We start from the raw sequence: 130,520 nt of genomic DNA on the forward strand, positions 1-130,520 counted from the left end.
TTGTGTTTTTGATTTTTTGTCTTTGGGTCGAATTCTGTCTTTAATTTGTGTATTGGTGATGTCTTTATTATTTATTTTACTCCGATTATATGTTTTTTTACTCTTGTTAATTTCTGTAAGGTGTCCTTGAGACTTTGAAAGGCGCCCGCAAATAAAATGTATTATTATTATTATTATTAAAGAAGATGTGTGGGACAAGTTTTTACACAGAGAGTGGTGGGTGCCTGGGACATGCTGCCAGGGGTGGTGGTGGAAGCAGATACAACAGTGGTGTCCAGCTAGGTCCATGGATATGCAGGGAATGGAGAGATATGTATCACATGCAAGCAGAGGAGATTTGTTTAACTTGCCATTATGTTCAACACAGGCATTGTGGGCTGAAGGGCCCGTTCCTGCACTGTACTGTTCTACATTCTCAGGGCTGCCAACTCTCACGCTTTGAGCGTGAGACTCACGCCCTCAAGCAAACTCTCACGCCCTCACGCTGATCAGAAATTTCTCACGCTCAGTGGTGAGAAATTTTATGATCAACGAAAATTTCAAAACTCGGATAAACTGCATGGTCCGCGGGTGTTGGAGAGCCGGGGCTGAGGGAGGGATGGGAGCAGAACCAGCAGCGGGAACAGATGCGGGGAGCCGGGACTAGCGAGTGTTTGCGGCGCTGTCGACTGTTTGCGGGGCTGACGCTGCAGCTCTGGCCATTGCAGCTCTGACTCTAGCACTCCGGACAGTGCGAGTGTCCCGGGCCGCGGAGCCGTCGGAAGCGCTGCTGCCGCGAGAGTCTCTGTACCGAAGGGACAGACTCTCAAAGGGAGGTGGAGGGAGAGAGAGGGGAAGGAGACAGGGAGACAGTGGGGGGAGAGAGAGGGGGGTGAGAGGAGAGAGCGGGGAGAGACAGAGGGGGCGTAAATGGAGAGAGAGAAGAGGGGGGGGAGAGAGGGAGAGGGGGAGAGTGCGGTGGGAGGGGGGGAAGAGAGAGGGAAAAGAGGGGGTGGAGAGGAAGGAGAGAATGGGAGAGAGAGGGAGAAGAGAGGGGTGGTAAAATAGAGAGGGGGAAAGAGAGAAAGAGGAGATAGAGAGAGGAGAAAGAGAGAGAGGGGAGAGAGAGCCGGGGGAGAGTGAGGTGGGAGGGAGAAATGGGGGAGAGAGGGAGAGTGAGATGAGAGAGAGAGGGGAGAGTGTATAGAGAGGGAGAGATAGAGAGGGAGGGAGAAAGAGAGAGGGGGGAGAGTGAGTTAGGGGAAAGAGAGGGGGGGAGAGAGGGGACGAGAGGGGCAGAGTGAGGTGGGAGGGGGAGAGGGAGAGAGAGAGGAGGGGGAGAGAGAAGAGAGAGGGAAGGGGAGAGAGTGAGAGGGGAGAGAGGAGAGAGAGAGAGGGGGAGGGGAGAGAGAGGGGGAGAGAGAGGAGGGTTGAGAGGAGAGAGAGCGGAAGAGGGGGAGAGAGAGAGGGATGAGAGTGAGGTGGGAGGGAGAGAGAGGGGGAGAGAGAGAGGACGGAGAGAGAGAGGGGGAGGGTGTTTTCCGGGCTGGCGAGTCGCTCACTGCAGCTCCGGCCATGGAGCAGCTTCAGTACAAGAGTCCCGGGCCGTCGGAGGCGTCGAAGCGTTGCGTCGCTGCCGTGAGAGTCTCTGTGCCGCATTCGCCCAGGTGACCGGCATGGATCAGGCTGCGGCTCGGTGCATCCTGGAGGACAACCAGTGGCTGCTGGAAGTAAGTACCAAGCACTGGGTAGATACGGTGGAAGAAAGTGGACTTCAAATGGGGGTGGTTGGTGAAAGCATCCTGCTTGCCTGCTAGATTTTCACTTACTTGTAACTGCAGGAAAAATGTTCCCGATGTTGGGGGCGTTCAGAACCATGGGTCACAGTTTAAGAATACAGGGGGGGGGGGCAGGTAGGACTGAGATGAGAACAAACTTTCTTCACGCAGAGAGTTGTGAATCTGTGGAATTCTCTGCCACAGAAGGCAATGCAGGCCAATTCACTGGATGTTTTCAAGAAGTTAAATCCAGTTCTTGGGGCTAACGACATCAAGGGATATGGGGAAAAAACAGGAACGAGGTACTGATTTTAGATGAATAGCCATGATCATATTGAATGGCAGTGCTGGCTCGAAGGGCCGATGGCCTATTCCTGCACCTATTTTCTATGTTTCTATGCTTGAGTATATGGCAATAAAACTCGATCACTTAATTTTGAAGTATTCATGCATGGTGGAGGTATAATGTAGTCATAGAGAGATACAGTGTGAAAACAGGCCCTTCGGTGGAACTTGCCCACATCCGCCAACATGTCCCAGCTACGCCACCTGCTTTTCGTCCATACCTCCAAACCTGTCCTATCCATGTATCAGTCTAACTTTTTCTTAAATGTTGGGATGGTCCCTGCCTCAACTACCTCCTCTGGCAGCTTGTTCCATACACCCATCACCCTTTGTGTGGACAAAGTTACCCCTTAAAAAGTTACCTCTTAAAAATACTTCATACAAAAATCATTGAAATCATACTTCTACAGTGCACTAAAACATGATTTTAATACATCAAATTTCAAAAAGTTCCTACCCTGGGAGGGGGGACACCCTTCTTCCACACCTTCTCCTCACTCGGTTGCTCCACTCCCTCACCGGGTACCCCCAAGACAAGTAATCAGTGATCGCACAGCCTCCCCCCTTTCAAAAACGCTCCAATCCAATTTAAAGCATATATATTGCATTCAAGTGTAAGTTAAAAGACTCGCTACAGTATGCACCATATTCCACAAGCTGAAAAATGCAAATGTTCCGTACCAATGGGAGGGGGACACCCTCCTCCTCCCCCCCCCCCCCCCCCCCCCTTCACTTAGAACATCAATAAGTGTGATGTCACTGATGTAAGAGTTGATTGTGTGCGGCATGACCTCAGAACCTTCTGGAAACGTGTGCTGCAGTAGAGGTTTGTTTACAAGTTCAGTCTAAACTACGGAACACCCCAAGATGAGATGCCGTCTAAAATTGCTGAAGTACTTGTACCATGCCTAAGGCTGGTTTTGATGGTATCTGTGAGGAAATAACAGCAGTATGAGGAACTAAAGCTTGATCAAAGTGGGCAAGTTTGGATTATGTGCATGCCTCACATAATTACTTTGGCATTATGTTCGGCATGGACATTGTGGGCCAAAGGGCCTCTTCCTGTGCTGTATTGGTCCATGTAGAAACAAAGAACTGCAGATTCTGGCTTACAAAAAAAAGACACAAAGTGCTGGAATAACTCAGCGGGTCAGGCAGCATCTCTGGAGAACATCGATAGGTGACGTTTCGGGTCGGGACCCTTCTTCAGACTCACAACTCTTCAATCCTTTTGAATTCTTTTAGAAACATAGAACATAGAAAAATAGGTGCAGGAGTAGGCCATTTAATAATAATAATAATAATAACTTTATTTATAAAGCACTTTAAACAACTACAGTTGCCACAAAGTGCTGTACATGAGAAATCATGAACAAAAAGCTATTACAAACAATTAAAAACCATTAAAAACCGTACAACGAAGGACTATAAAAAACACACTAAAAATTAAAAGACATTAAAAGCACTAAAAACAGGAGCAATGCCTCAGCCAGTGTCGAAAGCCAAAGAATAAAAATATGTTTTTAGGGAGGATTTGAAGATGGACAGTGAGGGGGCCTGTCTGATGTGCAACGGCAAGGTGTTCCAGAGTGCCAGAGCAGCAACAGAAAAGGCTCTATCCCCTCTGAGCTTCCGCTTAGACCTTGGTACCTCAAGGAGCAGCTGATCAGCTGACCTGAGGCACCGGGCAGGAGCATATAGGTGGAGCAGCTCAGAGAGGTAAGGCGGGGCGAGCCCATTCAATGATTTAAAAACAAATAAAAGAATTTTGAAATGAACTCGAAAGTGCACTGGAAGCCAGTGTAGGGAGGCCAAAATTGGCGTAATGTGCTCCCTCTTTCGAGTTCCAGTCAAAAGGCGAGCGGCAGCATTTTGAACAAGCTGGAGACGAGCCAATGAAGCTCGTGCGACTCCAGAGTAGAGTGCGTTACAGTAATCCAGCCTAGATGTAATAAAGGCATGGATTACTGTTTCAAAATGCTCCCGCTCGAGAATGGGCTTCACCTTTGCCAGCTTCCTTAGGTGAAAGAAGCTGGACTTAACCACCGCGCCTATTTGTTTGTCTAGTTTAAAATCACCGTCCATCCTAAAACCCAGGTTCAAGACGGTTGGCTTTACAGACATTGCCAGTGGACCCAAGTCAACAAAGGGAGGTTCACGGCAGCCATTGGGGCCAAACAAAATCACCTCTGTCTTCTCTTCATTAAGTCCCAGAAAGTTTAAGGCCATCCAGGACTTAATGTCCTCAAGACAAGACAGAAGTGATTTTAGAGAATAGTCTTCCTCTTTCCTGAGTGGCATATATAACTGGCTATCATCTGCATAAAAGTGAAAGGAGATGCCATGCCTTCTTAAAATTTGGTCCTTCGAGCCAGCACCGCCATTCAATATGATCATGGCTGATCATCTAAAATCAGTTCCCCGTTCCTGCTATTTCCCCATATCCCGTGATTCCTTTAGCCCTAAGAGCTAAATCCAATTCCCTCTTAAAAACTAAAGTTTTTGTCTCACACCTTCTGTTTTTTCATCCCAGGCCTTTTCTGTCCAACCATCTGCCTATTGAAACCTCCCTTACTTGTGTTCACCAATTCCCTGCCATGCCTGGTCCAGCCTCCTCTCTTCCAGCTTTCTTCCCCCCCTCCCCCCCAATACAAATAGTCTGAAGAAGGGTCCCGAACTGAAAAGTCACATATCCATGTTCTCCAGAGATGTGGGCTGACCTGTTGCCCATTGAACAGGGATGAAGTCGATGAGTATTCTTAGGAGCACAGCGCTGGGGGAAGAATAGAAAATGCTGCGGTTTTAACATTGAAATTAATGTCAATGACACAAACATTGATACAGCTGCTGACCACGGGGTTACGGGCATCAAGAAGCTCAGCAAAGTTGCATATAACATGTCAAATGTTAGAGAGGTGCAAAGAAATGAGCGGTGAAGGAATGGAGGAAGGGGAGACCTGGGCAGGAGAGAGGAAAGAGGGAGGTGCAGAAGATGGTGTGAGGATGGGGCATTGTGGAGGAAGGAAACTTTGGGAGGGAGGACAGATGTGGAAGTATGAATGTAGAAAGTTGGAGAAGAGAGAGGGAAAGAAGAAGTGAGGACGATGAAGAGAAAGAGAGGATCGGTGAATGAAGGGAGGGCAGGGATAGGAGAAGAGAAAGAACAGAAAAGATGGTGAAAGGGTAAGCGTGTAGACAGTGAAATGAAGAGGAGGAAAAGGTAGGTGGGAAGGAATGTGAGGAGGAGAGAAGAGGAGGAGGAAGGACGAGTGACTGAAGTTAAATGAATGCTCCTTTAAAAGGCCAGGAACGGGGTACTGATTGGGGATGATCAGCCGTGATCACATTGAATGGCGGTGCTGGCTCGTAGGTCCGAATGGCCTACTCCTGCACCTATTGTCTATTGAGTGATCCGATGGGATGAATGGCCACGTACTATGGTGTAAGAGTGACTGATAGCTCTACCGTGGGGTAGAGTGAGCCTGTGAAAGGTGAGCAATACCGGGATTTCACCTGTTTTTCGGAATGTGAATCCTGTTGTGATGTTAATGAGGGGAACTGGCTCAGATCCCTTCCTCTTGCAGTTGTGGGAGAGCCAGTTGGGCGAGGTTTCTCATCACCCTGGGCACAAACTGCACTGTCAGGGGCATCCCATCTCTAGGCTGTGATTTACCAGATATTACGAAAGGATAGGATTCTTTGTTTTCAACGAGATTGTGGCTTTGGGTAAACACCTGAATGTGGGCAGTTCCTATTGCTCTGGGTCTAACTGTTTGGATGGTGACAGGCTAAGGAATGAACTCTGTAACCTAGTCCTTATGACAAAAACTTGGGACCTGTTGTACGAGAGCTGACAGCAACAGTTCCAGAATCAGGGGCCACAGACTTAGAATAAAGGGGAGGCCATTTAAGACTGAGTTGCGAAAAAACTTTTTCACCCAGAGGGTTGTGAATTTGTGGCATTCCCTGCCACAGAGGGCAGTGGAGGCCAAATGACTGGATGGATTTAAGAGAGAGTTAGATAGAGCTCTAGGGGCTAGTGGAATCAAGGGATATGGGGAGAAGGCAGGCACGGGTTATTGATTGGGGACGATCAGCCAAGAATGATCACAATGAATGGCGGTGCTGGCTCGAAGGGCCGAATGGCCTCCTCCTGCACCTATTTTCTATGTTTCTATGTATCTATGACATCCTTCTGCAAGGTATCTTAGACCCAATTTCTTCCCACACTAGTGCCATACTTGGGAGATCCAGGATGCAAATATCAAATACTGGAGGACATGGCTTTAAGCTGAGGGGGGAGGGGGGAGGGGGGGGGGGGGGGGGGGGGGGTGCACAGTTTAAAGGAGACAGGGTGGACAGTCAGATCTATATTCCCAGGGGGCAAATGTCAAAGACTGATCGCACAGCCTCCCCCCTTTCAAAAACGCTCCAATCCAATTTAAAGCATATATATTGCATTCAAGTGTAAGTTAAAAGACTCGCTTCAGTATGCACCATATTCCACAATTTCAAGCTGAAAAATGCAAATGTTCCGTACTAATGGGAGGGGGACACCCTCCTCCCCCCCCCCCCTGGTCGCTATGCTCCCTCGGGCTTGGTCTCGCAATTTCTCACTCCCAACTCTCACCCAATGTTGGCAGCCCTGGTGTGTGTGTGTCTCCCTGTGTGTGTGTCTCCCTGTGTATGTGTGTGTGTGTGTGTCTCCCTGTGTGTGTGTGCATGTCTGTGTGTCTCCTTGTGTGTGTGTGTGTGTGTGTGTGTGTGTGTGTGTCTCCCTGTGTGTGTGTCTCCGTGTGTGTGCATGTCTGTGTGTCTCCCTGTGTGTGTGTGTGTGTGTGTGTGTGTGTGTGTGTGTGTCTCACCCTGTGTGTGTGTCTCCCTGTGTGTGTCTCCCTGTGTGTGTGTGTGTGTGTGTGTGTGTGTCTCCCTGTGTATGTGTGTGTCTCCCTGTGTGTGTCTCCCTGTGTGTGTGTCTCCCTGTGTGTGTGTCTCCCTGTGTGTGTGTCTCCCTGTGTATGTCTACCTGTGTGTGTGTGTCTCCCTGTGTGTGTGTATCTGTGTCTCCCTGTGTGTGTGTGTATCCCTGTATGTGTGTGTCTCCCCATGTGTGTGTGTGTCTCCCCGTGTGTGTGTGTGTCTCCCTGTGTGTATGTGTGTGTCTCCCTGTGCGTGTGTGTGTGTGTCTCCCTGTGCGTGTGTGTGTCTGTCTCCCTGTGTATGTGTGTGTCTGTCTCCCTGTGTGTGTGTCTCCCTGTGTGTGTGTGTGTCTCCCTGTGTGTGTGTCTCCCTGTGTGTGTGTCTCCCTGTGTGTGTGTGTCTGTGTCTCCCTGTGTGTGTGTGTATCCCTGTATGTGTGTGTCTCCCCATGTGTGTGTGTGTCTCCCCGTGTGTGTGTGTGTGTGTCTCCCTGTGTGTGTGTGTATCCCTGTATGTGTGTGTCTCCCCATGTGTGTGTCTGTCTCCCTGTGTGTATGTGTGTGTCTCCCCATGTGTGTGTCTGTCTCCCTGTGTGTATGTGTGTGTCTCCCTGTGTGTGTCTCCCTGTGCGTGTGTGTGTCTGTCTCCCTGTGTATGTGTGTGTCTGTCTCCCTGTGTGTGTGTGTGTCTGTCTCCCTGTGTGTGTCTCCCTGTGTGTATGTGTGTGTCTCCCTGTGTGTGTCTCCCTGTGTGTATGTGTGTGTCTCCCTGTGTGTGTCTCCCTGTGTGTATGTGTGTGTCTCCCTGTGTGTGTCTCCCTGTGTATGTGTGTGTCTGTCTCCCTGTGTGTGTGTGTGTCTGTCTCCCTGTGTGTGTGTGTGTGTGTGTGTCTGTCTCCCTGTGTGTGTGTGTATGTGTCTGTCTCCCTGTGTGTGTGTGTGTGTCTTCCTTTGTGTATGTGTCTCCCTGTGCGTCTGTTGTCACATCCTGGCCTTAGACAGGGCTGCCAACTCTCACGCTTTGAGCGCTTTGAGCGTGAGAGTCACGCATTTCAGCCAATTCTCACGCTGATGACAGAATTCTCACGCTGTCTTCAGTCCCTGCACAGTTTGTCTTTTTGCGCCATGTCACAAGGCCCTGTGCGGTCTGTGGAAGCGCGTCAGTTGGCGGGTGTGAGTGACGTCGCATCTCTTATCTTCTCTTCTTTCTTGGTTGGATGTGCAGCCGCCAACAACATGAAGCAGCCGGAGATAAAACTAACCAGTTGTAAAACATGGGGAGGACCACAATGAGGCCAAACATCTAGGACAGGGTTCGGCAACCTACGGCACACGGGCCGTAACCCAAAAAACCTGAACACCCTCCTCCCACCCACCCCCCCACCCCCCCACCCCCCCACCCCCCCCCCCCCCCCCCGGTCGCAACGCTCCCTCGCAATTTCTCACTCTCAACTCTCACCTAATGTTGGCAGCCCTGCATTCAATATCTCATCAACATTTTATCTCCTCCATTAAAATAAAAAAAGCTGGAAATTTGATATTAAAAATACAAATGACTGAATATCTGCCTTTATTCAGTGTCCGAAATATTAACTCTGTTTCTCTTGCCACAGAGGCAGCCTGACCTGAGTGTTTCCAGCGATTTATATTCCTGTCTCTTCCAAAAGGGGTTTCAAATTTGTTCATTGGATGTGTGCAACACTTGTAGATATAATGACGAACACGTGTACATGCCAGTGTTTTTACTTTCTTGGAGGTGTAACAAGATTTGTCAAGTCACCGGATACTCTATTAAACATCTGCAGATGCACTGTACAAAGTATCCTGACTGGTTGCATCGTGGCCTGGTACAGCAATTCAAATGCACAGGAATGCAAGAGGCTGCAGAGAGTGGTGGCTGTGCCCGCTCCATCACGGGCACAGCCTTCCCCAGCATCAAAGGTATCAGGCTCAGCCTCAAGGCTAGGCGGCGCCGTCCTGTACGGGTATGGCTGCCCAGCCTGCAGCTGTCCGTTTTTTTCATCTTTTTTTAAATTTTCAGTTAGTTGAGTTTTTGTTTTTCGGAGTTCTAGTCTTTTTTTATGTGGGGGGTGGGGGGGGGGGGGGGGGACTGCTTTTCAGGGTCCCTACCTGGTCGGAGAGGGGTGGCTTTTCTCCGGGCTACACCTTCGACCCGTCCTCGTGGCCTACCAGCGGGCCTGGAGTCGCGTTTCCTGTCGGGACAGGCCAGAACCTCGGCTTCGGCTTCGGCGTCGGCGCAGCGCTGGAGCGCTATCGCGGAGCGGAACGGGCGATGCCTTGCCCGGGTCACCGCGCTGGAGCTCGGTATGCTGGGACCGGCGATGAAACATCGCGGAGCTGCGGGACTGTGGGGTGGCCAGCGGCAGCGGTGAACTTTAACATCGGGAGCCTGGGATCTCTTGCCGAGATTGCCAGTGGTGGAGCTCCATCCAGCGCGGCCTGTTGGCTTCGGAAGCCGCGGTCTCCGGTAAGGAAGCGGCTGTTCCAGGTTTCCCAAGCCGCTGAGAAGATTCTCCCGATGCCGGAGTACCATCATCCAGCGAGAACGGCCTGGAACATCGGGCCTCCGTAAAGGCGACTGCAGAGGCCTCAATAGGCCCGACTATGGATGGACATAGGGACTGGACTTTGTGCCTTCCCTCATAATGGGAACCATAGTGGGGGATGTTTTTTATGTTAAATTTCTTTATTATTGTTATGTTGTTTTCTTTTTTTATGTGCTGCAATGGCAATACACATTTACAATACAATCCACATTCACATTGGCAATACACATTTACAATACAATACACATTCACATTGGCAATACACATTTACAATACAATACACATTCACATTGGCAATACACATTTACAATACACTTTCACATTGGCAATACACATTTCACTGCACCAATTGGTGTATGTGACTAATAAACAACCTTTAATCCTTCTTTGAAGAAAGCAGCATCTATCATCAAGATCCTCACCTTCCAGGCCGTGCCTTCTTCTCACGGCTACTGTTGGGCAGGAGGTACAGAAGCCTGAAGTTCCACACCATTGGGTTCAGGAACAGCTGCTTCTCTACAACGATCAGGTTCTTGAGCCAACCTGCACATCGCTAACCCTACCTCACAATGGTAATTACCAATCACCTCTTTCAGTAACATGGACATGTTTCCTACTATGTTTTGCGCCAATGATTTGTTTTATTTTGCTGTCTTTTTCTTTTCACTGCCTTGCCGAACATGCGTAATTTATGCTATTTTATGTATAATTAATTTTATTGTGCGTGGTCTGAGTCTCTGTGCCTGTGATGGTGCTGCAAGGAATATTTTCATTGTACCTGTAGCGTACTTGTGCATATGACAATAAACTCGACTCCACGTGACTTGACTTGGCAAGTTTGACACTTATTAACGGAACCCTGCATCCCTCCGCATATTTTTTCTGAAGAATCGAAAAATGCTCCCTGAGCATCGGATACACTGGAGAAGGATAAAAACATTCCTTTCTTGAAAGAATAAATATTCCAGTTGGAACTTTACAAATAAAACAACACACCTGTAACTCCTGTCAGGGAGCAGTTGGTGGCAAAGCCTTGTGAGCATTGATGTACAGTGGGATCTTGGGGTCCAAGAACTCCTTGAATGGCAGCATAAGGAGATAGTAGTGAAGAAGTTGTGTGGATTGCTCACCTTCATGGGTCATGGCATTGAATACAAGAGTCAGGAAGTCATGATGCAGCTCTGTAGGACTTTGGTTATTCCACATTTGGAGGATTGTGCTCATTTCTGGTTGCCCATTTTGAGGAAGGATGTGGAGGCTTTGGAGAGACTGTGGAGGAGGTTTATCAAAATGCTAAAGATAGACACAGAGTGCTGGAGTAACTCCGCGGGTCATGCACCATCTCTGGAGAAAAAGGATACTGTAGGTGTGGTTTTGGGTTGGGACCCTTCTTCAGACTTTTAGAGAGTCTGAAGAAGGTTCCCAACCCAAGACATCGCCTATGCTTTTTCTACAAAGGTGCTGCCTGATCTGCTGAGTTACTCCAGCACATTGTGTCTGTCTTTGGTATAAACCAGCATCTGCAGTTCTTTGTTTCTACATTTATCAGAATGCTGCCTGGGTTTGAGGGTATTAGCTACAAGGAGGGGTTGGACAAACTTGTATTCTTTTCTCTGGAATGCCAGAGGTTGAGGGAAACCCTGATAAAATTATATAACATTATGAGAGGCATAGATAGGGTAGATGGTCAAAGCTTTTTTCCCCCAAGGTGCAAATGTCAAAGACTGGCTTTATAGGTAAGGGTGGTAACATTTAAAAGAGATGTGCAGGCCAATTTCTTTTACACATAGGGTAGTGGATGCATGGAGTGGTGGCAGAGGGAGATACGATAGTGGCATTTAAGAGGCTGTTAGGCAGGCATGGGGATATGCAGGTAATGGAGGGGTATGGATCCTGCACAGGCAGATGAGATTAGTTTAACTTGGTATCATGTACGGCATGGATATCGTGGGCCAGGCCTTCTGTTTTATGTTCCTAAGGCAGGAAAGAAAGTCTAAAAGTTGTGGTGTTACATAAAAACATAGAAAATAGGTGCAGGAGTAGGCCATTCGGCCCTTCGAGCCTGCACCGCCATTCAATATGATCATGGCTGATCATCCAACTCAGTATCCTGTACCTGCCTTGTCTCCATACCCAAATATCCCTTTAGCCCCAAGGGCCACATCTAACTCCCTCTTAAATATAGCCAATGAACTGGCCTCAACTACCTTCTGTGGCAGGGAGTTCCAGAGATTCACCACTCTCTGTGTGAAAAATGTTTTTCTCATCTCGGTCCTAAAAGATTTCCCCTTTATCCTTAAACTGTGACCCCTTGTCCAGGGCTTCCCCAACATCGGGAACAATCTTCCTGCATCTAGCCTGTCCAACCCCTTAAGAATTTTGTAAGTTTCTATAAGATCCCCCCTCAATCTTCTAAATTCTATCGAGTACAAGCCGAGTCTATCCAGTCTTTCTTCATATGAAAGCCCTGACATCCCAGGAATCAGTTACGTTGCAACTAGAGTATTATCTGCACTTTGGAAGGAAGTGATTGCACTGGAGTGAGTGCAGGGGAGATACAATGAGATGTTGCCTGGATTTTAGGAGTTCAGTAATGGGGAGAGATTAGATAGGCTGGATGAGCTATCATCTACCTATTGGAGACCCTTGGACTATCTTAACTGGACTTTACCATGCGTTAAATATATTCCCTTTATCCTGTGCCTGTACACCTGGGACGGCTTGATTGGAATCATGTACAGTCGTTCCGCTCACTGGACAACACGCATCAAAAATCTTTTCACTGCACCTGTACACATGGCAATAATAAACTAAACTAAACCTGGAGCAAAGGAGGCTGAGGGATGACTTGAGAGAAGTATATAAAATTATCAGGCATGAATGAAGAAGGTAATGAGAAATTTTTCCAGTGATAGGGGTATCAAAACAAGAGGTCATTGGGTTAAAGTGAGAGGAAGGAGATTTAAAGGGGATCTGAGTGGTAAGTCTGTTTGCACAGAGAATGGTTGATATCTGGAACTCACTGCCGGAGGAGGTGGTGAAATCGGACATGATCACTGTATTTAGGAGACATTTGAACAAACACTTAAATAGACTAGGCGCAGGATACAGGGTTAGTGCAAGCAAATGGGATTAGTCTAGATGGGCATAACGGTTGTCGTGGATGTGGTGAGCAGAAGGGCCTGCTTCTGTGCTGTTGACTCCGTGACTGAAGGACATGCTCATTTTTATGTGATATCACACTTTTAATTAAGGGTGTCATGGAACTAAAGTGATCCACATCTACGTGGGATTTGAACTGTTGTTCTTTGAGCTGGTAATCCCATGTGCTCCTGTAGTCTGGTAATCCAGTGTACCACTACCTTTGGGTAATAAAATGCAGTTTTCGACCATAAGCAAGAAGGGTGTTGGAAAGGTCTCCACACTTCTCAAACAGAGACACGAGCTGTTTCTACAGCACAATGAGAGAGTCGTTTGATGGAGAACTTCGTCAATTTCTATTATTTGTGGCTCCGACACTTTCCGAGTGCCCACATTCTCCACTGGAACATTTTAACGGCACAGTTGGCAGATCCGGCGGTGGGTTGGGTTTGTGTCCTCACTGCGAAGAGCCAGTTGAACATTCATCAAAGTCATCGATGACCATTCTCCTCGTGGAGTGTGTGTCAGAATCCAGGCCGTCATCCCTCCTCCTCAGTCTGTAGCTGTAAACCCTGCAGCAGAAATGCAGCCACAAAAGGTTAAGCATCGCAATGGTGGAAATGTACTGAGAGAACAGCAGAGAGAAGTCATTCTGTGCATCATCAGCATCAGAACTGAACCAATTCCACTCCCTTCGGCTTTCTCCCTGCAACATTACATCAATCCCACCGCCCAGCCTCCCCATAGACTTGTGCCAATTTAAGTTTGATCTATTACTAGGGCGGCACGGTGGCGTAGCAGTAGCGTTGCTGTCTTACAGCGCTTGCAGCGCCGGAGACCCGGCTTCGATCCCGACTATGGGTGCTGTCTGTATGGAGTTTGTACGTTCTCCACGTGACCGTGTGAGTTTTCCTCCCACACTCCAAAGATGTACAGGTATGTAGATTAATTGGCTTGGTGTATGTGTAAATTGTCGCTAGCATATGTAGGTTAGTGTTAATGTGCAAGGATCGCTGGTCGGCGAGGACTTGGTGGGCCGAAGGGCCTGTTTCCGCACTGTATCTCTAAACTAAACTATCGTCCTATCCACCTCATGGCCTTCCAGTCCAGGGTGTAGCACGTGGGAGTGAACTGAGGAGAAAACGTAAATGGCTGTGGGTCAGCCATCACTCATTGATCCATGCTTGGTAATCAGAGGTTACGGCAAGGTATAGGGTCAGCCGTTGGGCTTGGCTACTTCTCTACTGCAGCAGAGGATGTTTCCACGAGTGGGAGAGTCTAGGATCAGACAGCGCAGCCTCAGAATAAAAGGACACACCTTTAGTTTGGAGATGAGGAGGAATTTCTTCAGCTGCAGCAAGGGTTCCCAACCTGGGGTCAATTTATTGATTCTGGATTTGTACATATTTTTTCTCATTGACTGACTGTTTGGTTCTGTTCATCATTGGTTGTTCATAAATAAGCGAGATAACATTGTTATGTGCTATTAAAGTTGCCAGGGGTAAACGGGACGAAAAAGGTTGGGAAGCCCTGAGCTAGAGGGTGGTGAGTTTGTGGGATTCATTGCTACAGATGGCTGCAGGTACTATCACAATATAGGACAGATACCTGGATAGGAGAGGTTTGGGCCAAACGCAGGCAAGTGGGACTAATGTACATGGGGCATGTTGGTTGCCGATAGGCCTGTTTTCATGCTGTATGAATGTGACTTTGTGACTGTGTCATTGGGTATTTTTAAAGCTGAGATTTATAGGTTCTTGATTAATAAGGGCATCAAAGCATATGGGGAGCAGGCAGGAGAAGGTTGAGAGGGGAAATATGGGGCAGCCATGATTGAATGGTGGAGCAGACTCGATGGGCCGAATGGACTAATTCTGCTCCCATGTTTCATGATCTCCTGCTGCCCTTGTTCGTGTGACTTACACAACTGTACTTACACAACTGGCAAGGTGCTGAGCCAGCAAACGACTGCGGCGAGGAGCAGAGAGAAGCCACTGTACCATTCGAGGAAGGCAATGTAGAGACTGTTGTAGGTGAGGGTAGCTATCACGTCTGTCAGAGCCATCGCTGTCTGAAGCCAAGCGAAGACAGAACCTGAGAGAGAATAAAAGGCGTCAAACGCGGCCACAGAGGGCTGAAATATAATATTAAAGATAGACACAGAATGCTGGAGTAACTGAGGGGGACAGGCAGTATCTCTGGATAGGAATGGTGACGTTTTGGCCCTTCTTCAGACTCTACACCGAAGATAGACACATAATGCTGGAGTAACTTAGCGGGATAGGCAGCATCTCTGCTGACCCGAAACATCACCCATTCCTTCCATCCAGAGATGCTGCCTGTCCCCCTAAGTTACTCTAGCATTCTGTGTCTATTCTCAGTGTAAACCGGCATCTGTAGTTCCTTCCTACATATATAAAAGCACTACTTGCATTGATAAATATTGTACTTACTCCTGCCAAATACACATTCCACTTTCTAGTGGATCAACTGGAGTCTTCTATCTACACATGCAATACTTTCAACTTTGGAATCCAGAGCCCAGAGGGCAGAATAAGGGAAGCACAGACCTCAAAAGGTCACAAAGTGCTGGAATAACTCAGCAGGTCAGGCAGCATCTCTGGAGAATATGGGTAGGTGACGTTTCAGTCTGAATCAGAATCAGAATTAGATTTTATTCGCCAAGTATGTTTTGCAACATACGAGGAATTTCACTGGCCAGGTCAGTCATACAATTAAAAGCAACAGACTCAAAAACACATTTTAACATGAACATCCACCACAGTGACTCCTCCACATTCCTCACTGTGATGGAAGGCAAAATAATGTTCAAGTCCTTCCTTTTGTTCTTCCTCGGTCGGGGGCCTCGAGCCCTCCGGTCTTGGCTCCCGTAGCCGGCGGCGTTCGGGCCCTCCGCGTCGAGGCATTCAGCTCTTGCATCGGGGGGGTGGGGATGTCAGCTCCCCCGCGCCGGGCGACGAACCTTGCGTCGGGGCTGGTCGAACCTTCTGCTCCGTTGGAGCTTCCCGACTTGCTTCTCCCGAGACTGCGAGCCCTTGATGGTAAATCCGCAGGCCGCGGTGGGAGCGATCCCAGGCAAGGGAACCGCTCCGATGTTAAGTCCGTGCCCCGCGGTGGGGCTCACGACAGTCCGAGGAGGCCTCCAGCTCCAGCGATGGCAGGCCGCAGAGCCCGGAGAATGTGATCCGAAAAATTGATCACATCTCCGGGAAGGTAGGAACTTGAAAAAAAGTTTCCCCCGATCCCCTCCCCTCTCCCTCCACATAAAACAGACCGAAGTACATTAAAACAAACTTTTAACAAACGATAAAATTAACAAAAAGATGAAAAAACGAACAGACTGCCGGCAGGGCACCCCTGGGGTCTCGACCAGAAATGTCACCTATCAATGTTCTCCGCAGATGTTGCCTGACCTGCTGATTTACTCCAGCACTTTGTGTCCTTTTGTGTAAACTAATATCTGCAGTGTTTTGTTTCTGTTTTCAGATGATGTAGGATGGATTGGATCTGACAATATCTTCATGCCCAGTCCTCTTATAACATCTTGCCATCCTTTCAAACCCCAATCCCTTCTGATTTACAAGCTACATGGTGGAAACATGCACATTTTAGTCACAGTTAAACACTAGCAGAGCTGTGGAGAAATTGTGTAAGCAGTGATAAGATTGAGCCCAGTGTGTACAAAGGAACTGCAGATGTTGGTTTAAACTGAAGAGAGACACAAAATGCTGGAGTAACTCAGCGGGACAGGCAGCATCTCTGGATAGAAGGAATAGGTGACGTTTTGGGTCGAGACCCTTCTTCAGACTTCTCTCAGTCTGAAGAAGAATCTCGACCTGAAACGTCACCCATTCCTTCTATCCGGAGATGCTGCCTGTCCCGCTGAGTTACTCCAGCATTTTGTGTCTATGTAAGATTGTGCCAACCCTGGTTTCATCCATAAGATATAGTTGCGAGCTTCAGGTATTCAACAATAGAGAATACAATGTCATTCATTGCCACGGCCACCTTGACAAGCCCTGACATTGTAGGAGCAACTTTCCCATGTTATAATTGTGGCTGCAGCAGTGGTAAATGTCAGTGGATTATTCCAGCACTTTGTGTACTTTTGAGTATTAACCAGCATCTGCAGTTCGATGTTTCTACAAGCACTGACCTCAGCTGTTCAGATGCTGCCTGCTGGAGTAGGCCACCACTTCCATGCTAGACTGGATGGGATCCAAGTCTTTCTTAAAGCCAAATGCAAAGCTACATCTGGACCTCCCATGCTACTCAACATTTCACACAGGCTTTCTGGCAGATCTGTCTGATTCCTGGGCATCTAATATACATTACCATTAGGCTTATCTGAGTCCGAAACAAATTCCTCTGGAGTACAATGTCTATGCCGAGCGTGATACCAAGTTAAACTAATCTCATCATGCTACCACATGATCCATATCTCTCCATTCCCTGCATATTCATGGTCTTATCTGAGCACCATTATCATACTGTATCTGCTTCTACCACCGCCTCTGGCAGTGCACCGCAGGCACCCACCACTCGTTGATTTCTGACTGTGATTACAGGTGGTGCAGTCAATAGATCGTGCGATTGAAAAGGAGGTAAATCTTGGAGTTTTGATAGGAAAAGTGAAGCTCAGGATACATGTAAATGGCCCAGGGGGGAACTAATTAGATAGTCTAGAACTGGTGCGACCAGAGGGTGGAATAATAAATCAATGATGTGAGTGTGGAGGTAATTTTACAGGTTAAGAATCTTTGGTGTTTGGAGAAGCAGTTGTCCAGGTGGAGAATGAGGTGGCATGTGGGTGATGGGCTTGGCGGAGGGGATGTTATATCGTTGGTAGAGTTTCAGGAGGGGACAGTGTTTGGGGAACATTAGTGGAAGAGAAGGTGATCTATTGATAGTGTGATGGGAGGAGTTGCTTTGTGAGTAGTTTGATGGTCAGCGGATGGCCAATGGACAGAATGCAGCAATTGTCAATAGGAATTGATCGAAAGAGGAGCTAATTTATGGACAATGTGATTGAGTGGAAGGCTGGTCCATCACATGGGCGGCACAGTGATGTAGTGGTAGAGTTGCTGCCTTACATAGCCAGAGACCCGAGTTTGATCCTGACTACGGGTGCTGTCTGTACGGAGTTTGTACATTCTGCACATGACCTGCCTGGGTTTTCTCCACGTTCTCCAGTTTCCTCCCACACGCCAAAGATGTACAGGTTTGTAGACTAATTGGCTTCAGTAAAATTGTAAATTGTAAGAACTGCAGATGCTGGTTTACAGTAAATCGAAGGAAGACACAAAATGCTGGAGTAACTCAGCGAGACAGGCAGCAACTCTGGAGAGAAGGAATGGGTAGCATTAGTGTGCAGGGATCGCTGGTTGGCGCAGACTCAGTGTGTCGAAGGGCCTATTTCCACACTTTATCTATAAACTAAACCAAATCAAGCGAGTAGTTTGTGGAAGGTGTGAGCCAGTAACGTTGGTTCTGCATGTTATCTCTGTAGTCAGTGTGACTCGTTAGTTTTTAGAGATACAATGTAGAAACAGGGCTTTTGACCCACAGAATCCACGCTGACCATGATCACCTGCACATGCGTTCTATCTTACACAATAGGGACAATTTACAGATGCTAATTAACCTACAAACCTGCACGTCTTTGGGATGTGGGAGGATATTGGAGCACTCAGAGAAAACCCACGCGGTCACAGGGAGAACATACAAACTCTGTACAGACAACACCCGTAGTCAGGATCGAACCCAGGTCTCTGGCGCTGTGAGGCAGCAATTCTACCGCTGTGTTACTGTGCCGCCCTCAATCTCCTACCATCATCAGCCTCCATCTTCCTGACTGATAATTTCTTATGGAGAAGCAGCTTGTGCGTAGGCAGCAAATGCCAAAACAGATCAAAATGAATTTGAGCACCACAGTGGCACAGTGCCCCACTATTGCAATAACTGGAGTTCAACCTTGACCTCTGCTGCTGTCTACGTGGAGTTTGCATGCTCCCCCTGGGACTGCATGGGTTTCCTCTCACATCACAATGACGTGCAGGTTGGAAGGTGAATTTCCCCAGTGTTAGAACTTTGGGGGGGGGACTCTTAATGTAATGTATGGAAGAATAGATCGCAGGGAATAAAGTGGAAAAAGTCTGAAGAAAGGTGCCACCTGAAATGTCACCCATTCCTTCTCTCCAGAGATGCTGCCTGTCCCGCTGAGTTACTACAGCATTTTGTGTCTACCTTCGATTTACTGTAAACCAGCATCTACAGTTCTTTCCTACTACTTCTTCTTCTTTCGTGAGGCGTGCACAGCCTAAAGTTGTTGGACAACTTGTTTTATTTGATCTTCCGTTTGTGCACGTCGAGTTGATTGCATTAGTCGAAACAGGGCGGACCACGTGAAGGTTGCGATCTTCCACCCCAGTTCTTTCCTACTCAAAGTGGGAAATGGGTTTGGTCCAAGAGCCGGCATTGATCTGATGGGCTGAATGGCCTTCAGTGTTGCAAGGATAGAATGGATCTGTGCAATGTATTACACGGTGCTGCAAAGTGCATTCTTACCGTAGGAAGCTTCATCTATTTGTTTGGACAGCTGAGCCCGTATTGTAGGCAACGGAATGCAGGAAAACAACATCATAGCTCGAGCTGTAAAACACAAAGGCCACAAAATGTAAACCATCTGGCACAGGCCCTGAGAACCCCAGACCCCTCTGCTGTTGAGTGTACAGTGCTGCCCCAGCACAGGGCACCCAGGGTGCAGAGTGCTCCACATACTCACTCCACTCGGCACATTCCCAGATTTCCAGGCTGCTGATCATTTCTGCAGCCGGCATAAGTCCGGCATCTCTGGAATGTGTGAGGTTGCAACTACCCATCCCCCCCTTCCTGCGAATATGTGGACTGCTGCTCCTCATGGTCGGGTTGCACTTCCTTCAACAACACAATCCCAACCTTTGGGTCAGTGGCCGACTTCCGTCACGGCCTGCTGCCGAGCCCGGACCAAGGTGGCCATTCACGGGACCAGGGAGCGCAGGCAGGCAGTGCTGACTGCCCTCAGTCTAGGGCTGCCAACTTTCTCACCCCCAAATAAGGGACAAATTCCCGACGGCAATTCGTTGACAGACTCGGCCGTGGCTGCGTGAATGATGTGTAGGCCCGGGTGCTGGAATGCACACAAAGATGTATCCAACTCATGAACCGATGATTGGCCATGAGAAGGAGGGGTGGTGGTGTCGGCGGTAAGCGAAGGTCCGAAGGTCGGACAGCCGGCCGGGCTGCAGACTGACGGGGCCACGGGAGAGGCGCTTCTGCTGCACTCCATGGGCTGCACTACGTCGGGATGGGTGAGGCAGCGCTCTGACCCGACAGTCCCCTCGACCCGAGTAATAGCAGTCAAATACGGGACAAGGGCAGTCCCATATGGGACAAACCAATTTAGCCCAATATACGGGATGTCTCGGCTAATACGGGACAGTTGGCAATCCTACCTCAGTCTCACCCAAGGCTGTCCCTGGGGCGGGAAACACATGGAGAGTCTCAGGGAGGGGAAGCACCTCACCAGGTGTGGAGGTCAACATCTTAAAGCAAGCAGTGTTCAAGAAGGAACTGCAGATGCTGGAAGATCGAAGGTACACAAAAATGCTGGAGAAACTCAGCGGGTGCAGCAGCATCTATGGAGCGAAGGAAATGGATGACGTTTCGGGCCGAAACCCTTCTTCAGACTTAAAGCAAGCATCTCTGTTGGTAATGTTTTTAATAGAGTAACTTGAAAACTAAAACCACCAAAATAGGGCGGTGGTGCTGGGCATAAAGGCAGCAAGGGATAAAAACTCACATGCACAGACACAGACAGACACACCCATATTCAACTCACACAGACTCACTCACCCATATTCAACTCACACAGACACACTCACACAGACACCCATACACTCACAGACACACACACACACATGCAGACACCATGACACAGAAAGACCATCGCACATACTCACACACATCCTGACACACTCACACACATGCTGACACACTCACACACAGACACTCACACAAAGACAGACACAGACACAAAGACACACAGACATAACTTACACTCAGAGAGACATATTCACACACAGACACACACTCACACATACGCAAACCTAATGCTGTGACTCATTGCCGTGTGTTCACAATGTCAGTCTCACTGAGTTAGTTGTCCTTATTTTTTTCCAGGGGATTAAGCTGTCTGTTGGCCCAAACCCCAGCACGGTGAGGTCAGCACAGAGTTATTGCACTGAGAAAGAGAGAGAGAGAGAGAGAGAGAGACTGACGAAGTTCCAAACCCAGTGCCAGGGGATGAGAATGGAAGTGAGTTGTGTGCTCTCTGACCTCCTGGCAGGACACAGTGTACAGAAAAGAGGGGTATTCTGGTTACAGGGGGAGAGGGGTATTCTGGGGTCCAGGGGAGAGTTAACCAGGTTACAGGATAGGGGGGGGGGGTCACCTGAGGTATAGAGGAGGGGGAGGGGGTAACCTGGTTACAGGGGAGGAGGTTTACTTGGTTACAGGGAAGGAGGATAATTTGGTTTAGTTTAGTATTGTCACGCGTACTGAGGTACAGTAAAAAGCTTTCTAGTCAAAGAAAAGGCTATACATGATTACAATCAAGCCGGGGGGGGAGGGGGAGGGAGTGAGGGGTCGGGGCAGGGGGTTAACGATGTTCTGGGGAAGGCTGACCTATTGTACGGGGGGTGGATAAACTGATGTACAAGAATGGGGGGGTGGGGGGGTTAACTTGATGCACAGGAGGGGGAGGGGTTAACCTGGTGTGGAGGGGAGAGGGTTAAATTGGTGTAGAGGGGAGAGGCGTTAACCTGGTGTGTTGGGAAAGGGATTAACCTGGTGGAGAGGTAGGGGGTGGGGTTATCTGGTGTTGAGGGGAGGTAGTGGGGAGTTGGGGAAGGGGGTATCCTGGTGTAGAGGTAAGGGGCAGGGGGTTAACCTGGTGCATTGGGGAAGGGGTCAACCTGGCCGCAATCCTGCCACGTCCACTGCATACCAACCACAACCCCGGCAACAATGGAACATCAGAGTATCACTTCACTGGTAGCCATGGCAACAGCCGCACCTTAAATACGGGAAAATGATGAAAGAGCGGCAGTAATTGCGGCCTTGAGGTCAGATAATGATTCCATCCCCGCCACACACCCTCAAACACGCCAGCATTGATGGCACATTAAAACACACTTACTCAGGCATTCCTGATCTTGCTCGTACTTCTACCTAGACTTCACCGTATAAACAACTACTGCACAGACATTCCATGTTTGACCACAGAAACACAACTTTCACATTAGCTCACTCAAACACTTGTGCACATTTAAATATTCCTCAACACACACGCACACACACGCACACACACGCACGCGCACACACGCGCACACACGCGCACACGCACAAACACACACGCACACACATACACACGCACGCGCACACACACGCAAACACACGCACACGCGCACACACACACGCACACACACACGCGCACACACACGCGCGCACACACACGCGCACACACACACACGCGCACACACACACACACGCACATGCACACACGCATTAAAATCGCAGTACTCATGGCATTTGCCAGACAGGGGGAGAGCAGGGATCACTGATGCCCGTTAGACCAGGGGTTTTGTGCCCTTGTCTTCAACGGCTCTTTTCCTCATTCAGCATAGTGATGTGCCTGTGTACTTAAGGCAGTCAAGTGTAAACTCACACAGCTACACACATACATACACACGCATGCACACACACCAGCTCACTCACTCTCTCTTTCACACACACAAGTTCTCTTACCCTCTCTCTCTCTCTCTCTCTCTCTCTCATTCACACACACATGCGCACACTGTAACAATCGTAAAATGGAAAAGTACAACACAAGGACAGACCCCTCAGTGTCTGTGTCGAACATGATGGCAAAATAAACTAATCTCCTCTGCCGGCACGTGATCCCTATCCCCCCATTCCCTGCATGGCCATGCCCCTATCTAGATGCTTCTTTAATGCCACTGTCATAATTTACTTTCTAGACTACACGACCACACATTTATCTGGATTAAATTCCATCTGCGCTGCTGAACCCAACTTTCCATCTGATCTGTGTCCTGTGTATCCTTAGACAACATTCTTCACTATCCGTGACTCCACCAAATTTCCTGTCACTTGTAGATTTTTAGTTTAGTTTAGTATAGTTTAGAGATACAGTGTGGAAACAGGCCCTTCGGCCCACAGAGTCTATGTCGACCAGGAATCCCGCGCGATCCTACACACTAGGGACAATTTACAATGTTACCATAGCCAATTAACCTACAAACCTGTAGGTCTCTGGAGTGTGGGAGGAAACTGGAGCAGTGTAGGAAGGAACTGCAGATGCTGGTATAAACCAAAGATAGACACAGAAAGTTGGAGTAACTCAGCGGGTCGGACAGCATCTCTGGAGAAGTAGGGTAGGTGATGCTTTGGGTCGGTACCCTTCAGTCTGAGAGTCAGGGGAAAGGGAAACAAGAGATTTGACGGTGATGTGGAGAGATATAGAACTAATGAATGAAAAATAAGCAAAAAAGTAAAGATGATAAAGCAATCCGGAGCATCCAGAGTAAACCCACGCAGGTCATGGGGAGAACGTACAAACTCCGTACAGGCAGCACCCATAGTCAGGATTGAACTGGGTCTCTGGTGTTGTAAGGCAGCAACTTTGCTGCTGTGCCACCGTGTCGCCCTGGGTGAGATGTAGTCAGCTCACTCTGCCTGGGTCTGCCTCTGCTAACAGATGCAGGACTCACCGAGATGGGACAACCGCATTCTCTTTCAGCTATGAAGAGGTTAATCCATCTGCAGGGACCATTCTATCTGGACAGGGACTGCTCCAACACTACATCTGCCCCACAGACCCAGAGGCTGGCTCTCTGAAAGCAGGGGTGGGGGTCGTTAGATGGGACTGGGCTTAAACACATGCCAACTGCAACCCCTAGTTTTAACACAACAGAAAGAGAAAGGGTAGGACTCAATTAAAAATATTATTTAATTGAACTGCAGATGTTGGTTTTTGCCAAAGATTGAAACAAAATGCTGGAGTAACTCAGTGGGTCAGGCAGCATCTCTGGAGAAAATGGATAGGTGGCGTTTCGGATCAGAACTCTTCTTTAAACTGAGTGTAAGTGGGAGATAGACACAAAAAGCTGTAGTAACTCAGCAGGACAGGCAGCATCTCTGGAGAGAAGGAAGGGGTGATGTTTCAGGTCAAGTCAAGTCAAAAGAGTTTATTGTCATGTGTCCCAGATAGGACAATGAAATTCTTGCTTGCTGCAGCACAATCGAATATTGTAGGCATAAATACAGATCAGATCAGTGTGTCCATATACCATGGAATATATGTATACACACATATATAAACAGATAAAGTGCAATAGGCTGTTATAGTTCAGAGTTTGTTTGAAGTTGTGTTTAATAGTCTGATGGCTGTGGGGAAGAAGCTGTTCCTGAACCTGGATGTTGCAGATTTCAGGCTCCTGTACCTTCTACCTGATGGCTGCAGAGAGATGAGCGAGTGGCCAGGATGGTGTGGGTCCTTGATTGTTCTTCAGACCGATTGTAAGTGGGAGCAACTGGAAACAAGAAATGGGCGGCACGATGGCGCAGTGGTAGAGTTATGTTAAATATTGTAAATTAATATAATGACTTAGTACCAGGAAGCATGGCAAAAGCATGTCCAATTTGCAAAACTGTATAGTTTAGGATTAATTAATATATTTTCAGAAAAATTATTTATTCCTCAGCTATTTAAAGGAAAGCATATCCATATGTCTTTTTAAGTACCTCATTAATCTGACCTGGTGCCCTTAATAAATAGATACATAGAAAATAGGAGGAGTAGGCCATTCGGCCCTTCGAGCCAGCACCGCCATTCAATGTGATCATGGCTGATCATCCACAATCAGTACCCCGTTCCTGCCTTCTCCCCATATCCCTTGATTCCACTAGCCCTAAGAATTCTATCTAACTCTCTTTTGAATGCCTCCACTGCCTTTTGAGGCAGAGAATTCCACATATTAACAACTCTCTGGGTGAAAAGGTTTTTCCTCATCTCAGTTCTAAATGGTCTACCCCTTATTCTTAAACTGTGGCCCCTGGTTCTGGACTCCCCCAACTTCTGTGGAGTCAGCACCGGACCTGGGTGCTATCTCTACGGAGTTTGTACGTTCTCCCCGTGACTGCGCGGGTTTTCTCCGGGGCTCCGGTTTCCTCCCACACTCCAAAGGCGTACAAGTTTGTAGGCTAATTGACTTCGGTAAAAATGGTAAATTGTCCCTAGTGTGCAGGATAGTGTACCAGGTGATCGCTGGTCAGTGCGGACTTGGTGGGCCGAAGGGCCTGTTTCAGCACTGTATCTCTAAACTAAGCTAGGATTTATTAGGTCAAGGTTAGATGTAAATATTTAGATAGAAAATAGTTAAAAATCCTCGCTGAAACTAACCAGTGTTCAGAATTATTTTATCAGTGTTTCCATACCATTCATGGTTAAAGAGTTCTGGATTTTTAGCACAATATAAATCTACGTCTTACAAATATTTGAGGCCATGAACTCAGCCTTTTTTACTCACTCTCAGGATATGATCACCACTGAAAAGATTCATGCGTATTGCCTAATCCTACTGACCCTGGGGATTTAGGGACCAATTACATCCAAGAACTTGTATTTCTCATTGCTTTCACAATTCCAGATGTTTCTCACAGAGCAGTCACAAATTTATTAGAAAAGAAGAAAATCCCAGATACTGGAAATGGAAATGTGAAATAAAAACTGAGCGTGCTGGAAACTCTCCGCATGCAGAGAAAATTGAACTTAACATGAAACACATTTTGTTTCAGACTCCTATACGAAGCTGCACTGTGGGATAAATGTCCCATGAAGGTCTGACCATTTATTATGACCTATTACCTGAGGAACACAAATTACGTCTGTATAACAATCTGTTAATTCATGGTTATTGCCATCCCACAACTCTGAGGGCGCCGACCGACAGACGAGGATGGGCCACTGACGAGGGAAGGAACAAAGGGGGACCCAGCGTGGGGGACCGCCGTGAGGGGGGGGGGGGGGGGAAGAACAATGGACAACCGGCGTGAGGGGGCCATCATGAGGGGGGTTGGGTGGAGGAGGGGGAATACCAAGGGGGTCCTGACACAGATCTATCCTTCGAGATCTTTATCATTAGCTCATGTTCCCAATCTTCCCTTAGTGCTTCTGTTGAGGGTGATTCCCTGTATAATATATTATTATAAAAGTATGATATTAATTTTTATGAATCAGCCTTAATATTCATTGCTTCTTCTAAAGGGTCTAAAAATATAGTTTGAAATCTATGTGTATATTTCTTCATAAAGTCACATACCTGTATATATTTAAAATATTGATTATCCTTCAATTTAAATTTAAATTTTAATTGTTGAAATGATAACAGTTTACCCAATTCATACATATCCCCTACTTTCCTAATCCCCAGTCTATCCCATTGTTGATATGTGTTGTCGATGAGAGAAGGTTGAATGCGGGGTTGTTCAATAGTGGGGTTAGTACTGATAAATTATTTAATTTCAAGGATACTTTTATTTGTTTCCAAATTCTTATTATATTGTGAATAATTGGGTTCTTCTTATATATTATACTATTCAATTTTATCGGTGAGAGCAGGATCGTTCCTATATCGTGCGGATAGCACTCCTCTTTCTCCATTCTTATCCACTCCAACTGCTGAGTGGAACTATCCAGCCAGTACATTATGTTCTTAATATGCACTGCCCAGTAGTAATACATAAAATTAGGTAAAGATAAACCCCCAACTTCTTTAGATTTGCACAAATGCTTTCGTTGAATTCTATGTGTTCTGTAATCCCATATAAAATTAGTGATAGTGGAATCTAGTTTTTTGAAAAAATATTTTGGAATATATATTGGGATCGCTTGAAACAAATATATTAATTGTGGTAAGAAAGTCATTTTTATAGCGTTAATTCTACCTATCAATGAGAGCGGAAGTGTTTTCCAAAATTTAATCATATCATTCAGTTTATTTAATAGTGGTATAAAATTGGCACTAAATAATGATTTGTGTCTTCTCGTAATTTGAATACCCAGATACTTGAATTTTTCTGTTGCAATTTTGAAGGGGAATTTTAGTAAATGTCTCAAATCCTGTGGTTTTAAAGACATAATTTCGCTTTTATTCCAATTTATTCTATATCCTGAAAAAGAGCCGAATTCCTCAATTAGTGTTAATAAGGTGGGTATACTCGTTTGTGTATTAGTAATATATAAAAGAATATCATCAGCATATAGTGAAATTTTATTCTTTGAATCCTTAGTGTTATATCCGTGAATATTCGGGTGATTTCTAATCCTTTCGGCCAACGGTTCTATCATAAGGGCAAATAGCAATGGTGATAAGGCACACCCTTGCCTATTACCCCTTGATAAGTAAAATTTTGGAGATAGCGTATTGTTAGTTAATATTCTTGCCGTAGGTCTATCGTAAAGTAGTTTAACCCATCTAATAAAATTCTCTCCCATATTGAATTTTTGGAGTACCTTGTATAAATACTGCCATTCTACTTGATCAAATGCCTTCTCTGCATCCAGCGTGACAACTGAAATATCTTCATTGTCCTCATTATGAGAGTACATTATATTGAAAAGCCTTCTCAAATTATTAAATGATTGTCTTTTGGGTATAAATCCCGTTTGATCCGTATTTATTAAATTGTTAATATAATTATTTAGCCTTCTAGCTAGAATCTTTGCTAAAATTTTCTGATCCGTATTTAGTAGTGAAATAGCTCTATAAGAACCCGGTTCATCTAAATCTTTATCTTTTTTTGGTATAAGTGTTATTGTTGCTTCTGCTAGGGTTTCTGGTAGTTTATTTTCGGTATAAGCCTGCGTGTATAAATTGAATAATCTTGGTATAATTGACTCCTGAAATCTTTTATAAAATTCATTACTAAAACCGTCTGGTCCTGGGGTCTTCCCATTTTTCAGTGAGTTTATTATTTGTTTTATTTCTTCAGTAGTAATCCGTGCTCCTAATTGCTCTTGTTCTAAACTATCCAATTTTGGGAGCTTGCAATTATCTAAAAAATTTGTAATTTTACTTACATCTGTATTTATTTTAGATGTATATAAATTGTGATAAAATTGGGCAAACCTCTTATTAATATCCTTAGGCAGTGTTAAAAACTCACCCTTATTCGATTTAATTTTAGTAATAGTTTTTTTCCTTTTCTCGTTACCTCAGTTGCCTCGCAAGTAGTTTATGTGGCTTATCCCCAAATTCAAAGTGTGCTTGTTTCGTAATTTGGAATAATCTTATTACTCTAGCCGATAGTATTCTATTGACTTTATATTTCAATAAAGTTATCTTATTATGTTTATTTATGGTTGGGTCAGTTGCATTGTCCAGTTCTAGTAGTTTTATTTTCTGTTCTATCCGCTGAAGTTCTCTTTTATTTTCCTTATTTTGAAAACTTTGGTAAGAAATTATTCCACTAACCCTAAGAATTTTATCTAACTCTCTTTTGAATGCCTCCACTGCCTTTTGAGGCAGAGAATTCCACATATTCACAACTCTCTGGGTGAAAAGGTTTTTCCTCATCTCAGTTCTAAATGGTCTACCCCTTATTCTTAAACTGTGGCCCCTGGTTCTGGACTCCCCCAACTTCTGTGGAGTCAGCACCGGACCTGGGTGCTATCTCTACGGAGTTTGTACGTTCTCCCCGTGACTGCGCGGGTTTTCTCCGGGGCTCCGGTTTCCTCCCACACTCCAAAGGCATACAAGTTTGTAGGCTAATTGACTTCGGTAAAAATGGTAAATTGTCCCTAGTGTGCAGGATAGTGTACCAGGTGATCGCTGGTCAGTGCGGACTCGGTGGGCCGAAGGGCCTGTTTCAGCACTGTATCTCTAAACTAAGCTAGGATTTATTAGGTCAAGGTTAGATGTAAATATTTAGATAGAAAATAGTTAAAAATCCTCGCTGAAACTAACCAGTGTTCAGAATTATTTTATCAGTGTTTCCATACCATTCATGGTTAAAGAGTTCTGGATTTTTAGCACAATATAAATCTACGTCTTACAAATATTTGAGGCCATGAACTCAGCCTTTTTTACTCACTCTCAGGATATGATCACCACTGAAAAGATTCATGCATATTGCCTAATCCTACTGACCCTGGGGATTTAGGGACCAATTACATCCAAGAACTTGTATTTCTCATTGCTTTCACAATTCCAGATGTTTCTCACAGAGCAGTCACAAATTTATTAGAAAAGAAGAAAATCCCAGATACTGGAAATGGAAATGTGAAATAAAAACTGAGCGTGCTGGAAACTCTCCGCATGCAGAGAAAATTGAACTTAACATGAAACACATTTTGTTTCAGACTCCTATACGAAGCTGCACTGTGGGATAAATGTCCCATGAAGGTCTGACCATTTATTATGACCTATTACCTGAGGAACACAAATTACGTCTGTATAACAATCTGTTAATTCATGGTTATTGCCATCCCACAACTCTGAGGGCGCCGACCGACAGACGAGGACGAGGGAAGGAACAAAGGGGGATCCAGCGTGGGGGACCGCTGTGAGGGGAGGGGGGGGGAAGAACAATGGACAATGGAGGACCGGCGTGAGGGGGCCATCATGAGGGGGGTTGGGTGGAGGAGGGGGAATACCAAGGGGGTCCTGACACAGATACTTTGTAACTTTTTCTGCGCCATATGCGTTGACTTTTGCATATCTTGGGTAGGCAAGCAATGAATTCCACTGTGACTTGTCACATGTGACAATAATTCATTCATTCATTCATTCATTCACGGTGCAGCAGTAGATTTGCAGCCTTACAGCGCCAAAGACCCTGGTTTGATCCTGACTACAGGTGCTGTCTCTGTGGCGTTTGTACGTTCTCCCCATGAACTGCGTGGGGTTTTTTTTCCGGGATCTCCGGTTTCCTCCTGCACTCCAAAGACATAAAGGTTTGTAGGTTAATTGGCTTGGTATAATTGTAAATTGTCCCTAATGTGTGTAGGATAGTGTTAATGTGCGGGGGTCGCTGGTTGGCACAGTATCGGTGGGTGAATGGGCCTATTTCCTCACTGTATCTCTAAACTAAACTAAACTTACAAAATTCACCAATCTCAGTTTCCCAATTTGTAGTGTTGAGGATATGAACACATAACCTTAAAATGTGTGGGCAAATCCTGCGTCTCTAGACTATAGTCCTACATCCATGGTTAAAACTTCACACGGTTCGAAATTCAAAGACCCATTCAATGACCCAATGTTTCCTATCTTTTATTCTACTTTATTAACTACTAAAATTAGATATTTTCAAATCCAGGACTAGATGAATAGTTATGTTCTAAGTTGTATTACTATCTCCTAAGTTGTATTATTGATAGTTTATCCTATTTTTCTAATTTCTTTCTTTCTTTCTTTCTATATTTTCTCTATCTGTAAATATAAAATAAATAATTAGAGGCAATGTTAATATGTAACCGATAAAGGAGGATCCCAGCTACTTTGGTAACTGGGTCCCTGAAATCGATATTTAATATGTAAACAAAGTCTGTATTAGTTTGGACTATGATATGCAGATGCCTCTAATAAAAGTTTATTTAAAAAAAAAAATCAGATATTTTAAATGGTCCATTCCCTGAATTTCCTACACACAAGGGACAAATTACAATTTTACCCAAGCCAATTAATCTACAAACCTGTACGTCTTTGGAGTGTGGGAGGAAACCGGAGCACCGGAGAAAACCCACGCAGGTCACGGGGAGAAGGTACAAACTCCGTACAGACAGCACCCACAGTCAGGATCGAACCTGGGTCTATGGCTTTGCAAGGAAGCAACTCTACTGCAGCGCCACCTTGCCGCCCGTAAAGGTGTCGTATCATAGTGGTCGAGCAGGATTGGTGACTTACCAATAAAGTACAAGGGGGTGCTTCTCATAAAGGCCATGGTGATCAATCCAGCTGTGTTGGAGATGATGCCCATGAACACCAGAGATGTGTCACTTAAATGCCTGGAGAAGATCAGGATTCCAAAGAAGCTGGTCAGGAACATACCGAAGGTGGCTGCCCGGCCATAACCCACGAGGACCGGGTTCCAGCTCAGGGGGGGCTTCAGAACATAAATTGAGATTATATTTTCCCCACCAGTCCTTCCAAAATCATACAGGAGGTAGCAGGTGGAGAGAAGAAGCATTTCTCTGCTGAATGTTCTCCAGCATGGATTGTGCACTCCTCTGGGGACCTGTTCTCGTGGAGGGACAGCAGGGTATCTGAGAAAGATTGCTGAGTACAACAGGCTTAGTAAGTATAGGGACAGGCACAGGCAGATCAGCAGGAGTCCATTCTCGTTGTGAATTCTGATCATAAAGAAGTGACCGGATGCCACACTGCCCAGGAGTCCTGCCACCCCTGACGTCACCTCCAGCACATTTAACCTTAGGCTGCGTCTTGCTTCTCCTGACCTCATGGATGCGATGGCATTGATTCCACTCCAGTAGGCTGGGAACCCTCCAGTCAGCCCGTTGATCACTGCTGAGCCGTACATCACACTGATGGGCAAGTGGAAAACATGGGTGAAGAGCAGCAAGAACCTCCCGAGGAGATACCCTAGCAAAGGGACAACCAGCAGGACCTTCTGGCCTTGACGATCGGCCCACCTTCCCAGCAGCACCGTTGTCAGCACGGGGGTCAGAGAGTAGATCATGTTGTAAACCATATAGAAGTGGGCCACCTCCTTCTGCACTAGGTCACTGTTCCCAGTCGTTGTCCCATTTAGCCGGCTGTAGACCACCATCAAAAGCGCTGTATCAAAGAGAGAATTGGCCACATTGGTAACAAAGACCACTGGCTCCACAAAGTTGAGCAGCGCACTCATATCATACGCGGGATCTCACTATGTAATATCTAAATCAATGCGCACTTCAACATAACAGGTTGCCAACACAGGACAAGGCAAACGAGTGTCTATCGTAGAGAGTCTCTCGTCTGGAGCAGCATCTGCCCCGAGGTAGAATCGGTCCTGGAGTGGCGACTGTGCTCTGATAGAGGTATCTGTTCTGGAGCAGTCTCTGCCCTGAGGTACTACCTGTGCTGCAGCAGAATCTGAGCCGAGCTGGAGATGGGTCTGTTCCAGAGTGGTATCTGTTCTGAACCGCAGGTATCTATGTTCTGGAGCAGAGTCTGTGCCGTACTGGAAGAATCTCTGTTCTGGAGCAGAATCAATACTGCGATGAGATTTATAAAGAGACACGATTTAGTTGGATTATGCCTGCAAAGACCGGAAACTCCCCCGCAGTCAGTAAGTCTATGTTGTAATCATCGTCTCTGATGAGGAACTGTGAGAATAATAAAGGAAATAGTGTTGAACGCTGTAGAAAAAAACAAGTAGAAACAGGTTTTTTCCCCAACAGTACTTTCAGCAGATTATTTATTAACTATTGGGCACTAGTTACATCTGTTTTCCATTAATGAAGGAATGTGGCACTGCTGGCAAAGTTGACCTTAGATGTTGGTTCATTGCCATGAAAAGGTGGTGGTGAGACTTCTAGTGAGCTTGGCAGTATTTTTAATGCAACCTTGAAACTTCACCAGTCTCTTTGGTGGGCAGTCAGGAGTTAATCAGGTTATTATGGACTTGATTCACATAACGTCATAACTGATGTTAGCTCACCAAGTTTTCTTCCCTAAGGAATTTACACAAAGCTTTTGGCAAGGTTCCACATTACAGTCTGGTTATAAAGGAAAGTAGTAAAGTATTAAAATGGATCTACTATTGATTAGGTCTGGTTGGCGAGGCATAAATTTAGTTTTAGTTTAGAGATACAGCATGGAAACAGGCCCTTCAGTCTACCGAGTCCGCAAAGATCACCAGTTCGCACTGGTTTTATGTTATCTCACTTTATGCATCTACATCCTGCACACTGGGGGCAATTTACAGAGGCCAATTACCCTGCAAACCCACACGTCTTTGAGATGTGGGAGGAAACTGGAGCACCAGGAGGAAACCCATGTGGCCACAGGAAGAACAAGCAAACTCCACACATCAGCACCCGAGGTCAGGATCAAACCCATGTCTCTGGCACTTTGAGGAAACAGCTGAGCCACTGTGCCACCCAAATGTGGGAAATGAAACTTAATTCAGAGAAGATCCAGTAACGCATTTCAGGAAGTGCAACTACAGAAGATGAGAATAGTGAGTGGTGTGGTGAGAATTAACTCCACAGATCCTTAATGGCAGCAAATCAGATCAATAAACTATTTGAAAAGGCAAATGGATATGTTTTCTCCTTTAAATAGCTTTTTTCCCCTGAAAAATATACATTAAACCTAAACTGTACAGCTTTGCAAATTGGACATACCATTGCCCTCCTTCTTCTGGTACTAAGTCATTATATGCATTTACAATATTTAACATGTGTCAATATGTCATGAATTTTTCTGTCCCAAACAATTTCTCAGTCGAGTCAAGTGATTGTCAAAATATCAAGGTTTGTCAAGTGTGAGAGGTTTTTACACAAGGCCCTGACCCTCAGTGTCCACTGGCGGTATTCCCGTGACTGCGGTCCTTGTCCACAGAGTCTTTACGGTGTCTGCACTAAGCTGCAGTTGCCCCTCAGCACAAACTCCTGCACCCTGGAATGTGCCAGTCGGCAGCGTTCGTTTGCAGACATCTCCTTGCACTGGAAGACCAACACGTTTCGGACAGACCAAGGTGCATCTTTCACCGAGTTGATGATCTTCCAGTAGCAGTTGATGCTCGTCTCAGGGTACGACTTTGGGAACAGTCCGCACAGCCGGGATACCTCAATTACAGGTTGTCAGGGATGAGCCTGGACAAAGACATCCCCTTGTGCTGGAAGATCAACATGTCAGGTGCAAGGAGGTCTTGACGAGGTTCTACAGATGCAGGTACTCCATCCCTTTCCAGACCTCCTTGTTAAAACATTCAGCCCATGAGGAGAATTAATGCCCCATCTGCAGCACGATCACCTTGAGGACAGCATGGAATGAGACTCATGAGAATGGTTTATTTTAAGATAGAAACAAAGTGCTGGAGTAACTCAGTGGCTCAGGCAACATCCCTGGAGAAAAAGGTTGGGTGACATTTCGGGTCGGAACCCTTTTTCAGGCTAAACCAGCATCTGCAGTTCCTTCCGACACATCTGGTTTAATTTAGTTTAGTTTCGAGATACAGCGTGAATATAGGCCATTGAGTTCACGCCGGCCAGCGATCACCCTACACTAATTCTATCCTGTAAACTAGGGACAATTACGGAAGCCAAATAACCTAAAACCTTGCATGTCCTTGGAATGTGGGAGGAAACTGGAGCACCCAGAAAAAACCCACGCGGTCACAGGAAGAACATACAAACTGCGAACAGACAGCGTCCATAGTCAGGATCAAGCTCGGGTCTCTGCCCTGTATGGCAGCAACTCTACAGCTGCACCACTCTGCTCCTCATTATTGTTATATGTATATGAAGGATCGGATATTGCTTCCAGACAAAGCGAGCACTTGATGCTTGTTTGAGAGTTGTGACAATGAGACGCTCTGGCAAACTATGACGGTTTGCTTGGAAAAGCATGCTGCAGAGCATCCGGAACATTCTGTGTGGACCATTGCCTGAATGATTTGCACTCAAAGGAGTTTCTCTGCAGAAGCCTTTCCATGGGGGGCTCATGGTTGAACAGAATGGAATATTCGACAGCAAGGAGATCAGGATCATCCTTAAAATTCATTTCATACCATTTCAAGCAGAGTGCAGGCCACCAAATTTAAATTCATTTTACTCCATTTCAAGCAGAGTGCAAGCCACCAAATTTAAATTCATTTCATTCCATTTCAAGCAGAGTGCAGGCCACAAAATTCATTTCATACCATTTCAAGCAGAGTGCAGGCCACCAAATTCATTTCATACCATTTCAAGCAGAGTGCAGGGTACCAATTCATTTCATTTCAAGCAGAAATCAGTTCACTCACGGCGTAGACTCACAGTTCTGGACTCAACTCTCATTCACAGTCTTCCAGGGTGACTGACTCACGTGTGGCCTCCGGGGCTTTATACTCCTGGCTCCCCTGGAAGGGGCGTTACCTTCATCATGGTGATTGGCAGGCGATAGGACCAATCAGCTGATCTCAAGATTTTTTAAACATTCATAACTTTTTTATTTTTCATCAATCGGAAATATCCTCAGGGTTGCCTCAGCGGAGGAGGACTGTGAATAAGATGGCCAAAAATCATAGCGATATATGGTAGCGGTTTTTCTAAAATCAATATACAGCGCAGGCAGGAAGTGGTCAAGATGAGACTTTTAGTTATATGGATGGGAGTCAGACTCTTGACATTTTGAGATCTTAAGGCCTCTGCCACAGGACGCCTTCACTAGGCCGCCTGGGCCTGACCAAAGTCCCTGGTCCCAGGGATCTTCCCCTGTGCCCATTTGTCCTACTGCTCTTACAGTACCAGTGTGTGACAGAGCACCTGGTAGTGTCAGGTACACCTGATATAGTGTTTGTGTCATCATTCTCCTCTACCTGGTATGCTGGTGGAAGGAAGGCAGGGTTGGGGGAGTAAGTGTGTTTGGTACTGAGCTGAGACTTTGCACGGTTTGGAGTGATAAAGTGGGGACGATTGTCCCCTACTCAAACATCTGTAAACCGACACAAGCAAAGGGGAAAGCATACAAACTCCAGGCAGACAAAACCCGACTGTCAGGACTGAACACAGGTCCCTGGCACTGTGAAGCAGCAGTTCCACGAGCTGGTCAAATGAACATGAAATAGAAACTCTGCCACTAGAATTCTACTTTAATCTATCATTCAAAACTAAATTGAGAAAAGACAATAGAAATGTGGGGTGCAAATGCAACAGCTATAATGAGACTCACAGGATCAATTTCACAGATCAAATAACTACAATGCGAGAATGTTATGCAGCCACTCCAAGCAATAATGAATCAAACAGTAGGAGAACTTTAGTCAGAACTCTCTCCGCAGTTACTACTTGAGCTGCAGAAAGTTAACCACATTCTCTAATGTCTGGTGTCAACTGAACATGCATTCTTTAGCTTTTTAATATTTTTTTGAAGTGAGGATTTTTAACTAATCATAATGTGCTTTAACACTTTTATAATTTATTTCATTGTGATCACCATGTATCGTTTCTGCTGTTGTGATAGCAGCTTTCCCTAACACCATCCCTCTTTAACCAGCACATCCTGCATGTTACCGATTGCAGCAGCATGTATAAAGGGCTCATATCTCTGCGATCCTCTGGTGCAGAAGATAGACACAAAAAGCTGGAGTAACTCAGCGGGACAGGCAGCTTCTCTGGAGAGAAGGAATGGGTGACGTTTTGGGTCAAAACGTCACCCATTCCTTCTCTCCAGTGATGCAACCTGGCCCGCTGAGTTACTCCAGCTTTTTGTGTCTATCTTCGGTTTAAACCAGCATCTGCAGTTCCTTCTTACACACATCATCTGGTGCAAGTTTAGCTCTGGAACGTGTTTAAACTGGTTGCAGACTCTGTTCTAAAAGTGGTAATTGGGCCATTTTACCCCTGTCCTGTTTAAAGATCTCTGCTTTCAGAATATTCATTACTGAACGTGGAAATCAAATGCAAACAAACATTAACAAACCATTATGTAGGAAGGAACTGCAGAAGTTGCTTTAAACCGAAGATAGACACAGGAAACTGGAGTAAATCAACGGGTCAGACGGCATCTCTGGAGAAAAACAATGGGTGATGTTTTTTCAGACTGAGAATCAGGGGAAAGGGGAACAAACTATTGATGTACATATGCAATATATTAAAATAATTCTATTAAAATTGAACGCATAAGCAGTGTGTTTAAAAGTTTATTTTGATCTTGACACTGCTAATGACCAATATTAATTAGAAATAAATTAGTAACTAGATTATTGATGACTTTTAAATAAATAAACTACCCACCAGTTCTATAATTTATAAATAATAAAGTGACCTGAATGAATAAATTATCTTTTTGACTCCAGTAACCAAATAAATTACTGACAGGGACTTGCATATGAATAATTAAATTTCACTACAGTTACAACACTAGCATCTACCTGACAATGTAGAAAGTTCAAGATAGACACTAAAACCTGGATGGAGTATCTCAGCGGGACGGGCAGCATCTCTGGAGAGAAGGAATGGATGACGTTTCAGGTCGAGCCCCTTCTTCAGACCTCGACTCGAAACGTCATCCATTCCTTCTCTCCAGAGATGCTGCCTGGCCGCTGAGTTACTCCAGCTTTTTGTGTGGAGGCGCTATCGAGTGTGGCAGCCTCGCTAGCAGCTGTCTGTCCTTTCATCCTTTTTGTTATTTTTAGTCTGTCGAAAGTTTGTTTTTGGAGGTCTTTCAGTCTTTTTTATGTGGGGGGTGGGGGAAAAGGGGGAAACCGTTTTTCTCATTCACTACCTGATCGAGGATGCATCTTTCCTCCGAGCTGCATCTTCGCCCCCTCCTCGCGGCCTACCATCTGGATTGGCGCGGCTTTTCCTGCTGGAGACCGGCCAGAACTTCAGCGGCGGGGCAGCGCTAAATTCCATCGCGGAGCGGGACGATGCCTTACCGGGATCGCCATGTTGGAGCTCTGGAGCGTTAGGCCTGCCGACTTTAACGCCGTGGAGCTGTGATCTGCAGAGCTTCCAGCCGCGGGCGCCGCTGACTTTAAACATCGCAGAGGCCTGGGATCTTTCGCCAAGGATTGCCAGTGTTGGAGCTCCGCCCAGCTTGGCCTGTGGACCTCGGGGTTAGGGTCCCGAAACGTCACCTATCCATTCCTTCCACTGATGCTGCCTGACCTGCTGAGTTCCATCAGCACTTTATTTTTCTTCATCAAGTTGAACTTACTCTCCAATAAGTAGATCACTAATGCCCAGTCCCGGTCTTGCCAGCAAAACTTTGCTCCAGACCTCACCGCAGTCCCTTTGCCCAAAGTATTGATTGCAGGAGAATAGGCCATTGAGTAGAAATCTGATACTGAGGCCTTTCCCTTACAATCTCCAGGACTTAGTGAGCAGATATCGTAGGGGAAGTGTGCAGGAAAGAAACTGAGAATATGGAATGGTTTAGGTTGAGTTTATTTATTGTTACATGTACAGAGATACAGAGAAATGCTTGTTCTAAGAACAATGCATTCTATGCTCACTTTGAGCGGATGTCCAACAGAGCAATGACATTGTCTCATCAGCCTCGAGTGTGCCATTTCCTAGGGTCACTGTTGCAGAAGTTAAATCGGCCTTCCTGAGGTTGAACCCACACGAATCGTGGCCTGGACGGAGTCCATGGCCGCGTTCTTAGGAACTGAGTGTTCATGGACATCTTTCATCTTCCCCTCTTCCATTCTGGTGGCCGACTAGGAAAAGGGGAGATGCAGCGAGACCTGGGTGTCATGGTACACCAGTCATTGAAAGTGGGCATGCAGGTGCAGCAGGCAGTGAAGAAAGCGAATGGTATGTTAGCTTTCATAGCAAAAGGATTTGAGTATAGGAGCAGGGAGGTTCTACTGCAGTTGTACAGGGTCTTGGTGAGACCACACCTGGAGTATTGCGTACAGTTTTGGTCTCCAAATCTGAGGAAGGACATTATTGCCATAGAGGGAGTGCAGAGAAGGTTCACCAGACTGATTCCTGGGATGTCAGGACTGTCTTATGAAGAAAGACTGGATAGACTTGGTTTATACTCTCTAGAATTTAGGAGATTGAGAGGGGATCTTATAGAAACTTACAAAATTCTTAAGGGGTTGGACAGGCTAGATGCAGGAAGATTGCTCCCGATGTTGGGGAAGTCCAGGACAAGGGGTCACAGCTTAAGGATAAGGGGGAAATCCTTTAAAACCGAGATGAGAAGAACTTTTTTCACACAGAGAGTGGTGAATCTCTGGAACTCCCTGCCACAGAGGGTAGTCGAGGCCAGTTCATTGGCTATATTTAAGAGGGAGCTAGATGTGGCCCTTGTGGCTAAGGGGATCAGAGGGTATGGAGAGAAGGCAGGTACGGGATACTGAGTTGGATGATCAGCCATGATCATATTGAATGGCGGTGCAGGCTCGAAGGGCCGAATGGCCTACTCCTGCACCTAATTTCTATGTTTCTAGGTTTCTATGATGTACCCACCTGCTTCAAGAAGACCACTATCATCCCAGTCCCAAAGAAAAGCAAGATCTCATGCCTTAACAACTACTGTCCAATGGCCTTGACATCCACCATCATGAAGTGTTTTGAGAGGCTGGTTATGGATTGCATTAAATCCAGCCTAGCTGCAGCCTACTGCAACAAAAGGTCCACGGACGATACCATTTCCCTGGCCCTTCACTCATCCATAAGATAAGAGAGACATCTACGTCAGACTTCTATTTATAGACTGCAGCTCGGCTTTCAGTACCATTATCCCATCCGAGCTCATCTCTAAACTCATGGAACCTGGATTCAGTGCTCACCTCCGCAACTGAATCCTCAACTTCCTGACCAACAGACCACAATCAGTGAGGATAATCATCTTTCTACGATAATCCTCAACATTGGGACCCACAAAGCTGCGTCTCAGTCCACTTCTTTACTCCTCATACATCCACGAATGTGCACCAAATCCAACTTAATTTACAATTCACAAACGATGCCGCCGTAGGTGGCCGGATATCAAATAATGACGAGATGGAGTACAGGAAGGAGTTTGAGAATCTCATTAACCTGGTGCCAAGACGAGAACATTTCCCTTAATGTCAGCAAGACAAAGGAGGTTGCGATCGACTTCAGAAAGTGAAACGGTTATAACATACCCTGTTATAAATTGACTGCGCGAGAGTAGAGATGGTTGAAATTCTTGATGGATGGATGATTTCTTGGCCATTGCTTTGAGATGGCTGGTCTCGGACAAGTTGCTGGTGATACTTATTCGCAAGAACTTGCTTACGAATAAATATCGGCAGCAACTTATCCGAGACCAGCCATCTCGAAGCAATGGCCAAGAAAGCACACCAACGTCTCTACTTTCTTTGAAGGCTTCGGAAGTTCTGCAAGTCCCCAACAACTCTCACCAACTTCTTCAGTTGAGCCATAGAAAGCCTTTTATTGGGATGCATCGCAGGGTGGTTTGGGAACAGCTCCATCCAAGACTACAAGAAATTGCAGAGTTGTGGACATGGCCATCATTCAAACCAACCTGACTTCCATTGACTCCATCTACACTTCACGCTGCATGGCAAGGCCACCAGCATGATCAAGGACCAGTCTCACCCCAGTCAACTCCTCTTCTCCCCCTCTCCCACCAGGCAAGAGGTATAGACGTGTGAAAAATGCATACCTCCAGATTCAGGGACAGCTTCTTCCCAGCTGTTATCAGACAACTGAATTGTCCTATTACCAATTAGAGAGTGGACCTGACCTACCATCAACCTCATTGGAGACCCTTGGACTACTTTTCATCTTTCTTATTGGACTTCATCTTGCAATAAACTTTATTCCCTTTGTCCTGTATTTGTACACTGTGGTGGCTTATTGTAATCTTGTATAGTCTTTTCACTGACTGCAAAGCACCGCAACAAACAAGCTTTCACTGTACCCCGGGAGACGTGACAATAATAAACTAAACTAAACTAAATGCTGCCATCTAGTGAGGAAACAAGGGAAGCGCTCTGACCTACAGGTGAGGATGAGACAATGTGGTTTGAAGACACTCCTCCCTACCACACTACAGGCTAACGTGCAGAGCAGGCCGGGTTAAAGCTATACTGACCTACCTTAGAGAAATGAGAGACTGCTGTGTGTTCTGTTTCACAGAGACATGGCTCACCCCTGACATACTTTGACTATGCCATTCAGCCTGAGGGCTTCTCTCTTCACCGGATGTAACATATGGCTTCTTCGGGCAATGTTAGAGGCGATGTGGTCTGATTTCTAATCAATATCTTGTGGTGCTCAGACATGATGCTCCCTGGACCTGGAATATCTGACTGTGAAGTGCCGTCCGTACTATGTTGGTGAGGAAATTCACCTCAGCTATCCTGTCAGCAGTCTAATCCCTCCCAGGCGGAAGTCAAGCTTGCTCTGATGAACTGTAGATGGACACAAAATGCTGGAGTAACTCAGCCGTACAGGGCCGCATCTCCAGAGTGAAGGAATGGGTGACGTTTTGGGTCGAGAACCATTTTTCAGACTGCAGTCGGGGCAGAAGGAAACTAGAGATATGGAAGGGTAAGGTGTGAAAACGCCAGATCAAAGCAGACGATGATCAGGAAATGTAGAAAGGTTCATTGTTGGCTGAGGGGAGGCTGACAACGAGGCTACAAACTAGCCAGAGAACTAGAGTGGGGAAGGGATGGAGAGAGAGGGAAAGCAAGGGTTGCTTGAAGTTAGAAAAATCAGATTCATACCGCTGGGTTGTAAGCTGCCCAAGCAAAATATGAGGTGCCGTTCTCCAATTTGCGTTTGGCCTCACTGGCAGTTGAGGAGGGGCAGGACAGAAAGGTTTTTATTGGAATGCATGGTTTGGGAACAGCTCCATTCAAGAACACAAGAATTCAGAGAGTTGTGGACCGTAGCCCAGACCAATCATGCAAACCAACCCCACTTCACAGCAAGGCCACCAGAATCATCTAGTCCCACATCTGGCCACTCCCTCTTCTCCCCCTCTCCCATCAGCAAGAGGTACAGGTTGAAATGCATACCTCCAGATTCTGGGACAATTCGCAGCTGTTATTAGGCAAATGAACTATCCTACCACCAGCAAAAGAGTGGCCCTGTCATATTGTCTACCTCATTGGGGATCTTGGAACTATCTTTAATCAGACTTACTGGACTTTATCTTGCCACTAAACATTATTCACTTTATCCCGTATCTGTACACCGTGGAAGGCTGATTGTAATTGTGTATAGACTTTTCGCTGACTGGGTAGCTCGCAACAAAAAAGCTTTTCACCGTACCTTGGTACACGACAATCATAAACTAAACTAAAATCTGTTTTCCTCTTGTTTTTTTCCCTGTGATCTCGGTTTTTTTGTTTTCCTCTGTTCTTTATTTTCTATTCCGCCTTGTTTCCTGATCCCTGATTTCTCGATGTTCTCTTTTCTCTGTAGTCACTATTTTCTGTTGTTTTCTTTGTTTAATTTTTCAGTTCCTTCTGTTATCTCTGATTTCTGATATCTGTTTACTCTTTTCATTTCTTTTCTGTTTACTGTTTGTTTCCTGTTCTTTTATGTTTTCTGTTATATTTTCTGTTTTCAGTTTTTGCTGCTTTCTGTTTTCCCTATTTTCTGTATTCTGTTCTCTCTCTCTTTTGTTTTTGTTGTCTCTGTTCTGTTTTATTTTTCTGTTTTCAGTTTCTCTGCTTTCTGCTTTTTATTTTTTATTTTCTGTTTCTAATTTCTGTTTTCTTTCTTTTCAGTTTTTTTCTATTCTCTGTTTTCTTGTTTACCCTGTTTTCTTCTTTGCTTTCTTTGTTTTTTTCTGCCTTATAGTTTCTCTGATTTCTGTTTTCTCTGTTCTTGGTTTCCATATGCTCTATTTTCTGTTTTTCTCCGCTTTCAGTCGTTTCTTTTTTTCTGTTCCCTGTTTATTGATTCCTATTTTCCTCCTTTTCTCTGTTTTCTCTGATTCCTGTTTTTGCTGGATTTTTTTGGTTTTCTCTTTATTGTTTTCACCATTCTCTTTTATATTCCCTCTGTTTATTGTCTTGTTTTTTTTTCCGTTTTCTGTTACCTATTCTATTTCCTCTGCTTTGTGTTTGTTTTCCTGATTTTTTTTGTTTCGTTTTATTTTTTTCTTTATTTTCACTTTCTCTGCTTTCTGTTTTCTCTGCTTCTGTTTTCTCTGTCCTTCCTGTTTTCTGATTTCTGTTTTCTTTGTTTGGGAACAGCTTCATCTAAGACTGCAAGATATTGCGGAAGAATAGCTCACAAGCCAACCTCCCTTCCATTGACTCCACTTCATGCTGCCTCAGCAAGGCCAAACAGCATAATCAAGACCAGCTCACCCCAGTCACTCTCTTTTCTCTCCACTCCCATCAGGGAAGAGAGGAGAAATTTGAAACACATGCACGCCGGCAAAAGCGTGCCCACGTTGCCGTCACCGATGGCCACGTTCGTGTGCGGCTGCATCAGGCGGAGCGTAGTGTCAAGGCACGTGGGCACCAAGTGTCACTATCTGCTGAGTTCTACCTGTCTCCATTTTTACGAAGGATTAGCCTGGCGCAGATGCCACACGATGTGCCAGTCAGCTGTACATTGCTGCACCATCTGTAGTTTGTGGAAAGATTCTTCCGGACCAACACCTTTGACCACGTCCATCGGGCAGTGGTCAGCACGGAACGTCCTGCAGGCACTGCAGGGAAATTACTCCATGGATCCTGTGGCGTGGTTCCCAAAGCAGACTGCCAGCTTGAATGGCGAAATGCATCATCGCCAGAAGTCACCAACAAGCACCAAGACCTGGCTTGGATGGCTGGTGAGGGGGGTCGTCCCAGTCAGATCCTTCCTGCACCGTCGGAACCTCACTACTAGCGCACGCTGGCCTCGGGACAGCTGCTATGGAGAGGAGACGGTTGCCCCACCTCTTTGCAGAGTGTGGATCTGGAGAGGTTTGCAAGGGTCCCTGTCATGATTTATTCCAAACAGCTCTGTGATTTACAGACTGTTCTCAGAGACGCATTTAGAGACTGACATCGGTGCTGCTGTAAGGTCCTCAACTCGGTTGAAAAGACGCTCTTTGGTCTGCCCGAGCTTTGTTGACCTCCCAGTGGAGCGAGATGTCCATCGGAGAATGTTGCCGACTGGCCTGCTGCGGAGTGCAAGAGTACGTGCTGAGGGACGCACTGAAGCTTGGTGCCGCCAACGCCAAGGCTCTATGGAGGAGGACCACAGTCTAGGGTCCTTCCGCTGCTGGACATAGGGGGCAGGGTGTGGTGGAGACGCCCCTCAAAAATAAGGGGAATGGTTTCCACGCCAGTGGGCCACATGAGTGGCAAGGATGGAGGCTAAATTTGTGTAAACAGTATTGAGTGTATATATAGCCCTCTGAGAACGTTGGATGGAGTCTTGTATGGATCATGTTATTGGATATATTTATTTCTCAAATAAAGTATATTTTGAAACATACAGTGCATTCAGAAAGTATTCAGACCCTTTCACCTTTTCCACATTTTGTGACGTACAGCCTTATTCTAAAATTGATTAAATTCATTTGTTTTATCATCAATCTACACCCATAATTACAATACCTGTAATAAAAAAGCAAAAACAGGTGTTTAGATATTTTTGCAAAGTAATTATAAGAAATAACTGAAATATCACATTTACATAACTGTTCAGACCCTTTACTCAGTACTTCGTTGAGGCACCTTTGGCAGCAATTACAGCCTCAAGTCTTCTTGGGTATGACGCTACAAGCTTAGCACACCTGTATTTGTGTAATTTCTCCCATTCTTCTCTGCAGATCCTCGCAAGCTCTGTCAGGTTGGATGGGGTGTTTCAATGCACAGCTATTTTCAGGTCCCTTCAGAGACGCTCGAGCAGGTTCAAGTCCGGGCTCTGGCTGGGCCACTCAAGGACATTCACAGACTTGTCAAGGAGCCAATCCTGCTTTGTCTTGGCTGTGTGCTGACAGTTGTTGTCCTGTTGGAAGGTGAACCTCCGCCCCAGTCTGAAGTCCAGAACGCTCTGGAGTAGGTTTCATCAGGATCTCTCTGTACTTTGCTCCGTTCATCTTTCCTTCGATCCTGACTATTCTCCCAGTTTCTGCTGCTGAAAAAACATCCCCACAGCATGATGCTGCCACCACCATGCTTCACCGTAGGTATGGTATTGGTCAGGGTGACGAGGGGTGCCGGGTTTTCTCCATACGTGACGCTTGGCATTCAGGCCAAAGAGTTCAATCTTGGTTTCACCAGACCAGAGAATCTTGTTTCTCATACCCTTTGGCAAACTCCAAGCGGGCTGTCATGTGCTTTTTACTGAGTGAGTGGCCTCCGTCTGGCCACTCTACAGTAAAGGCCTGATTGGTGGACTGCTGCAGATATAGTTGTGCCTTCTGGAAGGTTCTCCCATCTCCACAGAGGAACTCTGGAGCTCTGTCAGAGTGACGATCAGGTTCTTGGTCACCTCCCTGACCAGGTCCTTCTCCCCCCGATCGCTCAGTTTGGCCGGGAGGCTAGCTTCTATGAAGAGTCCTGGTGGTTCCAAAAGTTCTTCCATTAAGAATGACGGAGGCCACTGTGCTCTATGGGACCTGCAATGCTGCAGAAATTGTGTTATGCCCTTCCCCTGATCTGTGTCTCGACCTAATCCTGCCAGAAAAGGGGAGAGGTTGGATAAAGCATGGCAGGCAATGGGGTTTACATAGGGCAGGGGAATTTTTTGACAGCAGATAGTTGGATCAAAGGCCAGAGGCCAAATCCCCTGGATGTAGGCTTGGCTTGTGCATCACGGAACCTGGAAACTCACCCTGAAGATGGAAGCAGCTCTTACTCATCCCCGAGGACCAGAGAGGAGGGTGGAAGTGTCGGCGACAATGGACACAAGAACAAAGGGGCGGCAAGTGGAATTAGGGTCTTACCTTCCGCTCCCTCAAGGTTGGCCCTCCCGAGGCACAAAAGCTGAACGGCCAGGCAAGGAGAGGCACGATGGTTTGCTGGATGATCCAGATGGAGACAATGACATCAACTGACAACTCTTGCTTTTAGTCTCAGTGGAATATTTCTATATACTTTGTATTTAACCTGGGATTGTGTTTATGTGTAGTACCTATTAGGCTACACAGTGGTGCAGCAGTAGAGTTGCTGTCTTATAGCACCAGAGACGCGGGTCCGATCCTGCTGTCTGTCGGAGTTTGTACGTTCTCCTCGTAACTGCGTAGGTTTTCTCCGGGTGCTTTGGTTACCTCCCGCACTCAAAAGACATACAGATTTGTAGGTTAGTTGGCTTCTGTTGTAAATTGTTTCTAGTGCGTAGGATAGTGCTCGTCACGGACTTGGTGGAACAAATGGTCTGTTTCCACGCTGTATCTCTCGTCTTATAGTATAACTAGACTAAGTGGGACCCGTTGGGTCCCATGTTCACAACGGGAGGGCTGGTCCCCCAATGCAATATTCCACCTCTCCACCAATTCCAATATTGGTGGCCAGTGGGGGGAGGGCTTTCTTGAGCGCTGGTATGGGTGTTGTGGTCTGAAAGGACTGGTCTCCAGAGTGCCAGTATGGACATTGTGGGCCAAAATGGATTCTTGGGGTGGCAGCTCAGTCCTTCAAGCCTGATGTGCTGGCAGCTCACTCACGGCTGGTGGGCTGGCAGTTGACTCATGGCTATTCCTTGAAATTCCATTTCAAGCAAGGTGCAAGGCCACCAAATTCAAATCCATTTTCCTACCATTTCAGGCATGGTGCAAGGCCACCAAATTCAAGTGCAGTTTCTTACCACTTCAAGCAGGGTGCAAGGCCACCAAATTCAAGTGCAGTTTAATACCACTTTAAGTAGGGTGCAAGGCCACCGAATTCAAGTGCAGTTTCATACCACTTCAAGCAGGATCCACCAAACTCAAGTGCAGTTTCATACCACTTCAAGCAGGGTGCAAGGCCACCAAATTCAAGTGCAGTTTCATACCACTTGAAGCAGGGTGCAAGGCCACCAAATTCAAATGCAGTTTCATACCATTTCATGCAGGGTACAAGGCCACCACATTCAAATGCAGTTTCATACCATTTCATACAAGGTACAAGGCCACCACATTCAAATGCAGTTTCATACTATTTCAAGCAGGGTGAAACCATCATAAATCCACACAAAACACCACACTCACAGTTCAGTAGACATTCAGTGTGTTCAGTTGATTCACAGCTCAGACAGAGTCGTGTCCTCTCCCTCCCCCATCATGCAGAGAGTGAGCCACACCCACACTTCCGGGTTTATAATCACTCCCCCCTCCCACCGGAAAAGGTGTGGCCTTCATGGCGTGATTGACAGGAGAGAGATTCTCAACATTTTTTAAGCACAAATAACACTTTTATTTTTCATTGATGGGAAGAATCCTCTGCACCTGATGAGTAAGATGGTCAAAAATCACAGCCGTAAGTGGTAGCGTTTTATCTAAAATCAATATACAGTGCAAACAGGAAGTTGTCAATAGACTTCCAACCATTTGCAGTACTTTAACTTCAACCCAAACCCATCACCAACCGTTTGCAGTGCTTTAACTTCAACCCAACCCCCCACCAACCGTTTGCAGTGCTTTAACTTCAACCTAAACCCCCGCGAACCGTTTGCAGCGCTTTAACTTCAACCCAAACCCCCACCAACCATTTGCAGTGCTTTTACTTCAACCCAACCACATTTTCATTTTCAAACCACATTAAGGGCACTCAAGATCGGTAAAACCACACTCACAGTTTAGTAGACATGTGTTCAGTGTCATTCACAGCTCAGACTGAGAGATGTGACCCTCTCACTTTCCCCCACCTTGCAGAGACTGACTGAGGCACAACACTTCCAGGTTTTATAGTCCCTCCCCCCTCCCACTAGCAGGGGCAGCAGAGAGAATCTCAACATTTTTAAAACATTAACTCTTTTATTTTTCATCGATGGGAAAAATCCTCTTGTCTTGCGCAGCGGAGGGGGACTCTGAGTATGATGGCCAAAAATCACAGCCGAAAGTGGCAGCTTTTCTTCTACAATCATGAAACAGAAAAACAGGAAGTGGTCAAGATCAGACTTTTAGTAATATAGATTTACTAAACTGTATGCAAAAAAAAGGATTTCACTGTGCCTCTTTATCATGTATTTGTACACTGTGAACAGCTCGATTATACCCATATAACAATTACTAGGTATGTTGCAAAGCCTACCTGAAGCGTCTTTGAAAATCTACCCGTTGCGGGTGTGCGCGATTTTGGCGCCGTTTAGAGGGGGCGGGTTTAAAACGCGATTTTCTCTAGGCTGTTCAAATCGAAGATGTTCAGCCTAGTTAATTATTAACGAAAAATCGCTGGAAGACCCCGTCGCAAAGGCTATTATTAGGTTTAAAGGCCTCGTATAATAGTTATAGTAGTTTAAAAATCAATCTCTAAACCCGCGACCGTCAGCGACCGCAGGGTCTCATAAAGCAAATAGCAGAAGTTAGGTTGTATATTTTTACATTAAAAAGGGCTTCTAAAGATCCCTTTATACAAAATTTAATATTGCGAGTAGCTCAATTTGGGCCCATTATATCGCGCAGTATTTTTCTGGGCATTTGGGGCACAAATCTACCGCAATGTGAACGTTCTAAACCAGCGCGTTCCACAGAGACCCACTAGAAAGCTGATTTAAATGGGCATTTATTTACAGCAATTGAACACTAAATTCCTTCCATTTGGTCTATAAATTAATGTAAATGAGATTTAAAAATCATGTTTTATTGTGAATTATTTGTGAATATTATTTGGACATTTAGGCTATTTAAAAATGTTAATAATTTATTAAGAAATGGATAGATGTTTAGATCTAGTAATTGAAGTCTGAAATTAGCTACAATTAGGTAACTAACTAATTATATGCTTTAATTTCAGGTCATCCAAGTAAGATTATTTTATATTTGTTTCAGAATGCTTCAATCTATGATAACTGAAAATTTCATTCAGTTCTCTTAATTTTTAAGAAAGTTATGGGCTTTTGACTGTTCACGATCACAACTTTTTTGTTATGTCCATAGAAAATCAATAGGGAACAAGATGCTCATTTCCGAGTATGAAAATGGCCATAACTTTTTAAATACTTGAGATATGAAAGTGAATTAGGTGTCAAATTAAACTTATTTTTATGCTTTATCTGATGGGATAAATTACAGACTTGATTTTTAAAATCTCAAAATTTTGTAACATTGCTACAATTACAGCACGGAAACAGGCCACCTCGACCCTTCTAGTCCGTGCCGAACACGTATTCGCCCCTAGTCCCATACACCTGCGTTCAGACCATAACCCTCCATTCCTTTCCCGTCCATATAACTATCCAATTTATTTTAAATGGTAAAAACGAACCTGCCTCCACCACCTTCACTGGAAGCTCATTCCACACAGCTACCACTCTCTGAGTAAAGAAGTTCCCCCTCATGTTACCCCTAAACTTCTGTCCCTTAATTCTCAAGTCATGTCCCCTTGTTTGAATAATAATGTATTGTCTGTCCGCTGACTGGTTAGCACACAACAAAAACTTTTCACTGTACCTCAGTACACCTGACAATAAAGTAAACTGAAGGAAATAGAGGAGTCTCACTCCTCTGGAGCAGCAGGTGGCAGCAGGCCTGGGACCCGCACTATGCCGGTGCGGTAGATGGCGCTGTGTTGCGAGGACTGACCGGTCGGGCGGGTGGTGCTGTGGCTGGAGGACCTGTCGGGCAGGTGGCGCTGTGGTGGGAGGACTGAATGGCCGCCTCCAGCCGGCAGGTGGCACTGTGGCGGGGAGATCTGACCGGACGCCTCCTGCCGGCGGGTGGGGCTGTGGTGGGAGGACTGGCCGACGGGTGGCGCTGTCTAGGGAGGACTGACCGGCCGCCTCCAGCTGGCGTGCGGCGCTAGCACTGACCGCCCGATGGCGCTGTGTTGGGAGGACTGACCGGCCGCCTCCAGCTTCCTGCCGGCGGGGGGCGCTCCGTGTCGCGCTGCCGGAAGTGGCTGCGGTTGCCATGTAAGATTCCTGTCAGAGCGTTTTGTCGCTGGGATTTTTCTTCGCTGTGGTTGGAAAACCGAAGGAAAACTGTCGTTAAAACAACGCGGTCGGTTGGAGGAGGGGGTCGCATTCTTAAAATATATATATACACATATATACATCTGCAATCGGAAAAGCTTCGCTCCGTTTAAAGCGCCCGAGGATGTCGGTGGCGGGGCTGAAGAAGCAGTTCTACAAGGCGAGCCAGGTGAGTCTGGGCCGGCCGAGGAACCAGCTCACACCCCCCGCGGTTCTGCAGTTATGGCTCGGCCTGAACCTCCCGCTGCTGCCGGTGACACTTCCCTCGAATCCCACCCCCCGTGTTGCAGCTGATGTTATGCACCCACTCCCGGTGCCTCTCAGCTCACGATCTCCCTCTCCCCTCTCTCCCTCTCCCCCCGTCTCTCTCTCCCTCTCCCCCCCTGTCTCTCTCTCCCTCTCCCTCCCTGTCTCTCCCTCTCCCCCTCTCTCTCTCCCTCTCCCCCATGTGTGTCTCCCTCTCCCTCTCCCCCATCTCTCTCCCCCCTCTCTCTCCCTCTCCCCCCTCTCTCTCTCCCTCTCCCCCCTCTCTCTCCCTCCCCCCCCTCTCTCTCTCTCCCCCCCCCTCTCCCTCCCCCCCCCCCTCTCTCTCTCCCCCTCTCCCTCTCCCCCCCCCTCCCTCTCCCCCCCCCTCTCCCTCCCTCTCCCCCCCCCTCTCTCTCCCTCTCTCTCCCCCTCTCTCTCCCCCCCCGGTGTTGCAGCTAACGTTCGACTCGAACCTCCCGGTGCAGCCGGTGACATTTCCCTCGCACCCTCGGTATCGCAGACGACACTCAACTCGTGCCCCCGGTGACACTTAACCCGTGCCCATCGGTATTGCCGGTAACGCTCAGCTCGCACCCCCCCGGTAACACCGAGTTTACACCCCCGGTGACACTCAACTCGTACCTCGGTGAACCTCAGCTCACGCCCCCGGTGCTGTAGCTAACGCTCCGCTCACGGCCTCGGCGACAGTCCCTTCGCTGCCCCCCCGGTGCTGCCGGTAACACTAAGCCCGTGCTCTCGGTGACGCTCCCCTCGCACTACCCGGTATCACTCAACCAGCGCCAGCAGCACAGGCCGCGCTGACCCAGTGAACACAAATTCCCCCAACAACTTTTTCCAACTTGCTTACTAGGGAAGAAGTCCAAGTCGCATATTTTCCTTGCAGTTGGCTCAGTTTAGAGTTTTAACCTACTCTTGACGAGTCAGCAAATTCTAGTTGAATCCAACTTTTTGTTTTCTCCCTCTCTTTTTCTGTACAAAAGGTATTTGAGAAAGGATAACGTTTTTTTAAAAGAAAAATAAATATTGATTAATGATAACCTAGAGATTTTGTCCCGGATCTTCAGTTATTAGACGTCATTGTTTATGAAATGGACAGCAGAAGCACTTTTTATTAACATGAAAAGCGCTCGTTCGATTGTGATGTTAAACCTTGAATTTCTTGTTTCTAAAAGAGTGTTTATCCAGTGAAAGTTATTCGGTATTTCGTGATTTTATGGATAAATAGTTGCAACATCTGTTACAACTTAAATATTCAACCTTTGAAACGTCTGGGCAACGAGCAAGTTAACAAACAACATTCGCCTATTCTCTGGGGTAATGGAAAAAAATAGAGCAATTGCCCATAACCAGTGTTCAAGAAGGAACTGCAGATGCTGGAAGATCGAAGGTACACAAAAATGCTGGAGAAAATCAGCGGGTGCAGCAGCATCTATGGAGCGAAGGAAATAGGCGACGTTTCGGGCCGAAACCCTTCTTCAGACGCCCATAACCAGTAACTGGCGACCAAAGCAACAAGTGAACATATAACTGCACTGTACAAATATGGTATAGTTCCTGACTTAAGCTGGAGCAGCAGTCAGAATGATATAGTTCGCTGTGGTGCTTAGAATGAAGGGAATCAGAGTTGTTGCTCCAGAGAGACATGATAGACTGAAGAACGGTATCGACCCAAAACGTCACCCATTTCTTCTCTCCAGGAATGCTGCCTGTCCTGAGTTTATCTTAGGTGTAAACCAGCATCTGTAGGTGTTTAGAGATTTCATTTATTTATTTATTTATTTATTAGTTATTTATTTATTTCGGACAGAATAAAAGAATAAAAAGCAGATTACTTCAGCGTTTTTTGTTGGACATTACGCAAATATGCTGCTCTGTGCTAATGACCATTTAGAACAAGTTTTGGATGCCGAAGAACAACTATACTATGTATGTGTAGGAAGGAACTGCACATCCTGGTTTAAACTGAAGATAAACATAAAAAGCTGGAGTAACTCAGCGGGACAGGCAGCATCTCTGGAGAGGAGGAATGAGTGACGTTTTGGGTCGAGTTCTTTCTTCAGATCTTCATACTATGTATTCAGGTATTTGAGTGTATTCGTGAAACGATTAGTTTTTAAAAATCACAAAAAATATTTTTCTACATTGAGGTTATGATTTTAATTTGACATTTCTATCTGTGCTATTTGCTGTGAGGCTACTGGAAAATGTGTGCTGTGATTGAGTGAGAACAGGAGTGGAGATGGATGTGATGTCCTCCATGGTTCTAAAATGTACTGTAGGTTTATATTTTATGTGAAAATTATTGTTCTTGGAAAGGTGACTAAAGATCAAACACCTACCAAGACAGGCTGAAGAGAAAAGAGCAACTTGAAATATCTTGAAAAGTTCCTTTTTTTTTTTTAACATCCTAGGTCATCATTAATTTGGAAATCTCTATCTGCAAGTTTCTTTTTAATAAAAATAGCTTTTAGAGGTAGCTTAAGTTATTGCAATTAATATCTGGAGTCTTGGAAACGATTATTGCAGTCGGACTGGTCATATCAAAGAAACATAGAAAATAGGTGCAGGAGTAGGCCATTCGGCCCTTCGAGCCTGCACCGCCTTTCAATATGATCATGGCTGATCATGGCTGACAACAAAGATGTTTACAAATACAAGTGCCAAATATCAATTTACTCCCGATGGTGATGGGAGCCTTCTGCACTCACCTATGATCCTCCGATGTTGAGAAAGGCTAGGCAGACACGTCATTGGGGTTATCAAGTGGGCACCTACTTTCATAGACGTTCCGCTGATTGAACCCACGACGTCTCCAGTAGGCTCAGTGGTGCATTCTGTTGTTCCAGAACCACCCCCCTCTGCATCTGTCTAGTTGGTTATTTGGGAGACCAAATGGGGTCTTTCCTCTTCAGCCAGAGCCACTGGCTACTCCGCTCTGCCACCCGTGATGTTTCTTTGATGGCCTGGCCTAGGGCTTGTCTGCTGGTCCCCAGGTGCTTTATCAGTCTTAAGGTAGATGTTGCCACAAATCCTCGACATCCAACTTCTACCGGGCAGACAAGGTGACATTTTGGGTTGAGTCCTTTCTTCAGTTCTTCATACTATACAATAGTTCAGGTATCTGATTATCTATTATTCGTGAAACAATTTGTTTATAGAGGTAGTGACCCACTGAGTTACTCTAGCTTTTTATGTCTATCTTCGGTTTAAACTAGCATCCGCAGTTCCTTCCTACAAATATAATTGATAGATAGTTTGGCCTTGGAGAATTATAAAGTGGGCTTCAATCTATTTGAATACAAAAGCAACAAGTATGATTTTCTAGGTTGCTGGCACTTGCTGCGATGTTGGAGATTGTGTTGGAGTCTGTGCTGCGGGCAGGATAAAATATTTTGAGGTGTTATGCACCTCTGTTAAGAAGTAAGAAATCTTTTTGGATTGTAGATGCAGGGTATTTCATATCATTTCTCAGTTGGAGTGAATAAAAATATTTTCTGACGAGATCTGTTGTTAATTATCTGTGAATCATTGTTTTGAAATGTGGTTTTGTAGAGCACTTGGCCTTGATACAAATGCACCAGGCTTGTATCTAAAAAAAATAAATTTTAGTAAAAGTGCTAGAGTAATTCCCTAGGTCATGCAGCACCTCTGGAAAACATGGATAGGTGATGTTTCAGGTTGGAACCCTTCATCAGACTGATTGTGGGTGGGGGGAGGTTGTGGGGAAGGGAAAGATTTCTTAGAGCCTTCATTCTCTCCCCCCCCCCCCCCCCCCCCCCCCCCCCCATTAGTCAGAAGTAGGGTCCCGACCTGAAACGTCACCTTTCCATGTTCTCCAGAGATGCTGCCTGACCCGATGGGTTACTCCAGCACTTTGTGTTCTTTTTATAAGCCAGCATCGCCAGTTCCTTGTTTCTAGACTTGTTTCTAAATTGTTTTATATTGAACACTTTGTTTTTCGTACCTAACACAAAGAATATATTTCAATATCTTGGTTTGTGTATAGATAATTGGCAGTTGGATAATGTACTGAAGGACATACTGTTTGTAGTTTGATTGTTTGTTTTTTTTGCACAAAGTCCGCGAGCATTCCCACTTTTCATTTCACTGCACATCTCATATGTGTATGTGGCGAATAGACTTGACTTGACTTGAGGATACAGAGCCGCAAGAACTGAAGGATTGTTGTGGCTCTGTTCACAAATGTTTATGATAATTAGGGGTGGTACTGGAGTAAGATCCGTTAACACTTGTCATTTGCAAGTGTGATTTGTCCAATTTCATATGGTGTTCTTCAAATAGATCTATTAAATTATTTTATAATGTGCTGATACGCCATGCTGTTTACTAGTTCTGTCACGTATTATGGAATTTTAGAATCTGGGCATTTGATCATTTATTCTATTTTTAATTCCCAATTGAAGCCATTTAGTTGGAAATTAGCAGCATAGTTATCACAACTGCTTCACTGATCCATGAATCCGCATTTGGGGTTGTCTTATTTTGCGGAGAAATATTTCAGTGCTGGCGATCTGAAAATAAAGATAGAAGCTGGAAATACTCCAGTTCAGCAGCATCTGTGGAAAGCAAATCTGAAACATTCAGGATCAGAATTGGAAAAAATTGAGGGAGAGAAGAAAAGAAAGGTTAGTGATGGTGTGTGGACAGTAGATTAAACGTCAAAAAGGATGACAGTTGGGTGAAAGAGGTATTAGTCTATAACAAAATATAAGCCTGGGTGAGAAGTAATAAAAAACGTGAAATTAGGGAAAGAAATAAGAATAAGAATGTGAATACTGGAAATATGTAGTCTAGAATCACCAATTTAAAATTGAACGATGTTATTTCCAGAAGGATATAATGTCCTTTTTGGCCGTGTAGCTGGCAATGAGCTTCATTGGAACAGTGGGGATGGTTGAGAAATTGGAGTAAAGCTCAAACTGAAATTCTGTCAAAGAGGAGCAGACATTTAAAATGGTTATTCGAGGACTATGTGACAGAATTATTCTTCTATTTGTCTTTTTGTTACAACTTGTTCAGCTCTGCTTCATGACTGGCAGAGATGAGGAGACAGAAATATAATGCTGAATCAATTTTATGTCTGTTAATGTTGGGGTTGCCAACTTTCTCACTCCCAAATAAGGAACAAAGGGTCAAAATAGGGGACAAAATCCCGACGGCATAAAGCACAGAAGGCCTTCGTCGAGTCACTGCTGACGGGTTTAACCCACGTCTTTTTTGCTTCCCATTGCTTGTTATAGCTGTACAGTCTCTTCTTTTTTGCAGGTTTATCCATATTTGCACATGCCAAAGAACACCAGACATTACTGGAACTTTTCGTTTTGCCAGGAATTGGCAAAATATAGCGTACAACTGAATCGCTTGTGTGGGGGCCTGGGATTGGATGACAGGTGAATCGCTTGTGTGCGTGGCGTCGACAGCACATGCAACACGCATGCACGCTGTTGTATCAGATCTAGGTTCTGTCTGTAAGCGTGCCCTCTGGTGATTACAGAATACAGATGCTCCTCGATTTACAATGCTTCGACTTACAATATTTTGAATTCACGATGGTTCAAAAGCAATGCACATTCAGTTGAAACCAAATTTTGAATTTTGATCTTTCGCCGAACCAGCGTGCAACTGATGCACAGAAAGTGACAGGACGTCAACCAAGTCACCAAATCCGGTGTAATTCGTTGACCAACTCGGCCGTGGCTGGGTGAATGATGAGTTGGCCCAGGTGCTGGACTGCACACAAAGCCCAGCTGGCGGGCCAGCTGAGGAGTTTTGGCCCAGGCCATGTGATGTCTGGCCCCCAGGCCAAAACTCCTCAGCTGGCCTGTCAGCTGGGATTTGTGTTCTGCTGCACGCAACGTCCAGAACCCCATCCAACTCATGAACCGATGATCGGCCATGAGAAGGAGGGGTGGTGGTGTCGGCGGTAAGCGAAGGTCCGAAGGTCGGACGGCTGGCCGGATTGCCGACCAATGGGCCACGGGCGAGGCGCTGCTGTTGCACTCCTTGGGCTGCACTTGGTCGCGACGGGTGAGGTGGGGCTGGACGCTGCGCTCCGACCTGACAGTCCCCTCGACCCGAATAGCAGCAGTCAAATACAGGACAAGGGCGGCCCCGTATGGAACAAACAATTAGCCCAATATAAGGGATGTCCCGGCTAATACGGGACAGTTGACAACCCTACTCACCAGGCCCTGAGGAAAGCAGTTACGTTGCAAGGGGAACATGGCCGCTGCAGATGTTCAGAGGCAGAAGAAGGGCATGTTAGATCAATATGTGGGGGAGAAGGGAACAAGAGGATAGGTTGCACACACACACACGCTCGCACACTCATGCGCGCACACACACACTTACTCGCACATACACACACTCGCATACAAACACACACTCTCACACACACACACACTCACACACTCACTCGCACAAACGTCGCGAGCAAAGTCCGGCTCCCGGGCTGAAACTCCTCAGCTGGCCCGCCGGCTGGGCTTTGTGTTCTGTTGTACGCAAAGTCCAGCACCCCATCCAACTCATGAATTGATGATCGGCCATGAGAAGGAGGGGTGGTGGTGTCGGCGATAAGTGAAGATCCGAAGGTCGGACAGCTGCCGACCGATGGGGCCACGGGCGAGACGCTGCTGCTGCACTCCATGGGCTCCACCACGTTGGGACGGGTGAGGCGGTGCTGGACGCGGCGCTCTGACCTGGCATTCCCCTCGACCCGAGTAGTAGCAGTCAAATACGGGACAAGGGAGGTCCCGTATGGGACAAAACAATTTAGCCCAATATATGGGATGGGGCTGTGGTGGGAGGACTGACTTTCCGGCGGGGGGCACTCCGTGTCGCGCTGCCGGAAGTGGCTGCGGTTGCCATGTAAGATTCCTGTCAGAGCGTTTTGTTGCTGGTATTTTTCTTCGCTGTGGTTGGAAAGCCGAAGGAAAACTGTCGGGACTAATACAGGACAGTTGGCAACCCTAGTTAATGTTGTATTGAAATATAATGGTCTTCCTAGAATAGTTTCTAGAGCCAGAAGTTAGTTATCAACCCTCCCTTACCTGGATCAGCCTTTCACTTAGTCATAGAGCCAGGCAGAATGGAAAAAGGCCCTTCTGCCCAACCTGCCCATGCCGACCAAGATGCCCCATCTACTTTAGACCCGCCACTGAATTCACCCTCTGTATTCTCCTCATGAGCTTTAACACCTCTATAAGACTTCCCCACAGCTACAAGAAATATAGTCCTAGCCTGCCCATAGTTCAGGTGCTCGAGTCAGGCCAACATTCTCGTAAAACTCCTGTGCGCTCTTTCTAGCTTAATGACATTGTGAACAGTTCTGAGGAAGGAAGTACTGGCATTAGAAAAGGTCCAGAGTTGGTTTACGAGAATGATCACAGGAATGATTGAGTTAACATATGAGCATTTGAAGGCACTGGGCCTGCATTCTCTTGAGTTTAGAAAGATGAGGGGAGACCTCATTGAAACTTGCCGAAAGGCCTGGATAGAGTGAATGTGGGGAGGATGTTTCCACTAGTGGGAGAATCTAGGACCAGAGGCCATTGCCTCACAATAAAAATATGTACTTTTAGAAGGGAGATGAGGAGGAATTTCTTTAGTCAGAGGGTGGTGAATCTGTGAAATCCAATGCCACGGATGGCTGTGGAGGCCAATGGATATGTTTTAGTTGGAGATTGACAGATTTGTGATTAGTAATGCTGTCAGGTGTTATGGGGAGATGGCAAGAGAATGGGGTTCAGAGGGAAAGATGGATCAGTCATTATTGAATGGCAGAGTAGGCTTGATGGGCCGAATGGCCTAATTCTGCTCAAATCTTATGACATCATTCCTCTCGCAGGGTGATCAAAACTGAACAAAATACCCCAAATGTGGCTATTTGCCAGTTCTTGCACCATCCTTTTCTCTCCCTCTTTCTACCTGCTCTCTCACCTCTACCCCATCAGTGTGAAGAAGGGTCCTGCGCCAAGTGTCATCTGTCCATTTCCCTACACGTATGCTGCTGGCTTGCTGGGTTTCTGCAGCAGTTTTTTCTATACTAATTGTAAGCATGTTATTTCTCGGATAAATATGTTCCAGTCAGCTGAGAGTGCACTCCGATGACCTTTGTATTGTGATATGATGTTGCAGCGGTATCCATCTTCCTGACATGTGACATTGCTCAAAAATTTGTAATTTAGAGTATTAGTAACGCTGGAAGTTAATGACCATGACGGAGTTATTTTCATTTACTGCCATCAGTATGAATGTGGCAAAATCAGAAAGCAGCTAATATGCTGCAGTGTGATAGGAATCATTGACACACATTTTGACCAAATCTAGTGGTTATCCTTGGATCCGGAAGAAAACATGTTATTTGAGTTTGACATTTGAGTTATTTCACATTTGAGTTTGTAACCATTTGACAGTGGTGGTATAAATATGTAGATTGCATTTGTTGCCAGAGGGGGACTGGGAACTGTTGTAATTTTTATATTTAAAAATTGATGGTGTTCGGGATTTTCATTGACTTTATTAAAATTAAAAGCTAACTTCTATTTTGTGATGAGTCAAACGGCTAAAGGCTGTTTTAAAATAGATTACAGACAATTGTGGTTTTCAATGTCAAAGTCCCATTGTTGTTGATTCAATTATTCTTTCTTCATATTTTCTTGATGTAATACCCAGAAACACTTGAACTACCATTCAATTTTGACATATTAAGTAATAAAGCAAGTTGGACATTCAACTTTAATGAGCATTGTGAAACCATCAAATAATGATAAGGAGCAGGGACTCCAACAGTTTTCTTTCACTTTGTCTCTCTCCACCATCTCTGTTTCATTTAGATTAATTATGTATAATCCAACTGCTGAATCACTGGAGATGTGCCAAATCAGTATAAACTAGTATATAAACTAGTATTCAAATGTTTTGATCATCTTGTGTGTTGCAAATTGCTCAAACTACTTTATTTCCATTGCTTTTCTACCAGAGTGTATAGATCGTGTGTTACTTTTAGAGATTGCACTGATTAACTGGATAGTATAGATGTTAAGCCTGCATGTTCAGATGAGTAATGTATGGATTAGTCTCAACAAAAAAAGAGAGGCGTGTTCATCTCTTAATTCTGCAATGTTTTCCTGAGCTGCAATCCATCACATTGTACATTAGGCTTCCACGTGTAAACTTCATTGTGGCTGAATAGAATCACTTCATGGAGATTAATTGGATAAAAAACAACTAAAAGATAAACAAAAGACAGTTTGAAACTTAATTCCCAAAGTGCCAACTTCAACATTGATATACAAATGCTAAAGCACCATGTGTTGGGTTAGTCCACCTTCACTCAATCAAATGAAGGAAGTTGATAGAGTACCTAGAAATAAGCTAAGTAACAGCTTGAACAACAAGCTCAAGTTAGTTATTGACTTCAGGAAACGAGGTGATGTGTATGTTCCAGTCATCATCACTGACACTAAGGTGGAGATGGTCAAGTGCTTCAAGTTATTTAGTGTAAATATCACCAACAATCTGTCCTGGACAAACCACATGAAAGCTACTGCCAAGAAAGCATACGATGCCTCTAATTTCTCAGAAGACTGAGGAAGTTTGGCGTGTCTCCAATGACCGTTACCAACTTCTGCTGATACCCCAAATAAATTGGGATGTCTTGCAGCATATTTTGACAACACTCTGCCCAAGACCACATGAAATTGGAGAGAGTTGTGGATGTAGCCCAGTCCATTGTGCAACAGTGTGCAGATGTCACCACCGTAGTGGACTGGATCTCAAACGATGACGAGATAGATAGCTTAGTAACATAATGTCAAGAAAACAACAAGAAATTGGGTGAAGAGCCTGCTCCAATCCTTGGAGATGGTGCTGAACTGCAGATGGTGAGAGCTTCAAGTTCCGAGGTATAAGTATCACCAAAAATTTGTCCTGGTCCATTCACATTCTTGCTATGAACAAAAAAACACACCAATACCTCTACTTCCTCAGAAGACTACGGAAATTTGGCTTTTCTCCACTTATTCTTGCCAATTTTCACAGATGCACTATGGAAAACATCCTATCAGGAACATCACTGTATGTCAACTGCTCTGCTCAAGACTGCAAGAAATTGCAAAGTTGGGAATGCCTCACATGAACTAGCCTTTCCCATGCCCTATCCCCCATCGATTCCATCTACACTTCACTGTCTCTAGAAAGCAGCCAGGGACCAATCACACTCTGGGCATACTCTTGACTTCCCTCTCCCATGTTAAAAAATTTGCGGCGACCATACTGTTCCCAGAATGCGGGAACTCCTCGTGACCATGAAGGAGACTCACCAGCGAACATGTGGCGACCATGTGGCGAGCGAAGAGTCTCCTGCACTCGCCTAAAAAGTTGCCTAAGTGGGACAGGCCCATAAGTGCTGAAGTAACTCAGATGGGTCAGACAGCATCTCTATAGAACATGGATAAACTACATTTTGAGTCAGACTGATTGTAGGAGGAAAGAGAAATCTGGAAGAGAGGTGGGGGTAATACTTGGCAAGTGATAGGTGGATACAGGTGATGGGAGGTTTGGTTGGCAGATGGGTGGACAAAGGCTAGAGATGGGAAGAATACAAAAGACTGAGATAAGGAAATAAGTGTGAAAATATGTCAGAGGAAGGGATATTGGTAGACGGGGAAAGGATTGTTGGTTAGTTAGTTAGTTACCTAAAATTGGAGAATTCAATGTTCATACTGTTGGGTTATATTACCCAACTGAATATGATTTGCTGTTCCTCCTGTTTGCATGTAGCCTCAGATAAAAAGTATTTTGGATGCTAAATTTGTTGTGAAAAATAAAATGTTTCATGCTCAATGATTTGGCTTGTCAATTTGCCTGGCTCTAACTCAAAAATTGTTGATGTATTACTGGGCTAGCCTTAAAAATATTTTCTGTTTCACAAATTATTCTTGTATCATCTGAAAAATTAACAGATGCCGACCAATGATCCCTTGTCCGGGCTGGATGGGCTGTGACAGCAGAAAGAATATTTAGTGACCTCAATAAAATCTTGTTTTCAGGAGAAGCTGTGTTTGGGAATCGGCCACAGTTTCAGAGAGCAATAGTCCCTGTGGTGATAAGTATGCATTTGTGATCACCTAGTTATCTCCTGGAAGGGTTAGAAATAATGTTGGTCCATTAGGGTGCGGTGTTAAAAAGTGGAATTTAATGGGTGACACCAGGAAATGTGGGAAGAAAATTGTTAAGGCAATGTGTAACATCTGTTGTGTTGAAGTTAACTAAAGCATTTATTTAGATCAGTGTGTTCTCAAGGCAAATGTCTATAAACCTGAGAAACTATAAAGGAATTCAATGGGAGCTTGCAGAGTTTGATTGCCAAATCTCCAGAGGGACAGAGTTTTAAATATTGTTAACAGATACAAAATGGCCACAAATCTCTATTTATTTAATCAAATTGGTTGACTCGGTAACTTTTCCAAAAGACCAACTGGAAACGATTTTAAAGAGCCTGGATTTGTAAAGAAGTATTTCCACTCGAGCAGCTCATGTCAGGAATTTAGGTAGGTTATGTTACACAGATGGCATGATTCAGGATTTTGGGAACAGCTAGGAAACATTTGGAGATCTTAAAAGTAGGATAATGTTAATTTATGATATTAAAAAAAATTGAATTAAAATGAACAGTTTTTAAGAAAGGTCTGAGGGAGTAAGACAGCTAATTTACCAGTATCACTGACTAATTTCACTCTTTAAGGAACCTTTAAGTAACATATATTTTGATGAAGGTTCCATGGTCAACAGCTGCCAAGTTCTACTGTGGAGCTGCGTGTAAAGTAATTGTTAGTCTTGGATCCGAGCACAGTAATACAAGAGTACCTGATCTGTTATGAGGAGAAATAATTGTGTTGTAATTGGGGGCAATATGTTTGAAAATGTTTTCTCGCTTCTAGCCAATGGGATTGAATTCAATTACACATCTACAGATCAGTTCAGAGAACCAAGAGCATATCTAAGATGACCAAGTTTACATGCTTAATTCTCCATCAGTTAGTATTTAGCTATAAACTAGAAGAATTTAATATTTTGAAAAAGGGGACTGGAACCATATACCAAAAATAATGAGTGTAATTCAATTGCTTTGCTTCAGGCAGAATTGTGATAGGAAATTAAAGCTTTCCAGACATCATTTGATGTACAACTATTATACTAAAGGAAATCAAGCAAAGATTTTTTTGTGCTATTAGTTAGTTGCTGTTTACTTTTTAAAGTTTGGAACAGCTCAATTGCATTTTTTTCTGGCAGTATTACTGATTTGAAATGCCTAATCCCAATTACATTAGGACCATCTCTGCTATTCCAATTGGACTGGCAGAAATTGTCATTATGTTCAAAGCTATTTACTGCCTCCAAATTGGAAAACAAATGTCTGTTTACCCATGTACTTTTTAACGATTAGGATCAATTGGATCCTAATCCATTATGATCCATTCGATCCATTATGCTGAATGGTGGTCAAGTAACCAGATTTGAATTGAAAACCCGTCTCGGTAATAGTGACAATGCAAATACCCAATTATTGTAAAAGCCCATCTGGTTTACTTCTGTCCTTCAGGTAACATAATCTTCCAATCTTCCATTGGAAGCTATATACATTTCCATATTTACCATTGTGGTTCTCCTAACTGCCACCTCAGTGACAATTAAGGATGGACAATGTACCTGCACATCTATGACCCAGGCCTGTACTAGACTAACTAAAAATTATTTGATAGGGTACAGATGTTTCCAGTACTTGAAAACATCTTAAAGTTACGAGGGAAGAGTCTGAGACTAAATGGGGGGGAAAAAAACTATGTGGATGTCAGTAAAGGGAAGAAAGAAATGTATCCAAGCATATCCTTAAAACACTATAGATGTGAATTTCTATATTGGTTTGAAGTACATTTTCATTTCTACATATTCAAATTTGAGAGTCAGTTCAAGAGGAAAAGGTTTTTGTGAAAAAAAAATACTTTTCAGGTGCATATTCACTTGTTTTGTAGAAACAAGATTTCAAAGGTTCAAAGGTATTTTATTGTCATGTGTACTAATTAAGATACAGTGAAATTCGATTTACCATAGTCATACTAAACAAAGCAACAAGACACACCTACATAAGTTAACATAAGCATCCACCACAGCGGATTCTCCACATTCCTCACTGTGATGGAAGGCAATAAAGTCTAATCTTCTTTCCTCTTTATTCTCCCCGCGGTCGGGGCACTCGAGCCATCCACAGTCGGGGTGATCGAAGCTCCCGCAGCCGGAGATCGAAGCCCCCACGTCGGGGTGGTCGAAGCTCCCGCGATCGGAGCGGTCGAAGCTCCTGTGCCCGAAGTTGATCCCTAACCAAGGGAGTGCTCGTTCCACGATGTTAAAGTCCGCAGGCTCCCATAGTTGGAGCTCCAAGGTCTATCCCCGACAGGGACTGCCAGCTCCACGATGTTAAGTCCTGCAGGCTCCCGCGGAGGCCGCCAGCTCCTCAATGTTAGACTGCAGTGCAGATGGAGAAACGATATGGGAAAAAAAATTGCATCTCCGTCGAGGTAAGAGATTTTTTTTAAAGTTTCCCCCAACCCCACATAAAACAAAGCTAAAGAACACTAAAACATACATTTATCACATACTAAAAACCAACAAAGGAAGAAAAGGACGAGACAGACTGTTGGCATTTAATATGTAGTCTAGTTAAACTGCAAGGATCTTTTGTTGCATAATTGTTGCCTAAATTCATAACACTGCTAACTCCACTTCATGTCTAAATGTGTATAAAAAAGACATGGTTCAGTTTTTCCTTAACCTTGATCCTGTTGAAAGAATGCATGGAAATCTGTTTGGGCAAAATTCCTAGATTGTCAAGGAGTGTGTGTGTGTCTTTGTGCTTGTATGGAAAGTCTGCATTGGATAGAGGACTGCACAGATGGTACCCGAGTTCAAGATCGAATCTGGGGCCTCGGAGCTGTGGGATAGCAGAACACACTGCTCTGCTGCCCAACAATATTTTTCGAGCACAATGGTATTAGAGGAAGGATAATAGCTATAAGGAAGTAACTTGTATTGTTTCTATTTAATAGATATTTCACAGTGGTTAACATGCATCTCGGGTTTTCTAAATGCTTATATAGTATAACTGACTCAGAAATATGCTAGATTAATGCAAGGTCATTTATCTTCCCTGTTTATCGCAAATAGCATGGTCCAAATTTCACAAGATGCTTTCTGAAAATCTAAAATACCGAGAGCATTTATAATGATCTGTACCATGTTTATACAAATTTGTACAGTGAAATATGACGGGAGTTGTTTGTTTTGTATTGGATTCGGAATTAAGGATGTAATTTGAGTACAGAACTCTTGTTTTGCCACTTTTGAGACTAGATTCAATGGTCATAGAAACATAGAAATTAGGTGCAGGAGGAGGCCATTCGGCCCTTCGAGCCAGCACCACCATTCATTGTGATCATGGCTGATCGTCCCCAATCAATAACCCGTGCCTACCCTCTGGTCATTATGCTTTGTTTGATTACGATCTATTTTCAAAAGTTACAATTAACCAATTATGAAACTTATTCTTGGAAAATTGCAAGGAATCAGAATGTGGCCATTAGCAGTTTGTTCGCAAGGGAATGGAAAACAATATTTTAGTTGTTTTATAAGGACATTTTGAAAAGCAAAAGCCATTTTTAGATGCTGGAGCTGTTTTTGATTATTTTGCCTTTTATATGCCTGATAGCGTTTGTGTGAGTGGTATATTAAACCTCTGACAAATTATTGTACAATATGGATATGCAGGGAATGGAGGGGTATGGATCATGTGCAGGCAGATGAGATTAGTTTATCTTGACATCATGTTTGGTACAGGCATCGGGAGCCAAAGGGCCTGTTCCTGTGTTCTATTCTATGTTCTATGTAATATAAATTCTGGATGTTTAAAAAGAACAGTCCCCAATCAAAATTACATCTTGCTCACCTGTGACCTAATTCCATGTCAATAATTTAAGTACTGAATTGTTTCTCATAGGTCAGTTGTTACTGTGTTATCCTTAACTGGAAAATCAAGTTTCTACATTCCCTGTTACTTGGGTTTCAACTTGATGGTGTAACGTGATTTTGCAGGTTAATTTATGTATATATTTTGTATTCATATTCATGTTGGTGCACTGAAGTGGATCACGTGAAAGGAACACATTTAAGGCTCATTCCTCCATCTACGGTGCCCTCTATAATGTTTGGGACAAAGACCCATCATTAATTTATTTGCCTCTGTACTACACAATTTGAGATTTGTAATTTAAAAAAAATGCACATGTGGTTAAAGTGCACATTTTGTCAGATTTTATTAAAGGCCATTTTTATACATTTTGGTTTCACCATGTAGAAACCACAGCTTTGCTCATACATAGCCCCCGCCCCCCCATTTCAGGGCACCATAATGTTTGGGACACATGGCTTTACAGGTGTGTTTAATTACCTGTTATTGCTGTTTATCAACATGAGGACCAAAGTTGTGCCAATGAAAGTCAAAGAAGCCATTATGAGTGAGAAACAAGAATAAAACTGTTTGAGAGATCAGCCAAACCTTAGGCTTACCAAAATCAACTGTTTGGAACATCATTAAGCAGAAAGAGAGCACTGGTGAGCTTACTAATCGCAAAGGGACAGGCAGGCCAATGAAGACCTCCACAACTGATGACAGAAGAATTCTCTCTATAATAAAGAAAAATCCCCAAACACCTGTCCGACAGATCAGAAACACTCTTCGGGTGTGGATTTGTCAATGACCATGTTCACAGAAGACTTACTGAACAGAAATATAGAGGCTACACTGCAAGATGCAAAGCACTGGTTAGCCGCAAAAATAAGATGGCCAGGTTACAGTTTGCCAAAAGTACTTAAAAGAGCAACCACAGTTCTGGAAAAGGGTCTTGTGTACAGATAAGACGAAGATTAGCTTATATCAGAGTGATGGTTAGAGCAAAGTATGGAGGAGAGAAGGAACTGCCCAAGATCCAAAGCATACTACCTTATCTGTGAAATATGGTGGTGGGGGTGTTATGGCCTGGGCATGTATGGCTGCTGAAAGTACTGGCTCACTTATCTTCATTGATGATACAACTGCTGATGGTAGTAGCTTAACAAATTCTGAAGTAATAATTGCAATTCAATCCACTTTGTGAATATTTGAATATATCTTTTGCCATACAATGTGAAATGCATTTGTTTTAAAGAAAAGCTAGTTGGGACACATTTGTTCAACAAATGAAAATGAACAGAACTGCCAATTGTGCAGATGTAAAATAAAAACCCAGTGCAGTAAACATTCAGAAGGTCAGGTTGTATCTGTGGAAGGAGGGGTGAAGCTAACGTTTCGTGTTGGAGACCCTTTGTCAGACTGATTAGAATCGGAGAGCAACACCTTCCTTAAGCTTCTTTCCTTCGCACCATCCAGGGATTCAGTCTTTCTAGGTGAACCAGTGATTTGGAGAGACCATATACAGATTGGCTGATCACTTTACAGAGCATCAGCTTTCAGTCCACGGGAGTAACCTTGTACTTCCTCTTGCCTGCTACTTTATTCTCCATCCCTCTCTAACTGACATTTCTGCTATATGTCATGCTTCTGTAATATTGGCTCCGATTTTCTCTACCATTAATAAAGTCTGATAGCCCGATTATTACCAACACATATAAGCAGTTAAAGAAGCATAATTGCAGTTTGATTTGCCTATTAATCCATGTGATTTGCACCTTGCTTATCTTATTTATCCATCCCATAACACTCTTTACAAATTAAAACCAGTTTTGGTGAAGGGTCTTTGTCGAAGAACCTTAACTGTTTTTCTTTCTACCAGCACATCATGAACTGATGAGTGTTCATACATTTTCTATTTTATTTAATGTTCAAATGAGTTAGAATCAAATCTTAAAACGTAGCTTTTTAATTAAATTCCATCTTTTTATTGCTCCTTAAGATATTGATTACAATTTTATTGCATTAAAAATCGTAGATGTTTGCACCAATGACTACTCGCATGGTCATGGGTATATCGGGAATCGTACAGGAATCGAGCACAAAACCCCCGAGGACTACCTGGTTTGAAAGTCCAGGTAGAGCAAATGTGTTGGCCAGTTCTAATCATTTGAGGTCTGCCAGTTAGGAAGTCCAGAAGACAGTTGCAGGTGGTAGCCCCAAGGCTGAGATCCAGGAGGGAGAGATGAGCTTATTCAGCATTATGGTGGTGAAGTCAGGGCTCTCGCATAACTTTTTTCCCCTGTTGCCAGCCGGGCAACCTTGGCAGCTTTTTAGGTTGCCAAATGACAGCTTAGGTGGTCATTTAAGACGGTTTGCATGACTCGTGCGATAATATGCTCGGACGAAGTGCGTAGTTACCAGTCAGAATTATACTCAATGAAGCATTCACATATTATTTCTGCTTCAAATAAAGTCACAAACTAAACATATTCACCAATCAAGACATGATATATCTCACAATGACATGCAGCAAAATTATATTACAGTATCTCAACTCTTTTTACACATTGCAATTAATGCAATTTCTATTAGTTCTTTCCACTTCCAAACTAAAATGTGGTTGGATTATTCAGAGCATGATCAACCTGTGTCAATAAATCCTGGACCATGGTAACATATATGCTTAACCATGCACACTACAGATTGATGCAAGCATGTTTTCTGTGAAGGACCGAAAATTACCATAACATGGCCATAGCATGGGTCGTTATTGCTATTGGGACAGAAACACTCTCGCTTCCCACATAATTTGTCCACAATAAAATATACAGGTTGCAAGGAAATTTCTATAGGCATTTTATGATAATAGCTGTTAAAACCAACTATACCCATCTGACAGGTTAAACATTACCCTAAGTGAAAAGAGATGGCCAAAGGACAAAACTGCAGCAAATGTTCTTTTGGTAATATATTTAAACGTGTAAAGACGCCACATTACCAGACATTCAGATTAGATGTACGTGTTGTGAACAGCAATGAAGATACCCAGTTTGTAAGTACCAGATTTAAATAAAATTATTGATAAACGCTTTTTCCATCATTTACACTTCAGAATTAACGTTAAAATTTCAACTGAAATATCTCCTGACCAAATTTGTGATGTATATGATCGACTAGAAGTAAGACCTGGATAAATCCAACGTATAGTTGTGAATGTTGCTCATTAAATAACTGCAGTACTAATACTCCATATTAAGATCATTGATTTGCCGTTAAAACTAATTCTGTAATAATGTGTCAATGGCAGCAGTGACAGTCGAACACTGCGGTTTTAATGTTTCACGTGTTCACAATGTAATTAATCCATCTTTATGTACTAAAATAAACATTTCCAGCACAATAGGGTCAGGGAGGGGTGTGTGCGGGGTGGATAGATGGCGGGGTGGGTGGGGGGGGGGGGGGGGGGGGGGGGGGGGTAGAGGGCAGTCGGTGCAGAATGGATGGATTGAGGCTGGTGAATTAGTACGTGTTGGTTGGAGTAGGTAAAATTGTGAGGGGAGAGCACGGGGATGTCAATGGTGTTGAATGGGGGGGTTCAGTACGGGATGGATGGGGGTAGACAAAAGTGCTGGAGAAACTCAGCGGGTGAGGCAGTATCTATGGAGCGAAGGAAATAGGCAACGTTTCGGGTCGAGACCCTTCTTCAGACTGTTTCCCCCATTCTTCTTGAATGGGAGGATCAGTACAGGATGGATGGGGGGGGGGGGGTATCAGCACAGGATGAATGGGGGGAGGTGGGTCAGTACAGTGTGGATCGGAGGGTCTGTGCAGGATGAATGGAGAATCACTACAGGATGAATGAGGGGAAGGTGCAGGGTAAATGGAGGGTGGGTCAGTACGGGATGAATGCATGGATTAGTACAGGATGGGTGGGGGATCAGTACAGGATGGATGGAGGAGAAGTGCAGGATGGATGGGAAGGGGGGTAAGTACAGGATGAATTGGGGGAGTACAAGGGAGATGGCATCCTCTACAGACCTTTTCTTTTTCTTTGCTCTATGCAAATAGCAAGGGGTCTAGATTGCCCAGGAAACTGGCACTAATACGTGCCATTACCAGTTTCTCAAAGTACTTTATTATGCTCAATATTAGACCTGCTGGGTGATCATCACTCAGACAAGTCACATTAATTTTGGGGACTGGAATGATGGAAGTTTCCTTGAAGCAGATGGGGACAGTAGATTATTGGGATGAGAAGTTGAAGATGCCATCACGGTGGCGCAGCGGTAGAGTTGCTGCCTTACAGCGAATGCAGCGCCGGAGTCCCGGGTTCGATCCCGACTACGGGTGCTGTCTGTACAGAGTTTGTACGTTCTCCCCGTGACCTGTGTGGGTTTTCTCCCAGATCTTCGGTTTCCTCCCACATTCTAAACATGTACAGGTTGTTAGGTTAATTGGCTTGGTAAATGTAAAAATTGTCCCCAGTGGGTGTAGGATAGTGTTAATGTGCGGGGTCGCTGGTCGGCACGGACCCGGTGGGCCGAAGGGCTTGTTCTCTCAATTTAAGCATGCCAGCAAAGTATGTGGACAGGTGACTGGCACATGATTTCAGAATCCGTCCAGGGACTTATCCGGGCTGGATGCTTTTTGAGAATTTATTCTCATGAAAATAAATTTAACTTCTGCTACTGAGATGTATGGGGCAGATTCAGTGGGGATGGAGTCTGTGCCTTGATGGAACTTTGCATGCCTGCCTAAAATTAGCTTAAAAGTAATTGAGCTCATCCCATAGAGAGATGTTGCCTTGAGAATGCTCCTGATTCATCCTATTAAAATAACCAGTGATGGGGGGAAATGATTAGGAATACATTTAAACCAAGGTAGACCAAAGCCTATCTGGTTACATCCTCAAAGTATCACTGTAACATGATTTCATTATGTAAAGGTTTTGTTTCAACTTATTTTTCACACATTTCCCTAAAGATAGTGACTCGTCAAGGTGTATGGTTCCAGAAGGCACTTGACTCTTTTTGTTTGGTAGACACAAAATGTTGGCGTAACTCAGCGGGAGGGGCAGTATCTCCAGAGAAAAAGAAGGGGTGATGTTTCAGGTTGGAATCCTTCTTCAGACCCAACCCGAAACGTCACCTATTGTTTTTTTCCAGAGACACTGCCTGGCTTGCTGTCACTCCAGCATTTTATATCTATCTTCAGTATAAACCAGCATTTGCAATCCGTTCCTATACACTCTTTCTGTTTGGCTCCCCTTTGGAGTGATGAGTTAATGTGTGTCAGAAGGAAACAATGATTTTGTTTTAGAAAGGAAAAAAATCATGCATGGTTAAGCTTGGCAAAAGGGCATAATTTATAAAAATGTAAAATAATGTCCTGTCCTGGGCATCTCACACCCAAAAAAAACCTTAGTGATCATAATTTTAAGAGGTAACAGTTGACATTTTTTTTACCTTCCCCAAGTGGCCATTATTGCTGATGATTATTAGTGGCCTGCTTCATTATGCATTCTCAGCAGTAAAGATGTTCTTGTGAGAAATGGTGGATACATGCCCAGCACAAATTGGCATTATGACATGATAAAAATCGTGGCTGGTAGCAAGCGGGCTATTGTTCTTAATTGTAAGTATGCGGCGATAGGCCCCAAAACAGTGAACAGTGATTTTTGAACGCTGATCACTGACCAGATATCCTCCATGTGACTTCCATTAACACTAATGACCAGGATATCCTAGAGGACATGGTGTGGGTTTCTGCTAAATCTGATAACTGGCCAAACATTATTATTTATCTTTTGTCAAGCATTGTAGGAAACTCCTGTTAACTCAGCATGAATAAATGACCTTGGCGTGCTTCAATAAAATAATAATATTAACTGAAACTGTTGAGCACAATTCATCACGTAACTGGGTGAAAATTAATAGAGTAATACAACAGGATGCATATGACAAGCAAGTACGTTTATGTTAGTAAGTACTCTAAAAACATGAACACAAACACATCACTGGATTAATATTGAGTGCAAAATATCCATGTGATTTTTCTTCTCCTGCATTGCTATTGAGCCAAAAGAACTCATCATGCCTCTTAAAGAGAGTTCAAAGCAGGCGTTGATTTACTTGTCAAGTCACATTTATTTATATAGCACATTTAAAAAACAACTCTCGTTGGCCAAAGTGCTTTACATTTGTTATAAGAATAGCACAACAAAACAAACGACATACATATATACATGTAGCCCTCACTCAGAGGACGTCAGGAAAGGCTTGGGAGTATGGATAAGTCTTTAGTCTTGACTTAAAAGAGTCGATGGAGGGGCCAGTTCTGATGGGAAAGGGGATGCTGATGGGAAAGGGGATACTTGCAAATAAAAATCCCTCTGTTTTGTGTCTCAAACTGAATATCACTGGTTGTAAACAGAAATTGAGTGAAATGCCAGAAACTATTTGGGAAATTTTTGTTCTATGATGCAGGATAATTAAAATATATTGAGGGACACTTTTAAACAAAAATAGGAGGGTCACTTTTCATCATAAAACTCAGAGGTGCCTGATTCCATCACCTTCTCTAAATATGTTTTGGGACTCATTTCCTTCCAACATTTCATAATAACAAGTGGCTCGTGGCATAAGAGGATCTGTTATGCATGTTTGACTTGAAGAAAGATTGCTGCCGTTTCTTTTGATTATAAATTCTCATTACCATTTTGGTATCAAGAGAACTTCTTGATCAGTGTACTCCACTGTGGGGTAGGGGTGGGGGAAGGAAAGCTCCAGTCAAATATCTGATTGAAATAAGTAGGTTTGTGTTGATCCTAGCCAAATACATGACAAGTTTAAATAGTATGGTATATGGCTATTTATAAAATGATATATGGCAATTAAAGTGTACTTTTCTGTTTGATTTACTCGAGCAAATTCCCAATCTACATTCATCACCTGCAAGCAAAAATGGAAGTTGGTGAATCTATCACAATTTTAGCAGACCAAAGTTTTGTAACTAGTTAATTTGTTGTGAATTTAGAAAGGAGAGAAAATTCAACCTGCTTTCACAGCTGAAGCTTCTGGTTGTTCAGCATATTGATCAACTGCTACGAACTACATCCGAGGCAGAATATTCCTTATTCCTGAATAGGTTGCAATGCAGGCCGTGGTGATTTATGCCCCATTGTTATCTATTTGCAACCATCCACTTTGTATTTGCGAATACTGTCAATGGCAAAAAAATAATTTATTTTGTTTCTTTTATAGTTTGGAGTGCACGGTAGTGGGATGTGGCAGATGGAGGGATAATTAAATTGATTTTTTATTGGGGTAGATTTGTGCAGTGGATATCTTGTTTCATTTGTAAAATAAAAATTGCACAAGTTTTAACCTTGTTAAAATCTCTGTCCCTCAATACCTTAAAAAAACATTTTACCAAATGTGCTTCTCATCATTGTTGCAGATAGGAAGTGTCTGTTATCTAGCACAGTAAATTCCCATTCTGAAAAGGAAATAACAAAATCTGCCATTTTAATGTTTTTTTGGTTTACTTAGCAAGTCTGGTCGAGAGGCTTGATCTTTCCCTTTTGTCTGCATTTGTATTTCATTTCCTTGCTAGCAGTTTTGCTGATCTTAACAATTTTGGTGGATCATGGATGTTTGTGTAGAGAACCTGCCTGTTCCACACAGCATACCCCAACCGTATTTATTTCTGCTTCCCTTGTTCACTTTGACTGTTGTGCTAAATTGCATGCCATCTATCACCTTTATTATCTCTTTCACTTATTGCAAACTTTCTGGTTATTGTGGATTATTTTGGATTATTCAGAGTTGCCGCCTGATGCTAATCAAACTAAAAGTACTTAATTATAATATTATTATCTAGGCATCTGTGGGCTTGCTAGTTATTTAGGATATATGTTCACAAGAAAATTAAAATACATATTTCTCAGTATTCTAGATGTCGGAAGGCTTATTCAATAAGATTGAATATTACTCGTTATCAAGTTTTTCTCATTTCTTTTATGGTCCTGGATCGTTCGATAGGTGATAATTGCCTTTTATTAAATTAATTTAGGTTGGAGATACAGAGCCAAAACATGTGCTTCGATCCATCGATCCATCCAGTGATAGTGCACTAACTATCCTAGATACTAGAGACAATTTACAATTTTTACCAAAGTCAATTAACCTACAAACCTGTACATCTTTAGAGTGTGGGAGTAAACCAGAGTGCCCAGGAAAAAATCCACATGGTCACAGGGAGAATGTACAAACTCTACACAGACAGCAGCCGTAGTCAGAATCGAGCCTGGGTCCCTGGAACTGTAAGGCAGCAACTCTGCCGCTGTGCCGCCATGCTTTTTATGGCATTGAAACCTGTATATGTTGTTTCTGTTTAATTTGCTAAACCAGTACTACCAAAGTCCGATCCATGCCAGATTAATGGAGTTTCTCTATTTTGAAATATATTTTTCGCAGTCGCTGCCTCAAAAAGGCTGGCAGTATCATCAAAGACCCACACCATCCTGGCCACACACTCATCTTCCTGCTACCTTCAGGTAGAAGGTACAGGAGCCTGAAGACTGCAACAACCAGGTTCAGGAAAAGCTACTTCCCCACAGCCATCAGGCTATTAACCTGGCTCGGACAAAACTCTGATTATTAATAACCACTTTCTGCTATTTGCACTTTATCAGTTTATTTATTCATGTGTGTATATATTTATATCATGGCATATGCCACATTTATCTGTTTTGTAGTAAATGTCTACTATTTTCTGTGTGCTTAAGCAAACCAAGAATTTCATTGTCCTGTACAGGCACACATGACAATAAACTCACTTGAACTTGAACATTGCTCCTATTCTAGTAGTATTAAACATGTTTTTAGAGAGCTGCTGCTTCCACTATTCATGTTTAGATTAGTAACTGTAAGTTGGTGATCTTTGACCAAAGTCTTGGTAATCTTCTCCTTGGAATTGGCTGAGGTAATAACTGTACACCTAAACTACACGTGTCTTTTTGTGGAATGAAGTGAAAGTACTTGTTTCAATCTTGCTCATGCTACCCTACACCCCTTCCTCCCCTCTTTTATTTATTACCAGTACATTGATGACTATTGATATTACTTCATATAGATAACCCAGATTTCATTATCCTTGCTGCCAGTTTCTACCCTGCTTTCGTTTTCATATGGTTCAAATCAACTTTTCTTTACTTGATATCTCAATCAACATTTGCAGATTATTAGTATACCTCACGCTATGTAGTCGTAATGAAAGGTCATTCACCTGTAACAGTGTGTCTCTCTCCATAGATCCTTCCTGATCTTTTGGGTATTTCTTGCATTTTCTTTTCATTCAGATTTCCAAAAGCCACTGTACTTTGTATCTCAAAGTTCCATCATGCATTTCCCCCTCTATCTGCTCTCATTCATCTCCCTGTACTCCCAGTCATTCAGATAGGTGATCTATGATATTTCTTCTAGATACACCTGGACAACCTTGGTATCAGCCCTATCACAGTCATTTTCTTTATTCTCTCAGCTCATCTCACTTTTGATTTATCATTACTCCAACTCTGAAGGCTGTTTAATCTTCTTCAGAAATAAAAGCACTATAGTATCCCCAGCATTTTCTGCTTTTATTTCACAATTTGCAATGCTAGTTTAATGCTATAAAAGTTACATAAAATCATAGAGAATTGTAGCAGGGATGGGCTATTTGGCCTTGAAGCCTGTTCTGAAATTCAGTACAACCATAATCAATCCTCTGCCTCAAAACTATATTCATACTCTCCCCCTGATATAATTTGTGTTTAAAACAATTTTACATTAATCATTAACCGTCTCCACTGGTCTGAAGAAGGGTTTCGGCCCGAAACGTTGCCTATTTCCTTCGCTCCATAGATGCTGCTGCACCCGCTGAGTTTCTCCAGTATTTTTGTGTACCTTCGATTTTCCAGCATCTGCAGTTCCTTCTTGAACACAACAGTCTCCACTGCCTTTTTTGGTGGAACGGTTTATTGACCTCTTAGGAAACAAAAATATTGTGGGCCTAAATGCTTTAATCCTTGAGACTGTGATCTCTTGTTCCTGATTTCCCAACTAGGGAAACGCACTCACTGCATCCAGTCATCTGACAGGTTTGTATGTTTTAATGAGATCCACTCTCATTCTTCATAACTCTAGTGAATACAGACTACTCAACCCAATCTCTTGTGACACAATAGTCATGCCATCTAAGGAATCAGTCAGGTGAACTTTCATGGCACTCCTCACATGGCAATTGTATTCTGCAAAGATTTATACAAAGAATTGTTTGAAACGTATATGTGAAAAATCTTTGAAAAATGATAAAACATTATGATATCTGAATTAAGATGCTGATTTGATACACTGTTTTAAGAAATGTTAAATGGCCACTGAGACCATTACTTGTGATAAGCAAATAGTGTATTTTGGTTTGCTGTTTGATAACATAGAAACACGAGCCAACAGTGCACTGTTACTTAAAAGTGGCTTGAAGTTTTTGTCTCTCTACTCTTGTAACTATGATGGAAACCACCACGTTGGCATTATTAGATGTGAAGTATACATCCACTGTGTAATTGCAGTAACTAAATAAATGGTGCTTACCATTTTGATACTATGGTCGCCTGCATTCCTTGTATGTTTTCACTGATAGGTCTTCTGCTCATTGTCTTCACTCATGTTTTGTGGTTGTAAAATGTTCAAGAAGGAACTGCAGATGCTGGAGAATCGAAGGTAGACAAAATTGCTGGAGAAACTCAGCGGGTGCAGCAGCATCTATGGAGCGAAGGAAATAGGCAACGTTTCGGCCCGAAACGTTGCCTATTTCCTTCGCTCCATAGATGCTGCCGCACCCGCTGCGTTTCTCCAATAATTTTGTCTATCTTTTGTGGTTGTAAAATCCTGATCAAGCTGGAAATAATGTTTTCTCTCCTTTTTATTGCCATCAGGTAAGTAACAAGGAAATAATTATTTTGTATCAAAGTTGCAACGGCTTTCACAGAATAAATATCGTTTAAATAGAATTATTTGAGTGTTGGCTCCATTATGCCTTTTGTTACCAACATCTCTTGCTTGGTACAAGGTAACACAACGATTGAAGAAATCCTAAATTGTCTTTGACATGTCTACAATCTACACAAGTAGTTTAATTTCTATCACAAAATCCATCTGAGCACTCCACAAATACAGAGATTAATAATAATTATGCCAGTGTACTTGAACATCTGGAAGTTAATGCTGAGTAACATTTTGATTCCTTAAATCAATTATTCTTCATTTAATGAAGAATAATATCTGAATGAGCGACTTGCATTTTTATTTCACGCATTTCACTCCTGCCATTGGGAAGAAGGTATAGGAGTCTGAAAACTGTAACATCTAGTTTCAGGAACAGCTTCTTCCCAGCAACCATCAGGCTATTGTACATAGAAACATAGAAACATAGAAATTAGGTGCAGGAGTAGGCCATTCGGCCCTTCGAGCCTGCACCGCCATTCAATATGATCATGGCTGATCATCCAACTCAGTATCCCGTACCTGCCTTCTCTCCATACGCTCTGATCCCCTTAGCCACAAGGGCCACATCTAACTCCCTCTTAAATATAGCCAATGAACTGGCCTCGACTACCCTCTGTGGCAGAGAGTTCCAGAGATTCACCACTCTCTGTGTGAAAAATATTTTTCTCATCTCGGTCTTAAAGGATTTCCCCCTTATCCTTAAGCTGTGACCCCTTGTCCTGGACTTCCCCAACATCGGGAGCAATCTTCCTGCATCTAGCCTGTCCAACCCCTTAAGAATTTTATGTTTCTATAAGATCCCCTCTCAATCTCCTAAATTCTAGAGAGTATAAACCAAGTCTATCCAGTCTTTCTTCATAAGACAGTCCTGACATCCCAGGAATCAGTCTGGTGAACCTTCTCTGCACTCCCTCTATGGCAATAATGTCCTTCCTCAGATTTGGAGACTAAAACTGTACGCAATACTCCAGGTGTGGTCTCACCAAGACCGTGTACAACCGCAGTAGCACCTCCATTATGAGCAACTAACGCTGCACTGCTTTGGTTGGACTAGGGACTTTGGGCTTTGCTTTGTTTTTGCACTATATCAGGTTTTTAATTGAACTTTTTTTTGTTTATTATATTATCTCCATAGTACTGTGTTTACAAAGATGTGCTGCTGCAAGTAAGAATTTTGTTGTTCCATTTCAGTACGTTTGACAGTAAAACACTCTTGACTTATTTATTGGAATTCTGAAGTTCAGCAGAGGACAAACCTTTTTCTAACTTATTTCAATTACCAAATATAGCAAACTTACTAAGTTTGGTTTTTAATCAAAAATGGTACAGGTACTGGAAATCTGAAATCAAATAGAAAATGCTGGAAATATTCCGTTGTTACTAAACACTTGGCAACTGACGTGGAAATATGTTTCCATTGATCTAAATGTATTACAGTTCCTACACCTTGGAACGCATACTCAATGGTATTTTAGGTACCAGAATGTCTGCAGCAATTCAGAATGGTTACCACTTCTGACAGGCAGTTAGAGATGGGCTTTAAGTGTTCCTGTATGTGTAAATAAAAACCTTTCAAAACTGTTAGAAGAAGGTGAAGGAAACAAACTAAGTGTCACAAAGTTACCAGTGTACTGATAACTGATAAAGATGAAGATCTACATTGTGAGAACTTGTATGTAACTAATGTGATTTCTTATTTTGAAAATTCATCATTGTTATTTTATCTTCATAGCTTGTCAGCGAAAAGGTGGGTGGTGCTGAAGGAACCAAACTTGATGAAGACTTCAAAGAAATGGAACGGGTAGGTGAATTAATGGATCTATGACTACGCAGATAAAACCACTGGTACTAAGAATATAGCAGCAGGACTAACGTCCATATTTGGTCAGTTTGTCTATATATCTTTTTGGGCAAGAGTGCAACATTTGCAATTTTCCAATCCACGGGTTCCTGAATCTGTAGATGTTCAGAAGAGTATAGTCAGGACCATGGTAATTTCCTCCCTTGCTTTCTTGAGCAGCCTAGTTTGCAAACTATCTGCATCCGGAGAATCAGTCTACGCTTTTATCCTCAAGCCTTTGAATGCAATTTTATACACTATCTTCAAACTCAAAAACGAAATTGATGTGATTTAAATTCTAACTAGCTAGATTTAGATGCCCTAGCTTAGTAATAACCTGGATCCATTACAATTTGCCTAATACCTCAATTGATCAATTGGGAGTAGGCCCGGGGTGTAAAGGTGTCAGTTCTTCCAGCGGCGTGCAGAGAGGCACCAGCTACCGCAGGCCACTCACTTGTTGGGCGCTGACTCCTCGATCCCGCTGCTCGGCGGGGGCCGGCTAGGATTCCAGAGCATTACCGATGCCTCACATCAGCTCCTGATCCCCCACCGCCTGTCCGGATAATGCGACTGACGTAGGCTGAGCTGAAGATGGGATCCAACCGCTCTCACAAAACGCCAGTGTACGACGAGGATGGTAAGAACACAGTTCACTCAACGCAAACTTTAGGTCATTTGTTCCTTGCGCCTGCGGAAATCTCCAACACGGTCGAAAAGAGGGGGTTCTGAAGTTGCATTCTCTCAATTGAGGACATTTTCTCGACTCTCCTAGAAGCAACGAGCCATGGCTTTACCGGTGGTTGTCTATCTAACTAAAACCTCTCTCTCTTGTCTCCCCATGTACGTCTTTCACCCCCCTTCTCTCGCTCCCCCCCATCTCTCACCATCTCTCCACCGGTCCAGTCTCTCCCCCTGTCTCCCACTCGCATCTGCCCCCCTCTCTCTCTCTCTCACTGTTACACTCCGCTCTCCCCCGCTACTAGGCAACCCGTTCGCTTTTTAAATCCTGAATGACCTTTGACAAATCCCACGATTTCTTGCGTTTTTTGTAATACCGAACTCGCTTATTAATAAAACATACTTTCGGGTCAGGATCTTTCTTCAGACTCCTGCCGTTCCTTGTTTCTCCATATATCCATATGTCGTTCTTTGACTACAGCTCAGTGTTAAACACCATGTCCTTCAAGCTTCTTACCAAATTCAAGAAACTAAGCCTCTGCTCATCTATTTGCAACTGAATTCTTGTCTTCCTCATCAACAGACCACAATCGGTATGAATTGGCAACACTTCCTGCTTGATAAACATCAGCACAGGGGCACCTTGAGGCTGAGTTTCCAGTCCCCTGCTCTACTCTTTACCCATGATTCTGTACCCGGATAGAGTGTCAACTCCATCCTTAAATTCGCCAACAACCCCACTGTTGGATGAATTATGAGTAATCATGGCCGTCAGAAGAGGGAGGTATGTTGGGCGCGCTCGCACCCCCCTTTATTTCCCCCACAGTAAGAAAAAATCCCGTGGGGAAAAAAAAATTTGGAGCGCAGTCGCCGTTTACCCGAAATTCTGGTTCCTGCCCACTGGATGATTTGGGGGAAAAAAATTGCGACCTGCGCAGTTGGGGGAAGCCGGTGAAGCAGTAGCGACGCAAAATGACGCTGTCTCTCCGCGTGTGCGCAGTGGGCCCGGGCGAGATCAGATTGCATTTTGCAGTCCATACAATCAGTGATCGCCTGGATGCCTCGTGTCTATTCTGGGATTCCAAAAAGTGGTGGACACGGGCTGGCCCATCATGGTTATTGACCTACCCACCTTGGAATATTAGGCACAGCTTCAAAAAGGTAGCTAGTATCCTCAAGGATCCTCACCATCCTGGCCACACTCACTCCTGCCATCGGGAAGAAGATATCGACGGAGTCTGATAACTATTACCTCTAGGTTTAGGAACAGCTTATTCCCAACAACAATCGGGCTCTTGAACACTACAAACACCTATTAACTACAAACTTGGGACTTCAGGTTTTCGTTCTGTATTTTTAAAACATTTATTGGACTTTTGTTTGTGTTATCTATGAGTACTGAGCTTATAAACCTGTTATGCTGCTGTAAGTAAGAACTTCAATGTTCCGTTTTCAGTACATATGACAATTATATACTCTTGATTCTCTTGACCCTTGAACTGTAGACTTTGGGTTAATATGCTCTGTAGAAAGCTCTGAGCATGAATGCACTAGTACAGTTAAGCAGATAAATAGTTTAGTAATGCTAACTGTTCAGTGATATGTTATTGGTTTATCAGATAAATCTGTTGTGACTTCTGGAGAAATAATAACAGGTATTTTTTCCGGTTGCTTGGTTTCAGAAAGTGGACATTACCAGCAAAGCTGTGGCTGATGTCCTTACAAAAACCACAGAGTACCTGCAACCAAATCCAGGTAAACACTTCTTGAAATATCGGAATGTCATTGATCTATGGTTCTAAGTTAATTACTTTTTGATTTCCCCAGTGTTTTATCTTTTACTTTTGAAGTTGCCATTTAGTTAGAAAAAAGCCATTTCAGGTAAGATGTAATGCCAACAATTCTATTACAACTCTCTAAATTCCTGTCCAATTCATGTGCAATGTATTGGTATTGATCAGACATTAATTGCTTTCTGCATGAAGAGCATCATTGCCGAATGAAATGCCTCGGCTATTTTAGTGTGAATATTTGCAATAACCTCTGTTCCTCCTCAGCCAAAAATGTACTTTTCTACAAACTCTTCCTGCTCCCTGGACAACTGGATCCCTTATTCCCAGCTCATTTACAGGACTGTGCTCTTTGAATCTTAATTCTTATCTTCATGCTATTAATATCGAGACAATATCATATTATCAGTAGGTTGGTCATTTTTCATTCTGTTTAGACGTGATATCCTGCATTTCATGTTTTCACATGATTTAAAAAAAATATATTTCTTGAATTCCTGCATGGTGAGAAGGACCACTACCACGTATCTCATTAATTATGTGCCCCCAGCGCTGTTCAGGTTTAGCAAAAATGTTGCCCTTCAGTTTAAAAGGTTAAGAATAAACCAGATAATAAGGATTTTATTTGTTTTATTTTTTTAATTCCTCATCTGAGTAAGGTGTGGTTTAAAACCCCCGCACAAGTGCTGGAGTAACTCAGCAGGTCAGGCAGCATCTCTGGAGAACATGGATAGACGACATTTGGGTTGGGACCCTTCAGATGGGTCCGGATCTGAAACATTGAGACATGCTACCTGATCCGCTGAGTTTCAAATTTTCTGAACTCTCCCACTCTGCTCCTCTATCAAAATATCTCTCCTTATTTACTGAAATTGATTTCAATTAGCTGTTGTTTTTATGTATTTTATTTTCTTGTCTGTATCTCCTTCAGCTTCCATTTGCTTATCAAAATAATGTACAAATACCACTATTTTAATGTCACTTGCAAATTGGAATGTCATCACCTTGAATTTACTATCCAAATAATGGTTGTACTTTGTGTTGGAACAAAATCATACTGGATGTAATGCCTGATGAAAGTGAATAGCTAATTGACCATCAGAATTTGCAGGATATTAAAATAACTGCAGCTGAGAAACTGGTACAGCAAAGTTGATACCTTCAGGAAGAAGTGCAAGTGACTGATGAATAAAAAAGATATATTGTTTATCTGTATACTAAAAGTCTCATCTTGTCTGTATGCGTGTTGTCTTTATATGTGTTTTGTATCTCCCTCAAAACGCTATGCGCTAGCGCTTAAATTTTTACATATTCTAACTCACATTTTTCCTCTCCAATTAAGATTTCATCCTATATTTCATGTTAATAACGATTATAGTTTTTTTTTAAAAGCTAAAAAACGCTTCTCACAGAGAGCCTTTTTCCAGCAGCAATGTCACAATGCCATCTCACAGATGTCAGGGAAGTGCAATTGCAAATTTTTTTTAAAGTCCAGTGCTGAGGGAGGCAGGGTAGTTTCCTGAATCTTGCGTTCGGGAACAGCTTCAGTAGGGGGACCACGCCTGCCGTGGGGGCTACGGGTTAGTGGTACAATATTGTGTCTGGGAATGGGTTGCGTTGGGGGACCAGGCCTCTCGTGTGACAGGGACCCAATGGCTCGCTGGGCTCAGCCCGGGTTGAGTTGGGGGAGCGGGTTACGTTGGAGGAACGGGTGATGGGGGTGATTGGCTCTGGGGGGTTCCTGTCTCCGGGTTCAGCGCCTGTCCCTGGGGTGAGCGCCAATACAGCATGCAGGTACTAAAGTGGGGGCCTTGAACTGCCAACATTAAACCTCTTGTGAATCGTACAAGCTTTCTAAGTATTGCCTTTGCCTGGCCCCGTTTTGCAATGGGACCATGTTGTGAGCTGGATTTGGCAAATGACAAGTTTACACTGGTGTTTCTGCCTGATGTGAGAGACCCAGTGTTGTGAACCAATAATGCAACTAACTACCCAAAGCAAGAGTCTTAAAATTGTCTGGTGTTTTCATTGTTGTCAGGGATAGGCATATAATCATTGTGCATTGGATTTAGCATTTCATTTAGTTGGTGGTTTTGCATGATTCTTGAATGAGTAGTTAGCAGCACCAGAAAATAAAAGCTTATTTCTTTTTTTTTGTAAAAATAACTAACATATGACTTCAAATTGCATCATGTTACTATGTGAAAACTTAGATTGTTAATTATCAGATATTCCTACTGTTTGAAAACTGTCATAAATGAACAACTCTAAAGCCTATTTGTCAAAAATGACTTACTTTGTTTTTACGTAGCATCCAGAGCTAAATTAACAATGCTGAATACAGTATCAAAGATTCGTGGGCAGGTAAAAAACCCAGGCTACCCTCAACCAGAAGGACTTCTTGGAGAATCTATGATTAAATTTGGAAGGGATCTTGGTGACGAAGCAAATTTTGGTAAGTGAAGTATTTTGATAAATTAACACTTCAATAGGAACTACACTTTGAAGGCTGAAGAGGCTGACCAAGGCTTTTAGATGCAAGCAATAGATTTTTTTTTTGTTTCTGCTACATAATGTTATGCTTGTAAATCAATTTGTGAGCTCATCGCACATTATTGTATCAAATTTTGTTTTGGAATATTGCATTGATCAATCCTTGAGACAGCAAGGGAAGTGTTAGGCTGAAAATGCGAGATCCTTCAAAGCATTTGCAGAGATAATGGTAAGGAGAGTTGGCTGAGAATGTTGACCGTCGTTAATTTTGGTTTACTAAACCTTTATCCAAAGAGACATCAATGAAATGAAGTAGGGGAATAGAAACGTTTTTTGAGGGGATACTTCCTTCATTCAAGAACTAGTTCGTAGTGCAGTTCATTAGAATTTGTCTCAAAGTTGTTCTTAAAAATTAGTTCATCTTCCCCCTGTGTTAACTCGCTGCATTCTTCGTAGCATGACAATCATGGAAGTTAAGCACTCTGACCTACTGGTCTTTGCAAAGGTTTGAATGAAATCCAGCATCAATTTTCTGGTTGTTGTTTTGGCTTGATGAAATGAAATAAAATGGTAAAGAGGGCAACATATATTTACTATCACCCTTTAAAGGAAAACATGTTAGGGGCTGATTTTTTTGGCTCGTACCTCATCTTTATCTTTGGAGCGGCAGGTGTTCAGAGCTGCTACTGTTGAAACAGCAGTATTCCCAGCCACGTGTATGGCCAAATAAAAAGGCTGGAGACTTAACAATTTTGGAAGACTATCTTGTCAATTCTTGCTGCTGGGGAACTGCAAATAAAGTACATCTGCTGAGTTGAACTTGCTAGTATTTCCAACATTTTTGCAATTGGGAATTGCTGCTTGGGTTGTACATAGCATCTGAGACTCTCTTGATTTTAGTGAGGGATTGTAGGGCAAAGGGTTAGGTTACAAAAGGGCAAGTGAATAGTTTTTAATTATTTCTGCTATACCCTAATGTTGTTTATTTGTGGATTTTTTAACTTTTAATATATATACATATACGTTTTGGGTCGAGGTCTGAAGAAGGGACTCGACCCGAAACATCGCTCCATAGATGCTGCCTCACCCGCTGAGTTTCTCCAGCATTTTTGTCTACCTTCAATTTTCCAGCATCGGCAGTTCCTTCTTAAACATTCACTCTAATATAAATTCAGTTCTCCTAATTTGGGACACTTGGTGGGAATACTAAGATTTAATAGATAAGAACTATGTCAAGACAGATTCTTAAGTTGTGTTGAGTAACCTAGCTGGTAGTGGTAGGAATATTAAGTTGGTAATAGCCCATCAGAAGAGATGGGAAATTTCATTCAGGCTCTCATTTATTGTTGTTGCAATCATTCCTGATGGTAAGTGCACTCGCAAGTCAAATAAGGACATAAAGTTTAGGTAAAGCATGGCTCAGTTCAACTCATTTTTCAGCATTATGCGTAGAAATTGCATAATGAGATGTTGAAGGAGTTCACTTGGAGTCCAAGTGAGAAAGAATAGGATGGAGAGCATTAAAATACAAGGTTAGAACTGGTTTAGTCATGCACTGAAATAGTGTTCCTTTCAATTTTAAAATCTTCAGTTTCCTTATTGTGTCTAAATTTTCTGTTTTAAGGAGGGGCTCTCATTGATGTCGGTGAATCAATGAAGCGAATGGCCGAGGTTAAAGATTCCCTGGATATCGAAGTCAAACAGAACTTTATTGATCCATTACAAAGTCTATGCGATAAAGATTTTAAAGAAATTCAGGTAAAAGGTCACTATAGGTAAACACATTGCGTTGGTGAATCTCTGGTAACTTTTTCATGTTTCCCCAACTTTTCTTAAACAAATTTAATGGTAACATATTTTGGACTGGCCACTTCACGTGTGATGTGGCTTTGGCAGCTGTTTGATATCCATCTGTGAAGTCACACATCAAAGCTGTCACATTAATTCTCGCTAAAATAGTTGGATTATTCAAGTGGTCATTCCAACTTTATGGTTAAAGTCAAAAATAACTCTTTGTAAAGAATAACAAGCATGACAAAAAAATAAATATTTATAAACCCAGCAGTCTGAGACCGAGAACGTGATGGTGCTGAGGCTTGTGAAGAGAATGGGAATGTTTAATGGAAATGTGCAGGGCAGGTTTTGTTTACACAGAGGGTGGTTCAGGCCTGGAACACATTGCCAGGGGTGGTGGTGGAGGCAGATACGATGGTGGTGTTTAAGACGCATTTAAATAGGCACATGGAAGTGCAGTGAATAGAGGGATAGGGATCATGTGCAGTCAGATGAGATTGGTGTAGCTAGGCAGCATGTTCGGTACAAACATTGTGGGCTGAAAGGCCTGTTCGTGTGCTGTACTGTTCTATGTTCTAGTTCTTTAGCCAGGAAGCTAATACTGTGCGAGATTAAAATCTGCAGGATCATTGTTGCTTTTTGCATTTCATATTTAGCTAATGGTTTACTTTGGATAGATTTGGAAGCATAAATCTTCCTCTTGATTTCCTTTTGACTCCTGTCTTGTCATGATACCTTACCTCGGGTTGGAAAGGACCCCCACCCTCAAGACCCTAGAGGAGGTCATAATACTTTTACCTTCTGTCTCCTCGCAAAGATCCACAGGCAGCTCTCTCTATATATCAAAGAGCAAGAGAGAGAGAGACACTAAAGACAACAGTCACTTTTGTGTTAATCTCTCTGAAAGAAAGAAATGATTGCTCTACAGAAGCTTAGGATAAACTGCATTGTTAGCCTGCATAATTGGTGAAAGGTGATCCAAAGAAAGGAAGGTGAAGACCAGGAAATTGCCAAAACACAAAAGCAAAAGTTGGAACGACTATTTGAACATGACTTCATTGTTCCTTTTTTTAAAAATTCATTCTGAAGCGAGCTTGAATATGCAAAACACCTTCCCAAAGACATCAGTTTGCAGCCTCCATCTTGTAGTCATTTTAAACTGTTGTCCAAGTTGACTTGACTTGACACAGCACTTCAAAATAACTATCTAGACCAACCCAGCGGCTGATCATAGTTCAATATTGATCTAGCTGTGGAGCTCAAAGTAAAGCCAGCATGACACACCTTATGAAAGTGGCTGAAATAATGTTTGTGTTATGGCCACGCTTGAAAGAAAATAATGTTGCTTTCACTCGTGAATGACAAACTCATTTCCTTTCTCTACTGAAATATATTTGAATTATTACAATGTGCAGGACGAATATAATGTATTACATTAATAATCAATAAAACTTGCTTTATAACTCAGTAATTCAATGTGAGTGTATTATAATACAATGCTATGTGAACTAGAAGGCACAGGTTCAATCCTGTTCTCTCCGAAGATGGGTTTTTTGGGGTGTAAAATGTGCCTCCCTGAGAAAAAAAAAAACCCAAATTATTTCTGATTAGTAATGTATGATTCCATGCTAGAAGGAATACAGAAGATGTAATATGTGATAATAGATTTGGCTGGCTGGCTTTACCTCTCAAAGTTCTGATAGTTTGCTGACACTGGTTTCAAATAATGGTGGGCAGGGTCGCTGAAGATTATGTTGAAGTATAACAGAACCAAAAAAAATATAAAGGTGTACTCTAAGAATTATACACACAATTTTTACATTGCAGCATCATTTGAAGAAACTGGAAGGTCGCCGCCTGGACTACGACTACAAGAAGAAACGACAGGGAAAAATTCCTGAGGAGGAGATAAGACAAGCTTTGGAAAAATTTGATGAATCCAAAGATGTGGCAGAAACCAGCATGTACAATCTTTTAGAAACTGATGTAAGTATGGTTTCAAAAGACCTGTTACTCTTATGCTTTCATATTTGTACATGTTTATATTTATTTTTGGGACTAAATAATCTAGAAATTGCAAGATTATATAATGTGATTCGGGTCTTATTTCTCACAAGTTTATACATGGAAGTCTCCTGGTAGTTAAACAAAAATATTTCTTGGCTAGGTGGAAAAATTATATTCATGCTCCAGATCATAATACATTGCATCTGCTTGAGGTTGTACCTGCATTAATTTCAACAAAGGTGCTTATCAAATTCAATTATAATGTTCTTGGTCAAATAATTTACCATCATGTATTTTTTTTTGCGAACAAAATTATTTTTGCAAAATACTTTCTGATTGAAAGGCAAGAAAATGGTGAGACATTGTGGGTTCAAAGACTTTCTATTTTCAGTTTTGCATGTAATTTTTATCAAATGTGCCATTTGCACCATCAAGAGTTGTGCTTCTGGTTTGTTTAGAATGTGAAGCAATTGTCCTAAGCGTTGTTTTATCCAATTCAAGTAATATAAAGTGGATTTGAGTGATACATCACAGTAACTATCTGAAGCTTTATCCACATCAAGAAAATTAGAGGTCTGATTGAAGGTTTGGTTAGATGTCTGACAAATTCAAACTAATTTCTGCAAAATAAAATGTTTTCATTTGCACTCAACTATTATCATATTTTTGTTGCTAAATTGTTCAGTGTCTAATCATGGCCAAATTAATCTTTCCTCCAGATTTGAAATGATTTAATTCTGCTGAGTTTTTAAATCAGGAATTGAGAAGAGATAAATAATGAAGGGAGGATGGTAGTCCAAATAGAGTTGCTGAGGAATTAATATACTTTTTGAATCCAGATCACTGATTATCCATCTCTACCCTCTCCCTCCCCGATCACTTCTGTATAATTAACTGATCATTTTTAGTTATCATATCTATCACAATCTGAAGATAGTACAGAACTTAGCTAAAAATTGCTTGACTATAAGGACTCAGTGACTAAGCGTCCATTCGGTTATGGACACCCGTACACTCAAACGAGCTGCAACCATTAGGGGCTGGGTTCATCAGAGGTAGATGCCCTGAGCAGAATCACTCACATAGTGAGTCAGTGAGGCTGGCTGGTGGCTGTTCTTCACACACCTATTCGCTCTCCTATCACTGCTGTTTGTGTAATCCTCTTCACAAACTGTTTTTGTTCATTTCCAGCTTATAAACTGTTCAGGTCACAAACAGTTCTCAGAAATCTTTTGTGACCTGATGGGGTCTATATTATGTTGGTAATGTTCAGCCTTGATGCATCAACAAGATGCCAATAGAACAAACCCACTATTGATTACTAAATTGATGGATTAGCAGAAGAGAGAATTAAAATTATGGTAGTTGTATAATTCCTATAAATAATAGCATCTTTAATCATCAGATAGAACTTAGAACGCTGAATACAAATTCTTGCAATTAAATGCATTTTAAGTGTAATGGGGTGCATTTGTATTATGCAAGGTATTTGCATATTAAACATTTTTTAAATTTTTGTAGATTTATTTTGTAAGTAAAGAAGTACGAGTATAGAGATTTTCAGATTGCCCAATGAGGCAATTTTAAATCGATCCCAAAATAGACGACTGGGTTTCGTGAATCCTTGTGTATTTTTGTTGATTCCAAACCCGTTCTTAAAGTGGTTAAACAGAAATAAATGGTAGCTATGGAAAATTTAGGTATCATCCATCCTTGCTCTATAAATGGTGTTAGACAATGTGGGCCCGTTTGGATTGATGCTACATTTCTATGGGAGAACTAAGTAATTTATGTTTTCTTTGTCAGTCATTTACACATACTTTAAATGACCTAAGTAAAAGGAAAATCCTTTTGCAGATCGAGCAAGTGAGCCAAATGTCAGCCCTAGTGGAAGCACAACTGGATTATCACAAACAAGCTGTACAAATTTTGGATGAGCTCTCTGATAAATTAAAAGAGAGGTAAGATATGTTTATTTAATTGAGATGTAGATGTTTCACCCATACCCACTTCAAGATACAGGGAATGATATTTAAATTGTCATCATGCCCAGTTACAGAAGAAAGTGGCTATAGATATTAATCAACGTGTGCTGAGGGCACCAGAACATTAAATATCACATTTAGAACTTGAAATACTGGGAAAATTGTTTATTAACACAGGTCATTATTGTATTTGCTGGTAAGGACCGTCAGAATCACTCAGATTAGAAGAGTCCGTTTAAAATTTGGAAAGCTAATTTATGTAAGGAAATATTACTATTTCCGCCTGAGGGTAATAAAAATGTGATGCACATTTCATAACTGCAAAGCTTGCCAAGTGGTTTATGGATGAAGTATTTGCAGAATAAGTGGAAGTATATTTTGAAACTGACACTTACCTCATGATGAAATGTTTTATGCTACCAGTCAAATGAGTTAAAATTGTGGCAGCCCACTTTCTGCTGTGTCTGATCAAGGTGCATGCAAGAAGTCAAAAGAAGTCGCCAGCCTACCCCCCCCCCCCCCCCCCCCCCTTCCCAAATCTCTGAACTCGGTAAAATATTTCAGATTCTAAGGATGCTGATGATTTGGAAAATGCTCCCACTGACCGAAAAGTCTAGAATTAAGAATTCCAATCTCAGAACAAGTACCTGGTCATTTACACAGAAACAATAAGCTGTAGTTGCTCATTAATACACAAAATAGTACAAAGTGCTGGAGTAACTGAGCAGGTCAAGCAGCATCTCTGGAGAACATGAAGAAGATGGATAAATATGAGCTTAAGGATTAATGGACAGAGCGTGATTACCTGACACCAGTGGGTTCCAACTTAACTACTTCAGAATTTTGAGAATTTGAACAGGCCTGAACAAATTACACTGAAGCTGGGCAGAAATTATGCAATCAAAGTTGAGAAATTTATTAAAAATCATGTTTGGAAATGTTTCAGAGCCTCAAAGATTTCAAAACGAAATGTAAAGACTTTGAGTTTTACTTTTGGAACATAACAAAAGAAGCAGAGTGGGTTATTTATCTCTGAATCTGTTCCACCATTCAATAAAACTATTTCTGATCTTGTACTCCAGTATCACATTTCTCCATGAACCCCATATCCTTGGAATATTTTAATATTAAAAATTTAATCAATAGCTGTATTGAATATGCTCAGGGATTGAGTCTTTACAAATCCTTACACAAGGAATTTAAAAGATTCACTATCCTTTAGATAAATTGAAAAAATCCCAACTTTTTCCATTTTTTGAGTCAGTTATCTCTTTCTCTAGACTCCCCAGCCATGGGGAATCGACGCCACGCCTACAGTGTCAAGCACCTGAATAATTTTACTTGTTTCAATGTTTATCTTTAGTAGTTCTGACCTGGTCTGCATGTCTCCTCTTATGATAAACCCTCCATGTGGTGAACCTTCACTGCACTTCCGCTATTGCAAGTTTATCCTTCCTTTGGTGGGAAAAGCCAGATCTATTCACAGTATTCCAGTGTGCTCTCACTTGGGTTTTATACAAAAGAGCAATTCATAACTATTCTTGTACTCTAATTCTTCTGCAGTAACGGGCAACCTAATTTTTTTGCTTTGTAATTGCTTCCTGAACCTGCAAGTTAACTTGCAATGCTTCATGTCCTTTTAAACACTACGTCAAACCTCTTAAAGCTTTAAAAACAAGTTTTTCTAGATTCCTCCCCAAGTAAATCACCTTGCATTTTATCAGATAAACTATTCTGATACAAATAGTTTTCATTGTTAGGTTGTTTCCTCCATGCCTTGGTATGCTTATTCCTGTTTAATTGACTGTTTCTATATTCAAGTCGTCAAGTCAACTTTATTTGTCACATACACAGACAAGATGTGCAGTGAAATAAAAGTAGCAATGCCTACGGATTGTGCAAAAACAACAGAACAACAGAACAGAATAGAACAGAACCAGTATTTACATTTTAGGAAAAAAAATTAAAAAAGACACAACACAACAGTAAATTAGTCCCTGGTGAGATAATAGTTTACAGTCCTGATTGCCTGTGGGAAGAAACTCCATCTCATCCTCTCTGGTTTCACAGCGTGACAGCGGAGGCGCTTGCCTGACCATAGCAGCTGGAACAGTCCGTTGCTGGGGTGGTAGGGGTCCCTCATTATGTTGCTGGCTCCGGATCTGCACCTTCTGGTGTATAGGTCCTGCAGGGGGGTGAGTGTAGTTCCCATAGTGCGTTCAGCTGAACGCACTACTCTCTGCAGAGTCTTCCTGTCCTGGGCAGAGCTGTTCCCAAACCAGATTGAGATATTGCTGGACAAGATGCTTTCTACAGCCCCAGAGTAGAAGCACATGAAGGATCCTCAGAGAGACTCTGAATTTCCTCAGCTGCCTGAGGTGGTAGAAGCGCTGCCTTGTCTTACTCCCCAGTGCGGCAGTGTGTGTTGTCCATGTCAGATCCTCTGTGATGTGGACTCCCAGGTATTTAAAGCTGTTCACCCTATCCACAGTAGACCCATTTATCTCAGTGGCGTGTACGTCCTCGGATGTTGAGCCCTTCTAAAGTCCACAATCAGCTCCTTAGTTTTTGTGACATTCAAGAGGAGGCTGTTGTCCTGACACCAGGGTGCCAGTTCAGCCAACTCCTTCTCATCGTTATCGGCCTTCTCATCGTTATCGGAGATCAGGCCCACCACCACAGTGTCATCAGCAAACATGATGGTGGAGTTGGAGCTGAACCTGGCCACACAGCCATGTGTGTACAGGGAGTACAGTAGGTGGCTAAGGACGCAACCCTGGGGGGGATCCTGTGTTCAGAGTGGGGGTATGTCTCCCCATCTTGACCACCTGGGGCCTGGTGGTGAGAAAGTCCAGGACTCAGGAAGTGTTCAGACCCAGCTTCTCAGCAAGTCTGGTGGGGACTATGGTGTTCCTTTACTCTTCTGACAACTCTTTAATCAAATTTGAATATTAATGGCCCCATTTTTGTGGATTTAACAGCATAATTGTTGTTTTTCACCAACAGCGTAGAGCTAGAGTCAACACATACGTATTTAAATGCAAAAATCCAGAATTTATTGTTAGTGGTACCCCACGTTTCTGCATTGTTGATGTCCTCACCTGGTGAAATGAGTGATTTAACATGAATGTCAACATTTTATGCGCTATTTTCAGTGTACAAATCTTAGTAATATTAAGATGTTTTTCAATGAGATGGAACTATAATGGTGCTTTCACCCATGATTACTGCTGAACATTTCTACGCACTGGAAAAACTAAATTTAAGTAGGGTGTTTAATTCATGCGAATCTACAATCATGATGTTAATTCTCTTTTAAATCTTTCAAAATTGACCTTTAGTAAGCTCATATGTATGACAGTGTTTAATTAGCAGTTAAAAATGTGAATATAATTGGAGCTTTTGGATCATAGTACAGGAATTGTCCTTTCACCTCACAATGTCTGAGCTAAACATGATGCCAAATAAAACTAATCAATTCTACTTGCATTAGATCCACATTCCTCCATTTTATGTATATACATGTGCTCAAATCCACTATCTGATTCCACTACCACCCCTGGCAGCACGTTCCAGTAATCCACCACTTTGTGGAAAAAAAATTGCCCTGCACGTCTCCTTAAACCTTTGCACCTCTGACCTTAAAGTCATGCCCTCTGGTCTTTGACGTTTCAAGCCTGTGTCATCCAAGGCTCCCGTACCTGGCCATCTTTATCCCTCCTCACTGGAACATGCCAGGCTTGAACTCTAATCAGCTGGTCTTTGAGAAACTCCCATATGTTGAATGAGGACTTGCCCAATAACAGCTGCTCCAAATGTACTCTCCCTAATTCCTGCCTAATAATGGCGTAGTCTACCTTACCCCAATTTAGTTATTTTCCCTAGGTCCAGACGTATCCTCATTCAAACAATCTTAAAACTTATGGAGTCCATAAAACTTATGGAGTCTCACTGTATGTGAATTCTTTATTGTGGCTCACTGCTTTGCTTGTTTGGCGACATAATTGGCAGACATCCTCTCTGACCAATAAGAGAATAAAATTAAATTAAGAACAGGAACACACAGCTCATTAGATTTTTGTGGAGAGATTTCTTTGCGATCAGAGTTGAGCACTTACAACAAAATTTAACCTATACTTTCTGTCCCAAACACTGGACAACCATCTCGTATAAATCTTTTATGTTGAAGCTTGCATCCATGACCTCATCCCCTGCATTCTTCATCTTCTGGAAATAGCTTTGATATTATTCAAGTCAAACACATGATCTTGAAATTAGTTTTTTATTTCTAAGTAGAAATAGTTGCATGTGTTTATTTATATCTCCTCGTGCCAGGCACTTCCCTATTGACTCTTCATTATGTTTTGTTAATCCTTGGTTCTTAGTTCTTCTTGGTTTCCTGGTCCTCCATAAATATTCCAAATGGTATTTACACTGGAGGTGGCGGAGGGTGGACTTAAGCATGGTTCTTAGTTCCCTGGTCCTCCAAAAATACTCCAAATTGAATTTAAACTGGAAGTGGCGGAGGGTGGACTTACGCATGGTTCTTGGTTTATCCTTATATCCACATTATCCCGCATGGATTTCTATATTACATACAGTGCTCTGCATGATTTCAACACTAGTTTTGAATTAAATTTTTGCAAAAACAATATTTCCCACCAAATTATAAAGTATTCTGCCATGGGCTGAATTTTGCTGATGGTTAGCTTGCGTTTTCATAGAGAATTGCTAACTAGCAATAGAGTGCATGTCAGCACATCACACTTTCTCATTCCCGCGTAGAAGTACAGAATGAACTGATAATTGGAGACATTGAAACAGACCTTTGACATCTTGTGAAAAGGGGCTTTGGAATGCATTATCTGCAGACCTGGTCACTACTTATAGTCTATTCTACTGATATTCCATTCCAGCTGTGGAACTAAGGCCATCGTGGCTCAAAGGATAAATGCAGCTGGGGTTCAACCATGTGTGTGGGCAGTCGATTGGATCAGGCACAACTGGCCCCAGTATATTCCTTTGGGTGAATGAATTTAATACTTCCTTACCTTATGTAGCTTAGTAACATTTTGCTTAATTCTCTTCTAAGCAAGTCAAGATTGATTCCTTTGTGTATTTACGTCTTTGATTATATGCATGCATTTTCTAATTTGCAATTCTTTCTAATGTCCTAATTCAGCGTAATCATTTTTTAAATTAATAAACTTGCAAAATAATTTATTGTTCCTGTGGAGCTTATTCATTTTCTTTCACATTATCAAATTATCTGAATTTTAAGCCCTTTTACTCTAGTGCTTTCATCATTTTTACCGTTCTTACATTTTAATTGATTTCTAATCACCTTACATATCTTTCCATGGCATGCTGACATTTTTACTACTTTGCAACCATACCAAGTAAATATTTTGTTCTCATACTGTTAAAACAAGCCACTGTCGATCTCCAGGTGGGTGTTAGTATCTTGAGCTGGTGGCAAGTAGTGTTATATGTGTATGAACACCACTGAATATATTATTGTAATTTGGGATTTAGAATATATTTTCTAATTTTGCAGAACAAAACTAAAAACTGAATTTGCTTAAAAAAAGTCAAATAAAATGAAAAAGTATCTTGAAGAAAAATCATTGTTTTGATCTTTGAAGTTCAATTCTGCAATATCCTTGATGTTTTTTTGTGAGGCATTAAACAAAGCCCAACATAGTTCAATTTCCATAGTAAACTGAGTGCTTTAATCTGATCATTTTATGATCATATATGTAAAGATATGAAGGACAGGTTAGATTGACTATGAAAACTAATATGGTCTAAGAGTCTGGCACCAATTCTTCAAGTTTATGTACACAGAATTTCCAGTGCAATATCTGTGAGAAGCTGTGAAACTGTATACCAATACGTTAGTCATAACAAGAGCAACAAAAAGATCACTCCGGTCTGTTAAACATTGTATAATCCCTGAATAAATTTGGCATCACAGTATTATACGTAGAGCATTTGGTAAATAAAGGACAATTGTGACTGGCCTGAAAATTGGACTGCCTAAACTTGATTATTGTTCTAATTTATACGGACAAATTGCCAGTACAAATTAGATCAAGTTTAGGCAGTCCAATTTCCAGGCCTCAGTCACTATTGTCCTTTATTTCATCAATCAAGGTACAGAATGCAAGTTTCTATTGATTATGTGGACTTTTACATTCAAACCACAGGATATTTTATGTGAAATTAGAATAATTATATACATGTTGACCATGTTGCAATTAAACTTTTCTCAAATTGATATAACCACACTGAAAATCTTAGTAAAATATTAAACGCTAGCTTGTTTGGGAAGGTTTCATTGTCAGATAAACTGCAAATTATTAAGTTTGTGTTTGACATTCTCAAGGAAATAGTTTTTGTCAGAGGAGGTATAGTGCCCTCCATAATGTTTGGGACAAAGACCCATCATTTATTTATTTGCCTCTGTACTCCGCAATTTGAGATTTGGAATAGAAAAAATCACATATGTGCACATTGTCAGATTTTAATAAAGGCCATTTTTTGCATTTTGGTTTCACCATGTAGAAATGACAGCTGTGTTTATACATAGTCCCCCCATTTCAGGGCACCATAATGTTTGGTACGCATGGCTTGACAGGCGTTTGTAATTGCTCAGGTGTATTTAATTGCCTCCTTCAGGCAGCTGTAAGAGAGCTCTCAGCACCTAGTCTTTCCTCCAGTCTTTCCATCACCTGTGGAAACTTTTATTGCTGTTTATCAACATGAGGACCAAAGTTGTTCTTTGACTTTCATTGGAAGCTTGTGAGACTGAGAAACAGGAATAAAACTGTTAGAGACATCAGCCAAACCTTAGGCTTACCAAAATCAACTGTATGGAACATAATTAAGAAGAAAGAGAGCACCGGTGAGCTTACTAATCGCAAAGGGACTGGCAGGCCAAGGAAGACCCCCACAGCTGATGACAGAAGAATTCTTTGAATAATAAAGAAAAAAACGCAAATATCTGTCCGACAAATCAGAAACACTCTTCAGGAGTCAGGTGAGGATTTGTTAATGACCACTGTCCGCAGAAGACTTCATGTACAGAAATACAGAGGCTACACTGCAAGATGCAAACCACTGGTTAGCCGCAAAAATAGGATGGCCGGGTTACAGTTTGCCAAGAAGTACTTAAAAGAGCAACCACAGTTCTGGAGAAATGTCTTGTGGACAGATGAGACAAAGATGAACTTATATCAGAGTGATGGCGAGAATATGGAGGAGAGAACGAACTGCCCGAGATCCAAAGCATACCACCTCATCTGTGAAACACGGTGGTGGGGTGTTATGGCCTGGGCACGAATGACTGCTGAAGGTACTGGCTCACTTATCTTCATTGATGATACAACTGCTGATTTTGGTAGCATAATGCATTCTGAAGCGTACCTTCCTATCTGCTCAAGTTTAAACAAATGCTTCAACTCATTGGCCGGCGGTTCATTCTACAGCAAGACAATGATCCCAAACATACTGCTAAAGCAACAAAAAGGAGTTTTTCAAAGCTAACAAATTGTCAATTCTAGAGTGGCCATTAATCACCTGATCTGAACCCAATTGTGTATGACTTATATGCTGAAGAGAAAACTGAAGGGTACTAGCCCCCAAAGCAAACATAAGCTAAAGATGGCTGCAATACAGGCCTTGCAGAGCATCACCAGACAAGACACCCAGCAACTGGTGATGTCCATGAATCACAGACTGCAAGCAGTCATTGCATGCAAAGGATATGCAACAAAATACTAAACATGACTACTTTCATTTACATGACATTGCTGTGTCCCAAACATTAAGGTGCCCTGAAATGGGGGGGGGGACTGTGTATAAACCATGCTGTAATTTCTACATGATGAAACCAAAATGTATAAAAAAGGGCCTTGAATAAAATCTGTCAATATGCACTTTAACCACATGTAATTTTTTGTATTATAAATCTGAAATTGTGGAGTACAGAGGCAAATAAATAAATGAGGGGTTTTTGTCCCAAACATTATGGATTACACTGTAGTTGAGGCAGATACGTTAACAACATTTAAAAGATATTTGGACAGTTACATGGTTAGGAAAATTTAGAGGGATATGAGCCAAGGGTGGGACTAGTGTGGATGGGGCATCTTGGTCAACATGGGCAAGTTGGACTGAAGAGCCTGTTTACTTGCTGTATGACACTATGACTTTAAGGTGATAAATATGTGGGAATATTATATTTCATGTGCTAAAACAAATTAGATCTTAATAATGCAGAAGTGAATGTCATAGCTTTTGGAATTTACATTTATGACTGAAGAACTAAGAACTAGCTTTGCTGTCTGCTTTGTGTGGTTAAAAAGCGCATGAGAACAAAATAAAATTTCAAATAGCACATTCAACAACTGTGCCATTTTCTGTATCCTCAATCCTTTGATTCTGTTGCATGTAAGAAATCTTTTAGTTTCTGCCTTGAAGGTGCCCAATGACTCTGCTACCTTTGTTGAATTCCAAAGTCTTAGCATTCCCTGAGTTAGGAACTTTTTTTCTCATCCGTCCTTTCTTTGAAACTAACTTCTGGTTCTAGGCACCTGAGGGATGGGGTAGGGACATATTGACCCTGCATCTACGCTGTTACATACTGTGGAAATATTATACATTTAAATTATATCACCTCTTGTTTTTCTAAAAATCAAAAGGGTATTGGCACAATATTAGGTTCTGCAGGAAAGTGATGCTGAACTAATCTTTTTGAACAGTGTAGGCAAAAAGGCCTAAATAATTTACTCCTTCTGTTTCTTGTATTCAATGCTCTCTTTGCCATGTAATCTAATGAATAATGTTAGTCTTCATGAAACTTTGATGTTAATTTCTGCACTATTGAGATGCATTTGTTTTGGCACAAGCTCAGTATGCTTTCAGTCTCTGTGATAAACCTACCATCGCAGGAATTAATCTGGTGAACTTTTGCTGCACTGTTATTAGAAGTATATCCCTACAACTAAATACAAGTAAAGACTTCCTGATTTGCCAAGAGCTCTGTAATTGGATCAGAAAGTCTTTGCTTGTGTATTCAAATCTACTTATAATAATGAGTAACAGACCATTTTGCCTGCCAATTGCTGACTTATTGATTTATGTACAAGAACTCTCTGGCCCCTCTGAACACCAACTTTAAATTAACAGGGCAGGGTGATGGGATCCAATTCAAGGAGACAGAGGGCCATAAAAGGAGGACAGAAGCTAAAGGTAGAAGGGAGTTAAGAAAAACAAACCTGAAAGCTTTGTGCCTTAATGCGAGGAGCATTCGAAATAAGGTGGATGAATTGAATGTGCAGTTAGTAGTTAAGGGATATGATATAGTTGGAATTACGGAGACAATTACGGAATTATGGAATTAGCTCCCTACCAAGGCTGGGAGCTAAACATGCATGGGTATTCGATTTTCAGGAAGGATAGACAGAAAGGAAGAGGAGGTGGGTGGCATTGCTGGTTAAAGAGGAGAAATACCAATGCAATACCAAGGCAGAGACATTAGCTTGGATGCTGTAGAATCGGTATGGGTAGATCGGCGAAATAGCCAAGGGCAGAAAACGCTAGTTGCAGTTGTATACAGACCACCAAACAGCAGTAGGTTGGGTATAGCATCGAGCAGGAAATTAGGGATGCGTGTAGCAAAGGTATCATGGGTGACTTTAATCCACATATAGATTCAGCCAACCAAATTGGTAACAGTGCTGAGGACGAGGATTTCCTGAAATGTACACGGGATGAGTTTTTAAACCAATTTGTAGAAGAACCGACTAGAGGGCAGGCCATCCAAGACTGTGTATTGTGTAATGAGGAAGGATTAGTTAGCGATCTTGTTGTGCAAAGCCCCTTTGGCAGCAGTGACCATAATATGGTGGAATTCTGCATTAGGATAGAGAGTGACACGGTTAATTCAGAGAATAGGGTCCTGAACATGAATAAAGGAGACTTTGAAGGTAGGAGATGGGAATTGGCAAGGATAGACTGGCAAATTATACTTAAAGGGTTGACAGTGGAGATGCACTGGCAAAGATTTAAAGACCACGTGTTAAATCCAAGGAAGAGGCATATAAATTGGCCAGAAGAAGCGGCAAACCAGAGGACGGGGAAAACATTTAGAACTCAACAGAGGAGGACAAAGGGGTTAATTAAGAGGGGGAAAAAAGAGCATGAAAGAAAGCTTGCGGGGAATATAAAAACTGACTGTAAAAGTTTATTTAGGTATGTAAAAAGGAAAAGTTTAGTGAAAACGAATGTAGGTCCCTTACAATCAGAGACAGGTGAATTTATAATTGGAAACAAGGAAATGGCAGAAGTTAAATGAGTACTTTGATTCTGTCTTCACTAAGGAAGACAAACAATCTCCTGGAAATACCGAGGATCTGGTGGGAGGGAGGAACTGAAAGGAATCCACATTAGTCAGAAAATGGTGTTAGGTAAACTGTTGGGAATGAAGGCAGTTAAATCCCCAGGGCCTGATGGTCTGCATCCCAGAGTACTCAAGGAGATGGCCCGAGAATTTGTGGATGCATTGGTGATCATTTTCCAATGTTCTCTCGACTCTGGATCAGTTCCTGTGGACTGGAGGGTAGTCAACGTAACTTCACTTTTTATGAAAGGGAGGAGAGAGAAAACGGGGAATTATAGACCAGTTAGTCTTACATCAGTGGTGGGGAAGATGCTGGAGTCGATTAGTAAAGATGTTATAGCAGTGCATTTGGGAAACAGCAACAGGGTCAGTCAAAGTCTGCATGGATTCATGAAGGGGAAATGCTTGATTAATCTTCTGAAATTTTTTGAGGATGTAACAAGTAGAATGAATAAGGGAGAGCCAGTGGATGTGGTGTATCTGGACTTTCAAAAAGCTTTTGACAAGGTCCCACACAAGAGATTAGTGTGCAAAATCGGAGTACATGGTATTGGGGGTAGGGTATTGACATGGATAAAGAACTGGTTGGCAGAGAGGAAGCAAAGAGTAGGAATTAACTGGTCCATTTCAGAATGGCAGGCAGTGACTAGTGGGGTGCTGCAAGGCTCGGTGCTGGGACCCCAGTTGTTTACAATATATATTAACGATTTAGACTAGGGAATTAAATGTAACAGCTCTAAGTTTGCGGATAACACAAAGCAGGGTGGCAGTATGAGCTGCGAGGAGGATGCTGTGAGGCTGTAGGATGACTTGGATAGGTTGGGTGAGTGGGCAGAAGCATGGCAGATGCAGTATAATGTTGATAAATGTGAGGTTAACCACTTTGGTGGCAAGAAATGGAAGGCAGATTATTATCTGAATGGTGTCAGATTAGTAGAAGGGGAGACGGAACAAGACCTGTGTGTGCTTATGCATCAGTCACTGAAAGTAAGCATGCAGGCAGTGGAGAAAGCCAATAGCATGTTGACCTTCATTGTGAGAGGATTTGAGTTTAGGAGTAAGGTCCTACTGCAGTTGTACAGGGCCCAGGTGAGACCGCACCTGGAGTATTGTGTGTAATTTGGTCTCCTAATTTGAGGAAGGACATTATTGCTATTGACGGAGTACAGCATAGGTTCAGCAGGTTAATGCCTAAGATGGCGGGACTGACGTATGATGAAAGAATCTTATAGAAACATATAAAATCTTAAAGAAGGGATCTTATAGAAACATATCAAATTCTTAGAGGATTGGACAGGGTAGAGGCAGGAAAAATGTTCCCAATGTTGGGGCAGTCCAGAACCAGGGGTCACAGTTTAAGAATAAGGGGTAGACCATATAGGACTGAGATGAGGGAAATGTTTTGCACCCAGAGAGTTGTGAATCTAGAATTTTCTGCAACAGAAGGCAGTGGAGGCCAATTCACTGAATGTTTTCAAGAGATAGTTAGATTTAGCTCTTATGGCGAAGGGAATCAAGGGATACGGGGGGAAAAAGCCAGAACGATCATAAAAGCCAGAAAGCTATTTTAGATGATCAGCCATGATCATATTGAATGGCGGTGCTGGCTTGAAGGGCCGAATGGCCTACTCGTGCACCTTTTTTCTTTGTTTCTATGTAACTTTTAATCTTGCTGCTTAAATACTAGTCAGTCTTTCTTTGTTTGATACCAAAATGGATGACCTCACATTTTTGTGTGTTATATTCCACTTACCACACTGTTGCCCATTCACTTTGTTTATGTTCAGCTGATGCCTTCCTGCATCTCTTCATTTGGTCATATTGCCATCAAGCTGATTATTAGCAACAAATCTGGATACGTCACACTTGACCTAAACCAGACTCTGGAGCAATGGTGGGTCAGGATTGTTATTACTTTGTTATTACATGAATCTGTAGTTCCTCGTGTTTATACAATGCCCTAAATACCATTCATGTTTTGGGGAAATCTCATCAATGTTTTCTGCTTCCTGCTGTTTCTTACCTGCAAGCAAACTGAACTTTCTTACTTTTTGCTTCTTTATTTTTTGAACTGAGATTCTTATAACAAGACTACTTTACCTCCTTTTCCATTTCTCCTATCTCTTTTAAAGGTATTCCCCAATATTTAATTCCCAATCTTGTTCTCTTTGCAACCACACCTCTAAGATTATTAGATAGTTATTTACTTTTATTTGTACCATTAATTCACCTATACTGTGCTGCAAATGTCATTAGTTGCAACATGGAGCACAATCTTTCTCCACCCTCCAGGTTCTCCAGCTCTGAATAAACAATGCCCCCCTAATTGTAATCAAAGCAGAAAATGCGGTCAACACTCAGTGGCTACTGTTGAATTTTTTTGCTGATGATCCATTTAGACTATTTAGAAAAAAATATTGAATGTTGAGTGTGGTGAACTGGTGGATGGTGAACCAGGATAGAGGATGCCTTGCAGCGCCAGAGACCTGGATTCGATCCTGACATGGGTGCTGTCTCTACGGAGTTTGTACGTTCTCCCTGTGATCATGTAGGTTTTCTCTGGGAGCTCCAGTTTCCATCCACATTTCAAAGACGTACAGGTTTGTAGGCTAATTGGCTTGGTAAAATTGTAAATTGTCTCTAGTATGTGTAGGGTAGTGTTAGTGTGCAGGGATAGCTGGTCAGTGCAGACTCGGCCTGCCTCCGCACTGTATCTCTAAAACTAAAAATTAAGAAACTGTGTTTTCTGTGCAGTCATATCCCAGATCACAAGTATATTTAGTTTAAGGGGAGAGGGAGGTAGACGAACAGCACAAAAAAATGCATCGCCTCTGTTGTCATTAAATAGCCAAACGTTGCATGAGTTTGTTTATCTACTAAAATCTTACTGATGGAAAAGTTTTCATTTCAGTGTTCACATGTGCTTATGTGGTATATAACACCAATATCAACTGTATGGTCTTAAGAGCCCACTTCTTCCATGTAGATTTACTTCATTTCTACATCTGTACAACAATGTTTTCTTGGTATAATTGAGAACACCACACTGGATATGGTGCTGCAGTGCATGTTAGTCTAAGAATAGAAGTGTTGTGCAGAGATCACCACACTATTGTAATTGCAGTCAGTTTCTATTAACAGATCGGAGAGGCCATGGTGCCCCATCAAATTAATTCCAAAAATAACTGTTCTTGGCTCCAACAGATGTTTGTGTTCATGGCTGCTTCCAGTGAAGATTACATTGGAAACATTAGAAATAGTAGTTAATAATACACAATTTATATTACTAAAAGTCTGATCTTGACCGCTTTTGGCCCACTGTGCTGCGATTTCCGAGAGAACGGCGCCACCTACGGCCGTCATTTATGTCCACCTCGCTCAGAGCCCACGTCTGCCTTCCTGGACCAGAGGATTTTTCCCATCGATGAAAGATCAGAGAGATATTAATGCTTTAAAAAAAATCACTATTCTCTCTGCTGCCCCTGCTGGAGGGAGGGGGAGGGACTATAAAACCCGGAAGTGGTGTACCTCACTCAGTCTCTGCAAGATGGAGGTCACGTCTCTCTGAGCTCTGAATAACACTGAACACATGTCTACTCAACTGAGAGTGCCCTTAATGTGGGTTGAAAATGAAAATATGGTTGGTTTGAAGTAAAAAGGCACTGCCTGCAAATGATTGTTTGGGGGGTTTGGGTTTTAGTAAAAAGGCACTCTCTCTCCCCTCCTCTACCCCCCCTCTCTCCCCCCCTCTCTCCCCCCCCCTCTCTCCCCCCCCCTCTCTCCCCCCCCTCTCTCCCCCCCCTCTCCCCCCCCCCTCTCTACCCCCCCGCCCCCCCCCCTCCCCCTCTCTCTCCCTCTCTCCTCCCCACCCCCCCCTCTCCCCCCCTCTCTCTCCCCCTCTCTCCCCCCCTCTCTCCCCCCTTCCCCCCCCCCCTCTCCCCCCCCCCCCTCTCCCCCCCTCTCCCCCCCCCTCTCCCCCCCCCTCTCCCCCCCCCTCTCCCCCCCCCTCTCCCCCCCCCTCTCCCCCCCCCTCTCCCCCCCCTCTCCCCCCCCTCTCCCCCCCCTCTCTCCCCCCCCTCCTCTCCCCTCCCCCCCCTCTCCCTCTCTCTCTCCCTCTCTCTCCCCCTCTCTCTCCCCCCCTCTCTCCCTCTCTCTCCCTCTCTCTCCCTCTCTCCCCCTCTCTCTCCCCCCTCTCTCTCTCTCCCCCTCTCTCTCCTCTCTCTATCCCCCCTCTCTCTCTCCCCCCCTCTCTCCCCCCCTCTCTCTCCTCCCTCTCTCCCTCCTCTTCCCCCCTCTCTCTCCCCCCTCTCTCTACCCCCCTCTTTCTCCCCCTCGCCCTCCCCCCTCTCTCTCTCCCCTCTCTCTCCCCCTCTCTCCTCCTCTCCCCCCTCCCCCTCCCCCCCTCTCTCCCCCTCTCCCCCCCTCTCTCCCCCTTTCTCTCCCCCTCTCTCTCCCTCTCCCCCCCTCTCCCCCCCCTCTCTCCCCCCCTCTCTCCCCCCCTCTCTCGCCCCCCTCTCTCTCCCCCCCTCTCTCACCCCCCCTCTCTCCCCCCCCTCTCCTCCCCCCCTGCTCTCCCCCCCTCTCTCCCCCCCTCTCTCCCTCCCCCTCTCGCTCCCCCCCCTCCCTCACCACCCTCGCCTCCCCCCCTCTTCCTCCCCCCCTCTTCCTCCCCCCCCTCTTCGCTCCCCCCCCCCTCCCCCCCCTCCCTCCCCCCCCCTTCCTCCCCCCCTCTTCCCTCCCCCCACCCTCTTCCTCCCCCCCCCTCTTTCCTCCCCCCCCTCTTCCTCCCCCCCTCTCTTCCTTCCCCCCCCTCTTCCTTCCCCCCCCTCTTCCTTCCCCCCCTCTTCCTTCCCCCCCTCTTCCTTCCCCCCTCTTCCTTCCCCCCCCTCTTCTTCCCCCTCCCTCTTCCTCTCCCCCCCTCTTCCTTCCCCCCCCCTCTTGTCCTTCCCCCCCCTCTTCCTTCCCCCCCCCCTCTTCCCTCCCCCCCCTCTTCCCTCCCCCCCTCTTCCTCCCCCCCTCTTCCTCCCCCCCTCTTCCTTCCCCCCCTCTTCCTTCCCCCCCTCTTCCTTCCCCCCCTCTTCCTTCCCCCCCTCTTCCTTCCCCCCCTCTTCCTTCCCCCCCTCTTCCTTCCCCCCCTCTTCCTTCCCCCCCTCTTCCTTCCCCCCCTCTTCCTCCCCCCCTCTCTCTCCTCCCCTCCCCTCTCTCCCCTCCTCCCCCACCTTTCCCCCCTCACCCACCCTCCCTCTTCTCCTCCCCTCCACCCCCTCTCCCTCTTGCCCCTCTCTCTCTGTCTCTGCCTCTCTCTCTGTCTCTGCCCCTTCTCTCTCTGCCCTCACTCGCTACCCCCGCCCCCCCCTCTCTAGATGTGACTGCAAGTTGGGGGCTATGCATCAGTAGATAGGGTGGTTATGGGGTAAATGGAGCAAATTAATAATAGTAATATAATATCAAGGGGGGTAATTAGCGTGTGTGCGGGGGGGGGGGGGGGATAGTTAGTGTGTGTGACGCTGCATGCCGCCTCCCCCCCCACAACCGCACGTTGGGGAAACAGACCCAACAGGTCTGCACTTGGTCTAGTATAATATATACTTAAAGACCATCAACGTCCCTCAGCAGAGTGTACTCATTTCTGGATAACAAGATAGTAGATTCCAAATATTTGGTTTGAACTCGCCCTTCTTTACTGCAGGAGGGTGTGTGTGTGTGTGTGTATGTATCATTGTTTAAGTTCCTTTTCAGATAAGAGATACTGCACTTATTAGCTTTTATTGAAATTCCCATGACAATATTTGTAGTACAAGGGTTTCTTCAAACATCCTTACCAGCATTAATTCTTTAAACATCATTGTCTGAAACAATTTAGTTGTAAATTGTTTACTGATTTTTACACAACGTAATTGCAAGTTTACAGGTCGATGCCAAAGCACTTTGGTAATTAAGCACCTTGGAGCTTTTTTTGTGAGACGTGCTTAGAGACTATATAATTGGAATTCTTATAATTAATTTTTTAATTCAGGATTTTTTTGGTGGACATTTTCACATCGTGCCTGAGAAGCATATAACAATCTTACCAATCATTTGTGTACTACTCTTGGGTCTAGATATTGGGGGGAAAATTGAGAGTAAATGGGTACTGCTACCAAACATATTGAGGTAAATATGCAGGCTTTGGGAACTGATATAGGCTACCTTTTATCATTTTTATTTCAAGAATGCTGTACTTATATTTGTGTTACCATTACATAGATTTAGCATATGCAGTAGAAAGTTCTTTGCCTCAATTATTCATGCTAATGTTTCTGTTCCAATTGAGCCGATTTTGAGAAGTTGATGGATTTCAGTTCGCTATTGAAACGCTTATTTTCTTTGGTTATCAGTTGCAGAATGACCAAATCTTGGTTCCTGTTTATGTCCTGAATTTGCTGTACTGTTCAACATTATGTGTTTCGTGATAGTAATGTATAAAGAAGATTGGTTAACAGAAACCATCATAGATATTACATTTTATTTTAACATGGATAACTTTTGGCAAGCTGTAAGAATCATAGCTTGGGCCACACTTATGATCTGCTTTATGGATGAAGAGACCTTTTGTAATATATGTAGATTAGCTGTTGATATAAAATTAGGTGTGCAAATAAACTGAGGGGATTTGGGCAAAAGAGAGGGCAAATTGATGGTGTGTATTGAGGATAAATGTGCGGTAACAGTAGTAAAAATAGAAAACCAAATTTTAAACAGAAAGCAACAAATAATATTAGTAACAAAAAATAAAATGGCTAAAGCACGCAGCAGAGGGAGAAACTTGGTTAACATTTTAGATCAATAAACTTTTATAGCAACTGAAAAAGTAAGAAAAAAAATGTGTTAAATTCCAGAAAGGGAGCAAACAGGAAATATCTTTGATAGGATTCAAACCAAAGTTATCATTATAGCCATTACTTGTACACAGGCAGTTAGAGACAAAAGTTCAGGAATAAATTTAAACTGAAATATCCATGGGGAGAATGAAAATTGGGGGTTACCTGAAATTGCTGAATATTGCATTGACTCTGAGGGCTCTAACAATGTTTCTGTCTGGCCACACTACAGCCTCCAGGACTTGATACTGAAGTTATTAGTTTCAGGTATTCAGCCTTTTTAATTCTCTTAACAGCTGTCAGACTGCTAGCTCCATCCACCTTTTTTGTTTTTGTTTTGGATTTCCAACATCTGCATGTTTTTTCCTCCATATTGGCATTCGGAGACGCCTGGGATTCTTCAAAGGTGAATCAAGAATTGTTAGTGCACAGATATAATGAGTCATGGGGAAGGCTTCTAGCTTGCTGGCTTTTATTGAAAGGGATTTTTCGTAAATGAGTAAGTCTTGCTATAAATCAATTCAGTGTTAGCTGAATAGTATTGTATACAGTTTTTGTCTCCTAGGAGAAAGTAATAAAGCCTAACAAGATTGATATGAAAGCATTCTTCTTTGGGGGGAGATTGAATAAATAGGTCTATATTTGGAGTTGAGATGGATGAGATGCAATTTAAGTGAAACATGGAAGATTCTAAAATGTTTTACATTACAAGTGGTGTAAGTCTAACCCCCCTTGTGGGGAAGTGTGGGTCTTGGGACAAAGAGTTGACTCCTTAACCGAGACCAGCAGGAATTTCTACACTCAGCGTTGTGAATCTTTGGAATTCTCTGTTCAATTGTTGAGTATGTTCAAGGCTGTTGAGAGAATTTTGAAATCTGGGGAAATTGAGGAATAGAGAAATTTAACAGGAAAGTGATTGATTGTCTGTAATCTTATAACTGAGCAAATTCACATAACCACTTTACCTCATGTTCATCCTGACGTTAGAGTGTTTTGAGGATTCGGAAATCCTCCAGCATCCTCCCCCACACTCTTGAGACGAGTAACGGTATGGTGAATATAAAATGACGTAATCTGGCACAGTCAAGTATAGTGTTATCCACGATGCAATTTAAGCTGTAAAGATACATGGAAATAAAAAGTAGCAGCAGGAGTAGGCCTTTGGGCCTTACCTGCTACTCACCCACTCCAAAATGCTATTCAAACCTGCCCCCTCAACCTCAGCCCCCCCCCCCCCCCCACCCACCCACCTTCTTTCCCACAACACCCTGTCCCTTCTCACCCAGTTTCATTCTGACCAATGCCATCAGTTTATCACCCCTCTCAACCCTATCACCATTCATATAATAACCGGTCTTTCTGTTTTTAGAATCAAATTGTATAACCTAACATATTAAACTGCACCTGTTATGCATTTGCCCAATATTTCTAAATCATGTTGTAGCTTCTAATGCACTCTAAGTCCATTATGTATTGTAGTGTATTCATCTTTTCATTACCATGGAGCTTGTCTGATACTACTGATTATCTCACACAGGATAAGGGATGCGTCAGGTCGTCCTAAACGGGAATACCAGCCTAAACCTAGAAGCACGTACACAGAATATGGAGAGGCAGACCATCCCAATGGAGGTTTCTCCTTCAGTGGGTCAACAAAATCACACGGTAAGAATTATTTAAAAAAAAGAAGAAAAAAAAGAAAAGAAAAATGGGTTCTTATCAGCAAATGAAGATGTCCATGTTTGCACACAAGTCATAGAGAATATTTATGGGTGGGTGTTATATGACAAGTAACATTTGTGTCACAGAAGTGGCAAGCAATGGTCATCTCCAACAAGAAAGAGTTTAAGGCATTTAGTTCACCGACTCTCCCACCTTCAATATCCTGGTGGTTATCATCGACCTGACACTCAACTGGACCAGCCACATGAATATTATGTTCATAAGAGCAGTTTACAGACTGAGCATTATATACCAGTGACTCACTTTCTGACATCCTAATTACCTTCCACCATCTGCAAGGCACATATCAGGTGCTTGATGGAATATTCTCCACTTGCCTGGATGAGCACAGCTCCAACAGCTCTCAAGAAGCTCAAAACTATCCAGGACAAAACAGCCCACTTGATAATGGAGAGAGTTCATTAGATACAGGAGCAGAATTGGTCTGTTCGGTCGATCAAGTCTTCTCTGTCATTCAATCATGGCTGATCTATCTTTTTCTCTCAATCCCATTCTCTCGCCTTCTCTCCATAACCCCTGACTATGAGGGACCAATGGATTGAGTGCTACATCAAATGCTCGAAACAATCATACACTGTGGTACTGGCATAGAATGGCTGCAATGCTTTCCAAAAAAATGTACTGCAATCACTTGCCCCAGCTACTTTCTCACTCTCTCCTGTACCAATGACCTACTGCCAAAAAGGACAAAGGCAGCAGGCTCATGGAAGCATCACCACCCATGGGCTCTGTTCCAAGTCATATTTGACAATATACAGTGCCCTCCATAATGTTTGGGCCAAAGACCCATGATTTATTTATTTGCCCCTGTACTCCACAATTTGAGATTTGTAATAGAATAAATCACATGTAGTTAAATTGCACATTATCAAATTTTAGTAAGGCTATTTTTATACATTTTGGTTTCACCATGTAGAAATTACAACAGTGTTTATACATAGTCCCCCCAATTTCAGGGCACCATAATGTTTGGGACACAGCAATGTCATGTAAACGAAAGTAGTCATGTTTAGTATTTTGTTGCATATCCTTTGCAATTACTGCTTGAAGTCTGCGATTCATGGACATCACCAGATGCTGGGTGTATTCTGTCTTCAAGGGATCCACATTTGTCTTAACTAATTTTTTTTCCTTCACATACCTAAAGACATTTTTACTATCCTCCTTCATATTCTTGGCTAGCTTACCTCCTCCATACTTCATCTTTTCTTCCCGTATTGCCTTTTTAGTTACCTTCTGTTGATCTTTAAAAGTTGCCCAATCCTCTGACTTCCCGCTCATCTTTGCTATGTTATATGTCTTCTCTTTTATTTTTATACTGTCCTTGACATCCCTTGTCAGCCATGGTCGCCTCTTACTCCCCTTAGAATCTTTCTTCCTCTTTGGAATGAAATGACACTGCGTCTTCTGGATTATTTCCAGAAACAAAGTACTCATTTAACTGTTCTGCCATTTCCTTATTTCCCAATATAAATTCACCTGACTCTGACTATGAGGGACCAACATTTGTCTTCACTAATCTTTTCCTTTTCACATACCTAAATAAACTTTTACCGTCAGTTTTTTATATTCCCTGCAAGCTTTCATTCATGCTCTTTCCCCCCCCCCCCCCCCCCCTCTCAATTAACCCTTTTATCCTCCTCTGAATTCTAAATTTCTCCCAGTCCTCTGGTTTGCCGCTTCTTCTGGCCAATTTATATGCCTCTTCCTTGGCTTTAACACTATCCTTGACTTCCGTCGTCAGCCACGGTTTAGCCGCCTTCCCAGTTTTATTCTTTCGCCAGACAGGGATGAACAATTTCTGGAATTCATCCATGCGGCCTTTAAATCTTTTCCATTACATAATCCACTTTAAGTGAAGGGAGAACTAGTCCAGACAATGACCAAGTTCTACATTTTAATTTCCCCTATTCTTTTATTTCAAAACATTTTGTATAACAGAGAGTATGTTTCATTTTACCCTTTTGAGCTAAAGTGGAGATCTGGAACAACTTAGTCAAATGTGGGAGCTGGATGGATCTAAGATCCCTCAGTGGAGCAGCCCTTGATTGTGGGAAATGAGAGGCTTTCCCTATTTTCTGTCATGGGTGGTGAAGAAAACAATGATAGAAAATAAGAGCAATCCTGCAAATTATACACAAACAGCAGAAAATGATAAAATGGTACAGACAAAACAAAAAGCCATGTCATTCTGAATTGTGGAATAATAGATCTGGGTAAGAGCAAAGACAGCAAGGCATAATCAGTGATTGTCGCTAGTTAACAAAAGTTTAATCATAAATCAATAGTAGTTGGTTTACTGAATGTAGAGACTTGTATATTGCAACATTTTATAATTTTTTTGCATTAACTTTTCCATGAACAGCCTCCTTCCGTTCTGACAAGCCCAGTAGGACAAGCAGCGGATCCCCCTGTGAGTAGGGTAGATAATGCCCTTTTTTAAAGTTATGATGGATAAAAAATAATGTCATTCTCAGGAGTTGTTCATTTAGTAAGACATGATGATCATGTGTTTATCATTTTCCAATGTTCTATAAACTTTGGTTCCTGTGGACTTGAGGGTAGCTAATGTAACCCCAGTTTTTAAGAAAGGAGGGAGAGAAACGGGGAATTACAGACCAGTTAGCCTTACATCGATGGGACACAAAAATGCTGGAGAAACTCAGCGGGTGCAGCAGCATCTATGGAGCGAAGGAAATAGGCAACGTTTCGGGCCAAAACCCTTCTTCAGACTTCAGCCTTACATCGATAGTGGGCAGGTTGCTTGGATAAGTCAAAGTTAGCATGGATTTATGAAGGAGAAATCATGCTTGACTAATCTTCTGGATTTTTTTCGTGGATGTAACAAGTAGAATGGATATGGGAGAGAGTGGATGTGAGGGAGAGAGTGGATGTGGTGTATCTGGACTTTCAAAAAGCATTTGACAAGGTCCCATTAAAAGATTAGTGTGCAAAATTAGAGCACATGGTATTGGGGGTATGGTATTGACATGGATAGAGAACTGGTTGACAGACAGGAAGCAAAAAGTAGGAATTAATGGGTCCTTTTCAGAATGGCTGGCAGTGACTAGTGGGGTGCTGCAAGGCTCAGTGCTGGGACCCCAGTTATTTACAATATACAGTGCATTCCATAATGTTTGGGACAAAGACCCATCATTTATTTATTTGCGTCTGTACTCCACAATTTGAGATTTGTAATAGAATAAAATCACATGTAGTTAAAGTGCACATTGTCTGATTTATTAAAGGGTATTTTTATACATTTTGGTTTCACCATGTAGATATTACAGCAGTGTTTATACTGTCCCCCCCATTTCAGGGCACCATAATGTTTGGGACACATGGCTTCACAGGTGTTTGTAATTGCCCAGGTGTGTTTAATTGCCTCCTTCATGCAGGTATAAAAGAGTTCTCAGCATCTAGTCTTTCCTCCAGTCTTTCCATCGCCGTTGGAAACTGTTATTGCTGTTTATCAACATGAGGACCAAAGTTGTGCCAATGAAAGTCAAAGAAGCCATTATGAGACTGAGAAACAAGAATAAAACTGTTAGAGACACCAGCCAAACCTTCGGCTTACCGAAAGCAACTGTTTGGAACATCATTAAGAAGAAAGAGAGCACTGATGAGCTTACTAATTGCAAAGGGACTGGCAGGCCAAGGAAGACCTCCACAGCTGATGACAGAAGAATTATCTCTATAATAAAGTTAAAAAAAAACAAACACCTGTCTGACAGATCAGAAACACTCTTCAGGAGTCAGGTGTGGATTTGTCAATGACCACTGTCCGCAGAAGACTTCATGAACAGAAATTCAGAGGCTACACTGCAAGATGCAAACCAATGGTTAGCCTCAAAAATAGGATGGCCAGGTTACAGTTTGCCAAGAAGTACTTAAAAGAGCAACCACAGTTCTGGAAAAAGGTCTTGTGGACAGATGAGACGAAGATTAACTTATGTCAGAGTGATGGCAAGAGCAAAGTATGGAGGAGAGAAGGAACTGCCCAAGATCCAAAGCATACCACCTCATCTGTGAAACACGGTGGTGGGGGTGTTATGGTCTGGGCATGTATAGCTGCCGAAGGTACAAGCTCACTTATCTTCAATTGATGATACAACTGCTGATGGTAGTAGCATAAAGAATTCTGAAGTGTATAGACCCATCCTAACTGCTCAAGTTCAAACAAATGCCTCAAAACTCATTGGCCGGCGGTTCATTCTACAGCAAGACAATGATCCCAAACATACTGCTAAAGCAACAAAGGAGTTTGTTGAGAATTCTTGAGTAGCCAAGTCAATCACCCGATCTGAACTCAATTGAGCATGCCTTTTATATGCTGAAGAGAAAATTGAAGGGGACTAGCCCCCAAAACGAGCACAAGCTAAAGATGGCTGCAATACAGGCCTGGCAGTGCATCACCAGAGAAGACACCCAGCAACTGGTGATGTCCATGAATCGCAGACTTCAAGCAGTCATTGCATGCAAAGTTTATACAATCTATCTATATCTTCTATCTATACTATTACTAAAACTTGTCCTCTTCCGGTTTGCGTTGTTTTAGAATTTGCGCAAAAACGGTACTCTATATCGCTCGGATTTTTTCGCCGCCTTACTCACCGTCCTCTGCTCCAAGCACACCAAGTTTTGTTCCGATCGGTGGAATATTACAAAAGTTATGAAGGTTTAAAAATCGTGAGCATCAGATTGGTCTTCTCGCCTGTCAGTCACCATGAAGCTAACGCCCCTTCTGGCACCCACTGTCAATCACCGGGGCGAAGAGAATAAAGCCCTGGAGGCGGGGATGAGTCCAGAGTCCGTGAGTAGGAGAGTTCAGAAGCCGGGAGTGAGTGAGCCCAGCCGGCCAGCCCGAGAACAGCCCAGCCGCCCAGTCTGAGAGCCGCCCGGCCCGAGAGCCGCTCAGCCGCCCAACACGAGAGCCGCCAGCCCGAGTGCCGCCCAGTCGCCCAGCACGAGAGCCCCCAACAAACCCCCCCACGACCCTCCCCCACCCAACACCCCGCCCCCTCACACCCCGCCCCCCCACAACCCATCACCCCACAACCCCCTCCCACCACCACAACCCCTCCCCCCCACCAACCCCTCACCCCCCCCACAACCCTCCCACCCACAAACCCTCCCCCCCCAAAACCATCCCCCCCACAACCCTCCCCCCCACAACCCCTCACACCAAAACCTCACCCCCAAAACTCACCCCCACACCTAACCCCCACAAACCATCCCACCCGCAACCACCCCCACAACCCTCCCCCCTAACCCTCCCCCCCTACCTCCCCGCCCCCACACCCCCCCCCTCCCCTCCCACTCCACACCCCCCTTGCCACACATCCCCCCATCCTCCCCCCCCCTCCCCACCCCTCCCCTCCTCCCCTCCCACACATGAAGAGGAGGGGGAGGGAGTGCTGGAGGATGAGGGGAAATGAGCCGCGCCTGCATAGTTATGGGCTATGGGTGAGTGGTGGAATATTACGTTGGGGGAACAGGTTGCGTTGGGGGAACGGGTGACTGGTGGAATATTGCGTTGGGGAATGGGTTGCGTTGGGGGACCAGGCCTCCCGTGTGACTGGGACCCAGCGGGTCCCACTTAGTCTAGTATATTACTAAAACTCTCATCTTGTTTGCGTGCATGTGCGTGATATTCCAAAACCCCGCCAAAACGGTACACGATAGCGCTACCATTTTTGACCCTCCAATTTCAAGCAGTCATTGCATGCAAAGGATATGCAACAAAATACTAAACATGACTACTTTCATTTACATGATATTGCTGTTTCCCAAACATTATGGTGCCCTGAAATGGGGGGACTATGTATAAACACTGCTGTAATTTCTACATGATGAAAGCAAAATGTGTAAAAAAAGACCTTTATTAAAATTTGACAATGTGCACTTTAACCACATGTGATTTTTTTTTCTATTACAAATATCATAGAGGCAAATAAATAAATGATCGGTCTTTGTCCCAAACATTATGTTTGGGACAAACTGCATATTAACTATTTAGACGAAGGAATTATATGTAGCATCTCCACATTTGCGGATGGCACAAAGCTGGGTGGCAGTGTGAGATGCTAGGATGATGTTATGAGGCTGCAGGGTGACTTGGATAGGTTGGGTGAGTGGGCAGATGCATATCAGATGCAGTATAATGATGATGAATGTGAGGTTATACCGTTTAGTAGCAAGAACAAGAAGGCAGATTATTATCTGAAATGTGTCAGATTATGAAAAGGGGAGGTGCAACGAGACCTGGGTGTCCTTGTACATCAGTCACTGAAAGTAAGCATGCAGGCACAGCAGGCAGTGAAGAAAGCAATTGGCATGTTGGCCTTCATAGGGAGATGATTTGAGTATAGGAGCAAGGAGATCCTACTGCAGTTTCCATGGCCCTGGTGAGACCACACTTGGAGTATTGTGTGCAGTTTTGGTCTCCTAATTTGAAGAAGGACATCAAGAGATATGGGGAAAAACCATATAATATAACCATATAACAATTACAGCACGGAAACAGGCCATCTCGACCCCTCTAGTCCGTGCCGAACACATAATCTTTACTAGTCCCATATACCTGCGCTCAGACCATAACCCTCCATTCCTTTCCCATCCATATAACTATCCAATTTATTTTTAAATGATAAAAACGAACCTGCCTCCACCACCTTCACTGGAAGCTCATTCCACACAGCTACCACTCTCTGAGTAAAGAAGTTCCCCCTCATGTTACCCCTAAACTTCAGTCCCTTAATTCTCAAGTCATGTCCCCTTGTTTGAATCTTCCCTACTCTCAGTGGGAAAAGCTTTTCCACGTCAACTCTGTCTATCCCTCTCATCATTTTAAAAACCTCTATCAAGTCCCCCCTTAACCTTCTGCGCTCCAAAGAATAAAGCCCTAACTTGTTCAACCTTTCTCTGTAACTTAGTTGCTGAAACCCAGGCAACATTCTAGTAAATCTCCTCTGTACTCTCTCTATTTTGTTGACATCCTTCCTATAATTAGGCGACCAAAATTGTACACCATACTCCAGAATTGGCCTCACCAATGCCTTGTACAATTTTAACATTACATCCCAACTTCTATACTCAATGCTCTGATTTATAAAGGCCAGCACACCAAAAGCTTTCTTTACCACCCTATCTACATGAGATTCCACTTTCATGGAACTGTGCACAGTTATTCCCAGATCCCTCTGTTCATCTACATTCTTCAATTCCCTACCATTTACCATGTACGTCCTATTTTGATTTGTCCTGCCAAGATGTAGCACCTCACACTTATCAGCATTAAACTCCATCTGCCATCTTTCAGCCCACTCTTCCAACTGGCATAAATCTCTCTGTAGACTTTGAAACTCCTAAAAAGCAGGAACTGGGTACTGATATTGGATGCTCAGCCATTATCATATTGAATGGTGGTGCTGGCTTGAAGGGCCGAATGGCCTACTTCTGCACATATTTTCTATGTTTCTATCTAATCAGAAACAAGAATAAAAATAGTTGCCTTGAATTGTTCAGTTGCATAATTATAAATGTCAATAAAGTCAAGCTGTTTCTCCCACCATTTTCCAGTGAGAGGATAGTGCTGGAAAAAAATATCACTTCCATGGTGATATCATTGATTGAAATCTGAGATTCAGCACTCTCCGCAGTGCTACTTTGGCATATTTTGCACTTTGGTATCTTCCAGACTTCCTTTCCATATGATGGTAAGGTGTAAAGACTGAGCACATTCATCCTAACTTTATCAGTCTCGTTAGTTTAGGTGTACAGGAAATGAAGCATCAAAAAATGAAGGACTAAAGAACGCTTAGAGAATTCTCAGCTGCCCCAGAGATGTTACCTGACCCACTTTGTGTCCTATGTATAATTCTCACATTTGTTTCTAGAGGGGTAGGGGGATGTGGTCAACAAAAGTGCATACTTGCTTTGACTGCACAACTTATTGATTTGTTCTTAAATCCTTGGTGCAATTACTGACTGACATTCAGAGTTTGAAACAGAGAAACATAGAACATAGGTACAGGAGTAGGCCATTCGGCCCTTCAAGTCAAAACCGTCATTCAATATGATCATGGCTGATCATCTAAAATCAGTACCCCGTTCTGACTTTTTCTCCATATCCCTTGATTCCCTTAGCCCTAAGAGCTAAATCTAATTCTCTCTAGAAATCATTCAGTGAATTGGCCTCCACTGCCGTCTGTGGCAGAGAATTCCACAGATTCACAACTCTGGAACATTTTTCCTGCATCTACCCTGTCCAATACTCTAAGAAATTTTATGTTTCTATAAGATCCCCTCTCATCCTAAATTCCAGCGAATACAAGCCCAGTCGACCAATTCTTTCATCATACGTCCATCCCGCCATTCCCGGGAATTAACCAGGCGAACCTACACTACACTCAATAGCAAGAATGTCCTTCCTCAAATTAGCGGATCAAAATTGCACAGAATACTCCAGTACAACTCACCAGGGCCCTGTACAACTGCAGTTGGACCTCCTTGCTCCTAAACTCAAATCCTCTCACAATGAAGGCCCCTGCTGTACATGCATGCTTACTTTCAGTGACTGATGTACAAGGACACCCAGGTCTCGTTGCACCGCCCCTTATCCTAATTTGACAACAATCAGATATGAATCTGTCTTCCTGTTCTTGCCACCAAAGTGGATAACCTCACATTTATCCACATTGTACTGCATCTGCCATGCTTCTGCCCACTCACCCAACCTATCCAAGTTACCCTGCAGCCTCATAGCATTCTCCTCGCAGCTCACACTGCCACCCAGCTTTGTGTCATCTGCAAACTTAGAGATGTCACATTTAATTCCCTTGTCTAATTCGTTAATATATTGTAAACAACTGGGGTCCCGGCACCCCACTAGTCACTGCCTGCCATTCTGAAAAATACCCGTAATTCTTACTCTTTGCTTCATATCTGCCAACCATTTCTTTATCCATGTCAATACCCTACCCCCAATACCATGTGCTCTAATTTTGCACACTAATCTCTTGTGTGGGACCTTGTCAAAGGTTTTTTGAAAGTCCAGATACACCACATCCACTGGCTCTCCCTTATTCATTCTACTTGTTACATCCTCAAAAAATTCCAAAAGATTAGCCAAGCATGATTTCCTCTTCATAAATCCATGCTGACTTTGACCGATCCCATTATTGCTTTCCAAATGCACTGCTATAACATCTTTAATAATCAACTCCAGCATCTTCCCCACTATCGATGTAAGGCTAACTGGTCTATAATTCCCTGTTTTCTCTCTCCCTCCTTTCTTAAAAAAGTGGTTACTGGCTACCCTCCAGTCCACGGGAACTGATCCAGAGTCGAGAGAATATTAAAAAATGATCACCAATGCATCCACGATTTCCAGGGTCACCTCCTTGAGTACCCTGGGATGCAGACCATCAGGCCCTGGGGATTTATCTGCCTTCAGTCCCAATAGTTTATCCCAACACCATTTTCTGACTAATGTGGATTCCCTTCAGTTCCTCCCTCCCACTAGATCCTCGGTCCCCTAGTTTGCATGATGAACTTATTGGTTTCTAAAGGTCTACAGACTTGAAGTTTAAAAACCATTGCGGCACAATATGCATTCTTCATTCTGCCACAACAGACTTTTTAAAATGTAAATTGGATTATAGAACAATGTTCCTGCAACACAACCAAATTTATTGGACTTAAATTTGCACTTAAATAATATTACAATCCTAATAATGATTAAATTTAGCCATTGGATTTCCAGGCGCATGAATCGTTACATCCTGCATATGTTGGTGATGGAGCGTTGCATTTGGTCATTAAATTACCATGTGCATCCTATTATATGTGCAGGTTATGTGCAGATTTATCGTATAATTAAATGCTTCAAGTTGACTCTCAAAATGTGGAGGAACAGAAAGGAGAAATGTTTGGGAGAATTTTAACGATGCAGAGCAACTTCCGAATAGTTACACAAGGAACTGCAGATACTGGTTTACAGAAAAAGACACAGAGTTCTGGAGTAACTCTGCAGGTCAGGCAGCATCTCTGGAGAGCATAGATTGGCGATGTTTTGGGTCGGGGAGTTAAGGAAAAGAATGAAAACTGTTCGGGCTTGATTGCAGAAGAGGTGGATGATTTGTTGCTCAAGTGTATGAAGCAGGAGATGCAAACTGCGCCAAAGGCAGGAGATGGCTGCAAAGATTCACCTGCATCTACCTGCCGCTCGTCAGACTTTGCCCTGCCCCCACCTCTCTTCCAGCTTTCTCCCAACTACTACAATCGGTCTGAAGAAGGGCTGCATCCTGAAACGTTGCAGGTCGTTTTGAGATGCTGCCTGACCTGCTTATTGACTCCAGCATTTAATGTCTTTATCGATTTTCTCCTTTCCCATGCTGCGTTTTGACCTTGGCCAAGTGTAAGTGATCTGATCTCGCTGTTTATCAGTGCTGCTCTTCAGCGAAATCTCTGAATTTCCAGATCAAATTGGCACATCTGAAATTAAGAACTAAATGAAGTGAGTTGAATGAATCCTTGTCACGCAGCTTTATAAGGTTGGTACCGCAGTGTGACTATTATCCTGCTCCCATCACTTAGCTGGAAATCCTCTTTCAGTTCATATTGCATTGCTTCATCATACAAAGCTCATCACCTGTAACTTGCCGAAACCCTCTCTTGGAAGTTGAATGCCATCTGACGAGAATTTCACCTCCCACAGTTTTTCTTTACTGATTCAGTTGATAACTGTAATCTCTCTTTTGAGCCTTTACATTGACCTCTGCTTGTGTGCTCCAAGGTAAGTGGGAAAAATTGTAATTGTTTCTACGGTTGTTATCCAGTGACTCCCGGAAAGATTTTGAAAGAGGATATCATTACTATTATTAATACAATAATTTTAAGTCAAATATACTCCTGGATGTTTGTTATTTAAGCTTCCCTTGAATTATAAGAGCGATACCAAAGGGATTCTGCTATCCTGGAAAGCTGCACTATAATGTTTATTTTCAGAAGGGGGAAGAATTTTGTTTTTGGGTACTATATTGCTGTTCTTAGAGAGCATTTGTCTGTTTTAGCCCACCTAGACCAACCGTGCTGCAAGGCCCTGTACGACTTTGAGCCAGAGAATGAAGGGGAACTCGGCTTCAAGGAAGGTGACACCATCACTTTGACCAATCAGATCGACGACAACTGGTATGAAGGAATGCTCCACGGCCAATCGGGCTTCTTTCCAGTCAACTATGTGGATGTGCTGGTCCCGTTACCTCAGTAAACGTGCTGAACTGGACACCGAATGCAGATGTGGAGAGGAGACTATCAACATTCCTGTATAATTTAAAACACTAGTCCACTTCCATGGGTTGTTTCTCACAGTGCAGTGTTACATTGTGTGCAAAGCATCATTTTTTTATTTTGAGTTGACGAATGTTTTTTTTTCTGTGTTAACTTAAGGTGCGGCTCCATTTAGTCTGCATGTATTGCAATATGGTTGTGCGAGATCAGCGTTTTGGTCATTGGATCCTTATGTTGACCAGTCCAGTACTGGTAAAGTGATTGGGCTAAAATTTGACGCTTACATTTTAGATGAAGTGGCTGTGCTGGTGTTATTGTCCCTCGTATGGTAGTGGGTAAGATAATCCTCCACTGCTCACCAATAAGATAGTTTCTGTTGCATACTTTTTGCTGTGGAGTCGTGCAACCTTATGTCATCAGCAACACATTCATTTTTAAAAGTGATTTTATTTTACTGCTTTTGTTCCCAATCCACATTAAGATGGGGGGTTATATTGAAATAATTGGGTGGATCCGTTAGTCAGACACCAACCTTTCAGCTCTGGCATCTGGATACATATTCAGCACATACTGATGGGATGAAAGCTTTCTCTGTCTGCTGACTAAAAGGGTCCTAATTAAAATGAGCTTGTCCAAGTTGAATCTAATTCAACAGCAGTAAATTGGTGGTCTCATTCAGACAGGCTCATAGGATGGCTGGGATGGGATTTGACAAATGTTGCATTGATACAATAGGTGGTACTGACTAGGAATTGGGATCTTGGTGAAGTGAGGGGTCGAGTCAGTGTTTAACCCCTTTGTGCCCAATGTTTGTTATAGTGGGTCTTTGAAATGGAAGGTTACATTTTGTACACCTAGTAACATCCATGTAACGTTCTCAAGGAGTCTTAAGTCTGAACCTTTTTGGTTGTATTCCTTTATCTAACCCACCACTGCATTCTGCAGGTCCATGTTTACATTAACTACCCACCGTGGAAGACCCTGAGTTGAAGATGTGCATCAAAAAAGGACTTTTGTTCCTCTCTGTTTTACATTAGACTTTTTATGAGAAAGCCCTGTCTGCTGGTTCATGACAGGCATGCCTCTAGTTAGCAGGGCAATGTTATGGTTCTATACAAATTAATCAACAATTTCCCTAGAATAGAAGGGGGGGGGAATCTAGCGAAGATTCTTTCTCGTGAATACTGGCCCACTGGATGAGATGAAGGACAAAACAGTATCACACTAGAAAGAATAGCTAACTCATTGTCTGTGATCAGGATTGAAGAATAGTTGAATGAAGTATCTAAGGATACCTGATTATCATGGGAGTCCACATCAGTTGGAGTCAACAATTTGATAGGAGGAAAAATGGGAGTATTTTTCAAAATAGTTTAATCTATCTGTAAATTCACTTTTCTCAATGTTAGTTGAGATTTTTCAGTGTTATTAGGATGAGCCTAAGTAATTTCATTCACATGTTTAGGGACTATTCCCAGATTGTAATGGGGTTGCAGTTGTTATTCAAAAGCTATAAATAATTAAACCAATTGGTTTATAAGTACATGTTTAAGTATTTCTGTGAACCACTTTTATATAGAAGGCATCAATAATAAACAGGCATTGAAACCAATAAGCAAAGAGCAACAGCTTGAATCTTCCACCTGCGAGCTTCTTAATGCTTTGCCTTCAGAGGTTGTCCTGCAGCATAAGTAAATAGCTATAATGTAAATGAGCAGGAATATATGTATCTGACGATACAGGATGTACCTTTTTGAAGTGGTTTATTGCCTCTGTAAACCTAATTACAGGTGGTAGAAAATGTCCATCTACTTGACTGCCGCAGTGCTGGTTGCTCTGGCAGTATTTTGATGCGTTCGCAGGTGGGTCAAACCTCAGCCCTGTTTTCTCTCCCTTCTTTGAACTAAAATAGCCTACCTCCAAATTGCTGGACTGTTTGTTTAAAAAAAAAACCTTTCTTTGAGGTTGGAGGATCTCTGCAACTAAAATGGCTAAAGTACATCAATAACTTTTGTACAATTTGCACATTAATAAACCTGGTGCTATGAATGCCACCTATTGGTGTCAGTGAAACAGATCTGGCATGGTCTCAGATCTGTAGTATAAGTTGGACACAATTCAGTCTTCTAGGGGAGTGTAGACTGTAAGAATGATCCTGTTGCACACTTTTCAACTTTCCTGAGCCCTCGTCCATTGCTGCTGCATCTGACTGCTCTATTTTGTTTTGATTCAGAAAAGGCTATGCAAAGTAACAAATTCAAATCCTAATTATCGTCCTTCTTTCTCCTTTTGACAAATGTATAGATAACTGGAATTAATTTTGTCTTGGGTGAGACTTGAATTGTCCCCATTATCATTTTTACAGTTTGTGACTTTTTGGCTTTCAGTGTTTAATAAGCAAATTCAAGCTTTCAGGAACCAATCGCGATGTTGATGAACTGCTACAACACGTGCTGCATGTATCTGGGAGATATTATGCTGTAGCAATCCCATATTGACACTAGCTCCTTAACACTAATCATGATGTACCATGTAACTGTCTAGTATTTTTTGATAGTGTTGTCAACTCATCGTGACATTTAGATTTTGACCGTACCTATACTAATGCTTTATGAATTTGATCTATCTTTTGATAATTATAAAAGCCATAGGCTATAACTCAAAATATGTATCTTTTTTACTGTTTAATCCTGCATGTAGATATATGTTTAGTACAATTAAAAACTATGTATTGTTTTGTTTCAATTATGTAAAGAATAAATATAAAAGCAGGTGATACACGAGCTGGATTTCTATAAATCAACAATGGTCTTGTTTCTGAGGTTGTTGCAGCGGTTGCTTTAGACAGAAATCCAAATATGAAATGTATATTTGACATTAAATTACTTTGAAAGGAATTAAAACAGTTTAGTTTGCATTAGGCTTTAGATAGGCGGTATTCCTATCTCAGCGTCAAACAGTCTCACTCCAGGATGTGGATATTTCTGGTTGAGATTCTTTATTTATTTATTTTTTATGCCTCTACAGTCATAAGTGATAAGAGCAGAATTAGGCCATTCGGCCCATCAAGTCTACTACGCCATGCAATCATGGCTGATCAATCTCTCCCTCCTAACCCCATTCTCCTGCTTTCTCCCCATAACCTCTGACAATAGTTACTGCATCCGAACGATATTTCTTCTGAAAAGCACTTTCAAGATGCGGCAATGTTTCAAGGAAATGCAAGCTCTCGCTTCAAAGAGATTAGAATATTTCTCATGAGGCACGAATCACACACAAAACAGACAGGATGCTGTTTAACACATAAGTAGTGTAAAATTACCCAAGAGCTGTTTTATTATAATGAATGAAAGTGGTTGGAGTGAATATAAATTGCAACAGCTGTTTCAGATTGGAGGTTTCCAGTCCACAGGGAAATCAGTCCTCTTTGCCCGGCTACAGTGTTAAGAACCCAAATTGCCCAGTTGTACAGTGTAATGAACTGGATTTGATAAGGAAACTCACGGTAAATGAACCATTAGGAGGTAGTGTCCATAATAAGATAAGTTTTAATCTGCAATTTGAGAGGGAAAAGATAAAATCAGTGTGTGTCAGTATTGCAGTTCTTCTTCTTCTTATCGAGTCCACACACAGGATTAGAAGTTGTTCAGCCAGAGCTGAACACACCCCTCGGCATCTGCCTACAATGGGTGTCTGTCTTGTCGCTTCTTGTGCTTCTTGTGCGTGGTGGTGGAAAGATTGGTGGAAACAGGGCCGCGACGTGAACGCTCTTTCCTTGACCCCAGTATTGCAGTTGAACAAAGGGGACTATGGAGGCATGAGGGAGGAGCTGGCCAAAGTTGGCTGGAAAGGGACCCTAGCACGGATGACGGTGGAACAACAATGCCAGGAATTTTTGGGAATAATCCAGAAGATGTAGGATCATTTCATTCCAAAGAGGAAGAAAGATTCTAAGGGGAGTAAGAGGCGCCCGTGGCTGACAAGGGAAGTCAAGGGCAGTATAAAAATAAAAGAGAAGACATATAACACAGCAAAGGTGAGCAGGAAGCCAGACTTTTAAGGAACAACAGAAGGTAACTAAAAAGGCAATATGGGGAGAAAAGATGAAGTACGATGGTAAGAATATAAAGGAGGATAGTAAAAGCTTCTTTGGGTATGTGAAGAGGAAAAGATTAGTTAAGACAAATGTGGGTCCCTTGAAGACAGAAACAGGTGAATTTATTATGGGGATCAAGGAAATGGCAGACTGGTTGAACAGGTACTTTGAATCTGTCTTCACTAAGGAAGACACAAACAATCTCCCAGAAGTCCTAGGGTGACGGAGGAACTGAAGGAAATTCACATTAGTCAGGAAATTGTGTTGGGTAGACTGATGGGACTGAAGGCTGATAAATCCCCAAGACCTGATGGTCTGCATCCCAGGGTACTCAAGGAGGTGGCTCTAGAAATTGTGGACGCGTTGGTGATCATTCTCTAATCTTCAAAAGATTCTAGATGAATTCCTGTGAATTGGAGGGTAGCTAATGTTATCCCACATTTTAAGAAAGGAGGGAGAAAGAAAACGGGATTATAGACCAGTTAGCCTGACATTGGTGTTTGGGAAGATGTTGGAGTCAATAATTAAACATGTAATAACACCTCATTTGAATAACAGTAGCAGGATCGGTGCTGGGACCGCAGCTATTTACAATATACAATAATAATTTAGATGAAGGAATTAAAATAGAAAATTTGCAGATGACATAAACTGGGTGGCAGTGTGAACTGTGAAGAGGATGCTATGAGGATGCAGGATGACTTGGATAGGTTGGGTGAGTGGGTGGATGCATGGCAGATGCAGTATAATGTGAATAAATGTGAGGTTATCCACTTTGGTGGCAAGAACAAGAAGGCAGCTTATTATCTGAATGGTGTCAGATTAGGAAAAGGGGAAGTGCAGCGAGACCTGGGTGTCCTTGTACATCAGTCACGGAAAGTAAGCATGCATGTACAGCAGGCAGTGAAGAAAGCTAATGGCATGTTGGCCTTCAGAGCAAGAGGATTTGAGTATTGGAGCAAAGAGGTCCTTCTGCAGTTGTACGGGGCCCTGGTGAGACCACACCTGGAGCATTGTGTGCAATTTTGGTCTCCTAATTTGAGGAAGGACATTCTTGCTATTGAGGGATGGGGGGACTGTCGTATGATGAAATAATGGAACGACTGGGCTTGTATTCACTGGAATTTAGGTTGAGAGGGGATCTTATAGAAACATATAAAATTATTAAGGGATTGGACAAACTAGATTCAAGAAAAATGTTCTCGATGTTGGGGGAGTCCAGAACTAGAGTTTAAGAATAAGGGTTAGGCCATTTAGAACTGAGATGAGGACAAACTTTTTCACCCAGTTGTGAATTTGTAGAATTCTCTGCCACAGAAGGCAGTGGAGGCCAATTCACTGGATGCATTGAAAATAGTCAGATAGAGCTCTAAGGGCTAGCGGAATCAAGGGATATGGGGAAAAGGCAGGAATGGGGTATTGATTTTGGATGATCAGCTATAATCACATTGAATGGCGGTGCTGACTTGAAGGGTCGACTGGCCTACTCCTGCACCTATTTTCTATGTGTCTATGTACAGTGTGCTACAGTTTAAGAAGGTAATTATGTTTGGCACCAAAGTAGCTTCCAGTCAGAGTGACTGTCATTGATCAGACCTGCCAGAGATTAACTTCTATTGTTTGCAATGGCTGTGAGTGAAACAAATATGGACACATCTAACCACTTATTTAATACTAATTTTCTGTTTTTATTCCCAGCCAGAGTAAGCAGTAGTTATTTCTGTGGGATACCAAGTACTATTCTTCTGTGGTTAGAGTGGATTGGAAATGAATAGATTAATGAATGCCAAACTCATCACTGACATGGGCGGCACGGTGGTGCAGCGGTAGAGTTGCTGCCTTACAGCGCTTGTTGTGCCGGAGACCCGGGTTCGATCCCAGCTACAGGTGCTGTCTGTACGGAGTTTGTATGTTCTCCCCGTGACCGCATGGGTTCTCTCCGAGATCTTTGGTTTCCTCCCACACTCCAAAGATGTACAGATTTGTAGTTTAATTGACTTGGGTTTGTATACTTGGTATAAGTGTAAATTGTCCCCAGTGTGCGTAGGCTTGTGTTAATGTGCGGGGATCGCTGGTCGGTGCGGACTCAGTGGGCCGAAGGGCATGTTTCCACGCTATATCTCTAAACTAATCAAGGATAGTACATTATTACTGCACTGGTTCTGCCAACCCTTCTGAACAACTAATCTGGAATAGACCTCCGGACATATCATTTTAGAGAACAAAAATTGTGCTACTTTAATAGCTATTTACATCACATGCAATCACTGGAAATAAATTACTTTGACACGTGTGATCAAAAAGCATTTGATCATTTCATTTGTATCTTGGGATAGAGATTTACAATTTCTGAGTTTGATGCATATTTTCATTCTGCTGGAGATCTTGAGTAACTGTACCCAAGTGACTACTCCAAGAAGAGAAAAATGCCACGCTTTACTTTTCCAAATATCTCTGTTACATCAAAAATATCAAATGCAGGCCTACATCAGCACATTTTAAATCAGTCCAAATATTGGTCATTTGTTATTATTGTAGCTTGGAAATCGCTGACATTTAAATTGGCCAGAGTCCTGCATGTCAGTGCTTTGAGGTTGGTTGGCTGGCTGTAGCTAGCTTGCACATCACAGGGAGAAGTTCAATTGATTGCCTGATCTTACAGCCTTTGAATCGCAAGCATTAGTAACCTGTAAGACCCGTGAGTCAAAGATAATTTTGTCTTCCTGGTCAGAGAAAAGGTTTTAAATATCTATGACCAGTTGTGTAGTGATTGTAATTTCAGTCTCACTGCTGTCTGTCTTTCACTTGCATGCTTTCTCAATTGAATATAAATAAGCCTTATGACTCAAACTTATTGAAGCTCTGCCCATACTAGATTGAATGGCGAGTGGGTGTGGACTGTATTTGTAAGTGGCAATAGTAAAAATGCTCCTCTCACCAGAAGTTTAAAAGCCTCTTCCATGAAAACAATAGTTTGTTTGTAATTTGTGACTTTCAGTGTATTACAAATTCAGTTTTAAAGATTTTATTGCTGGATCATTAAATTACAAAGCTCTTTTGTTTAGGGTTTCAGCACTGGGTATGCATATTCTTCTGTTTCCAGACAGAGGCCTTGTTTGAGGTCTGCGATCCTGGGAGCTGCCTTCTTTGCCCAGTTCTGTCCTTTTCATCCAGTAATCTTAATAAAGATCTCCTAGGTCAGTTTCACTCTGAGCAGTTAATTAGCCAAGCAGGCTATCGTTAAAAAAAAAAACCTCGATTGAACCGTAGTTCAGTTACGTGGAAGTTCAGACTTTCCATATGTGTAATAGCAACTCTTGGGAAAACTGGATCACTTTTTCACTTCATGTTGGCTGCAATGCCGAACGTGCTCTGCTGAATTCTCATTTGGTTCCAGGAGTCAGGAAAGACAGCTGGGGGAAAATTGCTAACAGTAAACTGGATTAAATCCAGATTTCCAATCCAAAAGGAAAAGTAATTTAAAGATTTGAAAGTATTTACTAGTTTTGTGCAATGATGATGTTTAAATGCAGACCAGGAGCTCCTTATCTTTTTAGTCTGTATTAGCTCAAAATATGTGTAACTATAGTCATATGCATCTCTATTGCAAATGTAACTCGAATCGAGTGTGGATTTTCAAAACCATTTTATTAATGAAAACTAAAACTTACAAAAAAATTTAAATTTGAAACATGTCTACATCTGGATCCTTTCTACAACATAATTTTTTTAATGAATATTTACAACAGTTTTACATTAAATTCACAGTCAATTCAGTACAAGTACATTAACCAAGATACTCTTGAAGTGACGGCAGATGGGTCTGTTGTTTCTTCGAAGATTGCTTTTTAACGGGCGTTTTGCAACTAATGCTAGGCACAATGTTTATAATCTCTTCTGTTTTCATTAAGGTGAGGGACATAGCATTAATCATACTCCAAACTGCACACTATGGAGAATAAAGCTGCTACCCCTTTCCAGTAAGACATCTCAAACTCCTGCATTGGGCCAGTGTGACATTATCACATCAGCTTCGTGTGAGATTTCTGAATCTTCCCATTGTGGCATAGTTAGCAATAGTTGTCTGTTCCCTGCATCTGCTGCACAATAACAAGTGCTCTTTCCATAACTTGTTTCTTAACTGCATTACTCTGTTAGTTTTAATTTATTCTAAAACTAAAATCTACTAGAACCAATTAAAACTAAACATAGTCACACATGGACATAGACCAATTGGCCCAGAGTTGGTGCTGACCATCAAGTATCCATTTACATAAATCCCATTTTATTCTCTCAATGTTGCTACCAGCATTCACCGTTATCCTCATGTTCCAATACTTGCTTAATTTACATTGCCATTTAACCTACCAGGGTGCATGCCTCTGCAGTGTGGCTGGATACCCACGTGGTTATGGAGAATGCCCACTCCACAAAGACTGAAATGGAGGTCAAGATTGAACCCAAGTCACTGGAACTTTGAGGCAGTAGCTCAGATGTGTAGGAAGGAACTACAGATGCTGGTTTACACTGAAGATAGATGCAAAATGCTGGAGTAACTCAACGGGACAGACAGCATCTCTGGATAGAAGGAATGGGTGATGTTTCGGGTCAAGACCCTTCCTCAGTAGCTCTACCAGCCTCACCACAACATCACTGCTACCTCAAATTCCAATTGAATTACCACTTTGAAGTCAGGGTATATGATATCAAAATATGGTCTGAACATGAGGATGTTCTTAATGAGTGCACGAGTAAATCAGCTTCACTAGTAGCTGAGATTGAAAATAATATATTTGAATTTCTATTAACGACATCTCAGAAGCAAGATGCCCAGCTTTTTATAAAGATGTCTTCCTCACCATGAATGCCCGATTTCACTCCTGCTTTCACCCATTGTCAAAGGTAACAGGATAATGACTGGCTGATTTATTTCTGACTAATGCAGGCTAGAAAAAGTTCTCATAACAGCATAGTTGGCTTTGTACTTCTCAGCTTATTCATTGGCATTGGGTACGTGTGGGGTGGAATGGGGAGGGCAATCTTTAACTAAGTGTCTTAGGTGGTCATAATCTTAAGAGTGAACACTGAGTTTTATATCATCCAGCTAGTGCACTAAAGGACATCTGAAGATGGATTCACTGTGATAAATAAGAACAGAAGGAGTAGCTTGAGAGTACTAGGTAGTCCACTCCCCATACACATTCCAGAAAGAAACTAAGTAAATAATGTGGGAAAACTGCTCATGTTTACTAATACTGTGTTCTGATTGCTTTGATATTATGTATCTCTGCTATGTTCACACTATGAAATATGCAGATAAAAGATGAGCTACAAATGTTTCCCCATTCTCTGGCACGGACACCTAAAAGCACTTGTGCTTTCCCTTCTTACTTAAATTGAGATCTTGTGGCGTGTGGCATCCATGTGTTTCCTGGTTGCCATGTCTCACTCTTTGGCATCCCACCTTGTCTTTCTTCACCTTTAATCAACATCATACAATTCTGGCATCAAATATGGTTGAAAAAAAGCATGCAAGGTCGTTCAATTGCTGCCACAGAACAGCCAATTGGGCGCAGCAGTGCCATCTGGTGGTCAATTAAATTGTTTTCCCTCACGTTGGGATCTGTTATTTTTGGTGTTTGTGGCTGTGGGACTAGAATCCTGTAACACACACCCTATGCATATTACATCAGTTTCAAGAAAATAACATTTTGAATGGATTGAGTGTGTGAGATAATAGATTTTGCTTCATAATACTGGGAAAGTGCATGTGTCTTGGAACTGGGGTGCAGCAGTTAATGCTGCTGCCTCTCAGTGCCAAAGACCCAGGTTCAATCCCAACCTTCGGTGAAAACTGTCTGGAGTTCCTTCCACGTCCTAAAGAAATGCAGGTAGTGGCAAAAGAATGAAAGGAAAGTTGATGGGTGCATAAGATCATACTGCAGGTTTACAGAAAAAAAAACACCAGGAATGGGGTTGCTCTGCTGGAAGTAAGTCACAGTATTTTAAAGTTGAATCAGCAGAAAAATAGTTTGAGGCATACAGACCCTCATTTGAATTGATCAACAATGTCTTCATGTAAAGATTGTACTAGCATCCAAGCTATTACCAGTTTAGATATACAGTGCAATCAGAAAGCATTCAGACCCCTTCACCTTTTCCACATTTTGTTACGTTGCAGCCTTATTTTAAAATGGATTAAAAAATTTTTTTTATCATCAATCTACACACAATACCGCAGAATGAAGAAGCGAAAACAGGTGTTTAGAAATTTTTGCAAAGTAATTAAAAATGAATAACTGAAATATCACATTTACATAAATATTCAGACACTTTGCTACGACACTCAAAATTGAGCTTAAGTTCATCCTGTTTCCATTGATTATCCTTGAGGTATTTCTACAACTTGGAGGCCATCAGTGGTAAATTAAATTGATTGGACATGATTTGGAAAGGCACACGCCTGTCTATATAAGGTCCCACAGTTGACAATGCATGTCAGAACAAAAACAAAGCCATGAAGACGAAGGAATTGTCCGTAGACATCCAAGACAGGATTGTGTCGAGACACAGATGTGGGGAAGGTTATAAAACAATTTCTGCAGCATTGCAGGTCCCTTAGAGCCCAGTGGACTCTATCATTCTTAAATGGATGAACTTTCGAACCACCAGAACTCTTCATAGAGCTGGCTGCCCAGCCAAACTGAGCAATCGGGGGAGAAGGGCCTTAGTTAGGGAGGTGACCACAAACCCGATGGTCACTCTGATAGAGCACCAGAGTTCCTCTGTGGAGATGGGCGAACCTTCCAGAAGGACAACTATATCTGCAGCACTCTACCAATCAGGTCTTTATGGTAGAGTGGCCAGACGGAAGCCACAGTAAAAGGCACATGACAGCCTGCTTGGAGTTTGCCAAAGGCACCTAAAGGACTCTCAGACTATAAGAAACAAGATTCTCTGGTCTGATGAAACCAAGATTGAACTCTTTGGCCTGAATGCCAAGCATCATGTCTGGAGGAAACCAGGCACCGCTCATCACCTGGCCAATACCATACCTACGGTGAAGCATGGTGGTGGCAGCATCATGCTGTGGGGATGTTTTTCAGCAGCAGGAACTGGGAGACTCCTCAGGATCTTGAGAAAGATGAACGGAGCAAAGTACAGAGAGATGCTTGATGAAAACCTGCTCCAGAGAGTTCTGGACCTCAGACTGGGGCGGAGGTTCACCTTCCAACAGGACAACGACCCTAAGCACACAGCCAAGACAACGCAGGAGTGGCTTCGTGACAAGTCTGTGAATGTCCTTGAGTGGCCCGGCCAGAGCCCGGACTTGAACCCGATTGAACATTTCTGGAGGGACCTGAAAATAGCTGTGCATCGATGCTCCCCATCCAACCTGACAGAGCTTGAGAGGATCTGCAGAGAAGAATGGGAGAAATTACCCAAATACAGGTGTGCCAAGCTTATAGCGTCATACCCAAGAAGACTTGAGGCTGTAATCGCTGCCAAAGGTGCCTCAACAAAGTACTGAGTAAAGGGTCTGAATACTTATGTAAATGTGATACTTCAGTATTTCTTTTTAATTACTTTGCAA

General features: G+C 43.1%; 2 protein-coding genes across 3 annotated transcripts; one reads left to right on the forward strand and one right to left on the reverse strand.

The window, feature by feature from the left end:
- Nucleotides 1-12,820: 12,820 nt before the first annotated feature.
- LOC116989326 (thymic stromal cotransporter homolog) lies at nucleotides 12,821-32,180 on the reverse strand. The gene is made up of 4 exons (XM_033046591.1): nucleotides 30,780-32,180; nucleotides 19,318-19,401; nucleotides 14,667-14,823; nucleotides 12,821-13,301 (listed from the first exon to the last, which is right to left on the reverse strand). The coding sequence occupies exons 1-4, from the start codon at nucleotides 31,741-31,743 to the stop codon at nucleotides 13,187-13,189; spliced, it is 1,320 nt and encodes a 439-aa protein (XP_032902482.1). The 5' UTR covers nucleotides 31,744-32,180; the 3' UTR covers nucleotides 12,821-13,186.
- Nucleotides 32,181-49,489: 17,309 nt separating this feature from the next.
- Nucleotides 49,490-121,633, forward strand: sh3gl1 (SH3 domain containing GRB2 like 1, endophilin A2). 2 transcript variants are annotated; one of them, XM_033046592.1, is made up of 10 exons: nucleotides 49,490-49,769; nucleotides 77,673-77,741; nucleotides 80,144-80,216; nucleotides 82,563-82,706; nucleotides 84,369-84,502; nucleotides 86,366-86,524; nucleotides 88,403-88,506; nucleotides 107,333-107,460; nucleotides 109,904-109,951; nucleotides 118,614-121,633. In XM_033046592.1, the coding sequence occupies exons 1-10, from the start codon at nucleotides 49,725-49,727 to the stop codon at nucleotides 118,808-118,810; spliced, it is 1,101 nt and encodes a 366-aa protein (XP_032902483.1). In that variant the 5' UTR covers nucleotides 49,490-49,724; the 3' UTR covers nucleotides 118,811-121,633. The 2 variants fall into 2 exon arrangements, with proteins under 2 accessions (XP_032902483.1, XP_032902484.1); XM_033046593.1 differs by lacking the exon at nucleotides 109,904-109,951 and having other exon boundaries at nucleotides 49,499-49,769.
- The last annotated feature ends 8,887 nt before the right edge of the window (nucleotides 121,634-130,520 follow it).

This window comes from Amblyraja radiata, chromosome 29, assembly GCF_010909765.2.
Source record: "Amblyraja radiata isolate CabotCenter1 chromosome 29, sAmbRad1.1.pri, whole genome shotgun sequence".
In the NCBI taxonomy this organism is placed as follows: Eukaryota; Metazoa; Chordata; class Chondrichthyes; order Rajiformes; family Rajidae; genus Amblyraja; species Amblyraja radiata.

Excerpts from the sequence above, each read along its gene's own strand:
- sh3gl1 (XM_033046592.1), top strand. The coding sequence starts at position 49,725 with ATGTCGGTGGCGGGGCTGAAGAAGCAGTTCTACAAGGCGAGCCAG. Across the intron at positions 49,770-77,672 it reads AGTTCTACAAGGCGAGCCAG|CTTGTCAGCGAAAAGGTGGG; the intron begins GTGAGTCTGGGC and ends TTATCTTCATAG. Across the intron at positions 84,503-86,365 it reads AAGATTTTAAAGAAATTCAG|CATCATTTGAAGAAACTGGA; the intron begins GTAAAAGGTCAC and ends TTTACATTGCAG.
- LOC116989326 (XM_033046591.1), bottom strand. The coding sequence starts at position 31,743 with ATGAGTGCGCTGCTCAACTTTGTGGAGCCAGTGGTCTTTGTTACCAAT. Across the intron at positions 14,824-19,317 it reads AATAGATGAAGCTTCCTACG|GTTCTGTCTTCGCTTGGCTT; the intron begins GTAAGAATGCAC and ends ATTCTCTCTCAG. Across the intron at positions 13,302-14,666 it reads CTCAGCACCTTGCCAGTTGT|GGTTTACAGCTACAGACTGA; the intron begins GTAAGTACAGTT and ends TTTCTGCTGCAG.